The sequence below is a fragment of the Equus asinus genome, chromosome 2 (genome assembly GCF_041296235.1).
Source record: "Equus asinus isolate D_3611 breed Donkey chromosome 2, EquAss-T2T_v2, whole genome shotgun sequence".
In the NCBI taxonomy this organism is placed as follows: Eukaryota; Metazoa; Chordata; class Mammalia; order Perissodactyla; family Equidae; genus Equus; species Equus asinus.
The window spans coordinates 164,224,095-164,331,511 of NC_091791.1; the positions used below are offsets into that span (position 1 = coordinate 164,224,095).

The window sequence follows — 107,417 nt, forward strand, 5'->3', positions numbered from 1 at the left end:
GAGGCAAGAGGGTGAAAGAGGTGACTAGGCACATATGTGTGGTGATGGATTGTAATTAGACTTTGGGTGGTGAACATGATGTAATCTACATAGGAATCGAAACAGAATGATGAACACCTGAAATTTATATACTATTATAAACCAATTTTACTGCAATAAAAAAATTAATTTTTTAAAAAAAGTTAACCCTTATGGCAATACAGGAATCTACAGAGTGGCAAGCTCAGGAAAAAAACGGGTAGTGACAGAATCTACAGAGAGACTGTCAGACATCACCTAATAATACCTGCTCACAGGACATTCAGTCACAGAAGGGAAGAAGAACTTACAAATCTGTGACCACTAACAACGTCCTCAACGTCAGAAAAAGGCTAGGAAGCGAGACCAATTAGTTCAAAAGGATGAAAAAGAGGAAAGGCAAGAGAAACTCACAAGGGGACTTTCTCCTCTGTGGTCAGGCTGAACAGCACCTTTCCCAGGACCACAGCACCGCTGTTCACACCAGGCTGCAGCGCACTCAGAGGCCTGAGCTCCAGGGAGACCTTCTGCCCAGAGGCTGACTGATAGCGCCCATCACCACAAGGGCCTAGATGGGCTGGGCGCAGGCTTCCCAGCATGCTCTGCAACTTTTTGGTCTTCACCTTTCCCTGCAAAGGAAGGGAAAATAGATAAGAAGCTGGAAACTAGTCACTCTCCTTGAGAGTCTACTCCTTCCCTCCCACCACCCACTTCTATACGGTCACTACTACCACAGCATATTTTATTATTTTATTGACCCACAACACAATAAAAAGGGAGGATTCAGCCTTTAGACATCTTTACCTTGCTCTCAAGGAGGCTGGTTAATCTATTCAGGAATTCCAGGAGCTGCTGCTCTCGTTGCTGAGGCTCTGGCCAAGCAGGATCCAGCGCTGCAGCCCGAGAGAAGCCCTCCAGGGCCTCCCCGTAATTCTCTTCATATTTATGTAACTGCACAAGAAGTAACCCAAACCTCCCAATTATAAGTTTATTTAGCACAAACTATGGCAGGGGGGAGTAATGGCACAATGGGCTAGGAATCTAGAGAAATAAACTGTTTTCCTTCTCATTAGTTTTCCTGTTCTACAACGAACAACCTGAGGAGATGATAACACCTACATTCTTCTTCCTGGCTAAGGTGATCACAACCCCAAAGATGGAATCATTTCAAAGTTAACTTCCAAACTCTAAAACAGTGAAATCGCACATGTGGGTCATCCTATTTTTATATTTATAATGAAGATTTCAGAAAAGCCTTCTAAACTGTCCCCTGAATCCTGTATGCACTCTCCCACCTCCTCAGCCCCTTCTCCTTTCCTTCCAGTGACTCCACCAGATTCTGAAGTCTAACTGAGCTAGCCTAGAAATAATTTGGCTTTCCTCTCACAGTTTGTACCCAACCTTGTCCCTAGGTCAGTTATCCTCCCAAGCTAAGACCTAGATGTCTTATTTATATGACTTTCAAATGACCACCAGCCCACAGGTCTCACCGTTGCCCTGTTCAGATGAAGATCAGGATTGCTGGAAGCTGTCCTGTCAACCTTCTCCTACAGTGGGACAAAAAGATCATCAGTGGACCTTGTGTCAGTCTTAAGGACGGCCACACCCACCAGTCCTAAATCTCCTTTCCCTGGAAAACTTCCTGTCTCTTCCTTGTCAAAACATTACCTCTACCCACACTGCTATACAGTAACTGTTTTTGTGGTATTTTACTCAGACCCTGAAACGTCAAGGATGTAAGGTTTTTGTATGTCTGTGAAACCTTAAAATATGATAATTTATCCATGCGTTAGTATAAAGATAGAAGAAATATGTGAAAGCATTCTGATAAAAGAAATTTTTTAAAGAGTGAGACGATAATATAAATGAGAAAAACCTAGGAAAGAAATGATGTTGATTTAATGCATTTTCTCTGCCCATGAGCTCCCCTCCAGACACAGACAGAATCACCCAAGCCCCCTTAAAACACACATTAAAAATCTAATTCTGATTCTCTAATTTAAACGAATGGCCAGAAACCACATGACAGTGCAGACAAATGTGCTGTGAAAAAACTACTGGCTTTGTTCACGGCTATGTTCATTTTATGCTTTTAATTCTATTCATTGCCTGACACGCTGCAACAGCACAAACAACATGAATCAAAATGGTTTTAATGGTTGGTTCGAATATGTTTAAAAATGCATGTCTGGGTGAAGAAATTAAGAGTTAAAAGCAACTATTTAGCAGAAGCCAAATACAAAATTTTAAAGTACACCATATTATTCTTTAAATGTAAACATTCACCAAGTTAACAAATTAGAGTGAAATATAATTCCTCTGCCTAAAAGTTCCCTGAATGAACAAAGGACAGTACCTGAACTGCAAACATGAATATAAAGTAGCTGGGTTCTTTATTCTGCCACACAGAGCAAAATAAGTAACAGTAAAAAGCAACTTTCCATGTAAAGACAAGCCAAAAAGCAAAAGAAAGGTGAATATGAGGCCTAAATAAAAAGTGCTCAGAAGGCCAACGTGAACCTTCTAAGAACGAGTAATCAGGCACTTAAAGCCTGAAGGAAACCCTGTGCAAGTGGCTATCAACATAAAAATGGTCTAAAAGCCTAAGCAAAGCATGAGCTCCAGTGAATTAATCCCTAGGAAGTGATGCAGAATGGGCTACACAGTTTTCTATTTTTGCCTGTGGGAAACCCAGAGCCATATTATCTAATAGTTAATCTGGGGACAGCACTTAATTTATACTTAGGATTAGAGTTTTCATTTTTCTTTAAAAATGTACATATTAATAAGCATTATTTTAATATAGACTTCCCATTAAAAAGGATGAACATGTTGGGATGGGCTCTGTGATTTGGTTATACAGGACTATAACAAATCTACATAGCTCAAGGAGATATCTAGCACTGAAGCGCCACAGCAAGTGGTTGCTAATACTCAAGTTATAAGATGAAATAAGTCATCTCTGCGGACATTGGATGTCAGCAAACACTGCCCATGCTGCTTGCTAAAGAGCTACAAGGAAGACTGAACAACACTGTTGCTTCTGTTGCCACCTCTATTCATCTGGCCTGGGTGACCATAAATACTTACTGCTTGGGCATAGGCACTGAGGGCTTGCTGGGAGATCTTAGGGTTCTGGCCAGTATTGAAGTAAAGAGAAAGGTATGCATTCCCCAGAATATCTGAAAGAGAAACACAGGGTTTCTGATTTCAAACGTAAGGAGCTTGGAAGTCACCACTCCATCCTAACAAGTAAAAAGCTGAACAGACTGAGAAATCCAGAACTCTTCTTGGATCTGCAAGAAAGAGGACAACCCAGGACAAACTGCTGCCCCCAAAATCAGAGAGAAAAAAGGTGAATACAGGGAGTTATGGCTTACCAGAGCAGAAACTCACCAGCTGCCACAGGAAACAGCAGTGGAGTAGGAAAACCTGAACTAAAATTGACAAATTGCTGGAGGTTCAGAGTAGACAGGTCTGGGAGTTAAAAACTCCAGGGGTCCAAGTCCTACGGAGGCCCCCCCAGTACTGTGAGATTTACCTCCAGGAGTTGAACCAGATTTCCACAGCAAATATGGGAGAAAAATCCCCTTGTACTTCTGGCAGGGGCAGGGAGAAAAGGAACAATTTTGAAACATGCTAGAGCACTCTGTTCTCCAGAAGAAGAAACCTCAGAAGAAACTAGTTAACCAAGAGCCTAACCTGCTGGGTTATTATCAGAGCCTAAGTGACCTGAGGAAGGGAAATAACTAACTCCAGCTGGCTCCAGCCTTCCACATGAGAGAAAGGAAATACTCAGTTCCAGCCCACTCGAGCCATTCTCTCCCACCTAAAGCAGGTGAAAAAAACTGAGAAACACAACAGTGGACCATCTCAGAGCCCAAGTTCAAGATATAACTATTGTGATGACCCTCAAAGCCTCTTTGAAAGGCCCTACATCTGACACAAACCAGTGATGACACTATATTTAGTATACTCCAAATTCCAATGGGATGAAGAGGCAAACATGGACCCAAAGGAGAAACTTGAACAGACTACACAAAAGCCCTGCCTTGCTTCTGTGGAAACATAAGCCTCCTCTCTTAGATGAAAAGATCCAACAGTTCCTAGAACAGTTGCTCATCAAAACACCTTTCAGGCTCTTCAAAACAAAGATGCTTTGGCTTCACAGTTAGACTCAGACTCAACAGAATGGGCTCCAGATGATTCTGGTGTGTAGCCATGGTCGAGAACCACTATTCTAAAAGAAACTTGTTGGAGATCTTTTGAGAGCACTCACACCAGGAGCGGCCATCATGGATATCCATCTGCACAGCCAACTTAGCCTGTCGGACACTGTTCATGACATGGCGAGAATGCTCATCTCCAGCATCAGTCCGCAGCTGGCGAAGCACCATTGACAGGTTTTGAAGGGAGACTTTGTTCTTACACTGCAAATGGAGAAAACATATGTATACTCAACCTTCTTGATTCTATTTCCCCTTTTCAGGTCAATTGAATCTCAATCTTCTTCTAAATCTAATTTTTCATCTTAATTCTTACTGCTGTCTCTATCTTAGACCCCCATCTGCAAAGATCAACTTGGTTGCTAACTCTTCTTCACTTCTCATCTACCCCTGAACCTGATCCCATCATCTTCTTCCTTTCTCGGTGCCTGTCCCTGTTTTCCTCACCCAGGTCTGCTCCTCTCATCCTTCCTCCCTTCTGATTCTGCTCTCCTAGTTCCATTACAGTTCTACTCTGATATTCATATCCTAGGGAAACTCACAGAACTAAAGGAATCCCATCCTTCCCATCTCTGTTTTCTGAGGGATAGTGGGCAGCTCACATGGGTGAGGGCTCCTGAGAAGCAGGTGTGGGCAGCTGCAACATCCCCCTTCTTCCAGTACACCTCACCCAGCTGGTTCCAGGCTTCCACCAGGTTGGGCTCCAGCTTCACAGCCTTTGACAGAAGCTCCTCAGCCTTAGGGCTATAGTCAGGAGTCACATTCAGTGCCTTCCCAGTTAGCATTAGAATCTGTGCCTTGCCCTGGACAGAACCTAGGAGGAAGGGGAAAAGATAAAGGAAAGTGGAAAATCCCAGGCAGTCTTACAGATAAAACCAGGGTACCTTGCCTCAAGGAATAACCCCACGCCAGCTCTAGGAATGAAATAGTTGAGGAAAATCTTTATGAACAAACCACTTATTGAAAGCCTACCATAGGCAGATTACTATGTTAGGTATGGGGTAACAAAGAAAGCATTACTGTACCCTTGAGGGGCTTACAATCTAGTAGAGAGAACAAAGCATATACATAAAAAATTAAAACAACAATGAAAAAGAGCATATGGCATGCACCCAGTGAATGGGTTTTAAAAAGTGAAAATGGGAAAAGACAAGACCCTCCAGGTATGAAAATGATGTAAACAAGGACAGAGAGGCAGAAATACATATGGCATGTTCATGGGAGAATGGATAGTCCAGCTAAAATGAAACAAAAAGTTCCTCTGCAAGTAAACAGACAGAGATAAGGGCATAAAAAAAAGAAGAGGCATACAATGGAGACTTGAATACCATGTTAAGGGGTTTAGACTTCAACCAGTCAATAGTAGGAACCTTTGAAGATACTGGAGCAAAGAGGCAGAGAAAAGGATAAGATTAAATGCATGAAATAACGATTTAGAAAGATAATTTCCATGGTCGTCATGCAATTGATTTAGAAGTAAAAGAAATTAGAGGTAGAAAGGTCAGTTAAGAAGATTACTGCAATAGTTCAAGCAACAAGTACACTCTTTTATTTCATGGCATTTGCTACAATCAAACTTTAGGAAAAGTAGTTTAGAGGAAGGAAAGGTTGCCATCCTGCACAGGGGCCCTTAGAAGAAATACTCTGTTGTACCATCCTGTAGCAGCCACAAAAAGGATACCAAAGAGACTACAGAGACAGGGAGCAAAACTCTACCACATTTCAGTGAAGGGCAGGGGGTTGCATGTTGTTTGGGGACTCATACCCACTACTTCCTCCATCTGCTGCAGGGTCTTCTCCATCTCCTCCCGCACATCCTCTTGCTTCCTCTCAGCATCCTCAACACTATGAGTCTCAAAATAGCAGTCTCGAAATGAATAGAGCTGATCTACCAGTTCCTAGGAAGTGGAAGAATGTTACCATTAAGTGGAGAGAACACCCAACAAGGAAATTTGAGGCTGGCTAGCCATACCAGCTCTTGGCCTAGAAATACTGATCCTCTATCTCCTAGGAATGAAACAAGAAGCAGGTGGACAGGTCTCTCAAAATGCCACAGATCCTGAGGGAAAGTAGCCAGTGTCCCAGGCCCACTCTCACGTTGTCCCATGCCAGTCTCTGCAGCATGATGATAGTTCTCTCTCCCAGCCCCAATAGGGCTTCCAATATGACTAAGCACTTCACATACCAGAGTCAGGAGGGGGAAACACTTTGTAACTTGAGATAAAACGAAAGTTATTAAAATAATCCTATCTAGTACTGGTCCTCAAAGTATAAAACTTTGAAATTTACCCTTAAAACTGAAGTTGCTAACAAAAAGGATCTTATCCCCAATTTTTCCTATGCTGGTATCTGAAAACACATGACCTTTATGAATATGATAAACATGTGGGAGTCACTGTTTTCCATGACAAACAGACCAATTTAAGCTTGCTAACTTTGGTATTATGGCAGGATTTTGTCTCTTCAAATACTTGTGTTTTGTGTTTTTTGTTTTGCTTTTGTCAAGTCACCTCTGGCTCTCTTGCCTTCTTTCCAAATAAATGTTCTCCTTCCTCTTTTAAATCCCTCTATCTCGGGCCGGCCCCGTGGCCGAGTGGTTAAGTTCGCCGGCTCCGCTACGGAGGCCCAGGGTTTCACCGGTTCGGATCCTGGGCGTGGACATGGCACCGCTCATCAGGCCATGCTGAGGCAGCGTCCCACATGCCACAACTGGAAGGATCCACAACTAAAAATATACAACTATGTACTGGTGGGCTTTGGGGAGAAAAAGGAAACAAAAAAAATCCCTCTATCTCTGAATCTTCCTGTAACACCAGACAAAGCTTTTCCATTATCTATTCTTTCCTGAAACCTAAGAGCAGCAGAAATATATAATATAATTCCAACATGTCTTAACTACCCCCACAGCACATCCTAAATCCACCTACCTGCCTCCATCCCACTATGACTACCCTCAGATAGTTTCCCACTAGAGATAGAATAAAATCTACCTCCTCACATGGCCTCTAGAGAAGACTGTATGATCTGACCTCCCACTACTCACTCCGCCACAAACTTCACTTCTTACCACTCCCCCTCCTACCATACTCAAGCCACACTGGCTTTCATTCACTTCCTCAAATCCACCAAGCTCAATCCCACCTTGAGGTCTTTATACATGCTGTTCCCTCTGCCTGGACACTCTTGCCCCAGATCTGTGCATGGCTCATTCCTCATCATCATTTAGATCTCAGCTCAAATATCAACTTCTCAGAGAGGCTTTTCCTGACTACCCAGACTAAAGTAACCCCTTCTTCCTCTGCCCACTGTTAAATCACACTTGTTTTTCTTCATAGTACTTATCATTTGAAATTACGTGGCCTATTCATTAACTGTCTACGTTGTCTTTCTCCATCACTGAAATGTAAGCTCCGTGATGGGAAGGACTTAATCTGTTTTGTTTAGAGGTACACCTGAGCACTACAACAGGGTTAGGGACATGATAGGCTCTCATTAAATATGTCGATTGAATGAATTAATCAGTCATCCCTGTCGCTAACAAACACTTATACGCTATACTTAATTTAAAATCCTACCCAGAACAAAGAAAATGGACTAGCACCCTCTGCAGCAGTGCTTTTCAACTTTTATTATGTGTATTATTTCTAGGACCCAGCCTGAAGAGGTTCTGATTTTAGCAGTTTTAGCAGAACTCAAAATTCTGCATTTTAACAAGCACCCTAGACAATTATAATGAAAATGGCCTGTGAAACACACTTTGAGAAATATCCTTTTATACATTCCTTCTACCCTAAAACGTCTATAACAATGAAATCAAAGCCTACCACCATTCCCATAGATAGCAGTATCACTATCCTTTTCGTCTCCTCTACTCCATTCCCGCATTCCACTCCTGCACCTTTCCCACCCACCCCAAGATACCCCAAGCACCCTCTACCTGGATGCTCAGTGCATTTACCACAAATGAGCTCAGGAAAAGACAGTTCTCAGCAAAAATTACAACCCATTTCCTTTTGCCCTACAATCAGCATGGACACAAATTAGGAATTTTAGAGAGGATCTTATTGTTTGTTTACTTTCAGTTATTAAAGCAAACATGCAAGAAATTTGTATGGTTTTGATTTGCTGGAGTGAACATTTTTAATAACTTTTTTTTCATGGCAAAATCAATATATATAAATAGTTGTTAAAATTCAAATAGGTACATGTAAAAAGTACACAGTAAAAAATTCTTCATAATCACGCCCAAACAACCTCAGGGATAACCACTGTTTAGTATGCCCTTTCAGATTTTTTGCAATACATATACAAACGTAGATACACAAACACAATGTTTTCAATATGGAGCCAGGACTGAAAATCTCTGATTGCAGCCAGTCACACTCAGGAATAAAACTAATTTAATCCAAGTCAACTGGAAGTGAAATAAAGCTCACGATCAAAAATGTGTCATTATTTTAATCTGCTCAAGAAACAAAGAAATCTCATCAATGTTTAAACTTTTGCATTAAGAAGCCTTTAAGCAAGTTACAAGCCTGTCACAGGTCTAAATGTTTAAATTCCAGGCTGTCTTAGAACACAAAGAACTGAGTTTCTGAGGTTTAAGGAATATCGTGGGTTATTAAAAGAAAGGTAAAGAGCCAAACAACTAGTTAGCCCCTCTGTATCAGACCCCAAACTGGAATTGCAGAAGGGTGCAAAAAAGTCAAAACTGATAAGTCCTACAGGGAGAAACCAGGACACACGCGGTGCAAAGCCACTACTGTGACTGCTGCCATTTTCAAAGCAGAAAGGTGTATCAAGAGAACATGTGATAATAGCGCCTGCAGATCTACCATACAGATGTGTATGCTATTTGTTACGGGTGAATCGAGAAAAAAACTTGCTAACAATGGGCAGGTATAAAGTTAGGAGCAACAAATCCACTTCAATACAGGACTGAAATTAAGTGCAGTCAGGTCAGCAGCCGGAGGTCCCAATACACCGGCTGCGCCCCTCCCCTGGCCTCCTCTCGGCCCAGCAGGCTCCCCTCACCGGCTGCGGCTGCACCCTTGGGAGTTGTTATAGCAACGGCACCGACATATGCAGCGTCGTGTACGTGCCAAGGAATTCGCAGGTACTGCACAAACTGGGCTCCCTGCTTCTTCCCGAGCAACAAAAGCACATGTAAATTTTAATCTATGGCCCCACCTGCAATTTCTGTAAGATCTGCTCAACTTCTTCCTCTTCATCAGCCATCATTTCCCAACCACTCTCCGCTACTCCGCCCCCAACTTTATAACCACAGAGACTCATACTCGCCCCTTCACAGAGTCACAGCGACATCTAGGGCGCTGGAGGCTTACATGCTCCTGAGACAGGAGCTGTTTTTGAAGGACGTCCCTCCGAAACAGCTTATCCCAAAGCCAGTAGCTCAAAGGAGATGCTCTATAAGCACTTTTGAATTAGGAAACTTGTTTCTTTCCCAAATCCTGGAAACAAAATGTTCTCAGCTTAATTGCGTGTATATTTTTGTTTCATATATTCCTACTTATTTATACCAAGATTATAATACCCCTAAAAAGACAGGTTAAGACAGTACATGCCTGTGTTAGAAGTTTAAAATTTTGAAGGGAACGTAGTACAATGGCAAGTATTTTCCAAACTTTACAGTAATTTTCTATATATGAGGAATTTTATCATTTTGAACATACTATCCAAACAAATCGACTACACTTGGGATGGTATTATGGAAGCCATCATTAATACAATAATGGTATATTAGTACGCTAATAATGCTTATATATTGATAGGCTATATACAGAAGGATATATAAGAAACAAGGACTGTCTCTGGAGAGGGGAACAGGACTGGGAGTTGTCAGGGGGCAAAGAAAATTCTTCTCACTATGTACACTTTGAATTTTTTATCATGTACATGTACTACCTATTCAAAAATAACCATAATTTTTAAATAAAAAGTTATTTACTTCCACATAGACTATCTCTGAAAGAGACACAAGACACTGGTAACAGTAATTGCTTCCAGAAAGAGGAAGAGGGGCTGTGGGACAGGAGTGAACAGGAAGACATTTTGCTTTGTCTTTTCTGTACCTTTTGAATTTGTACCATGTGAATGTATTAAACTCTTTAATAAATAAGTTTTTAAAAAGTAGCACATAATAGTCCTAACAAAGTTTCTTTTTACTTTTTAGTTTTAATTATAGCTTACTTGTACTTCAAATTGATTCTGGGAACATAACAAAGGAAGATGCAAAGGTTCACAGCAGAAATCACGAATGTACATAAAATTATTTCCTCAAACCGTTTTCCAACAAAATTTAAAACTGCATAGGGAAGAAAAACACTTATACTGTAATTTATAAAACCTGTGTGATTAGCTATGAAATAGGGAGGGATATTTTAAAACAAGTCAAGATTTTTCATCCTCTTTCTCAGATACCATTTAAACTTTGGAGTACAGTAAAAAATATTTTTGAAGAGATTTTATATTCTATACTTGTAAGGAAGAAAACATTACTTGCTTGCTATTCAATTCTGTAAAGCAAGGGTATTCACTTGCCTTTCCACAATCACTAAATATAAATATCCTCAAAGGATTTCAGCATGACTTTATTATCTAAAAGACAATGGGATTTGGCAATTAGGGTAATTCCATTGTAATTCCTCCCAAACCAATAAGAAGAAGTCATAAAATTTAAGAGTTAGAAAAGGCTGTAAGAGGGCCTGCCCAGTGGCACAGCGGTTAAGTTCCCACATTCCGCTTCTTGGTGGCCTGGGGTTTGCTGGTTAGGATCCCGGGTGTGGACATGGCACCACCTGGCACGCCATGCTGTGGTAGGTGTCCCAGATATAAAGTAGAGGAAGATGGGCACGATGTTAGCTCAGGGCCAGTCTTCCTCAGCAAAAAGAGGACTGGCAGTAGTTAGCTCAGGGCTAACTGTAGCCGCCCCGACACAGGAAGGATTAATAATCACTGGAAAAAGCTTGCCAACAAACTGTGACCCGGAGGTGAGAAGGCCGGTTAGCCAATGAGGGGTAAGACCCCCCGGAGGGGGGCAACCTAAGACAGGCGGCGGCCGCCCGGGGGCACAGATGGAGAAACGATATCGATATCGGGAGCAGGAGGGGCCGTTGCCTAGGAGGCCTTGCATGCTCTGAGAGAAAGTATACGAGCACAGCAATAACATAATAATATCAAAACAGACGCCAAGGGAGGGCTCCTTGAGAAATCACTAAGAATTCTTGGCATTCGCTAATTACTTCATCCAGAACACCTGTGTATGTTTAACAGCTGTAAGCTATGTATATATTGAAACGCTGGTTATAATAAACTCAGAGTGGCCATCAGCCCTCTCCGCATCTATCCTGATGTGTACATGGATTGCGACACCGACACTAATCTTCCTCAAAAAAAAAAAAAAAAGAAAAGGCTGTAAGGATAATTTAATTCAATCCCTTATTTTACAGATATAGAAACAAAGGCCCAGAAAGTTTAAACTCAAATTCGTCCAACCAACATGTAGAAAAAACCCATAATTAGAACCCAGATGTCTTGCCTCCGTAATTAGTATGCCTTCAAGTCTTTCCTCTAGTAGGGATGTAAAGTTACTGAACATGTCTTTCAAGTTTCCTTCTTACCTCTACGTTTTAAACAAGTCATCTGTGTTGTAGTCAGAAATGCTCCCTATTTAACAAAGGAAAACAAGGAATCAATCTTTTAAAGTATTTTAATTAGTATAATCTCTTGAGAGCAATAACATATTGGTGAGTTTTCTGCAGTACATTCCTAAATAAATATACACAAGGCAATAGCTGGCAAAAGGGTAAAGAAAGAAGCGATTTTATTTTAAAATAAATGCCAAAAAACCAACTTTACAAAATAACTGTATCAATCTAAATTATTTTTAAATAGAAATAGGAACTGAAAATACATGCATCAAATTGTACTCTCATTCATTGACATAAGCATATTGCTAAACAAGTTAATAAAATCGCAAATACATAAATATATACAAATAAATGTACACACCCCAAAACAAGCTACAGACTCACCCGCCACTTCCTGAGACCAAAATCTGCACATAAATCTACTAGCAAATACAGCAAAATACCAATGTAAAGGAACACATATACATACATGTATAAATACCAGAACCCAAAGTGACATGTAGACATGTAACATGGGTGCTTATATACATACACATAAACACATAGATCAGTCAGAAATATCCCACACAGATACAAATGGTGATCTACAAAACATCCAATAATATTGTAACCTTTTCACTAATGGTGAAAACTCAACAAGTCACGATGAAATTGAGTTTAATAAAATGCTCATGCTTTTTGGAATGGAAACAGAAAAAGAAACCAGACTCTAAAGCCATCCCCCACTGCCACTGAAGTTTCTTATAAGTTGAAAATGTGAAGATAACTTTTAATAGCACAGGGAGGTTCTTGACCTTTATCTAGAACAAAGATTCCTTGCTAAATGAAATCACTGAAAGTGAACAGAGAAACATTCTGTAAAATGAGCTAAATTCTTTTTACTTTAAAGGCCCTGCTAGAGACTTGCTGCTGCTCTAATTCACGACTTGGGGAGGCAAAACTGAAAAAGCTGTTGCTGGGTTCAGGTGCTGTGGGAGAACCCACAAAAAATGGTCTGAAGTGAAAATCTCCATCTCCACCACCCTGATTTCGAACTGGTGTACTGTCCAAAGGAAACTTGGAATTGCTCCCTAGGAAAAAAATAAGGGAAAAACTTAGCATCTATTTCCTTACAGATCTTTAAGAACAAAAAGACAAAAGTCATTCAATAAATATTTTAACAGAACTCAACTCCTATGAGATGAATAAAATATAAGCCTAATGTTGGACAAAGAAAAGGACTATGATGGCCCCTCCCCCTACCATAGTATATACTGGCCTTCTTCTGTGATGCAGTTTCCAATGATAGCCATTACCTCATCACCAAAAGTAATTTGACACAATGAAATATGTTTTTAGTAGAGCTAGAATTTACAATATCTTATTTTATTCATTTGTTATCTATTTAATCTACTTCAAAGGAAAATCATATATATATACGTGTGTGTGTATAAAACTTTTTGTCTCAGGTTCTTTTTTAGAATAAATTTTTTAAAAAGACTGCCATAGGGGCCAGCCCAGTGGCGCAGCAGTTAAGTTTGCACATTCCACTTCGGCAGCCCTGGGTTAGCCAGTTCACATCCCAGGTACAGACCTACACACCACTTATCAAGCCATGCTGTGGCAGGCATCTCACATATAAAGTAGAGGAAGACAGACACAGATGTTAGCTCTGAGCCAATCTTCCTCAGCAAAAAAAAAGAGGAGAGTTGGCGGCAGATGTTAGCTCAGGGCTAACCTTCCTCAGAAAAAAAAAATATTGCTATAAACATTCTAGAAAATATATGACAACTATGAAAAACTGATACATACTCATGACCCAAGATCAATTAGAATAGCCTTAAGAAAAATCAAACAATAAATCTGATTAAATAAGCATTTAACAACTTCCACTGAACACTTCCTTGGATTCTGCAAGTTTTAAAGGGAACATGTAACTAAAGGGGAATGCTGACTGTATCTGCTTCAAGCCAACAATGGTAGCAAGAAGTAAAAGTAAAAAAGTGTGCACAAAAAAATGAACAGGAAAGAATTGGTGAACATGAAAGAAATCAAAATAAATGTGGACAGTGACAAGGAAAAAATAAGAACATCTACAATGCCCATAAACAATAACACTTTGATTGACTAAATTATAATACATGATTAACTGAAAGTTAAGCGGAAACTTGTTTTTGTTTCAATTCTTACATCTGATGTTCCTCATCTGATTACTTCATGCCTTTTCTAGGACATCATCTCCTAAATTTTTTTCCTCAGCCTATAGTGAAATTCAAAAAATGAGTATTTTGGAAAATCCAGCAGAAGAATATTCACTTTTTTGTATGTCAAAAATAATTTATATTAATAGTATAGTAAAAATCTATTGGATTCTGGGGCTGGCCCGGTGGCAGAGTGGTTAAGTTCGCGTGCTCCGCTGCAGGCGGCCCAGTGTTTCGTTAGTTCGAATCCTGGGCGCGGACATGGCACTGCTCATCAGACCACGCTGAGGCAGCGTCCCACATGCCACAACTAGAAGAACCCACAACGAAGAATACACAACTATGTACCGGGGGGGCTTTGGGGAGAAAAAGGAAAAAAAAAAAAAAAAATCTATTGGATTCTGTTATATCAAGAGTAGTATATGGGCTGGCCCGGTGGCACAGGGGTTAAGTGCACACCTTCCGCTTCGGTGGCCCGGGGTTCACCGGTTCGGATCCCGGGTGCAGACATGGCACTGCTTGGCAAGCCATGCTGTAGTAGGCGTCCCACATGTGAAGTAGAGAAAGATGGGCACGGATGTTAGCTCAGGGCCAGTCTTCCTCAGCAAAAGGAGGAGGATTGGTGGCAGATGTTAGCTCAGGGCTAATCTTCCTCAAAAAAACAAAAAAAACAAAAACAAAAACAAAAAGAGTAGTATAAAGTGGAGAGATCAGAAGAGATATGAGATTCATCACATCTGCCAAGGCACCAAAAAAGCAGAAAAGAGCTGTACCATCCTAGATTGTGCACTTCCAGAAGTCAGGAATCCTATCTGGATAATCTTTATATCCTCATTGCCTAGCATTATGCCTAGCAGGCTGGCATGTGAAACATGTTTGATAAATATTTGATGAATAGATGAATGAATAAACGAAAGAACAAACCAACCAAATAACCAACAATAACTTAAGAAAAGAACTGTGCAATCAGTATTGCCACATGAAAGAAACTAAAATATGGCCTTCTTGGAGGATAGCAAATGGTTAAGAGTGTAGGCTCTATAGATAGCTCTGTGACCTTGACCAATTTACTTAAACATTCTGTGCCTCAATTTTCTAATCTGTAAATAGGGATAATAATAATACTTACCTCATAAAGTTTTGAAAATAACACGAATACATGTAAAATTATAACAGTGCTTGGCACTCAGGAAGGAATCAATAAATGGCAGCTAATATTATTATTACTGCAACTAAATAGCTTTTCACTTAAAGTAGCAATTTGCAAACTTTTTCTTTGCAGTGATTTACTCTCTGTTCAAATTGAAGATGTAACTTAAATGTAAGCAAATAAAATGGATAAAAGCAATGATATACAGGTTGAGAAATGGATGAAGAACCTAGAGCCTACCACCATTCTGGCCTTTGGAGTCTCCACTGACTGCTTGGAATTGTGTAGAGTACAGTGTGAAAAATTGCTGATTAAGAACAGATATTGGATATTACACGTCCTTTCTTACCTAAAGGGAAGCCAAAAACACCGGATTGTGTGAATATGGATGGTTCAAGGGTACCTTCTTGGTTAGCAATGGTGATGTTTCGTAGCCTAAGGCTATCATAGAGGCCTTGAAGCTTTTGATACTGGCGATTTCGCTCCATAAGTTTCTCAGAGATGTCACTAAACTTTTTCTTGTATTCTTCTAGCACTTTCTTCATGGAGGTGACCTCCCCTTTCATGGATGTCAATTCCACATCCTTGCTCTGTATTTGCTGAGTATATATCTTCTCCATCTGTTTCAGATGGCCCTCAGCCTTGCTGAAATTGTATTCTTGATAGAGACGCTCCTGATGTACCTGTCCCAAGTGAAAAAAGAAAGATTTTAAGGTATTTATTAAATACAAAGTTATATATTGTAAAACTTTATACAAAGACAAAAAGAAAATAAAGATGCTTATACTGGGATATTATTACTTTAACATTTAGAACCAGGTTAAGAAGCAGTAAGGATGTACGATAGGATGGTTATTATAGAAAATAATGTTATGTCACTAAATACATAGAACAAAAGTCTGGAAGAAAACTCTCAAACCACTACCATTATACCAACAAAAGAAGTGAGTTTTTCTCTAACCTTAACAAGTGACATGTAGTCCAAAGGTTTTTAAGAAATATAATCCTATATTTCAAGTAACCCATTGTATGGATTAACAGATAAGATAGCCCCCAATTATTCCTGCTGCATGGTACTTATATCCTCTCCTTAAGTGTGGACAGGATCTGTGACTAGAATACAGGAAAAATGACAGGATGTCACTTCATGAGTACATTACTTAAGAATATAAAGTCTGTCTTACTAGCCCATTCTCTCTCTTGCTGGCTTTGTGGAAGCAAGCAGCCATGCTGGGAAGGCTAAAAAGGCAAGCAACTGAGAGCAGCCTCTGTGCAACAGCCTGCAAAATATTGAGGTCACAAAGAATCTAAACACAGACTTTACACCCCTCATAAAAATTAACTCAAAACGGATAACAGACCTAAATATAAAACACAAAACTATAAAATTCATATAAGATAACACAGGAGAATATCTAAATGATCTTGAATTTGGTGGTGACTTTTTAGATACAACACCAAAGGCACAATCTATGAAATAACAAACTGATAAGCTGGACTTCATTAAAATTAAAATTTTTTCACTGCGAAAAACAACATCAAGAGAATAAAAAGACAAGCCACAGGTTGAGAGAAAATATTTGCAAGACATATCTGATAAAAGACTTAGACAGAGAACTCTTAAAACCCAACAACACAAAAATGAACAACCCAATTAAAAAAATAGACCAGGGGCCAGCCTGATGGCGTAGTGGTTAAGTTCACGTACTCTGCTTCAGCGGCCCAAGGTTCATGGGTTCAGATCCCAGGCACGGACCTATACCCACTCATCAAGCCATGCTGTGGCAATGTCTCACAGACAAAATGGAGGAAGACTGGCACAGATGTTAGCTCAGCAATAATCTTTCTCAAGCAAAAAGAGGATTGGCAAGAGATGTTAGCTCAGGGCCTATATTCCTCACCAAAAAAAAAAAAGGGGAGCAGGGCTAAAAACCTTAACAGACATGTCACCAAAGAAGACATACAGATGGCAAATAAGCATACGAAAAGATGCTCACCATCATATGTCACCAGGGAAATGCAAATTAAAACAACGAGATATGACTACACACCTGTTAGAATGGCCAAAATCCAGAACACTGACAAAACCAAACTGGCAAGGATCTGGAGCAAAAGGAACTCTCATTCATTGCTGGTAGGAATGCAAAATCTTACAGCCACTCGGGAAGATAGTTTGGCAGTTTCTTACAAAAGTAAACATACTCTTACCATACAATCCAGCAAACGTGCTCCTTGGTATTTACCCAAAGGAGCTAAAGACTTATGTTCTGCACACAGATGTGTAAAGCAGCTTTATTCACAATTACCAAAACTTAGAAATCAATATGTTCTACAGTAGGTGAATGGATAAATAAACTGTGGTACATCTAACAATGAAATATTACTTAACACTAAAAAGAAATGAACTATCAAGCCATGAAAAAACATGGAGGAAACAAACACATATTACTAAGTGAAAGAAGCCAATCTGAAAAGGCTACAAACTGTACAATTCCAATTGCGTAGCAGTCTGGAAAAGGCAAAACTATGAAGACAGTAAAAAGATCAGTGGTTGCCAGGGGTGAGGGGGAAAGATGGATAAATAGGTGGTGCACAAAAGATTTTTAGGGCAGTGAAACTACTCTGTATGATACTATCATGGTGGATACATGTCCTTATATATTTGCCCAAACTCATAAAATGTACAACACAAAGAGAGAGCCCTAATGTAAACTATGGACTTTGGGTGATAGCCATGTGTCAATATAGGTTCATCATTTGTAACAAACGTACCATTCTGGTCAGGGTTGTTGATAATGGAGGAGGCTATGTATGTCCAAGGGGCAAGGGACATATGGGAAATCTCTGTACTTTCCTCTCAATTTTGCTGTGAACTTAAAAACTGCTTAAAAAATAAAGTCCATTAAAAAAAAGAAAACCAAGGCCCTCAGTCTGATACTCCACTAGGAAGTGAATGCTGTCAACAACCACATGAGCTTGGAAGAAGACCCTTCCCCAGTCAAGGTTCAGATGAGACTGCAGCCCCTGTCAACACCTTGACTGCAGTCTTGTGAGAGCCTAAGCAGTGTCCACACCTGGACTCTTGATCCACAGAAACTGAGATAATAAATGTCTGTTGTTTTAAGCCACTAAATTTGTTCTTTAAGCCACTAAGCTTGTTACATATCAATAGACAACTACTATAAACAGGATCCAATTCTGGCTTACCTTTGGATTCACTGCCCTTTAAATACTGACAGAAAGTGAAATATGAGCACTCTACTTTTTTTTAACCATTTTTAATTTCCCAATTCTATATAGTTTGATATAACTCCACCAAATCTGGGTTACCTGGCACTACTATGTGGTCTCTTAGAACTCTGTACTTCCCTTATCACTGTAGGCATTAAAAATATATTGTAAATGTCTGTTTTGAGGGGTTTCTTTTAATCTTTTTTTTTAAAGGCATGTATTTTGTTTTTTTTGTTGTTGTTTTTTAAGGAAGACTCGCCTTGAGCTAACATCTGCAAATCCTCCTCTTTTTGCTGAGGAAGACTGGCCCTGAGCTAACATCCATACCAATCTTCCTCTGTTTTATCTGTGGGACACCTACCACAGCATGGCTTGCCAAGCAGTGCCATGTCCACACCCGGGATTTGAACCGACAAACCCCAGGCCACCAAGGCGGAACATGTGCACTTAACCGCTGCACCACCGGGCCAGCCCCATTACTAAACTGTATTCTCCTTGAAGCTCATATGTTTTGTTCCTTTTTGTATACCCAGCACCTAAGAAGGTACATGAAACATAAATGTTTCCTGGTACTCAAAAAATATATGTTGAATGACTAAGTAGGAAAAAAAATGAATAAATGAAGTAAAGAAAAATTCATTTCTGACTACCTTAATAACCCATTCACTGGTTTCCACCATATCTGAACAGATGAAAACAATACAATATGTACTTTAAGATATAATGTCTATTCATTCAGTCAATAAGTATTTACTGAGACTTAAGATCAGTTAACTATGATGGTCTCTGAGGATCCAAAGATATACAGGAATCAAAACTTGACCTAAAGAATTCTCCCAACTAAAGGAGATGAACAAGTATATAGGTAATTACAACATAGTATAAATAATACAATAAAGGTAAGCATAAGAAGATACAGGAGCTTATAAGAGGGGACACCTTACTCAGAAAAATACAATAAAAATATTTACTTAACAGATAACAAATAGAACCTTTAAGAAGCATTATTATAAATGCATACACAAGACATAAATATACTCAAGGACATGATTAAAGTTCTCCACAGGAAGCTCTTTCTAAGAAAACACCAAAGGCAGAAATCATAAAGGGAAAGAGTTAAGGATGTGAATCTGATGATAAGAATGCTCATCACAGCATTTTTAATAACTTATAAACAAATTACGATGTAATGCAATCATTAAAATAATTACATCAAAAACACAAATATTTTCAACTTCTGTATGTCAAAAAGATCAATAAAGACTAAGAAAAGATAAGTGAAGAAACAAAATTTCTTGCAACATCTGAGTTAAGTATATATAAAGAATTTTTACAAATCAATAGAAAAAAACTACAACAACTGAAATAAGCAAACTGAAACAGGCATTTCATAAAATAAAAATAATTTAAAAATATAAGAAAATGCTGTCATCTAAAAGTCACCCACAAAATGCATATTTAAAGAGCAATGAAATTCCATTTTACTCATATCTAATGGATGAGTAGAAGGTGTAGAGACCTACGTCTCCTCATATACTTCTTAGGGAAACACAAATTGATGTGATCTAACTGGTGGGTAATTTAAAAACACTGCAATTTTAAAAACTTTGAAATGTATTTATCCACTTTCAAGAATTTAATCTTAGCAAATAATTAAGGATGCGAATTTGATGATAAGAATGCGCATCACAGCATTTTTGTTATAACTTGGAAATAAATTATTATACAATGCAACCAATAAAATTATAATTAAAAGTATTTAATAAAATATTCATAATAGTCATAATATATTGTCAACTTCACCTGGTCACAAAAACAGCATGTACAGTATTATACTATTTTTGTTTAGACAAAATATATAAATATTTATTTATGCACAAAAGTCTAGTAATACACAAACAAAAATATCAACAATGATTATCTCTGCATGATGAGATTATAGGTGGTTTTTTATTTTCTTCCTTTTGGATTTTCAACAATAAACATATTACTTTTGGTAAAAAAATGAAATTTATTAAAAAGAAAGTTTTCCCTAAATTCATAAAAAATAAATACAAACACAGTGAAGGAAAAACATCAGAAGCTTCCACACAGGCCTCAAAAGTATAGTCTCAGAGAAACCAGCCTGAGCACTAACCTGATACGTCCAGAAGGCCAGTGCTCGGGAGCTAATGTCCAACACAATCTCTGGTCGAAGTCCTGCCAATACCATGGCTTTATATTCCTCTGATGGACTGAGTTCTGTGCGGACAATATCTAGCTTTCCAGAAAGGGTACTATTGCAGGCAGGGCAGATAGCTGGTGAACGACTAAACTCACCACTGCCATGCTGATCACAGAAGATGTGAGAGCAGGCAGTCACCCAGGCATAACCAGAGAGTTTGATGCGACACTTGCGATAATTACAAAGCAGCATGTCTTCACACAAAGACATACCAGCCAGTGAACTCTCCAGACGCTGAAAAGAACCCTAATAAGGGGTAAATGAAAAGGTCAAATAAGTTGAATTGCAGTGAAAGTGAAATAAATAAATAAATACATAACTAATAAATAAAGCATGTTTTTATTTTATTATGATAAAATAAGGTACATTTTATTAGGTTTTTGCATTTATTATAATCATATCGAATTTAGTCACTCAACAATATTAATTCTGCTCCTTCTTGGTGAGAATCACCACAAAGGCCATGAAAAAAAGCTTGAAGGAAAAAGTTAAAGACACAGGTGGTTCCAAATCTTACTAAAGTCAAAAGTACTACGTACAGGGAAAAAAAAGTTTAGGAACATTTACAAAGCACAAACAAATAAAAATTAAATGAGTGCTTTTCGCCATTCCTCAACACCTAAACAAAAATCCAAATGTGCTACCGTTCACAGTTTGCTAGAATATTTTAGTATCACTGCTCACACTCGGCAGATATAAAAGCTGATTTCAGCCATTCTTTAGTGCAAAGTGTTTTAAGTTAAAACATTTTAGGGTTTTCATTGATGCTGATTTCTCAGAGTCTTTACCTGTGTTGCCTTGACTAAAAAAGCGCAGCAACCTGATACCTAATGCATCCAAGTAATTGACCATTACGAAGCCTGAAAATCTGGATGAAAGCAGTTTTTTCACGTGGACAAAGAGAACAGATGAGTGTTACCAGACGGGAAGGGCGTTGGGGGGCGTGAGTGGTGAAGGGGCACATTGATACGGTGACTGACAAACAATAACGTACAACCGAAATTTCACAGCTATACACTATTAGGACCCCAATAAAATTTTTAAAAAGCAGCTTCTTATCAATTCAACAATTCACCTATTCATATAAATTCTATTCAATGCTATGCTTCTATCTAAAACATTCGTAAAACTATATAAATAGCCTCGATTGAGTGACTTTTCCATACGGTGTCCGCTCTCACTGGAGTCTGAGTAACCCAAATGGGCAGCAATCCTCTGGATACACCACAATAAGTCACAGATTGCGTACAGTAACAGCGGCACACCAACTAAACACCAAGGGAGAATGTTCACATTTATCAACTGACAAATCCTGGCAGGAATGTCACCTTAGTCACAGGGGTCGAGAAGGACGCTCCGCCACTTCCCCCCCGAACGTCCCCGGGCGGGTCCCCACAAGCCCGGCGGCGGCCGCGGAGCGCCACCTCAGCAGGGTAAGGGGCGCAGCGGGCGCGGCCCGGCTGGGAGCACTTCTGCCGCTGAGACCCTCCTCGGGCAGAGCGAGAAGGGCGGCTAATTCCCAATTTTCCACCAGGAGGGGGAAGCGGTCAATTTAGCGAGCTGTCCAAATCATGGAGGGCCAAGTTTTTGAGAATTAGACTCACAGACACTTCCTTCTGGAGTTCTCGGCCTGGTTTCCACGCTCGACAGAGAAAATAATAACAAGAATAATACCAATAAAATACCTAACCTGAGGCACCAAGAAAAAGCGCGGGAAAACGCCGTTGCCTCTACAACTACTTGAGGAGCGAGGATTCACCACGCACGTCGCCCGTGCGTCGGAGAGCGCATGCGCAGAGTGCTCCCGGAGCCTGCCGGGCCGGGGGAGCAGGGGTTCTAGCCGATGAGGATCCTGGGAGCCGTCGGGCTGTGGCGCGGGGACTCGGGCTGGTCAGCCACAGGGTAGCCGCGTCTCAGACGCTGTGAGGCCGCGAATCCGTCTGCGCCTAGCCTAGGGGAGCCGCGCAGATCCTCTCATTGTGTGCCCTTTTCAGCGCTTGACTGTGCGGGAGTAAAATCCTGGCTGTCATGGGTATAACATTCGAGGTCAAAGTCTAAGAGCAGAGGGGGGCGCTTGAGAAGGCAACCAGGCCGGCTTGAGGCCCGGCCTGAGTGCGCGCAGGTGTTAGTTCTGGCAAAATTTGGCGACTACCTTAGCCTGGGTGGCACAGGCTAAGTAGTTTCCGGAAAAATTCGCAGAAATTGTGTGATACCTGTAACTGGATAGCTGTCACCTCCGTGTTGAGGTAGATTCTGCCTTTTTAATTTTTTATCCACCTTGAAAGAGACATCTTCCCAGCTTTTACACATCCTGTATATACATTTAAAGCAAATAGAACTGTCCTTGATTTAGAAGTCTGCCTTATGAAACGTTCATTACAGCGCTTGAAATTGAGAGGATCAGCTGTCACATGTTTTTTTCTTTTTTTGGTGAGGAAGATTGCCCCTGAGCTAACTTCCCTGCCAATCTTCCTCTATTTTATATGTAGGATGCCGCCACAGCAAAGCGTGATGAGTGGTGTGTAGGTCTGTCCGTGTCATCCCTGTAGACAGCCCCCCCGCCCCGCCCCCCAGGGGCCTGCGAAGAGCATAACCACTAGCCATCTGCTCCGCCCGTCACAGCTTTTTTGAGGTTTTCTGCCTGTGTGCTCTCCTAGACCTGCTTCTAATTATTTAAATGTTTGTACCTGTTTTACCCTAATTACTATTGTTACCTTATTACTTTTTCTTTGCTTGCAGTATGATTTTCTGCCCAATCTCTGAGTCTGTTAGAATTCCTATTAGAAATTAAGCTGAGGAGGGCTTGAGGGGTCCTTGGGATATAAGCCTTAATGCTGTTTTTTGTAGCCACTTTTCCAGATGATGTGACCCTGAAATAGGTAACAGATACCATCCAATAAGTCAGCAACTCAGTGGACACCAAGCCCAGCTAACCCTTTTATGGGTTATGAATCTATAATACTAAACTTTTCTCCTTTAAACAAAAACCTGTCCTTGTTAAATAACTTTCTGCTAGCTTTTTGTCTGTGTGTAATTTGCTCACTGTAATCAGAAAGGGCCATCTTGGCCTTTGTATACATTTCCCAAAATGTCTTGTGAGTTCAGAGTAGTAACAATTCTAGTGGTGCAAATTGGATTCAAAGAAAATTCGGAGTTCATGTGTAAAGCATGTAATGACATCTATTTTAGCTATCTGAGCCTTTTGTGCGTTTTCTGATTTTAACTATGCCAAATGTGGAATTAAAGTACAATAAGTGTACAATCTCATTTAAAGTTATGAAACACAAAGCATTCAAATTCGACCAGTACCTAACTTTGTGATCCTAGCCAGGATACATTTTCACTGCAATATGTTCCCTTCCTGCTTCTTCAAGATCATCCTATTGATTCCCAAAACCTTAGTGTTCCCCCACACCGTTTTCTCTCTAAATCAGTTTCCAATTTCCAACCCATTTGGCTAAAAGCCTGTAGGAATAATATATTTTATATATACACACTTTTTGGGTGCGGGGGGAGGCCTACATATTTTGCCAGATAGAAAAAAAGGGAGGGAGCTACAAAGTCTTAATATCCCAGTAGTCTGGAACACTGGGAACTGACAAACCTTCTTGGTGGCATGTGTCCTTTCCTGTCATGGCATGGACAAACCCTTCACTGGTGCTCCTGGGGATGAGACCACCGAAATCACTCAAGGCTGGGATACAGAGACTCATTCACAAAAAGAGCTTTTTAAAATATTGGCTTTTATTATCAAATATCAAGCATATCAAAAATGTGTGGAGAATCACCATCACTCAGCTTTAATAAACCCAAACCTTTCTCACATTTGCTATTTTTTAATGCAGTAACACTGCAGATACAATTGAAGCATTCCCTGTGTACACCTCAATCTACCTTTCTCCTCCTCCTCTGAAGGTAAACAAACCAGATTTTGGTATTTATGCATGCTTTTACACTTTTAAAAGTGTACACAACACTTTTGCGTGTTCTAAAACTGCTAAATCTTATCACACAGTACATATCACTTGGTCATTTTTTTTAAGTCATCATTATTTTTGAGATGTAATCAAGTTAACACATACTTTATGTTAATTCATTTTAACAGCCAAATACTACAAATATACCACAATTTATTTATCCATCCTTCTAATGGACATTGGTTCCAGGTTTTTACAATTAAAAACAATACCACAGTGAACTTTCTGTATATCTCCTTGAGTACACATGCCAAGAATTCCTATAAAGTATAATACCCAGAGATTGGGTTAGTGTATAAGCATCTTCAAATAAACTAGATGCTGCCAAACCATTCTCCAAAGTAACAGCAAATTTCAGTGACACCAGAAATGATGAGAGCCCAACACTCCAGACTTAGCAACGTGTGGAAGTGTGAGGTTTATGTTGTTTTCATTTTTGCCCATCTAATGGCAGTAAAATTGTATATCAATGTTGTTTTAATGTGCAATTCTTTGATTACTAGTGAGATTAAGCATCTTTTCCTATGAATGACTACTCAGGGATCCTCATCTATGAATTGCCCATTCATATCCTTTGATCATTTTCTTGATTCATATGGAGTCCTTTGTCAGGTGCATGGTATGCAAACATAAGTTTAAATTTTAGTGTGCACAAATTTATCACTTTCCTTTTTGTGCTTATATGTACTCCAATGTCACAGTCTTTGCTTTTCTATAGGTTTAAATTTTGCTTTTCACTTATAGATCCTTAATCTATTCTTTCTGTGGTAAGGAGTCTGGATAAACTCTGTCAGCACAATTTGTGCTTATAAATTACTTATACCATTTAATTACAGGTTACTTTCACCTTTCAAAACTGGTATTTTTACCATGAAGTTTGATTTTGATCTTGTGTAGATATTCTAAGTAAATATCAGGTATATTATGAGTATTTACATACCATATTTCTCCAAGAGTTTGAGATAATTATTCCATTATCTTTGAATCTTAGACTGTTAGCATCATCTACTCTAAAACTAATTTGCCACTTCTATTTGTTTTAATAGAAGGATCTTAATCTAAAAAATAGATTTCGTACTCTAACAGAAGTGATTATAGTTGCATACCATTTGTGTGATTCTGGTATGAGCATGAGTATTAAATCTCATTCCAAAACACAGTGAGATGTACCAGACTTCCATTATTTGAATGAGTATTTGGTACCCTTTGCATGTTAAATATACCCTCATGGATGTAAATACAGTATACAGGGCAAAAAAAAGTCCCAAGGTATTAATTTAGCCAAAACAATTAAGAATATTTCAATATTAAATATAAAGCAGAAATAATGACTGTTTAACCGTACATGAGTGGTAAGTGCAATTTCTATCAGTGATAAATATCCAGTAAAGCTATAAATAAACTGTTCATAATAAAAGATTTCCTATTAAATATCAGTAAGCTTTTATATATCTATTCCTTACGTACATACGTTGTTTTGGCAGTCATTCTTCATTGCCTCTTGAAAGATCAAGTCATAATCAAATATTGAGGTTTTTTTTTAAGACTGACACCTAAGCTAACATCTGTTGCCAATCTTTTTTCTTCTTCTTCTCCCCAAGACCCCCCAGTACATAGTTGTATACTCTAGTTGTAGGTCCTTGTAGTTGTGCTATGTGGGACGCTGCCTCAGCATGGCTTGATGAGCAGTGTTAGGTCTGCACCCGGGATTCAAAGTAGCAAAACCCTATGCTGCCGAAGTGGAGCATGAGAACCTAACCACTTTGCCAAGGGGCTGGCCTCAAATATTAAGAGTTTTAAGTAGACTTATTGTTACCAAGATAGTTTAATGTACCTACATGTACATTTTACATCAGAATCAAAATTTAAGTCCTAGTTATTCCATGTAAATGTCTTGTGGAAATGCCATTACGATGGTTGCCATTTTCCAGAGATTAAAAAAGGAAGAAAAAAAAAATCAAGGGAGATTTCCATTCATTTCAACTATTTTTTGAGTATCTATTCTGGGCCAGGCATTAGGGATAAGGAAGTTATTCTGCTGTCATGAACTTTACAATCTAGCAAAGAATCGAAGGCTGATAGAAATATTTTACTCTTTCCTTCGCTGCCTCTGACATTTTTGTAAGTTGATTCTATAAACCATTTCTGGTGAGAAGTCAGCTTCCATCTTTAATTTGAAGAATCATCTACCTTCATGCTGCAAAGAAAAAGATATTTTCAACACTGCCCTGAAATGTGTGAACAACCACTCAGTAGAAAACTGAGTAAACCATTTAAAATTTAAACATGAATGACTTCAGAGTATAATATTTCAGTCACCCCTAGAATCAACTGACTAGAGCTTTTTCTTTCATAGCCCTAGATCAGTGCTATTCAAATACTACTGTAATCAAAATGTTCTCTATATACTATATCCTCATGTTTTAAAATTAATTTTGTTTTTTGTTTTTTTTAACCACAGGCACATTTTCTTGGTCTAGAATCACCATCTGCTTTGTAATTGTTTGACTCCGCAAAAATCAGAAGGCACTAACAGACAGCCAACCCATCCTCATGGTGCCCTGAGTGAAGACAAGTCAGCTTTGATATGTGATGGACTAAAATCCCACTACCTAAGGCTTCAAGCAGTGAGAGGAACAGCCATCAAAGTTTATCTCCAATCATTTTAGGAAACAGTTAAAGACATTAAGTGACTTGTAGGAATCACTACATCTAAATTTTTAAAGAGTCAGTCAAGAACTAGAAGAAAGTATCAACTGGTCCAGCTAGATACACAAAATGAAGAATTAGATGATAAATAAATTAGTGCCAAAAACAAGATTAATTAATTAAAGAAAATGTTATTGAAACAATTTTATAGGGATACACACTATAGTCCTTATTACCATACTTTGCCTTATTCTAAAACTAAATTAGGTTTTGGGTGCTAGGGGTAAAGATAATAAGGGATAGGCCAATTGGCAGAAAGATGCTCAGAAGCAATCAAAACAAAGAATTTCGGACAACGTGTTGTGCAGGTGTCAGAAACTGCCAAGTCATACGAGGTCTAAGATAAATACACACATGGACTCTGATGATAAAATAGCTAACATCTACTGAGCATTTACCACATGCTTAACAATGTTCTAAACCCCACATGTTTATTACCTAATTCATTCTTCAAAGTCGAGTACTATTCTTTTGACGCAGATACTATTATTATCATCTTCTAAGATATAAAGACACTAAGACACTCAGATCTTAAGAAACTTGCCAAGGGTACATAGCTGGTTAAGTGATGGTGGATGGGTCTGAACCCAGTCTGACTCCAGAACCCATGTGTAACTGCTATACTATGCTACCTGTCAACGTGTTTAATTGACATTATAAACGATACAATTTGTAGCACCTTAGCACCTAACCATGAAGTCACAAAGCTGAATTTTCAAAGATTCATATGTGTGTCAAAACTCTCAGTTCAACATAAGCCTTACCATAAAAGAAAGATGTTGTCACCATCTATTACATATCCAGGACTCACAGCACCCAGGAGTTCCAGGCTGGGAAAGAAGTGAGACTCAGATCTAGTTTCAGTAACGTGAAATTTCATTTCTGCAAAAGCGAAAAAATCATTTCAAGTGCTGATATTACTTTGAATATTTGTATTTCACCCTCATATGTACCCCATTATCTGCTGAAACATGCAAGCACAGGAAGAGAATATAGGCCTGTCCCATTTAGGTTGCTTAAAATAACTTTAAATTATACAATATGTGAATATAATAAAGTCAGAAAATTCAGGTTAACAAGATTACCAATAGCCCAACTCTAGGACAATAATCCCTACTATCTGAGTACGGATCTTCCTCAACTTACAATAGGGATATGTCCTGATAAACCCATTGTAAGTGGAAAATATTGTTAAGTTGAAAAAGCATTTAACACACCTGACCTACTGAACATCATAGCTTAGCCCAGGCTACCTAAAATGTGCTCAGAACACTTACATTAGCCTACAGTTGGGCAAAATCATCTAACACAAAGCCTATTTTATAATAAAGTGTTGAATATCTCATGTAATTTATTGAAAACTGTAATGAAAGTAAAAAACAGAATGGTTGTATGGGTAAAGAATGGTTGTTAAGTGTGTAAGTTCTTTACCCTCATGATGGCATGGCTAACTGGGAGCTCCAACTCACTGAGAGTATTGAACTGCATATCACCAGCCCAAGCAAACATCAAAATTCAAAATTTGAAGTGTGACTTCTACTGAATGCATATGACTTTTGCACCATTGTAAAGTCGAAAAATCATAAGTTGAACCATTATAAGTTGGGGATCATCTATATATCTTTTCAGACGATTTCTCAAGTAAACATAACTGTATAAAAATGTTTAAGCAGAAAAGGGATTATATATATTGCTCTATAACTTGTTTTTAACTTAATGTATCATGAATACCCTTCCATTCCAAGAAAGATAAACCTGTGTTATAACTTTTAAGCAACCATATAGTGTTGCATTATATGAGCTTGACAAAAATTGATTTAACCAACTCTAAGATCCTCTTAATCTTATATATAAACTAATAAAATAATGATTAGTTTAAAAACTGCCAAGATAAGTGTTGACAGAATTCTACCAGTTATCAGTGTTTTATCTGTAGTGTTTAAATTTTTAGATTAAGGATTCTTGACCTTAGTTCTATCTCAAAGAGATATCACAAAAGATCAAGGCACAACAAAGTATTGTATCAAATTCATGATTCAAAGATTTAAGAATCCCCTGGGATCATGGCCTAGATCCCAGTAAGAATTCCAAGAAGCAGAATTCAATTCCAAGTGTTTGCCCTAGCTATAGTCTGCTCAGAGCATGTGTTTAATCAGGGTCATCAGCTGAAACACGGACTTAACATGCATTTCATCATGGCAAACTACAAATGACTGACTGGTAAAGGGCAAACCACCGCCTACTACTTGTCCCTAAACCAGGAAAACCCTGTTAAGATAGAACTAAGGCTTCTTCAACTACCAAATTTCAGCCACAGAGAACACTGAGCACCAAAACTTGCTAGATGATTAGAAATCCAAATGAGGTAAAAATGAAGGTTTTCTTTTACACTTACTTCTGGTATTAGATGAATCCAGCTTCTATCTAGGAATCAAGTTGAACTACAGATCTATCAGCTACCTAGCATCATCTCTGGAAAATAAAAAAACAGTAAGTTAAAAAATACACAAAGGTTATGATTAGAAGACTTAAATGCGCACCGGCCCACTCCACACCAAGCCATACCCGCACAGCCTCGAGGAAAATTAACCTCAAGGAAAACTGTTCATTCTTTATTTGAATCTCCATTCAGTAACATAAATTGACCCATCTATTTAGAGAATGTCACCTAATTCCCAAAGTCATTAGATTAAGGTGTGACTTCTGCAAAAGCTCAGCTTTTGGTATAAATTTAAAAGTTTGGGTAAAACTATACTGTAACTCTAACCAATCTCTGAACGTTTATAAAAGTCAACAGTCTCACAATAAGACAACAGGTATGCAAAAGGAAGGAGCCAGGTGCTGGTGGCAACCAGAGCTTGGAAACCATGGAAACAAATTCAGGGAGACGGGGCATAAATGGCACGGATTACTGCCAGCCTCTCCAAGTGCATGGGGTATGTGACTGCAGAAAACACTTGTAACCAGTCATCAAATTCACGAAATCCTAAAAACAATAAAGCAGGGGTAGGGGAGGAAGGCCAGAGCCAAGAACTCATAAAATTCAGATAAATGAGAAGGTAATCCAAAATAGTAAGTTTTTTTTCAAACATATTTCAATTTCATTTGAGCTAATGCAGATTGCATTTAACCTTTACTCTTGGTAAACTTTTATCACGATAAATTAAAGAAAATCTTCCCTTGACATAGCAAAATTGAATTAGCATCATCTGGAGCCCAAGTCAGCCACAAGACGGCAATATAAGAAAGCAGCTTTCATTTCCTCTTCCAGAATTTGAATGTAATCTGAACTTTCAGGTGAAACAGACTGGACATGAAGTTCATCCCTGCAAGCAACCTTCAGACTATTCCCTATTCTTCACCTAATTACTAACTAGAATTTTTTTTCTATCACATTTAAGGATCATTTAAAACTTATTAACCAAAAATATTAGTTATACTTTTGTCACGTTCCTTTTCATGTAGCAATGTGGAGATTTAAAAATCCATAACCTAAATACAATCTAGCTAGAAAGACATGCTTCATGAAAACTAATGTCCATGGTAAGTACCAAATAAATGAGAGAGCAAGTTATGAAATGTTAAGAAAAGAAGAATCATTGGTCAAGGAACACTTCATGAAGAAAGAAGATGGGTCTTGAATGAGACTTAAAATTGCACTTAAAATACTGTATTATATATTTGAAAGTTGCTGAGAGTAGATTTTAAAAGTTCTCAGAAGAAAAAAATTTGTAGCTAGGTGTGGTGATGGATCTTAACTAGACTTATTATGGTGATCATTTCACAATATATACAAATATTGAATCATTATGTTGTAGACGTGAAACTGTTATACGTCAATTATATCTCAATTAAAAAAACCGCACTTTCCAATAGGTAACACCACATGCTGCCATTTAAATAAAAATTAAATTCCTCAGTCACACCAGTCACATTTTAATTGGTCAAGATGGCTATCATACGGGACAGTACAAATATAGAACATTTCCATCATCACAGAAAGTTCTGTTGGACAGGAGTGCCTTAAAGGATGGGTATAACTAAAATAAGCTGACAGAAAGGAAGTGGTAATCATTCTTAAAAATCCCTAATATCTGTCAAGAACTATAGAAATCATTTCAGTCAAACTTTACAACAACCTCATATTTACGAGGAAATTTGAGGCTCAGAGAAGTTAAATGAATTTCTTAAGGTCACCTAGCTATTAAGAGCTAGAATTTAAACCTCATTCTGTCAAAACTCCATATTTTCAATTCACGGTGCCACTACCTACATGAAATAAGGAGAGCTACAGAAGATGGTTTGCTTAGAATGTATTAAGAATGACATACGGGCTCAGTAGGTCAGAAAGAAACTGAGGTGTTTTAAGGAACCCAGAGATATAATCTGTTATTTTACTCCTTTCTTGTCTTATACTTGAACAATGTTTAATTATGTAAAATGTTTCCAAATCAACAGCATGTGAGATTAACTAAGGAAACGTAGACAGGAAGCAAGATATGAAGTTAGAGGTTTCCGTAGTTTTAACAATGTCTACCTCAAAACTCCATGATCCAAGTACTTCTTACAGGAAAATAATTATGGATTTAAAGGTGCAACTTCTCTATTTGTCTCATCTAACAAACAAAACCCAGACTGCAAAGGGCCTGGTCTTTGTGTCCTTGGCACATAGCACAAAGCCTAGCACATAAATCCTAATATGAAGTATATGATGCCTTTCCCAATGTGTGATGCTCCCTACAGGATTCTAGTCATGCTTCAGCAAGTGTCATTCTACTGCATGAAGGCCATTTCATGTACTGAATTATTTAGGGAGCTAAAGTAAATATTTTATAAATACCCCATAACAACCAATGACCCACTCATTTTGTTCCCTGTGGGCAGTAGTAAATGCTTCAAAGTACTGGTGCTTATGGCCAATAGGTACATTTTAAGTATGTGAACAGATGCTTCATGAAGGCCTGATACAAACTGCAAATTGATAATACTCAATCAGCTAACGCTTCCATTTTAAGATTATGTTACCACTCAGTTTTACCTAGCTCCATTCCAGTTTCCTCAGTGCCAACTGTGTATCCAGCATTATGAGATACAATGGTAACTCAAAGAACCTCCTATCTTTTTTAGAGGGAAAAGACACATATATGTGATACAGAGAACACTTTAAGGCATCATATCTTGGTCAAAGTTCAAGTACTTGCCTGTATGGTCCCATCAGCCTTTAACCATTCCTACTGAGAATGTTCAGACCCAGGCCCTTGATTTTTAGGGGGTCTGCCGCAGATGTTATAGAGGCTTCCACAGTGCCACTTCTGGACTGGCACACAGGATGCTGAAGACCTAGGCCTGCCTTCCTCAGTGGATTCCATCTTCAACCTGAAGCAAAAGGAAACAATACAAAACTTTGTATAGGAAGTAAATACTAAACTGGTTGCTTGGCATAGTTCTCTTTTAGAGATAGCTCTATAAGTCACTGCTATCAGAACAGACTCCCACGTTTTGTTTCCCACTCATTGTCAGCTATTTTAGGCAAAAATACCAACTGTTTTAACCTCTCAAGTGCAGGAGGAATCCACTCAGAGCATATATGAAATCAAAATGGTGAGATCAGAAACCCTGATGATGCAGCTTATTCCAAGAGACCACCATGGCACTCAGTCCCAGTCCCACTGCTGGTGGAACAAATGAAAATACACTACCTGAGGGCTTTGGGTCAAAACAGCAGGAAGGACTAACTTGAAATCAGGATGCAAGAGGCAATAAAACCTTCTACTCTGTTAACTTGATATTATATTCATTTCATAAGACTTTGACTAGCTTAGAATTTATAAAGCACTTTCCATATATTACCTCATTTTACAAGTATTATGTCATCTCCATTTTACAGGCATGTTAGCAAGGTTTAGAGACTAAAATGGTAGGCAACTCAGCTTAGTGGTTAAGACAATGGATTTTGAAGTTGGACAGAACTGGATTTGAATCCCGGCTCCCCTACACATTTGTTGTGACTTTGGGCAAGTTATGCAACCCCTCTGAGCCTCAGATTCGCTTTCTATAAAGTGAGGGCAAATACCACCTACCTCCTGGAACTGTTGTGAAGATTAAATGAGGTAAAATAAATATAAAATACTTTGCACTATAGCTGCCATGTAGTTAAGTGTTTAATACGTTGTTTCTATTATTAAGTGTCCAAGCTCAACCAGCTAATGAGGAGGAATGCAGATATTCTGCCTAACAATTTCACACTTTTCACAATAATCTTGCAGTCAGGAAAGTAACTCATATATTCATAAGGGCCCTTCCAAATACAAGATTCTATGTCTTTTAAGAAAAAAGGAGAAAAATTTGCTTCCCTCTTCCCCTCATTCCCCACTTAACAATGAAGACTCCAATGTATTCTATATAAAGATCCTCCTTAAGAGCTAAAGCATACAGCCACTGGAAAGAAACTTATTTTTCTCCTAATCAGCAAAACTTCCTAACTGGAAAACTAGATGTTTCACAAGATACGATCTTAGCCTTTTAAGACTTTTAAAATAAATAGCTTTGGAGGAATTCCCAGAGGCTTCTTCTCTTACTTTGCATATTTACAACCCAAAAACATTTCAGTTTTTCCTAACTTAATGCAAAAATATGAATTCACTCACTTAACACCATAATTTCAGGAAGATATCCAGCACACATTTTGCTAAGTAAACATTGCAAGCATGCTCCTTCTGCCCCAGTGAGTACAAAGACCACGTGGTCTCTCTGGTTCATGCTGTCTTTCCTTCTCAACATTAAATATGTGTTCACAGCAAAATAAACCACCCCTTACTTAAACTGAAGTGGGCAAAGTATATTCACATAAAAGCCATCAGCGTGGTTTTGCTTTTAATAGAAAAATCCTTGATTGCCCAATCAAGATATTTAGAGTATTGGTTGGTTTCTAGTCTTCACTAGGACCTGGGACTTGCAAACGCAGGAGAATTAAAATGTACTTGTCTGAACTCCTCCTCCCCAGATCTACCTTCTCACTCAGGAAGATATAGGTTTAAAATAGCTTTGGAATAATAACAATTACCTCCAGGCATTTTTCAGGAACACAGGCACTCTGTATATAAAGCAGAATCTGTTGTTCCTAGGTCACCAGTTCTCGAGGAAGGAAGGCAGACCCAGGACTGCAGAGGCCCACGTGGAAACAAGCCAGGCAGAGCATTTCACTGCCTTCCTCCAGTCTCCACACAGCCAAGATTAATCGCCTTGCCTCTTACACACAGTCCAATGCTGGCTTGAAATAAAGGCCTGCTACCAAGAAATATGGCTTAAATGGAAGAGAAATTCAAAACAATTAGGGAGCAAAATTAAGTGCACACTCACCAGCCCACCACCAAAACGGAGAGAGAGAAAGAGGAGAGACAGGAAGTCGCTTTGGGAAGTGGCCTCAGAGCCTGATTGGCTAATGAGTTAGGATTCCTTCCTCCTTTACCCTAAAAGGTGCTGACATCACCAGCCCCCTCCTTCACCTACTGGTCTCTTTATGGACCAGGCATGCTACTTGCACTGTTTCTAGATTTAATTTTTTAAAAGAAGGTTCCTTTAGAGTAAATGTACTTAGCACAAGCAAACACAGGCTAATTCAAGCTATTTATACACATTCTTGTTTAGATGGGTCTACTGCAAACAATTTTCATTCCTTTAGGATAATTTCCTATCCTTTGTGACCTCCATATGGTTAATTTATGCAAGGTAACAGGTTTCATTATAACAGTCTAGGTCTATTCAAGTTAAAACCTACCTTCAGGCTAATATTCGAGTTAACAGACTTAGTGGATAAAAGATGAGGGTTAAGAGGTTAAGGGGTTAGGCTTAGAAGTAAAACTAACCTGTATGAGCAAACCTGGTTAAACTAACCCTTAACTTTCTAGTTACTTCTTCACCATTTACTACCCCTGGCTCAATTCTTGTCAATTCTTCACAAATTTATTGTTTCTTTATCTAACAGGTATAAAAGATTCCTGCTGTCATCACTTCTTCAGGTCTTCATTCTCTTGTGAAGGCTCCCGCGTACATGAAAAAAGTCAATAAAATTAGTATGCTTTTCTCCTATTAATCTGTCTTTGTCAGTTTAATTTTCAGACCCAGCCAGGGACCCTAAACTGGTTGAGGAAAACTTTTTCCTCCCTTACAGTAGCAAAGGGAAAACTCTATTTCAAGGTGCTGCACAAGGATGTTCTGGGACATGTTTCAAGTAAATTGTGATCGTTTCCAGAATGTTTTCAAACTGCACAATCTGGAATAAATTTCTTAAACTCTCTGAGACTCAATTTTCTCCTCTCTATCATGGGGATTGTAATACCTACCTCCCTAACATATATATAAATATATGAAAGAGTCTAGCATAATGACTAGTCCATAGTACATGCTCAGTTCTGTCCTCCATCCTTCCTTGCTCATTCCCTATTGTGGTGTATAGAGGAGATGAAAAAGCAAGTGACTGCGTGCCTGAGTTCACTTATGCTGTTCTACTTGTGCGCATATCATACAATTCTTTCTGGATACAAGTAAAGCAGAGGAAATCAGTTTTTGCTCCTAAATTATGTGTGTTTACAGACCTACACTCACCCATAATTTCCTACTTTTAACAGTAGGAAGGTTATATTGCAGATTTTCTTCTTCTCCAATGAGAGGTGCCAGTGGATCATTTTGGAATTCCAGAAGGATGAGCATAGGGCTCTCTGAAATCACTGTGGGAGAACTACTTTAGTAAAGAGATTTTGAATACCAAGATAACATATAAAGGCAGAGATTCACAGACCTTATGCGTTTTAAGGGTTGAAAAGGAAAAGCTGCCCAATCTCTAATGTGTATTTCTGGAGCGGGGAATGAAGAAAGAATCTGGGTCCTGGATCCATTGGGTTGCAGATGCTGAAATTAGCTGACTCTATAATCTTGTAGGATGGTATTAAAAATATGGAGCCTTGAGTGGCTCTAAGTCGGATATCTTGGGACAGGCTTAGCACTAAACAGTGGGATCACCTGCCATCAAAGAACCTTGCTGACTATGCAATGATGTACTTGAACAAGATCATCATGCCAGCACCATAAGATAGTGGAGCCACATCAAGTGTGAATGAGTGAAACAGACTATGTTTTGGGATGGATTCAGTAGTTAGGCTGCTCCTCCCCAAACACTGGCCTAAGTATCCTTGGACAGTTCAGGGGAGGAGAGAGGTGCATGCTTAGTAAGGTGTTCAGAAACAACAATCTCCCCACCCTCCACACACATCCTGAATTTGTGGAAGAATTCATGGTGGTTACATATCTAAAGTTACCAAATGGTATAAAGATTATACAGTATCACAGATTTAGCCCATTATGCCCAATTCTTTATGGTACCATTATATACAAAAATGAAAAAAACAAAAGAAAGTAAACAAATCTCCCCCCGAAAACACCCTTTCAGAAACTTCCCTTCTCATCCCTCCTCTAGTCACATCCTGTGCTATCTACTCTGCTCATCTCTCTGCTGGTCCTGGACTTATATTTCTCTGCATCCGTTCTTCATAGAACTCATTTCCTTCTTCCACAAAGTCCCTGACCTTGAGATACCCGGGATGAATTTTAGTCCCCTTTGCTTTAACCACAATCCTTCGCCAGACTTTTCCACTAACTCCTTCCTACTTCTCTGGATCTATAGTTCCTTCCCCTTCCCATCTTATCACATCAGTACCCATGCTGATACCTCTTCTCCTCTTTCTTCCCCATTGGTCATGCTCTGGGGATCTCCTGAAACTTTGCTACAATTTTGCTTTCCAAAAGTTGAACAAATTTATGATGCCACGGCAATATGTGTATTGCTGGTAGATCCACAGAGATGATATCTTGCTTTAATTTGCCTTATAAATAATAAATATTCAAAAATTTTAAATATTTAATTAAAATCACAAATTTAAAATATCAGATTTTCAGGGGCCAGCCCTGCAGCCAAGTGGTTAAGTTTGCGTGCTTCACTTTGGTGGCCCAGGGTTTCACTGCTTCGATCCTGGGCGCGGACATGGCGCTGCTCGTCAGGTCACATTGAGGTGGCATCCCACATGCAACAACTAGAAGAACCCACAACTAAAATATACAACTATGCATTGGGGGGACTTGAGGAGAAAAGGCAGAAAAAAAAGGAAGATTGGCAACAGTTGATAGCTCAGGTTTTTCTCTAATGATTTAAGCTTCTTAAAAACATACAAATATAATAATTAAAAGGCCAAGCAGTACATTCACATTTACACTCTACAAATATTGGTGTTTAAATTTTTTATCTCTTCTTTTCCCCTTTCTCTTTTCCTCCTCTCTCTCCCTCTTCATTTTTCTTCTGCTCCTGCTACTTCTCATTATATTTTATGTACTTTATATATTCTAGGATTTCAGAAATTTTACTAGAAAGTATTTCTATGCTTTCTTGGAATCCAATAAAGAAAATAATTCATAACTATTTATAGATTGCTTCAGCCATTTGAGGTTGCATGATCTTATGCATGAACTTAGTGACTCTTTACCAGGACATGGGTGCTAATTGCTCAGTCCAATGCAATACATACCCAAACAAAAAATTAGGAAGAGTCTCTTTCTATTTTAAAGCCCTATTTGTTTTAATCTTGGTTATCATAAATCCCTGCTATTCAATGATTTTACTTTTTGAAATATGCAGACTTTCCCAGAAATTATGTACTTTCTACATTTAATGACCATTTTCCCATCATTATGATATATTGATCTAGACTACAGATAAAATAGAAAATTCAAATAAACCTTAGAACTATTATATTATAACCAGTAATGTCACCTAAAATGTTTACTTATTAGGAAATGGAAAGCAGTTTGGAGTATCCTCAGAAAATTAAGGATAGATCTACCATATGATCCAGCTATTCCACTGCTGGGTATTTATCCAAAGAACTTGAAAACACAAAGGCATAAAGATACTTGCACCCCTATGTTCATTGCGGCATTATACACAATAGCCAAGACTTGGAAGCAACCCAGGTGCCCATCAAGGGAAGAATGGATAAAGAAGATGTGGTATTTATACACGATGGACTACTACTCAGCCATAAGAAAGGACGAAATCCGGCCATTTGTGACAACATGGATGGACCTTGAGGGTATTATGCTGAGTGAAATAAGTCAGAGGGAGAAAGTCAAATACTATATGATCTCACTCATAAGTAGAAGATAAAAACGACAAAAAAAAAAAACACATAGCATTGGAGATTGGACTGGTGGTTATCATTGGGGAAGGGGGGAGGGGGGAGGGCAAAAGGGGTGATTAGGGTCACATGTGAGGGGATGCACTATAATTAGTGTTCGGGTGGTGAACATGATGTAAGGTATCCAGAATTTGAAATATGATGTACATCCAAAAAAAATTAAAATTGAAAAAAAAAAAGGAAATGAAGTCTTGATTTGCACAGTTAGCTCGTTTCTTCAGTTATACTTATTTTGACTAATTTATCATTTCTTCCTTAACATTTTTCAATTTATTATGACAATCTTAAGCATACAGAAAAGCAGAGAAAAGAATATAACTGATACCTACATGCCTATTACCTAGATTTAACAATTGTCTGTATTTTGATAAATTTGCTTCATTTGATTATTTTGGCTGAAGTATCTTAAAGCAAATTCCAAGATATCAGGATATTTCACCCCTAAATACTATAGCACACTTTTTTTTTTTTTTGGTGAGAAAGATTGGCCCTAATCTGTTGCCAATCTTCCTTTTTTTGCCTGAGGAAGATTGTCACTGAGCTAACACTGTGCCCATCTTCCTCTATTTTCTGTGGGATGCCTCCACAGCATGGCTTGATGAACAATGTTAAGTCTGTACCTGGGATCTGAACCAGCAAACCCTGGGCTGTGGAAGCAGAGGGGGCAAACTTAACCACCACCCACTGAGCCAGCCCCTAGCATGAATTTTTTTAAGAACATTTTTTATCATAACTACAATACTATTATCATATCTAATAAGTAATTCCCCAAAATCATCTAATACTCAGTCCATATCTACATATCCGCAGTTGCTCCCAAAGGTCTCATTGCTGACTTGTTTAAACCAGCATCCAAACACCAAACACTGCATTTGATTGTTATGCCTCAAAAGTCTTTTGATCTAGAACAGTGCCAACCTTATTATTTTTTTCTTATGAGAATAACTTATTGAAGAGAGTAGGCCAGTTGTCCTGCGGAATAGTAGTTTGCATTTTTATGCTATGTGAGCCTGAATATTTCTTCCATGTATTTGCTTAACATAATGCAAACTGTTTATTCATATATTTTGTCCACTTATCTACAGAGGTTTTGGTTTTTCTTGTGACTTTGAGACAGCTCTTTATATGTTAAGCACATTTAATTCAACTTTTAAACACTCAGTAGCTTTCCTTTGGGCTTTGTCTCAAGTTCTTTCATTTTCTTTTCTAGAATAAGCAGTCAAATATGTTATTTTTCTCATTTTCTTGCTTTGTTTAAAACCTAAGAAAAGTATCATCTACCACACATTTGTTAAACAGTTTCTTCTGGTTATTGATGATACTTTTTTTTTTGAGGAAGATTAGCCCTGAACTAACACCTGCCACCAATCCTCCTCTTTTTGCTGAGCTAACATCCATGCCCATCTTTATTTTATATGTGGGACACCTGCCACAGCATGGCTTGATAAGCGGTGCATATGTCCACGCCTAGGATCTGGGTCAGCAAATCCTGGGCCACCAAAGCAGGGCGGGTGAACTTAACTGCTATGCCACCAGTCAGGCCCCACTGATGATATGTTTTAATACTATTTTAGTTATACTTTTTTTGTAGTCAGATACAAAATAGTCATGTCTTCAAAAAATATTTTCAGTAATTCTTATTCTGATCACCATAAAAAAATAACTAAATAAAGACAAAAAAGAAATCAAAAACTCAAGAAAAAGAAATTTCGTGTGTGTGGGTGTGGGTGTGGGTGTGTGTGTGTGTAGGATGGTAATTACTGCTATGAAAATGAAGAATATGTTAGTCTTGTGGATAAGAACAAAATCTGGAGTTACCCAGATCTGACCCTGCCTCTTAGAAACTGTGTGTTATGACCTGAATTATGACTCCCCCCTCAAAATGCCTATGTTGAAGTTTTAACCTCCAATACCTAGGAATGTTACCGTATTGGGAGGTAGAGCCTCTAAAGTAGTAATTAATGTGAAAAGGTCATATGAATAGGCCCTAATCCAGTATCACTAGCCTCCTTATAAGAAGAGGAGAAAAGGACGTAGACACACACAAAGACCATATGTGGGAAGATCAGGGAAGAAGGCAGCCACGTACAAGCCAAGGAGTGAGACAGTAGAAGAAACCAATCCTGCTGGCACTTTCATCTTGGACTTCTAGCCTCCAGAATTGCAAGAAAATTAATTTCTGCAGTTTGATCCACCCAGTCTGTGGTACATGGTTATGGCAGCCCTAGCAAACAAATACACTGTGTGACCTTGAATAAACTACTTAAATTTTTCTAAAGCTCAATTTCCTCAGCTGTAAAATGGGAATAATAATAATACCTACCCTGTAGGGTTGTTGTGAGAATTAAATAATGTATGTAAAGCTCATAGCATAGTAAGCACTAAATAAATTCTAGCTATTATCATTATGAAGATTAAACGAAATTATGCATGTAAAACACTTAGCTCAGTGTCTGGTGCACAAAGTTCTACTAAGTATTAGCTATTTTTAATAAATTTTCCATTTTTATTGCCTTTTCCTATCTCCAGATTAATGCCTTTTAGATGAGTCTAGGCTATTTGTGCCATAGCTAAGTCAGATGCAACAGGCTTTGATTTACTGCTGAAACAGATTAACCAATCCAATTCAATCCTACAAACATTGGTTGAGTACCTACGTTTCATCACATTTATTTCCAAATACTTGATATGCTTTGATGTTGTTATAAATGGTATCTTTTAAAAAATTTTATTTCTACTTTGAAGCTTTTTTATAAAGATGTAATTTATTCTTATATGTTATTTTCTATCAGCCTTGCTAAGCTTTCCTATTAACTTAAAAAATTTATCCTGTAGTTTCTTCTGGATTTTTTATGCTCATAATCAAATCACATGCAAATAATGAGAATTTATTTTTCTTCTTTTTAAACTTTACATATTTCGCTGAACAAAAATTCTTAATTTTAATATAATCAAATTTATCAATATTTTCTTTTATGCTCAATGACTTGTGTGTCTTAAGAAACTCCTTCCCTACCTAAAGGTCTAAAAGATGTTTATGTGTATTTTCTGCCTAAGAGTTTTCTTGCTTTGTTTTATTTTTTCTTTTCTTTTTTCTTTTTCTTTTCTTCTTTTTGAGGAATATTAGCCCTGAGCTAACATCCACTACCAATCCTCCTCTGCTTGCTGAGGAAGACTGACCTTGAGCCAACATCGGTGCCCATCTTCCTCTACCTTACGTGTGTGACGCCGACCACAGCACTGCTTGAGGAGTGGTGCCTGTGTCCTGCCTGGGATCCGAACCAGCAATCCCCAGGCCGCCAAGAGGGAGCACGAACCCAACCGCTGCGTCACCGGGCCAGCCCCTACAAGTTTTATTTTTTAATATTCGTCCTTAATCCATCTGTAGTTCATGCTGCACACACAGCCATATTAGGACAAAGCACAATTTCTAGCCTTGGCCTGGAAGGTCTGGCTTGCTGCGTGCACTGACTGTCGTTCCACTTCATCTCACATCACACTTCACTTTGCTCTCATTGCTCCAGCCACTCTGTGCCTCCCTCTTCATTTACTGATTCTTCTGATACAGCTCAACTGTCATTTCCTTAATGATGAATTCCCCAATTTGCTCTCCCATTTGTACTTCCCTTAGTACTGTATGCTTCTCCTCATAGAACTTTTCCAAGCTGTACTTTTACTTTTGCTTGTGTGATTATTTGACTAATGTCTGTCCTCAACTAGACTATAAGCTCCATGAAGACATGAACTATGTCTGTTTGAACTAAAATATTGCATCCGCAGAATGCAGCGAGGTGTCCAATATTTGTTGAAGTAATGAATATATACATCTATACCTACCTATGTAATGAAAATCACCAATATCAGAGTTACCTGGTGTTCTTGCTAAAAACGCAGTCTCAGTTTTTGTTTCAGGGGGTCTGCGATGGGGAATCAGGGATCCGCTCGTTAAGTGCGCTGCCTCCACTCTCCGTGGGGTGGTGGCACCTAAACGTTTGAGAACCCCTGACCTAATGTCACCAAATATCTTTCTAAAGTTGAGATGACCGGGTTTCTCTGCCTTCAGTGGCTCCCAAGTTCATATGCATTCTCGTAGCTTCCTTGCCCCCTTACATCCCCTCCCTGTTTCCTTCTTTCCTAGTCAAACTCAATTTTTCTCAAACTTTCACCACTCCGTGCTTCTGCTGTATATAACAGCGCATTCTTTCTAATGATACTTCTTGACTCCCTTCTCAGCCACAAGTAATCTTGACTACCTCGTCCACCATTATTACTGATGTTTTTTTTTTTTTTTTTTCTTCCTCAAAAGAGGACGGGGGAGAGTAGTCTGAATTAGGTTATGAGGCCCCAGTACCAGGTACCTCACCTCAGCCATTGAACTCACTTCGCTGGCCGTGAGTCTGTTCCAAGCTCCGGCTAAGGAGGCATCCGCCGGGCCCCTCCCCAAGGGCGGGGTCCACAGCATCTCCTGCCCAGTCTGCCCTCGCGCGGAGCCCCGTTCTCTGGGAACCCACCTCCCTGAAGGTCAGGGAGGGCCCTGTTAGGGCCGCTTTTGGCCCTAGTCTCAGACCTTCCCAAGGGACAAGGGGTAGAGTGACGTAAACGCACTCAGCTCGTGGCCCCACCGATGAGCTTCCCTCCGCCCTATGGGGAAAAACAGCTCACGGCGGCATTTATAAGACTCACAGATCTAAAGCCATTTCACGAATAGGGTGACTTCCCACAATGCACAGCGACATGCAAACATAGCGGGGCGTGCCTTTCCTGTACCCTGTGGGCATCTCTCCTGGACGCACGCGCGCCGGGTGTTCCCGCGCTGTGACTCTAGGCAAGCGCTTCCTGGGAGAGAGTTGATGACGGCAGCATTCGGGCTCCATGGCGGCTCGGCGGCGGTTGCGGGGGAGGAACAGCAGTCGACCTGGAGGTTCGGAGCTCTTTGTCGGGGGCGGAATGCTGTGGGGCGGGAAGTCGGAAAGGCAACGGCGCCCTCTACTCTAGCCCCTCCCCCTTCCGTCGCCCCCTAACCCTCGCTTGGCCGCCAAGCTAGTTTTGGTTCTAAACTTTTAAAATTTCAGTTTTCAGAGCTATTTGGATTACAGAATTGTGGACCTGTAACAACTGACATAGTGCCAGCACTGTTGTAAATACCTAATGTCATCCACTTTAAAAAATTAATTGTAAGGTACATCATTATTTTATGTACCACTAAGAAAGGAAAAATGCTTCCAATTAAAACATGATGAACATGACTGTTCGTATGTCATGTATTGTGAAATGCATCCCAGTTTCAGAGATAGTAAAGTGCAAGTCTTAGAACTGATGAGATCTCATACTGTGTATTGTATTGTATTCTTAAACGCATAGGCCCACCCTACAGATTTGGTACTATTGTTGTCACCCTCTGGATTTTACATTTGGAGCAACTGAGGTACAAAGAGATGAAATAACTTCTACAAGGTTCCACAGCTAGAAGAGACAGAGCTGGGCCCTAAGCTAGGCAGAGACTCCAGAGCACTCTACTAACCCTTATCTCATACCTCCCTAGGTAGTTTGATGATAGGTATTGGGGGACGGTGTATTGGGGCACAAGTAAACAGAAGAGATAAGCAGGCTATGAGACTGTGCCTCAGGCTATGAGCTCACAGGAGCCCTGGGATCCCTTTTATTTTATTTTTATTGTATTGTATCCCATTTTTTAAACATTTTAATCTAATGTTTTTTATTTTATTTGGCTAGAATAGCAGTTTAGGAAGTGATTACTCAGACTGTTATCAAGAGTTATTTCTTTGTAAACTTACAGAACCGTCCCAAACCAGTTCTTTAGAAAGATGTTTTTCTCAGAGTAGGATCATATTCAGTTTGTACTTGTTCTTTCTTTTGCTTTTCTGCCCATTCTTCTTGCCCTTAGCTTCTGTAGCATTAAATGAAACCGAAAGAGTTAATAATGGCCACACAGCTACAAAAGACCCTCCCCCTGCCAAGAAATCTCGAAGATGCCCGAGGCAGGGGGTGAAAAAGGAGCCTGTGGCTGGAGGAAAGACTGATAAGGAAAAGGCAGAAGACAAGCAAGGTCAGCTTCTTGTGGTAGGCCAGGGACAGAGGGCATGGGCCACCAGGAGGGTCTCTGGGAGGGATGAGGGTGGGGGATATCTTGTTCTTTCAACTCTCGTTCTTTCCTTTCTTGAAGACATAATTAACTTTCTATCCTTGGGGCATACCACAGGACTAGTCTACTTTCTCAGAATCTTCAGTTTCATGTGTTTGAGGTGGATTTAGGCCTGGGCATATCAAGATTGCTTGGGAAGGGCAAAGTTAATTATGACAGGTTTCTGTCTAACCATGACAGCTGTTTTTGACTCCAGTACAAATAGCCATAGTGCATATCTGTCTTTCCTCAGAGTCTGTGAGGACCTTGCTGTTTAAAGGCAAAGTTCCAGTGGACCCAGAGTGCACAGCCAAGGTGGGGAAGGTGAGAGACTCCTCGGCTGTTGATTTCTTAGAGAGCAGTGTTCTGTTGTTATTGAGATTCTCATCTGGAACGTTGCTAGTATTCATTTTAGGAATCCTCTCTGAAATATTACTAGTGATTAATTTTCTCCAAGGCTAAGAGATGGGAGTCATGGAGTTTGGGGTTAATAATCAGTGTTTTGAACATGGTTAACTTCTGGATTGTCATCAGACTTCCACACCTCATTCTCTTTCTCAATTAGAAAATTATGATTATTGAGGAAGAAATGTGAAACTATGCCCTGTATGGCATGAGTTACTGATAAATGGGAAAAGTATTTGAAGAATACAAAAGAAAGGCTTCCAGGTCTGGTCCAGTGGTGCAGCAGTTAGGTTCACATGTTCTGCTTTGGCGGGCCAGGATTCACCGGCCTGGATCCCAGTTGCAGACCCATGCACCACTTGTCAAGCTATGCTGCGGCAGGCGTCCCACATATAAAGTAGAGGAAGATGGGCACGGCTGTTAGCTCAGGACCAGTCTTCCTTGGCAAAAAAGAAGAGGATTGGCAGCAGATGTTAGCTCAGGGCTAATCTTCCTCAAAAAAAAAATAAAGGCTTCCTCTGGAGCAGTTTTCCTTTAAGTGAAACCTTTGTATTTCTGTAATTATAAAAAGGCTACATGTTTTCATTATAGGCATAACAGGTTATGTTTAGAACAACATACTTTTGCATTTCTTTCCCTTAAAGGTGGATGTTGGCGGTGCTGGAGAATGACACTTTGAGGCATAAGAAAATTTAGAGCCTCACTTAGGATCTCATCAGGGCTGAGATTATACAAATGTCACTGTTTTCTTTTCTCTCTAGGCCCATGTGTACTGTGAAAGGAATGATGTCTATGATGCCATGCTGAATCAGGTAAGGTGAGGAGCCATTCTATTTATGGGAATTTCTTCTTGATAATTATTGATGACAGTGTCCCAATGCCCAGCCCTTTAATTCTGAAGGTCCTTATCTTAGCCATTAGTGGTTCATACTTCCAAGTACTGAGCCCTCATGCACTCTACCTGATAGTGGTGTCCTCTGTGAGAGGCAGATCTTTTTGCAGATTTCATGCTTTCTTGAACCTGTGAACTCTCTATTTTGCACATTTTCTGAGAGACTGTTGGTCTTTGTCTTACTGGCTTCAAGGAACTTTATATGATATGGAGAATAGTCCTTCGTTTATAATATAAATTGCTTGTATCTTTTTGAAATTTGTCATTTGCCTTTTGATTCTCTTTATGGTATGCTTTTTGCCCTGATTGAAGTTTTAAATTTTTATATAGTTAAATTTATTATTTTTTTCTTTTAACATAACCTTTTTCTCTTTATTTGTTTTTGTTGTTTCAAATAAATAAGAATTTGCCTGGATAATACATTTCCTGAATATCTCTTCATGTTTTAATTTATTAATCCATCATATATAATTTTAACAACTACCTAGTATTCCTTTGTTACTACTTCTTTCACTGAAAGTATCATGAGCAGATAGAAAAGATCTTAAGCCCTTTTTTGTTCTAACATCCTGTGACTTTATAATGTGAGTAGGCAGGAGGTAGGAAGGGGCAGCTTAACAAAGAAGAGTGTTTGGATACCCAGGCCTCAGCCTTACAGCCAAGCTGCAGTTCCTTATCATGGACCACTCCATCTTTTCACTCGGAGTTAGTTACTTGTGGGAGACCTCCTTTTAGATAGTAGTCACGTTCTCTCTGAAGATCTCCAAGTCAGGTCATGCTAGGTATGGGACAGATGTGGCAGTAGTTGCTGCCTATCCTCTCTCCCCTCCTAACGCTGCCTGCTCTCAGCTCATTGTCCAACTGCTGCAGCTAACAAACCAAAGCTGCAGTTAGAACTATTAAAGAGTAAGTTGTCTAAATAAGTAAGCATAATAGTTACAGACCTTTGGGACATCAAAATTGTTTTCATTTGGGAAATAATAATTGTGAATGGAATGGGAGCTGGAAAAGCACATAGGGCCTAGAAAATATCTATGGAGGGAGCTGAGGCGGGAAAAAATAGAAACCAATCAATGTAAGGTATTTGAGGTTGAGTAGAGGGTATTAGGAACTTTCCAGGCTCCAGCTTTAATTTCTAAGAATCCAAAGTTTAATATAGAAATTCTATTCCTTGTGCTCACTTCAGCATGTATACTAAAATTGGAATGACACAGAGATTAGCATGGCACCTATGCAAGGATGACATGCAAATTTGTGAAGCATTCTATATTTAAAAAAAAAAAAAGAAATTTTATTCCTTCCTTATATCCTTACTCTTATAGGAACATGGTTTTCTTGCCCTATGCTGTCCTTTTCCTTACAGCAGTTACTGGCACTGTAACTACGGAAGAGTTGTTGGTTTATGTGGCTGTTTGCAAGCCTCTCTTCTTGTATGTTTGTATTTCTCTAACTTATCATAGACCAATCTTCAGTTCAACAACAACAAGTACTATGTGATTCAACTGTTAGAAGATGATGCCCAGAGGAACTTCAGTGTTTGGATGAGATGGGGCCGAGGTAATGACTTTTATTATGGATTTTATGAGTTGACATTCAGAATGCCAGACTCAGCTTGGTGAGTGGTCAAAAGATCCTCTGGGTTTAAATTGGTGGAATGAAGACTCTATAACGTGGGAGGGGCTTAAGAATCAAATTGTGCTTCTTGAAATTAAGGATCGGCAGGCATCCTCATTAGGAAGTTTCCATTGGAAAAGCTAAGAGAAGCCTGTTGAGGCTGAGAACTCGCCTGTGATTAGTCTGCTAGTGCTGCTCAGGGGCTATGGCAGTTAGCAGGTAACTAGTATCAACAGGATCAGTTCCCTGAGCTCTTTCACCTTTCCCTTCTCCCCTTGCTGTCCGTTTGTCAGATGCTAAACAGAGAGACCTGAGAGAGCTAGTTTGTTACTATTAGGAAACTCTTATTGGATTGGGTGGGAGGGAACCATCTTATGTGTGACATTTACTTTGCAGTTGGGAAAGTGGGGCAGCACAGCTTGGTGGCTTGTTCAGGGGACCTCAACAAGGCCAAGGAAATCTTTCAGAAGAAGTGAGTGCTAAGAAATGAGTACCAAAAAATACCTTTCTTCTTGGATGTTTCTTCTTTAAGAATGTTATAATAAGTGTGATTTGGCCTAAATGTTAATGTCTTTCCGCTGTGAAAATCTATGTCTGGAACACCAAACTGCATCATTAGTTAGTCATGATAGCACCTGGAACCTTGAAATTGACTTAAAAACAGAAGACTCTAATATATTTAGTACATGACCAACAATTTAGGAAATTTGGGGAAAGTGGGATGAGAATATCCAGCTAGAGTTTAAAAAGTTATTTTACTGGGGGCGGCCCAGTGGCGCAGCGGTTAAGTTCGCACGTTCTGCTTTGGTGGCCCCAGGGTTTGCAGGTTCGGATCCCAGGTGTGGACATGGCACCGCTTGGCACGCCATGTTGTGGTAGGCATCCCACATATAAAGTAGAGGAAGTGGGCATGGATGTTAGCTCAGGGCCAGTCTTCCTCAGCAAAAAGTGGAGGATTGGCAGCAGATGTTAGCTCAGGGCTAATCTTCCTCAAAAAAAAAAATTTATTTTACTATGATATGGGTGAAGAACTTTCTGGAGTCTCTGGGAACATTTCTTTCAGAGAAAGGGATTGGATAGGGATCTTTTATCTGAAATCTCAATGACTTTTGTGGTGTTTTGGGGCCTTTGGGAAGCTCGAAGGTCCTCTTTTTCCAATTTTTTGTTCCCTTTGTCTCCAGAGCTTTTCTGTCCATTCAGGGTTCTAATTTACAGTCCGAACTTATGGAATGTTGATATGTGAAAGAGCTCTGCTATGCAAAATAAAGTTTGGTGATGTTCTGTCTAAGGAAACAATGGTAAACCTATCCTTAGTAGTAGACCCTTATTTATAAGATTTTGTCACCCCCTTCGACTCTGCAGATTCCTTGACAAAACAAAAAACAATTGGGAGGGTCGTGAGAAGTTTGAGAAGGTGCCTGGCAAATATGATATGCTGCAGATGGACTATTCCACCACTATTCAGGTAAACTCTGTATGTTTGAGGGGAAAACTGTTTCCTCTTAACCAGGGTGAATTCTAGCAGAATGGCTTAGATCAGGTCCTAAACTAGAACAGACCAGGATATCTTGAGGCTTGCTGTTTCCCACCTAAGTAGAGATTACAGTTCCCTTAGGGGTAACTTTTACCGATTTTTGTAGTCTTGAAGGGACTATAAAATGAGGATAGAATGTACTTCTCTAATCTCTGTTATTTGCTAAGGTTCTTATTAAATCTTAGGTCTTGTTTCCAGAAGTTTAATGTTACAGATCAAGAGAGGAGTAATAAATAGTCAAACTGATAAAACTACATTTAAACTTATTTTCACTTCTCGTTATACACCATAGTAAAAAAATTAATTTTGTCAAACTGAGGTGCAACTAGGGTGCTGAAAACTGTCATATATCTGAAAAATGGAGAAATACTAGTCTTTTAAGATGAGAAGATTTGAGATATACTAGCTGTCTTTACATACTTAAAGACGTCTTATTAGGAGGGCGTTTTAGACTTATTGAGTGTTTTACTATGGGAGGCAGAAATAGGACAAGAAGGCAGAAGTCACACTGAGTACTCTAACTAGGTTAATTGTGGAATGAGCCTGTGTTCTAGCAGAGGCTAACTGATGTCCACCTGCCTGGGATATTGTAGAGCCAGTCCTTACAGGGAGCTTGAAACAGGTCCTTTCAAGATTTTATGATTTTTTTTTTTTTTTGGCCATAGAGTGAAGAGGAAACTAAAAAAGAGGAATCTCTTAAATCCCCCTTGAAACCAGAGTCACAGCTAGATCTTCGTGTCCAGGAGCTGATAAAGTTGATCTGTAATGTCCAGGCCATGGAAGAGATGATGGTAGAAATGAAATATGATACCAAGAAAGCCCCACTTGGTAGGACTTCAGATTCTATCCTACATTCTTTCTTCATATTTCCTAGTTCCTCTAACAGGATATTTCATCACTGTCATGATTTAAAGCTTGCTGATATTACTGACTGAAGAAAAAGAGATTTGGGGTGAAAGCTTGTATGTGTGGTGGGGGGGCTATTTTGAAAGTTGAAAGGTGAGAGTCTTTGTTGGGCAGGGACATAAATACAGTTTATAGGATGGGACCCTAGTTGTGGAGTCTGATCCCTGGCTGGGCCTGCAGGAAAGCTGACAGTGGCACAAATCAAGGCAGGTTACCAGTCGCTTAAGAAGATTGAGGATTGTATTCGAGCTGGCCAGCATGGACGAGCTCTCACAGAAGCATGCAATGAATTCTATACTAGGATCCCACATGACTTTGGGTAAGACCTGTGCTATTTCTTCACTTTGATCTTCTACCTAACCATATCCCTTACATCACTCAGCAGCAACTATAATCTTTTTAATCTCTTATTTCTAAGGAGATGATCATCTTGAATAGATACAGAGCCAAAATGATTTATAGATAGCCTATTTAATCAGCTTATGAGGATGGGATGCAATCTTTTGGCCTGATTACAACATATTCTCTGACCAAGTGAAAGTTACCAACTCACAAGAGAATGGGTCTAGCTATCCAACAAGTAAAATACCTTCAGGCACATCACCCCTATTCTAACCACACTAACTCCATTTCTGTAAACTCAAATGGTATTAGGTCTATAAAATACATTTTATCTTTATTGATTCTGTATTCTGGTGCTTATTCCTTCTATTGCTTTATACAGCCCTGTGACCTAGAAATAACCCTGAGTGGTCAATAGGTCTACTTCTGCTTCTAGACAGGACTATATCCAAACTATTCCTTATTGGTGTCAATATAGCTTATTTAAAAAATGATCCCATCGGGGCTGGCCCCGTGGCCGAGTGGTTAAGTTCGCGCGCTCCGCTGCAGGCGGCCCAGTGTTTCGTTAGTTCGAATCCTGGGCGCGGACATGGCACTGCTCATCAGACCACGCTGAGGCAGCGTCCCACATGCCACAACTAGAAGAACCCACAACAAAGAATACACAACTACGTACCGGGGGGCTTTGGGGAGAAAAAGGAAAAAATAAAATCTTTAAAAAAAAAAAAAAAAAAAATGATCCCATAAAAAAAGGATTTCAACTCTACTTCCAAATGTCAAAACCTGTACAGTTCGTTTTATCCTACTCAGAGTATATACATCATATCTCTTTATATATTTGTAAGTTAAAATCTCTTTACAGATCTTCCTCTCAGTTGGAAAACCCCAGTTTCTTATGCCTATTTTCTAAAGGACCTATCTTTAGCCTGTTATTTTTAATCATGTGCCTTTTGGCCACACATCGAGGACTCATTATTGGTCATATCTCTATCCTTAGACTCCGTACCCCTCCTTTAATCCGGACAGAGAAAGAACTGTCAGAAAAAGTACAGCTGCTAGAGGTGAGATGTGTATAGATTGGGAAGTATTGAATCTCTTGTCCCAGGTCCCTCCCACATTGATTCTGTATCTCATCTTGTCAGGCTTTGGGAGATATTGAAATTGCCATGAAGCTGGTGAAGACAGAGCTGCAAAGCCCAGAACACCCATTGGACCAACACTATAGAAAATTACATTGTGCCTTGCGCCCTCTAGACCGTGACAGTTGTGAGTTCAAAGTAAGGAAAACGATAATTTATTTTCCTACCTTTAAGGCCCATCCCCCACTCCCACCCCCACCGCAGTGTTTTCTGACTCCTGGTTAACAGCAAACTTTTGTATAGGGCAGAATTTCTATTTACTAGGAATTTGGGGAGGCAGAGGTCTTTCTAACTGCCTTTTGAGACCATTTAGGAGCAGAAAGCTCTGCCAGTTTATACCAGAAGCTGTGAGGCTCTTCAGCTCAGTGTGGTCTCTTGTTGAGTCCACATGAGCCATTTCCTTCATTCTTTTTCACAGGTGATTTCCCAGTACCTACAGTCTACTCATGCTCCCACACACAGTGACTATACCATGACCTTGCTGGATGTTTTTGAAGTAGAGAAGGAGGGTGAGAAAGAAACCTTCAGAGAGGACCTTCATAACAGGTCTCAGTTTAGCTTTGGGTTTGGGAAGGTACTCCCTTGCCCAAAGTACAGTTACAGAACTTACAGAGAAGGATGGCTTATGCTTATGGCCTATGTTTGCAGGAGAGCAATAGAGAGTACAATAATAATGGCTTTTCCTTAGGATGCTGCTATGGCATGGTTCCAGGCTGAGTAATTGGGTGGGAATCCTGAGCCATGGGCTTCGAATTGCCCCACCTGAAGCTCCCATCACAGGTTACATGGTGAGTTGAAATTGAACCCTGGAAGGAGGCACAAGGGAAAAGGATACAATAATTTTATCAGTCCTTTTTTTTCCGTTTTTTCCCTAGGTTAGGATTAGGTGGTACCCTAAAGAATTCAACGAGCTCACTGATAACCCTGACATTTCTTACTACGTCCCTCTTTCTTTAAATTCCTAAAGATATCCCTCCTTTCTCCCCAGAAAGCAGAGATTCACCAATGCAGCTGCCTTCTCTGGAACAGAATTTTGAGGGGAAATGGAGAAGGGTCTATATTGTGTTTAAGATAATGAAAACACAAGGTCAATGGTATGAGCCTCTTTTCTAACATAGTGAGTTAAGCGGCTGACCTTAGTGTTTGTTTATATATTTCAGTTTGGAAAAGGAATCTACTTTGCTGATATGTCTTCCAAGAGTGCCAATTACTGCTTTGCCTCTCACCTACAGGATACTGGACTGCTGCTCTTATCAGAGGTGAGGCAGGAACACATCTGTGATCTCCAGTTTATTATTAGTTCCTGTTTTTCCAAAGAGAAAAGTTTGAGCCCAGAACCAAGAGGTTCACCTGGGAGAGCTTTAGAGGGGAATTGGAAATTGCCCTGGATCCCTCTGATGGAGTAGGGGAAGAAAGTATTGATAGAATTTTCTGTTTGGCCTTAAAGCCATCCGATTCTCAGTAGGATGTGGGCAAAGATCTTTGGTTTTGCAGGTCGCTCTAGGTCAGTGTAATGAGCTACTAGAGGCCAATCCTGAGGCCGAAGGGTTACTTCAAGGAAAACACAGCACCAAAGGATTGGGCAAGATGGCTCCCAGTCCTGCCTGCTTCACCACCCTGTAAGTACTCAGAGCCTGGAAGGCCAGAAGACTTCTTTTGGCCAGATAAGACTCTACTTTCTGTATTCCAGCTTCTGAACCAGAGGCAGCTGTTGATACACTCTCTTTCATTTGGCAGGAATGGAAGTACAGTGCCCTTAGGACCAGCAAGTGAAACAGGAATTCTGAATCCAGAGGGTTATACCCTCAATTACAATGAATTTATTGTCTACAGCCCCAACCAGGTCCGTATGCGATACCTTCTAAAGATTCGATTTAATTTCTTGCAGTTGTGGTGAATGTTGATATTAAATAAACCAGAGAAGATATGATCCTCAAGCAAGAAAATAAGCAGTTTTGTACTTTTGAATTTTCTGATACTTTATGTAATAAAAATAGTACAAATCTACCGCTGGTTTCTTTGTGCTTTACTTCTCCCAGCACGTACTTCTTCTGATGTTAGTATATCTTTATTTCAAGGACAGAAAGGACACATGCTCTGTATCCCACAGCTAGCTGCATGTTCCTCAGGATCCTGTTCTTTCACAGCAGAATAGCCTCTCTGCAGTGAGGGGTGGTAATGGAGACTGATGCTTTTCCCCATTTCATTCAATTTTTCTGAAAACTGGAGTTTTTTGAGTATTATTGCAGGTAGAGTAGAGGCAGCAAAGGCTGAATTATTCCCTTTTTTCCCATCCAGATCTTCTCACTTGCCTTTTTCCCCTGTTTACCAACTGCAGAGCAGGTCTCCTACCACTTAACGTGCTAGGATTCAGCAGATATCCAGAAATTTGGGGAACACTCGGAGAACTCTCTCTAAGCCTAAATATATCTCGGGGAGGAAAGGAGAGAAGTAGAATGAGCTTTTACCTACCCTGCTCCATCTGAGAGGACCAAAGTCCAAGTCACATCCAAAGACTTCCTGATTACTTGTAAACACATGCAACACAGATACACACACCACACCTCCGTAGATAACAGTGAAGCTTATTTAAATGAAAACAATAATCAGTAACTTTTTAGACACCAGATTACCAATATCTATCAAAATTTAACATGTACACACCCTTTGACCTGAAAATTACAGATGTATATGTTTGCATAGATGTTGTCACTGCGTTTTTGTTATATGCAAAAGATCCATAGATAAGGAACTAGTTAAGTATATTCATTCATTGAAATACTATGCTGCTGTTAAAACTGAAGTAGACTACACTTCCAAAAAATAGAAGAGAAGGGAATACTTACCAGCTCGTTCTATGAGGCAATTTGAAACCAAAACCAGAAAAAGATATCACAAGGGAAGAAAACTATAGACCAATATCCCTTAAGAATATAAAGGCAGGGGCCAGCTCGGTGGTGCAGCGGTTAAGTGCACATGTTCCACTTCCGTGCAGTTCGCTGGTTTGAATCCTGGGTGCAGACGTGGTACCACTTGGTACACCATACTGTCATAGGTGTCCCACATATAAAGTAGAGGCAGATGGGCACAGTTGTTAGTCAAGGCCAGTCTTCCTCAAAAAAAAAAAAAAAAAGAAATGGAAAATAAAATACTACCAAGCCTAAATCAGTAACATGTAAAAAGGATTATACACCATGACCAAGTGAGGTTGATTACTGAAATGCAAGTTTGGTTCAACATGAAGATCAGCCAATGTAAGGCAAAAATCACATGACCATCTCATTAGAGACAGAAAAAGCATTTAGCAAAATCCAACATTCTTTTATGATAAACATTTAACAAACTAAGAATGAAAGGGTACTTCTTTAACCTGATAAAGGACATCTATGAAAAACCCACAGGAAGATCCTCCCAAGATCAGGAACAAGACTAGGATGTCCACTCTCACCGTTTCCATTCAACTATGTCTAGGGCTCTAGCCATAGTAACTAGACAAGAAAAGAGGGGAGGAAAAGGCATCCAGATGGAAAAGGAAGAAGTAAAACTGTATTTGCAGGTTACATGATCTAATATAAATTAAAACCTTAAAAGAATACATACACACACAAAAAGAAGAAAATAATTAGGAACAGATTTAACCAAAGAAGTACAAAACTTGTCCAATGAAAACTATAAAACACCGTTGAAAGGAATTTAAGGAGAGCTAAATAAATGAGAAGACATTCTGTGTTCTTGGGTTGAAAGGCTTAATATTCAGATGGCAAGACTCCCCAAAGCACTGCAGATTCGATGCACTTGCTATCAAAATTCCAACAGCGTTTTTTTCACAAATGGACAAGAAAAACCTAAAATTCATAGGGAATTGTAAAGGGATCATGAATAGCCAAAACAATCTTGAAAAAGAACAAAGTTAGAGGACTTACACTTCCTAATTTCAAAACTTACTGCAAAGCAATAAGACAGTGTGGTATTCTCATAAAGATGATATACTGATCAATAAAATTGAGAGTCCAAAGATAAACCCTTGCATCTACGGTCAATTGATTTTCAACAAGGATGCCAAGACTATTCAATGGGCGAAAGAACACTCTTTTCAACAAATAGTGCTGGGACTGCTTGAATATACACATGCAAAGTAATCAGTTTGGAACACTACTTCACACTGTATGTGAAAATTAATTCAAACGTATCAAAGACCTAAATGTAAGAGTATCAAAGACCTAAATGTAGGAGCTAAAATTATAAAACTCTTAGAAAACAGAGGGAAATCTGTGACCTTGTATTAGGCAACATTTTTTGAGATATGACACCAACAGCACAAGCAACCTAAGAAAATAATAGCTGTTAGTTTTCATCAAAATTTAAAACTTTTTTCCATCAAAGGACTATGAAGAAAGTAAAAAAAAAAAAAAAAAAAAAAAAACCATACAATGGGAGAAAATATTTTGGTTCACAAATCATAATCTGATGAGGATCTAGTGTCCAGAATATATAATAAACTTTCACAATTTCAACAATAAAAAGACAACCCAATTAAAAACCAAGAAAAGGATTTGAATAGACATTTCCCCAAAGAAGAAATACAAATGGCCAATAAGCACATGAAAAGATGCTCAGGGGCCAGCCTCATGGCCAAGTCATTAAGTTCGCATGCTCCACTTTGGCAGCCCAGGGTTTCACCGGTTCGGATCCTGGGCGCAGACATGGCACTGCTCATCAGGCCATGCTGAGGTGGCATCCCACATGCCACAACTAGAAGGACCCACAACTAAACATATATACAACTATGTACCCTGGGGCTTTGGGGAGAAGGAAAAAAAATATTTAAAGAAAAGAAAAAAGATGCTCAACATCATTAGATATTAAGGAAACGTAAGTCAAAACCACAATGAGGTAACACTTCACACCCACTAGCATGACTATAATAAAAAAAGCCCAACAATAACAAGTGTTGGCGATGATCTGGATGAAGTAGAGCCCTCATGCATTACTAGTGAGAATGTAAAATGGCACAGCTGCTTAGGAAAATAGTTTAGCAGTTCTTCAAATAGTTAAACAGAGCTACCATGTAATCCACCAATTCCACTCCTAGGTATAACCAAGGAACTTGAATAGAACTGTTGACACAAAAACTTAAATGAATGTTTAAGCAATATGGAAACAACCAGAAAGTCTATCAACTGATGAATGCGTAAACAAAACGTTGTTTATCTATATGATGGAATATTGTTCAGCGATAAAATGAAATAAAGTATTGATACACTCCGCAACATGGATGAACCTTGGAAACATGTAAGTGAAAGAAGCCACACAAACGGCCACCCGTTGCACAATTCCATTTATATGAAATATCTTGAATAGGCAAACCCATAGGGACAAAAAGCAAATTAGTGATTGCCAGTGGCTGGAGAAAGGGGTGAGAGGGGAGTGACAACTAACAGGTACAATGTTTCTTGTTGCAGTGAAGAAAATGTTCTGGGATTAGTGGTGATAGTTGCACATTGGAATATAGTAAAAACCACTAATTGTACACTTTAAAAGGGTGAAATTGAATTATGTCTTTACAAATGTTCTGAATTTTTGTGATATATATTTTCCTATAAAAATATTGGCCAAAAATGATGAATTGAAATATACATATTATGAAGTTTGAGTAGTAAAATTCAAGAGGTTCCCAAAGAGTAAAATAGATATTCATGATTCCAAACTGATGTAAATGAATGACTCCATGAATGAAAAAATGGGGAAGAGGGATAAATATTCCTTTCAGAAAAATTTCAATTAATGTAGAAGGCCTAAGGGAAATATAAAATCATTAGAAAACCACAGTAATAATTTCTGCTGTCAAGATTGATGGATGAATGCTAAAATTAGTCAGTGAAACAGGATATTTGTGTGGTCTCAAAAACCTACCTCAAAATTTATTAATTACCTTGGTGATTTTCACATACGACCATAAGTTCTTTGATACCTCTCCCTCCTGGAGGTTTAATCCTGCCGGGAGCCGTGGCTACATCATTTGATCGGCTGTTTGACAGCGTCCAGCCGATTAACGCCTAGGGGTGCAGGGTTGCCCCTTGTTGAAGAATAACCGGCCGGCCCCTCACATAGTTCTGAAACCTGTGCTGTTTCTAATTGCCCTTCATTCCTTTTCCTTTCTTAACCTCCAGTTTTCACTCCTTTGGGTGGCTGCTTGGGAGGCACTACCTCCTGGGAAAATTAGATATAGTAAGAGAATGTGACCACCTGCAGGTAACTTTCAAGATATTTTTCAGTTAATTATTGGAGGAGCACACAGTCCCATTTGAGACAAGCAGAAAGGAATCCTGCCCAGATAAGATGTCGAATTAGGTTTATGGCCTCTATCTGGTTAACGTTTCCTTCTCCCTCCAGTTCTTTGTCTAAATATATATGCATCGTCCTTCTAAGTTTGCTGGTTAATTGGATGATCAAGAAGTATCTATATATTATTCTTGACCTTCTGCTTTCTGTTAAAATGTTATAGAGGTTTTCTCCTAAAAGCAATAAATAATAAATAATTGATGAGTAGAAGGGCCGAGGGGTGCAGGGATGCCCCTCGGTGAAGAATGGCCGGCCAACACCCCTGATATTTTCTGAATTATTTGCATGCTTTCTAGCAAGGTTATGTCTATACTTATTTCTGTTCTTTATTCTTGAAGATATATAGTTTAGCTTAGCTTTTCAGCCCTTTACTTTACTAACAAAATGATACTTTCTCCGGCAGTGTGCTTAAGGGACTGTTAGCTCCACAATCTAAAAGACAAAGGAATGCTTTCACCCCCTAAAGGGAGCGAAAATGTAAAGATGTTTAACTGCCCGCTGAGAATGCAGATAGCCCTGGGGATAAGACACCTTGGAGTCGCCTTTTGTTCCCATTAACCATCTACACTAATGGCGTAAATGATTGAGGGAGGCAGGGATGGCTCCACCAGGATGTAACCAGACGGACTGCTGTCCTGTCTGGAGGCCTGGACCTTCTCTCTTTGATTTAACTTTACCATGAATTACAACAGATGCCTAGGTACCTATCTCCTTTAGCTTAGAGACAACAAACACTAGTTAATTGCAGAGAAGACTACCATTAACCTTATGCTCTATAGAATAGAATGCTAATAAATATTCTTGTGCTCGTTTTTTACTTCCTTATGTCTCTGAGAATATTTGTAGAACTATTTCTGTACTAATCCTGAAAAATATATAAACGACACTGGTGCACAGTAAAGTCGGACTTGCTAACACCAACCCAAGTCTCACGTCCTCTTTATTTTCCCCTACCTCAGTTTTTCGCTGACGCCATCTCCCCCACGGGAACCTGGACTCTGCCGAGGCTGGACCCCGGCATAATCCCTCTCCCCTTGAGTGTGGGCTGAATTTAGTGACTTGCTTCTAACAGAGTATGGAAAAGTTATGGTAAAAAAAACCCCAGCAAATATTACCTTCACCTTAAAAGTGATCAAAGAACATCACCAGTGATAACTCACATTGATAGCATGTGCCTCTGATATAATGTAACAAGAGCACATGATCTCTTGTATATTTCCCTTAAACCCAGAATCTCAGTCTATTGATGAGAAAACAGCAGACAAACCCAACTGAAGGACATTCTACAAAACACCTGACCCGTACTCCAAATGTGTCAAGGTTATGGAAAGACCGAGAAACTTACAATTGGAGGAGACTAAGGAGATACAATGGGTAAAATGCAATGTGGTATTCTGGATGGTGGAAAAACTGGGAAATTCCCAATCATACCTGTAGTTAATAATATTGTGCCAATGTTAATCTCTTAATTTTGCTAAATGTAACATGGTTATATAAGATGTTAACATTAGAGGAAGCTGGGTGAAAGGTGAACAGGAATACTCTCCTGTAAATCTTAAATGATTAAAAAAAAAAGATTAAGAGCCATTCTACTGGAAAAGCACCAACACAAATAGGTTCCTTGGGTGTACAACTGTGTAGTGTCTGGTTCCTGGTTCTCCTTCCAAATATATGGAGGCCACTTCCCTTCTCTTTTGACGTTAAGTAAGGCCATGAGACTTGATTTGCTCATATTTATAAAATACGAGTGGAAATGATGTGTTTTATTTCCAGGTAGAAGATTGAGAGCCAACAAGTTTTTGGGGTTTAAATATATATATTTCCTTTTTCCTGCTTTTGCAGCCATTGAAGCACAGATCACTAAGTGTGAGCAAAGTAGAGCAGAGCCCTCTCACTGACCCTCAATGTGAATGTGGCACAAGTGAAAAAAGTACATCTTTGCTATTTTAAGCTGTTGACATTCTGGGGTTGTTACCAAGTCATAACCTCAATATCCTAACTGATACAAAACACACCCATTGTCCTGGATGGAAAGATCAGGTATTTGAAAGAATATCAGTTCCCCATATATACATTTTGAAAACTGAAGAATTGAGTCCAGAGTTTATCTGACCAGTTAAATACATACCAATAATCAAGACATTATTGAGGAAGAACAACAGTGATACTTGGACTGTTGGAAAAGTAAAACAGCAGTCAAGCTAGCACTTACTGAACACATACCACTAAGTGTCAGCTACTGTTCTAAGTGTTTAACACATCTTCAGTCATTTAATCCTCCCAATATCCCCATGAAGTAGGCACCATTCTTATTCTGTTTTACAAATGGAGAAAGGGAGGCATGGAAATTTGAACTCAGGCAGTCCTATTCAAGTCCATGCTTTTAGCCACTTTGTTACCCAGTCTCTCTAGAGTAGTGGCTACTCAAACCTTCTGTGATGAAGGACCAGTTGTTGGGTTTTTTAAATTTCTGATCTGTCATGGAACAATACTTTTGTAAAATATAATAGAAATGATTTACTAGGAAAATGAAGTGAAAAGCATACAAAATATAAGCCTCAGTTTTTATTATTATATCTGTCAAATATAAGATTACTTTTCAAATTCCTATAACAATTTCTAAATGCTTTGTCTCAACTTCTATACTTATCTCATTGTGCACCATTAACAATTTGTGGACTGGCACGGGTCCACACACCAAACTTTTGAGTAGCTCTGCTCTAGATTTCAAAAACAGAATGTGCATAGATATGTAAAAAAACAAATGTATAAAAATTTGGTATATGAAAAAGTTGCTTTTGCCAATGCGTAGGGAAAGAAAAGATTGTTCCAGTGTCCATAATCCCACAATGCAATGGCTATCATTGTGGAACTCATCTAGTAACTAGGAGACATTGAAATCCTGTTTAATGGTGAGAATTCGGAGATGTCAATGTAAAACCTAAATTGGTTTTCCCTTCAACTCCTTTGGGCACATGTTCACTTTTACCTAGAGTCTCTTCTTATCTTTACTCACAGCCATTATACTACCTCGCTGTATCAGTCCAAGATAAGAAAGACAGAAAAAAACCTTCAAGTGGACCTGGCCAACGAGGCTGAGTCTACTGAGCAAATTAGCCTTTGCTTAACTTTCTCCATCCCCATTCCTCCAGCCTTAACTGGGGTACTTTTGTAGAACTTTTAGAGCATGGAAGACAGACATCTAGGACTCCCTCCTGTCCTTGGTCCATGCTTTCAGGGAAGCAAAAGGCAAAAGATTGAAACCAGCAACTTTTAGGATGATGCCAGGCTATGGTTCTCTGTAGCATTTCTGGGTTGTGCTGTGAATCATAAATTTCAATTACCTTAACTTGGACTTCTAGTCACAAGGTACATGTGGAGGAGGTGGTCTAGAAAGTATGTTTAGAGCCCTTCATGAGGCACAGGAGACAAGATAGAAGCATGACTTATGATTCAGACTTATCAGCTGATGGCATTCCTATGTCTTTATCCTCTAGCTAAGCGAGACCATGAGGTATTGGTAAAATAAGGTAAGGTCCCTCAGATGATTTCTCTATGTAAAACCTGGAATCAGGGCAAAGTGAGAACAAAACTTAGTACCCCTGAACTCCCCAAATCCTCAAAACTCATTTCTAGACCAGAGAGCAGTAGCATTTTCTCTGAGAGAACCCTGTCGACCCAGAACAAAATCTTATAATAGCCTTGCCTTATCATATACAAGTCCCTGAATTCCTGGACACAGAAGACTCTTAACCCTTCCTTAACCCTTAGAAAAAAAGGCCTCAGGGAACTTCTTCTCCTATAAGATAGAATTACAGGAAAATAAGAAGGTTCTAGAACTTTTACTTAAGAGGATCACAGTCCATGGTAAGTCCATGAGTATGATTCTTCCACCTTTCAAGTCGTTTTAATCTGTGAACTTCAGTTTGAGAGAGAGAGACTTTCACGATCTCTTCCAAGAATGCAAATTACTATATTGACTAATCCTTGCAAGTCAAGTGGCTGCTGCTGCTCTGTCAGAGGTTGTGAAAGCCAGAAGACTCCTTGTGCTTTCAGCACCTGGCTTCCCACCTCTCATCTGGGCAGTGAGTTCTGAGTAGATGGGGCTGTTTCTGGGAGAGGCACCTAGAGTTGTGCTAGTTCTCTCCCAGTTCTTTCTAAGGCACTGGACTCACTCCTTCCTTTATTCTTTCTTGACCAAGTGAGAGGTCTTTAGCTCTCTACTCAAACTAAGTGCTGGCCAACATCACTTTCATTCCTCCTCCTGGCAGGAATGGTATCTTAAGATCCTGGGGCCGCGATGACACAAGAATTCAAAAGGCTCCTTTCCAAGAATATCTACTAAAGACCTGGTTCCCTTTCTTGCACTTCTAATAAGTATTAATGTTAAATCAGAAAAGAAACATTAGAATGTCCATATTCTTCCCTCTTGGTCCAAATCCACATGAGAACACAGGCAGGACTGCACCTGAGATTTTCTGACACTTTATTTTTATAATTTTATTGAGAAAGTAGCCAGTAGTATCTTCAGGCTTTGCATCTCTGGCACAAGTGGTGCCTTTGCCCTGAGTAGCTGCATCTTCATTCCCAGGACAGAAAGTACACATTGCCCTGCATGTCTCCCACTGCGAGCTGCAGGGTAGAGTCAGGACCCAGCCAAGGTTCCAGGCAGCTCGCTGCCCCTTCACATCGAAACAGGCCCAGCTACAATGGGAACAAAAACAGGGGTGATGAGAGAGACGCCGAGGGCCTCCTTATTAACTTGTCTTTCTCTCACATTAATGCCTTTATTTAGAAACAGGTTAGTCGCACATTATTGCAAGAAAGCTAGAAGAAAACAGAATTTTGCTCTTTTGTCCTTTCTTATCCCAAGTTTGCTCTCTTGTGACATCCCTTTAGTCCTCCTTGCACATACACACTTACCAGTTGCATACTGGGTCTCTCCCATAGCTTAACATCTCTGTCCTTTGAAGCTGTCACCAGCAACTCAGGCAGCACATGGAGAGCTGTGACAGAGCCCGAGTGAATCTGAGAGAGGAAGGGGAAGCAATATGGTGAGTCCTCAGTGGGCCCTCCTCAGTCAAGGAAGCATCAAAGTCTGCTGGGTCAGACCTAGAGCCTCCTCCCCTATATTTGTGAACTTTCCCTGAAACTAACCTTTCTTCGCTGCTGTGTCTTTAGATCTGTGGTTCTGGGCCAGCTATCCACATCAGTATCTATGGATGGGTCTGTCCCCGGAGTTTGGGTTTCAGGCATTTTTGCTTCTTTCTGCCAGATGTTATCTGTGGTCCATTGTCCTTCAAGGGTGCATTTGGCTAGGTTCCATAGCATCCCATCAGAGCTGGCACACAAAAACGAGGACTCTGCCATTTCAAGGGCAGAGTTAGAGCCAGGCTTCAGGCTTCGAGGGATCCACCATCCTCCCCTAAGCCATCTCTGAACTCCTCAGGTCCTCTCATTACCACTCACCAGATTCAGGCTTGGCCTGAGTTACCAATGTTAGGGTCCCACTAGGATTCTCTAAGTTCACACAAAAGTCCAATGTCTCTTCAAACTCTCCTGATTCCTTCTGCCTCTGTGAAAGGATAGATCATTTTGTTCAGTCTACTTGTATCACTTAACCCTAGCCAGCCAAAGCAACTGTTTTTTGCTCTAGGCTGGTTAGGATTCTTTTTTTAACTGTAATTTAGATACAGTAAAGTGCACAAATCTTAAATGTTCATCTCTATAAATGTTTACACGTGTATATGCAATCACCACCGAGATCAAGTTGTAGAACCTTTCCATCACCACAGAAAGTGGACCCCTTTGTAGTCAATACCAGAGCACCAGAATCAGTGTGACAGACTAATTGAACAATATTGTGACTTCTGTCACCATAAATTAGTTTTGCTTGTTCTTTAACTTCATTTAAGTGAAATCATGTAGTACATACTCTTTTATGTCTGCCTTCTTTTGCCCAACATTATGTCTATGAGATATGTCTGTATCATTCCAGACACTGCTAAAACAGTGGCAAGACAAGAGAGACATAACAAAATGCAATTAAGAAAACTCCTATGTTTATGGTTTCCCATCATGTTTTAAACACTAGAATCCTTTTTTATAACAATGAAATCTGAAAGGGAAACCCAGTATAGAATGCTCTTAAGTAGAGCTGCTCCAGTTGAAGGAAGAGACAGGGATTTGGATCCTAATGCCTTTCCCTTCTTCTCACTCTCCATGATGGCCCCAAGGTTTAAAATATTGATCCTGGACAAACGTTTAACACACACTCAAACAGGACTTACTAAGACAGAAAGAGCTCCAGAGGCCGTTGGCTGTAGGATGAACACACCATAGTCCTGGTGGGTGGACAACATGATAGGATGTTCTCCAAAACTGGTCCTGGTTTATAAAAAAGAAGGAAGCTGAGCCTCTGTTAGACCCCAGTGTTTTGTTAGTTAGACCCAGTCTCAGGGTAACCACTAACCCACTTTTCCTCTTTCTCTAGCCTGAGAGGAAACAGCATTTTGGCTCTTACCAGATTTCAGAGGGAGCATCCCCTGGCTTCATGCGCAGTAAATGCAAATCCGCTTTGGCCAAGATGAGGGAGTGTCCATCAGGGGCCAGGGCCATACCCGTCAGGAACCCTAAGTCCTCCTGCAGAACTTGTTTCAGGTGAAGACTAGCTCGAAACAGGTACATGGACAGAGGAAGATCCTGCTTTAGTGTACCTCTCTCAGGCTTCTCAGTTGCCCACAAATCCCTCAGGAGTGAAGTACAAAACAAAATGCACGACCTTCCCTACATATTCTCTCCCTCTTTGTGTTTTTCTTACATCAGTATTCATCATCACCATCCCCTTACTTGCTCAAACTAGGAATCTCTCATATTCTTGTCTTTTCCTTCTCTCCTGACCTCCAACTGCCCCATAAGCACTGTGGATTCCACTTGTAACACATTTGAATCTCTGCCTCTCCTTCTCATCCTCACTGCCCAGCTCAGGGCCGACGTTATGTCCCCCTGGACCATGGCAACAGCTGTAAAAGTGGCCTCCCTGCCTTTAGTATCTCTCTACTATCCATCCTCCATAGTGCCACCAGAGTTCCCTTTCAAAATTCAGATAATTATTCTGCTCAAAGTTCTTAGCTCTGTGTCCTCTATAGCCTCACCCCAGTTTATGTTTTCAGTCCAATTCCCTACCCTCCCACTCCCACCAAGAACCCAAAGACCTGGCTATACTCAGAATACACCATGCACTCTCAGGCCTCCATGGCTTTTGTTAATGCTACTTCCTCTTCCGAAAACACCATTCCCTTCCCTTACTGGTCCAGAAAACTCCTGTTCATCCTTGAAGCCCAACCTCAAATAGTAACTCTTTTGTAAACCGTAAATTTCTAAAATTCTGCAGCCCCAGTAATCTTATATATATAGATGTCTTTATTATAGCATTAATCACTCTGAATATTGTTGGCAGTTTATGTACATGCACATTCCTCCAGTGTGAGCTTCCTTAATTAAACAATAAATTTCAATCTGGTTCACACTGCTTGGCCCGGGGCTTAGCATAAAGCAGGCACTTGATAATTATTATTTAAATTGACACTGGAGGGAGGCAAAATCCTGGGTGTAAGGAGATCCTGTTCCTATCACAATAACCCAGCTGCCTCATTTCACCTGAAATTTCCGGGTGTTGAATCCTTCTGCCATTCCACTTGCCACTCGCTGACTTTTTCATCAGCACTGAGAACAATCAAGGTGTGTGCCGAGTACCAGACTAGAGAGCTGATGCGGCCAGGAGCCTGGTGAATACAAGCTCATTTCAGTATTTCTGAAGAGCCAGGACTAACCCTCTGTCCTTTCCCAGGCACCTATGCAAGGTCTAACCCCAGCACATACTATTAAATACCTAGCCAGGGCAGAATGCACATAGACAAAGAACTGAGGGTGCCCTAACTCACCTGTGCTGTGGCCACAGCCTTAGCTTCCTGCCACAAGGTTAGTTCCCCAGCTTGATTCCCAGACACTGCCAAAGAACCATCTGGGGCCCAGGCCACAGCAGTGATGGCTGTAGGACTCCTCGGTATATACGTGTCATCTGGAGAAGAAAGAAGTAATTTATTAGGAGTTGGACCATTGCTGGGATTCAAGAGGACATATCAGCCTACCCTTGACCTTCTTGGTCCCACTAACATACCCCTCTTTCATACCTTGCCTCTCTCCATGCCTTACTCACCTGCTTCCTTAGGTACCTGCCAGAGCCGTACAGAACCATCCTCTGAGGTGGTCAGCAGGAGGCCTGAGGTTTCTGAAACAGCAGCTGCACTGACTGGGCCACTGTGTCCCAGGAGGGTGTGTGTTTGAAACACCTAGGAGGACAGGATGGAGATAGGACAGTAGGGGGTTGACACAACAGAGGTTGTACTACATACCCTCTCCAGCTCCCCCCAGCCCAAACCTTTCAGGGAACTCACCAAGAGTGGATGCCACAACTGTGTGGTCCCATCCAGTCCAGCAGTCACCACCAGAAGCTCTGACCCAGGCTGGCCAGCTGATAAGGCAAGAGACTGAGTCAGAGGCAGGGGAGACGGGAAGAGGCAGCAAGGAAGGGAAGGTGGCTGACATATCATCACCTGCACGGGGCTCCAGGGCAGCTGCACACTGACTGATGGGTCCTGAGTGAGCAGGAATGCTGGTCAGCTCCACGCCTTGATGGTCCCACACTTTCAAGGTCCCATCCCGGCCCACGGACACCACATGCTCCTCCTGCCCCAGAGCACAGGATCAGAGCAGAGTCACACTGAGCAGGACATGGGAAGTATGACTCCTGCTACAGATGTGTGGGCTAAGTATTAGGGGCTTAGAAGACATCAAAGAGTGAGGAAAACTCCGGGACAGTGAGGCTGGGAGGCTCAGGACTGCAACCCCACCACAAGGTCATGATACTAAGATGTGTTTTCAAGCCCTCCCTCCCTTCACACCAACCCTCAGCCTCAATATCCTAATCTGGTTCTAATCCAGGCCCAAACATCTCATTCTTTATACTTCTTTTGCCTTTGGGATTAGATACCCAATGCATCCAGTCTCCTGAAGCCCCCTTAGCCTTCCCAGAGACCCCTGGTGAGCTCTCCATTGCCTTCTCACCACAGCCACCACGGCGCTCACGGCACTCTGATGACCCAGGAACTGACCAAGCTGCTGTCCCAACTCTGGGTCCCACAGCCCCACAGAGCCATCGCTGGAGCAAGAGACCTGCAGAGTCAGAGGTTAGAGGAGCGGAGTTATCACCATCCCACCAGCATTTTTGTAAGTTTATTATGTCGCGTGGAGGGCAGTAAGCCTTGTGATTAAGAGCATGGGCTGTCCTGGGTTCAAATCCGAGCTCCACCATTCATTACTTCATGACCTGGAACAAGCTCATCTCTTGGAGCCTTAGATTTCTCATCTATTCAACAAGGATAATAACAGTGTACCTATCTGATATTGTTGCTATGGTGCTGATGCATCTTTATAAAGGACTCAGCATGCTGCCTTGTACAGAGTGAGCAGTGCATAAATAGTAGCTATTGTCGTTGTTATTAACATAATGTCAGTCAACAAACTCAGACAAAGCTGAAAAGTCTGCAATGCCAAGGAAAGATCTGGCTGCCCAGAAGGCAGGGGTGGGGCAGAATATGACAAGTCTATTCAACTGATATTATACTCACTCCTTTCTCTTCTCTTTTAGAGAACAACATGAGCACTCTGCACTAGAAAACTAGGCTTCACCAACACTGAGCACATAATTTGAGACTCATTGTTGCCTTAGGACCAAAGAAATCAGAGCAGTACCCTTTACCTGCAGGGTCAGGGCATCCTAAGCCCTGGGGCAGACAGTTCTGCGTTCTTGTTAAGAATATGGACTTTCTTATCAGAAAGTGTACTGGCTCAGCTTCGCTACTTACATGACCTTGGAAATTTCTTTAATCTATCTGAGCTCAATATCCTTGTCTGTGAAACAGAGATAATAGTGGTATATACTTTACAGGGTGTTGTAAAGATGAAATGAGACAACGTATGCACAGGGCTTAATCCAATGCCTGGCTCATACTCTGTGCTCAATCAATGTTAGCTATTACAATTACAAACTGGTGTTGGGAAAAGGATGAGATGGGAATGTCATCCTCTCCCAGGAACCTTGCTGAGCTTTGTGCCACTCCCATCCCTTCACTCACCAGTAGGTTGTCTTTGGTCCAGGCACAGCCAGTGACCCAGTCACGGTGACAAGCAGAGAAGGAACAAATCAGAACAGGGGCTTTGGGTGTCCTCACGTCCCAGCAGAGGAGATTCTGGATAGGTCCCAAGAGAGGGAGCCGTCAGAACCATAGGCGGGAAGTAGGAGCACCAGGGTCATCTCAGGAAAGAAGTCTCAAGGAAAGTATCAAGGAAGGGAGGTGCACAGATCCAGCATAGGAGGTTTGGTAAAGCAGAAAGCCGAGGAAGCAGGGAAATGGACTGTTCAGGAATCTAGGAACCAGAGAGGCTGTGGGGCCTGGGGGTGCTGGGGCCAGAGGAGGAGGGCCCACGGGTTGCATCCTTCTGTGGCTCACCCGGTCCCTGCCCCCAGTGGCCAGGCTGCCTCCATCAGTGCTGAAGCTACAGCAGCTTACGGGGCCCTCGTGTCCCCGGAGCTCAGTGGCACAGGGAAAGTCTTCTGCCTTTTGTGGCAGCGTCAGCAACTGCCTTGGCCACAGCCGCACTGTGAAATCCTCTGCATTGGAAACAGAGAGAGGGGAAGATTCCTTGAAAAAGGAAGCAAGACAGGCCTGGGAGGCCAAAGACAAAGGCAATCACAAGCGCTGAGGGTGAGGTCTGAGGAGGCAGCTCCAGGGAGGGACACAGTGAATCACAAGGCTGTGGAGAGGCCCCGGGCCTCCACTGATGAAGGGTCAGTCATCAAGTGGGTGCACAGTACAGGATGTAAGGTACTCCCTGCTCAGGCTCTGCAGCTGTCTCTCTCTACCTCCCTGCTGCACCTCCACACCCTCCTCTTCACTTTAGCCAAGCGTCTTCCCTGGAGCAGATGAAGGCCATTCTGCATTCTCACCTCAACATCTCTCTCTCTCCTCCTAAGGGAAACCCATCCCTTTATATAGCAAAGTCTCCCACTGGGCAGAAACTCAGAGGATTACAGGGACTGCAAAGAGGTCCCAGGATATATATATACACACACTTGTATGTATCCTCATGCATACATATACACATATATTGGAGGAAAGTATTAGCATATTTAAAAGGAACAATGATTCACTGCCCTGCCCACTGCCCAGCAGTACCTGAGGCAGAAGCCAAGAGTTCCTGGGAGGTGGCCAGTCCCAGCATGGGCCTCTGGTACCTGGACAGAAGCCAGAGGGACTGAAGGGAGCTTTCCTTGAGTGCCCAGCCCTGCAGGGAGCCATCTTCTGCGCCGCTCACCAGCACCTTAGGGCCTAGCCAGGCCAATGCAGACACTGCCACATCTAGAGCTTGACACTGAGCCCCCTGGGAACCTAGAGAAAGAGGGAAAACAAGAGAGGAAGGCACTTGGAAACCGGTCAGGGGAAGGGGTTCAAACACCCCATCCCTTCTCCCTTCGGTACCTGAAGAAATTTTGTAGATCCTAATGCCATCTGCTCGGTACCCAACAGCCACCCGATCACCATCTGGGCTGAGCGCCACGGAGAGGGCAGGAGAGAGAGAGAGGGAACCTAGGCACCCCCGGGGCCGACCCAGAGACCCGGACCACACCTGAACCTGAGAGCCGAGAAAAAGGTTTAAAGATACCCCACTGCTCCCCACCCCCAGAGTTATAGCCACCCCATTAAATTCCTCCTCCCTGAGACTCTTCTCCAGAGAGCTGCCCAGGCACATACCATCATCCCTCTCCCTGTGGCTTGCACCAGCCAAGCTCCTCCAGTCTCAACAAAGGTCCCACCCTCACCCAAATATTCCTTGCCTTTGCTGGCCCCTCCTCATAAGCCTCCACCAGCACTAGGTAACCTGACCTTGCCATCCTCTCCAGCCGTCAGTAACTGGCACCCAGCACGCAGGAAAAGGGCAGCAGCAACAAAGCCATGGTGGGCAGGGAAGGCAGCCAGCCTTGCCCCCTCTTTCCAGGCCCACAGCTCCACCATCCTGTCTAGCCGGCCCACAGCCACAACTTGCCCAGGCACATTGAAGGCCAAGGTACGAACAGAAGCCCCTGGGGCCCCTAGTTCCTGCACGGGGAGGTAGAATTGAAATGTCAGGGCCTGCTCTCAACACAGGCTCACAGTAACACCTTCCACTCCCACCCTCTTGTGCTTCCTCCCCCAGGGCTGCACAGGACCTTCTCACCTTGGTGACTTTGAGCCCGTCCACCTGGAGGAAGCTGAAACTGCCACTCCAGCTGCCTATGGCTACTACCTGCCCCTCTGGGTGGAAAGCAACGCAGTTCAGGGGCTTGGGACAGGTGTGCTGGAAGGCCAGCTGGCCACGCACTGTGTCCCAGAGCTGGAGGAAAGAGGAGAAAACTCAGGGTGCTGAATACAGATGCCTGAGCTTCTCAACTGCAGAGCCCAGAGGCCACCTTGTCCAGTCTCCTACCCTCAACCTCTGCCATGCTAAGAGAACAACTTCAGGGCGCTGACTCAGAGTTTAGGGCTACTTTGACTCCCACAGTGCCCTGGTCATTACCTTGAGGCATCCTCCCAGGCACACGGTGGCCAGCAGCCGGTTGTCAGGGCTCAGGCAGCAGCTGGTGATTTGGTACTGGTGAGCATTGGTCTGGAGCACCCTATGCCAGGGAGATAAAGTCAGGCCCCTAGGCTCCCCAGCCACAGGCTCTCTCCTTTCCAGAGGGGCTTTCGAGAAACAGGGAAGGCCCTCACTCCAAGACATGGGGGAGGTCCCCTTACCGGCAACCGTGCTGCAGGTCCCAGAGCTCCAGGAGTCCGTCGAAGGCAGTAAGGAAGAGGGCATTGTCCGAGAGGAATGAACAAGAGGACACTCCGTCACAGCCACTCACCACAGACTTCTCCTCCTGTGAGAGTGAGTGGGGAAGCACACTCAGGACACTCCCTTGACCCCACTGTGTAGCACTCCAAGCCCCAACCACAAAGGAGGCCAAGGAAAGAAGGGTTGGAGCCCTTGGCTCTCTACATAAATGTGGCCTCTGGTCTCACACCAGGAACACCTATTAAAAGTGCAAATCCTTGGACCCCACTCCAGACCAAGGCCAAGCTCAAGCTCAAGTGAGGCCTCATGATCCAAGTGGGGCAACATCTCCCCTACTCCAAACCCCATACATATACCCAAGTCACAGAAGATTTTGGCAGGTCTGAGGAGTGTGCATATATATGGAGTAGGGGTGATATGGGTGGGAAATGGAGAGAGAGTGGCTGTGGGATCCACCTCTCCAGTGTAATCTGCTGTCACCCTCCCTTAAGCATCCTCTGCTGCTGTCATTCCCAGCCATTTACAGGAAACATTTTCCCTATGTCTCTCACTAAACCCAGGATGCCTGCCTTTCTCTGTCCTATGTCCTCCTGAAACGGCACAACTCACTCAGCTCTCATCTATGTCACATGTTTCAGTTGCTTTTTATCTTGTATATCTCTCAACAAGACTGACCGCTTGGTGGGCAAAGACAATGTCCTAAGCCCCATGTTCCTTGCAATGCTTAGCACAATGGCTTGAATGGAAGGTATGCAGCAAATATTTGTCATGTGATTGTTTGTTTGGGTTTTTTTGAGGAAGGTTAGCCCTGAGCTAACATCTCTTGCCAATCCTCCTCTTTTTGCTGAGAAAGATTGGCCCTGAGCTAACAGCTGTGTCCATCTTCCTCTACTTTATATGTGGGATGCCTGCCACAGCATGGCTTGACAAGCAGGGCGTAGGTCCGTGCCCAGGATTGGAACCAGCAAACCCCGGGCAGCCAAAGCAGAGCCACTGGGCTGGCCCTCATGTGATTGACTTTTTTGACCAAGCCCTTTTGACCTGATGTGAGGGAAATAGAGTTGCTGAATCAAACAGGGTGATGACAGCTGGGTTTAGCTGGTCTAGGGCTTCAGGGCAACCCATGAGGCTTTTTGGAAGGTAAACTCTGCCCAACCTTGAGTGTCATACCTGCCAGGTTCTCAGGTCCAGCAGGTAAACTGTCCCACTGGCAGTGCCCACAGCTGCTCTTTGCCCACTAGGGGAGAAGGCCACGGCTGTTGGGGATGAGGAAACTGCCAGAGACAGGCTGGTGCTAGAGAAAAGTAGGAAGAAAGGAAGGAAATGAGGGATGAGGGGAAGGAAGTGAACAGGAATTCATTTTGGCATTTCTGTGCCTGAATCTCCCCTGCACTGTGACTCTGGTCTGTCCTTTATTCTCTAGTTTCAGAAAGGGCTGCAGTTTGCTCTCTGGGGGGCTCATCGGAGTCTAGGGTCAAGGGTCTTACGTTTGCTGGCCCCTCGTGGTCTGGGGTTTATTAAGCCATCGTAGCATGCGCTGTAGGTGCCATCGCTGGGAGAGCTGGGGGGCCTGGAGGCAAAGGGGTGAGTCCAGAGGCTGGTTGGCTGCCTGCTGGGGCAGCAGCAGGGGGTACTGGCTGAGGACTGGAGCCTGCTGCCTCAGGAAGGTGTGAAATACAGCAACATCAGCCTCAGGAAGCTTCTGGCCCTCTTCAGGGATGGAGGAAGCTATAGAAGAGATGCAGAGTGTCACTGGGGAGCCAGCCTGGACCCCCATTAACCCCAGCACCAAATACAATCATACAGCTTGTCTAACATGGTGAGTCTCAAAGTATGGCCCTCTGGCCCCACATCAGGAGCACCTGTTAAAAGTACAAAACTTTGGGGCCCACTCCAGGGAACCAGAATCGGGAGACCCAGAGATTGGCAATTTGAACAAGTTTCCCAGGAAATTTTATGCCTACTGAATAAAGTTTGAGAACTCTGGTCTAAGAGATCTAGGCAAAAGGTCTCCTGAGAGTCACTTGCTTACCATCTTGGCATTTTCAACTTGCAATGGAAATTCGACTATTCTTTCTGTTATAGCTCCCCATGAGCAGTCCCTCTGTGAACACACCCAGGAGCCCCAGATCTCAGAGAAGAAGCCATCCAGTGACTCATCTCACCATAGAGGGCATGGGCCTCCAGGAGCCGAGAGATTAGACCCAGTTCCAGGTGTGCGGCCATCACATGGAGATTGGTGAGAAACTTTGCGAGAAGGCCATAGTTCTCGCTCTGGAGCTGAGAAGGTCAGATTGGATTCATTAGGGATGTAAGAGGCTGGTGAGGAGCGAGAGTCTCATCTTAGACCCTGCCTGTGCAACTGGGACCTAGACCTAGGAGCTGGGACAAAGGACCTGAAGGAGGAGGGCAGGAAAACTGAAAGGGGAAAGGTAGAGGGAGTTTTGGAGGAGAGTAATTAACGGCAGTGGTGATAGTGGTGGTGGTCAAGGGGGATGGGGGCTCAGAACAGCCAAAGCAGTTGCTTGGGAGAAGGTGCCTATGGGATCTGAGGACTCACCAGGTGGTAAGGCAGATCTCCCAGAGCCTCAGGAGGGCAACTTCGGAAGGTGCCTGAGGCATCGGGGTCACAGGCCTTCCAGAGCTGAGCTGCAGGTGTGGTCATAGGAACAGACATTGAGACGGGCTCAACCCTGAAGCATTTTCAAAGATCCCATTCCTTAGGCTACAGCAAGAGCCATCCACCCAGTGGGATGGCAGGTGAGGGAGCCAGCCAATGGGGAGCACAAGTGAGGGGGTCCTGGCGTCCAGGTCCAGGCCCCACATTCAGCACCCTGGGGTTAACTTGGACTGCAATCACCTGCGATGAGGATATGTGCTGTCTTCTCCAGCCCCGGCCTCCTCCCATAGCGACTTTTAGCTGCTGTTCTCAGAGGCCCGTCATGGAGGCAGAGCCGGGCACCCGGCCGCTCCAGGGGGCCCTCCCCTAGCAAACTGTCCTCATGTGAGGAAGAGAACATAGGAGGGGAGAGGGAGGAGGCCTGTCAGTGAGCATCCCGGCACAGCTGTGGGCTCCCATTCCCACCTCAGATAGTGGTAACTTGAGTGGCAGTCCATTAAGGGTCTGGGAGATAGGTGTCAGGGGCTATCACACGGGGCCCTGCCTCAAAAACAGAAGGCACAGGAGGTCAGTGGGAGCTCAGCTGGGGGCACATGTACCTGTGCAGACTCTGGACGAGGAAGGCAAATGGGCCCATGGGGTAGGGGTCTCCACTGTTACCAGCAGCCACTGCTTCTTCCCAGGTCTTGGTCCCCATGGGAAGTATCCGCCATGCACTCAGCACTCCATGCAGCTGGTCCACAGTCAGACCTGAAAACCCAAGCTCTCTGAGGTCCTCGCCAAACCACACAGTGTACCCATCCCTGTGACATCTGGTCCCTCCTTGCACTGCTCACTGAGACAAACAACTGAACCAAGGTCATCCAACCCTGAGGTCCCAGCCTCCAAATCCACCCCAAGCACTGACCACTACGTGTGACCTCAAGGGTAGCCAAGGCTTGGGGAAGGACATTGGGGCCATGCTCTTGTTCCAGGGTGCCCAGGATGTGCTGCAGTAGTAGGGGGACAGTGGCGGGCAGGGTCCGGAGTCGCTCAGACACCTGGGAAAGGAGGAAGATGGGCTTCAGCGAGTAGGGAGAGGAGAAGAGGCAGCTTTGGTTGTGGAGGGTGGTGCAGCAGGAGAAGCCATGGGATATGATGCAAAAGGAAAGAGAAATGGGTGAGAGCGAAGTGGGTAGGGGTGAGATGAGGATGGGGAATGGATGATCATGAGATGACAAAGGATGAGGGGAGAGAAGTCGAGGGATCGGAAGGAAAGAAGCTGAATGGAGAATGGGAAATGGGATTAGGACTTAGAAAATCGGGATTGGGGGTTTACACCCCCAACTGACCTGCTCATAGAGCGTGAAGAGCCTCAGGTGATCGGTGACCAAGCGCAGGTAGAGCGGCAGGGCTGACCCACGCTTCACCAGCAGCAGCCGCATCTAACGAGACTCAGAGGACTCAGCGTGGGGACCAGAGAGCCTGCCTCCAGCCAGCCCTCGGCCTGCTGCCCCCCACCCCTAGCACTAAGACCACTGCAAGGCAGCTCCTCCTCTGAGTGTCCCCAGCAGGCATCACCTGATGACATCACTTCAGGACACAGCCATCCCTTCCTTACACTGCTCTGCCTTGCCAGCCCCTCTTTCAAGGAAGCCCCTCTAGCTTAGCCTGCCCCACCTAATAACCACAGCTTTACTCCTCTCCTCAGCCAGACAGGCCCTGGGAGGCTGTTCACCAGGGGAAAAAGGCAGGGTGATGTTATAAGGTATCACGGTTATTTTGTTAGCAACTCTCCCCAGCACAGAGTTCCTAAGAAAACAAAGGAGCAAGACTGTGTGGGGCAGCCAGCAGCCTCAGCACCCTGGGTCCTCACAGCTCTGATTCACCCCCCACACCCACCAGCCCCGACCTAGGTCCAACCTGGTTGTTAAAAGGTGACTCCTCCAGACGCTTCCCGTACAGAGCCAGCTCCTCTCTCACCAGCCGGGCCCGAGCAGATGGCTCCAGAGGCCCCAGGGCCACCACATGGGCACCCTGGCTCCGCTCAAGGCTCTCCCCTAGGCCTGCGTCAGTAGACATGCTCAGCACCAGGTGCACCCACTGTGATATTTGAGCAAAAGGGCAGGGAGGTAGAAGGAAAAGGAGAAGAATGTTGGAAGAGCCCCAAACCTCCCTACTGCATCCCACCCACACCCCCTTCTCACACTCACCCGGGGAAGGGTCTTTGGGATCCAGTCTGAGATCAGTTCCCCATGGTGGTCCACCAACCTGTCAGCCCCGTCGACGATCAGGACCAGGGTCTGGCCAGATTGCAGGGACTGAGCAGACTTGGGCAACAGCCTCTGCTGCAGGTGCCACACCAGGCCCCTGTGTGTGGAGGGGAAGGACCAGGGTCAGTGGGAGAAGGAGGAGTAAGGGGTAAGAGGTGGTGTCATGTGGCATCAAAAAGGCTGGGCTAATGGCGGATACACACCGGTAGGTGCTGGGGAGGGCGCTCGGCTCCTGCAGTTGGCTATGCAGATAGGCACATAGGCGTCTGAGCAGGGTGAGGGCAAGACCCTGGTCAGGGCGGGCCCCTGAAAAGTGGAAGAAGACTAAGGGGGCCACCTTGACTCCATCAGGAGCCTGCAGAGCTGACACAAGGGATGCCTGCATGGGAAGGAAACAGTAAACACAGTCATATTTTATATGCACAAGCTCCCTGGGCCCCACCTCCTCAGCCCTCCTCAGCCCACACAGTCCTCCCTCCCTCCTGCCCAGGCCTCTGGGACTCTATACCAGGAAGGCGGTCTTGCCCTGTCCTGACTGCCCGGTCACCAGGCTCAGCCTCCCTCGGTGCAGCATTAGCTGCTGCACCATGTCCTGAAGGAGGCGCGGTCGGGCAGAACTCAGTGGCTTCCGCAGCTGCTGAAAGGTGGCCTGGACCAAGTCATCATCTGGGACGGATACTGGCTGTTCCAGCTGGGCCTCGGGCTGAGGGCACGTGGGGCAGTGACTATCCATGTTTCCATGGTCCTCAGGACCCCCAGGCCTAAAACTCACACAGCCCCCACCAAGTTACTTTCTACCCAGGGCTACCTAGACCCCGCCTCCCTCTCCACTCCCCTGGCCACCGTCGCTCCTGCTGACCTGTAGGTAAAGCTTCTGGATCATATTCCACACATCCTGCAGAACCAACTGCCCAAACTCCTCCAGCCCCCCAACATAGGGCCGGCCGGCTGCCACACCCCCCCACTCACAGGCATATCTGTGGGCAAAGCAAGCACAAGCAGAGTCAGGGCAGGCCTGGCTCCCCTCACCACATCTCTCCACTCATGGGCTCTCTAGCCCTCCCAGCTCACCTGCGACAGGTAATCCCTTTCTGTCTGTTCAGAGAGCTCTTCAGTTCTGAGATTCGATGTGCAGCCTCTTCAGACTCGGAAGTAAAGTCAGATTTCCAGGCGTCTGGCACAGACCTGAACACCAAAGATACCCCAAGAGTGGGGCTGGACTCAGACCCCAGTGTCTCTCTACTCCCAACCATAGCCCTGGCTGTGGTTACCAGAAACTCCTCACATGGAGATCTCCTGACTTCAGCTGTGAGGCTGATTTGGTGCTGCAAAGGCAAGCTCTCTGAGCCCTGTTTCTCTCTTCTAGCTTCCCCTTCCTATACTCTGAATGTTGGAGACAGAAGACATGGCCACTGATCCTGTCTGGGCTTCTGTGGAGACCAAGGCACAGAGGGAAGAGAAGGTACCTGAGGAAGCTGGAGTCCCGGCAGTAGATGAGAGCTTGGGCAGATGGCTGCAGGCGGAGGCTCCGATCCAGGAACTGCATCACCTCCATCTCTGTCACAGAACGACCTGAAGGGTACTGCTGGGCCTGTAGGAAGACGCAGAGAACAGGCAGGTTCAGTCTTAGGTCACACTAACCCCTCCCTTGAGATGTGCCAAGACCCCAGGGCTCCTTCATCCCAGTAATGTTCCTCCTTCCCTCCAGACACAAGCCAATAAAACATAGCTAATAGCTAACATTTATTGAATGCCTGTCATGTGTTGAGCATTTTTAAAAATAGCTGTATAATTCTCATCGTAACCCTGCAATGCAGACATCATTTTTGTCTTTAATATACGGGGAAGTTGAGGCTAGCTGAGGATAAGCCATTTCCCAAAAAGCCACACAATCTGTAAATGACAGAAGAGACATCAGAACCCAGATCCATCTAATGGGAAAACCTAAACAGACCTACCTCATACCTCTCGCATCCTTGGGCAACCCAGAGGTACTTCTCAAAGGAATTCCCTCATCTTAGACTTGGCCACTTGCAGGACCTTCTGCTTGTGTTTCACTTCAAGTCTCAAGGACCTGCCTGTGCATAGTCCCAGTGTTCCTGACAGATGTGGCTACTCCCCACCCCTGCCCCAAACTTGGTTTCCTCCCCAGACCCTGCTCCAACTTGCCATCTGCCTTACCCAGCGGAAGTGAGGATGGTCAGGGAGGTTGTAGTTGGGGGGAACATAGCCATAGCGGGAGCCCAGAATCCCCACAAACAGCTGTGAGTTCTCCACCTCCCCAAGGCACACTTCCAGTTGTCTGCAGGCACAGTTATGGGGACACTATATCAGGGAATATAGGCACAAATGGGGAGACAGGGCCTTGCTGACAACTGAGCAAAGTGAAGGCAGGCTGCTCTTGTCAGCATCTAAGGAGCATGCCCCGCCCTCAGCCCTCTGCCGTTCTTGCAGCCTCAACCCTGCCCACTTCAGTTCTACCACTCAAGTCCCTTCTTCCTGACCCGGCCCCTCTTCTCTGTGGCCCCCACACCTGTTCCTACGAGTCTCCTCCTCGGTGACGCCCCAGCGCAGGTCAATGGCATGAAGGCTGATGCGGTGGGGGGCGGCTCGGGTCTGCAATGCCGGCAGCACAGACCTCAGCAGCAGGTCCCGCTCCCCGTGCATGTCCCGGAAAGTGGAGGAAATGAAAAGCCGGATTTTGCGCCATCTGGGGGTAAGAAGAGGGCTGGGCTCAGTCTAAGGCTCAGGCCCACAACCCAATTCTACAGACACAGCTGTGACTGCCCTTCAGCACTGAGCACGAGCCAGGTAGGAGAGACAAGAGGCCTCCAGAGAATAACCTGCTCAGAGCCTCAACTGCAGAGCTCTGGAAATTAAACCCCATTTGCCATTTCTCATGCGCCCCTCCAGTGTCAGCTAATACTTATTATACACTTACTATTCGCCCATGGAATGCTCATGATAACACTGTGAAGTAAGCACAATCATTATCTCCATTTTACTTATCAAGGAACTATAGGTTTAAGAAATTAAGCAACTAGCCCAAGATTCAAGCTACTATTTGGCAAATCTAGGAGGAGAAACCCAGGGCCTGTATACCTAAGCCCTCTGCCTGAGCCCTGGCTACATGTCTGCAGTGCTTGCTGCCAGCCTCACATTCTAAACTCTTTCCCAAGAAGAGAAAGGGGCGTGCTCACGATCTGACAATTTCCTGTGTTAGAGAAACCCCTGCCTGGGAAAGAAGAAGTATACCTCAGTGAATAGAATAAGCAGCATCTCAACAGCCAGAATTTCAGTCACCTGAGTTTCTCTAGTTTTGCTGGCAGCCCCCACACACACTCCCATTTCACAAAGACATAGAAACACAGACTGACCGAGACTGGGAAATAGAAGCCAAGGGGCTTGGAGTATTCTCTTCCAGTGGGCGGAGAGACGGGGCCCCTGTCTTTCCTGGAGGTGGTGGAATCTTGAATATTTTGTCCATTTGGCCCACATGTTCTAGAAGACGGGAGGCCCCACGCTCTGCAATGAACCTGACATAAATAGTGACAAAATTAACGAGAGCAGAATACTAGAGGCCAAATCAGGAAGATCTTCCAAGGAGGAAGGAGACAAAGATATGGCTAGGTTAGGTCACCCAGTCAACTGGAGCTCTTTAAGAAGAGGACCGCAAGCAGTGAATACAGACTTAAAGTAAACAAGGGTGCAGAGCCATGGGAATGAAGGAACAGAGAAGAAACCCAGCTCTAGGCCCTCCTGTTGTGTATGGTTATCACAGGCTTTCTGTTGGGCCAGGGACAACGGCACTGGGTGAAGGTGCAAAGATTAAGGCCATCTCAGTCTGGGCTTGATCAGCTTTGTACCAGCCATGAAAGATCCCTGGAGAAGTAACAATGTGCATGAGGCTTCCTAACAGGACTTGAGGGCAATGGGTAGCATCCAAATGAAAAGACCGGGAAGAAAACAAGGCTAGCAGTAGAGAGAAAGACAAAGTAAAAAGACTCCTGTCAATTTGGTATAAATAAATAAATTTAGCATGGGATTTCCTCTGGATCAAGAGTGGAACAGACCACATAGAATGAATTAGAAGTGATATGACCAACCCTTGAGTTGTTCCCTTAAAAGCAAACAGTGCAATCTCCCAGGTCTCCTTTTCTCCTTTCCTACTAGATGTAATACAAAAATGATGGCTGCAGCTGGAGCAACCATCTTGAACCATGAGGTGGAAGCAGAGTGTTTGAGGATGGTGGAGTGACAAAATAGAAGGTGCCTAGGTCCCTGTAAACACTGTGTTGTTGCTATGCCTAGACAGCTGTGAAAAAGGAATAAACTTTACCTTGTTAAAAAGGAAAATGAATGGAGTAGATGCCACAGATAATCTCTGAAAGATGTTCTAACAAAGCCCCCAACCCCTTCGGTGCTCATACTGTACTTACTTCAGAATCCCGTCAGTACAGCCTAGGAGTGTCACGTCATTGGGATTTGAATCTGAAAACCTGGCCAAGGAAGAAGCAGTACTACCCATCAGAAACAGTGCCAGGAACACAGAGTCACTGTCCCCTAACACTCTAGGATGGACACCCCACCTCTGCACTTTCAATAGGGTTATTTGCTAGGCTGGAACTGGGGTGGACCCCCCCCCCCCCAACAAATGAGTATAGAGCTAGGCTGAAGACTTCAGAGAAGGTTCTAGCACTTGAAGTGCAATACATGTAAGAGGCAGAGATGGGGAGGGGCCTGGCAAGTGGGAGTGACCCATGCTTTGGTAGGGTAGAGAGGAAATATGGATCACTATCTTCTGGCACTCAGCAAGGAGTATGAGCATCCTTACGTGTAACATATCCTTCTTAAGCAAACACCAACAAAGAGGCACTTGGAATTCACGTGCTGCCAGAAAAGCTGTTTGGCTTCATTTATCAGGCTTCCATTCATAATGTGGCCAAAGAGGATGACCCTGTCCACCTGTAAGATGAAAGAGGAGGGGCTGAGACTGGGGGACAGAGGGATAGACGAGATGCTAAAGAGCTCAAGACACCAAGAGAAGAGATCTGAGGATGAGGGAACTGAGGGAACTCTGAGGGGGATGAAAACTGCCTCTTCTGAGAGCATCAGGAGGGCAGAAGCCACTTCACCCTGACTTGGAGGGCCGTCAAAGCCGAGGGTGAGGAGGGGCAGCCAGGTGCTGTAGCTGACTCATTCAGGCTCAAAAGAGCTGACTGTCAAATCTTTAGGAATTTTGTGAGCCAGTTGTTAAACGTGGCCACTATTAAATTGCATAAACTGACAAATAAATTCTATTAAAAACAAAGGTAATAAATACTCAAAACTCATCACTTCCTAATTATTTTACTATTATCTACTCTTGATCTTATTAACATCTACTTTATCTGTATTGTGGAAATACCATATAATGGTGTGCTACTGAGCATCTCTTCCCAACTCTGTGTCCACTGACATCATGTTGGTCGCTTGAAATCAGCTATGGAAGGGGTATTTATGCTGTGGAAATTAGCAAATGCTATTTACCAAGACTTATTTGTCCAGACTGCTGGCTGATTAACATTTACCAGCATACCGCTGGGGGGGCGGGTTGCAGCCAGCAGGGAGGTGATCTGGGTGCTGTACAGAGTTTGAATGGTTAGCTTTGAGATATGAGATATATCAGTTGTGGAGGAAAATGTGGGGGAGGGGAGGGTTTCTCATGGCCTGGGCAGTACTCACAGGGACCCTTTGGGCAGCCAGAGACAGCAAGTACTTCCCAAAAGTATCCCGGGAAAATTCATAATAATTTCCGTCCAACTCCTGAAGGAAAGAGGCTCATGTTATGCGGTTGCATGGGAGATGACCAATAAGCAACAAAGACCATAGTCTGCTTAGGAAACCTTCAGAACTGTGTCTATCTAAGCTTTTCCTGACTATTCAGGCTGTTCCCAGGCCTGTGTCCTTTCATATATTTTTCATGGTGGGGGTGGGTGCCTGACCTGGACTTGAGCATGGAGTTCAATGGCAGTCTTCAGGATACCCTCTTCTGCCTTGAGCACAGCAGTCTTCAGAGTGCCACTTCCGCACAGCAAGAGATCCGCGTGCTCCGCCCGCGCAATCATCATTCCAATCAACAGCAGCACATAGTTCAGGGGGGGCTGAATGGACAAGCATCAGGAGGAAAGAAGGCTCCCTTATGTTGGAATCCACTCTTGTCCATCCAGCCCTGGAGGCCAAACACCTCCACTGGTTGGAGAAAAGGGGACAATATCCTCAGTTAAGAAGGGACAGCCCTCAGGAAGAGCTGATGGGGAGGGAGGTGGAGAGAGGCCAGGATCCCTGCCCAAATTCAACACTGGGATGTAGGGAGGTGAAAGTGAGACATATTTTGGTGACAGAAATTTAGAGAAGATTTAGTCCCAGCCAAATGCTCAATGTCAGTACCATAATCCATGAACAGGTCAAGACCACATTCTAGGAATTGTCCCTAGGAACCAAGGTCTGATACCAGGAAGCAAACACATATCATTTATCTCAGTTTTGTGTCCTTGTTTGTGAGAACCAGGTCCGTGAACAGGATATGTCTCAGGATCCCCAACATCCTACCAACCCCCACCTTTTTATTTATTTTTCCTTACCCCTTGTGGGTTGTTCTTGGGACAGAGCTTGTCTGCTTCAGCATCTGTCATATAGACCAAGAGGGTGCGGCCTGGCAGCGGGGGCAGGCTGTGCTTCACGGAGAGGTTCACGGCTGTCTCCAGGGCCTGTCGATATCGAGCCAGCGTCTCACTGTCATATTTACACTGTCTGCAAGCAGGAAAGACACAGACGGAAGGGCTCAGGGGCTTCCCTGTTTGACACTTTGAAGCAGGCGGGAAGATGAGAACTTGCCACTCAAGTACTGAATGTTCACCCCTCTTTCACAGCCCACCTCCAATGCTGGTAGAGAAGACTAGAACAGACCTTCCCTTCGTCTCCATTCTACAGGACTCCTCCATTCTCATGGCAGGAGAGGAGAGGTCCTCTGTAGACTTACTCTCTGAAATCGCTTACCCTACTGATCCATACTTACTTCATGAGGCAAGATTTAACTGCTACATATTTTTAAACTCTATTTTAAAGAGCAAATACTAACTCTTGACTCTGAAAACTGACAATTAAAGGAGAAAGAGTTGAACATTCATCTCATCTTTCCAACACAATCGCTATGTCGGGGTAACTAAACAGCTTTAATTGATGAGGGAAGTTCTTTCTAGAATTCCAGCTAATAAATACGGGAAATGATAGAAATTCCCCATCCTACAACTGCTAATGAAACAATTGGTTCAGGCAAAGATCACCAATGGACGAACCATTAACTTTACCTGGAGAGATCGGGCTATCATCACCCAAGAGCACTGATCAGTCTTAGCATCACTATGAGTGGGACCACCAGACTTTTTGTGCCTCCTGATCCTGTATCCGAGCAGAAGGCCAAAAGAAGTCTGGTGGTCTCACTCATAGTGTACAAAGGATCACCAATGAAATACTCTTGCAAGAAGAAAAGTTAAATCTGGGGGCCGGCCCCGTGGCCGAGTGGTTAAGTTTGCACTCTGCTTCGGCGGCCCAAGGTTTCACCAGTTCAAGTCCTGGGCACGGACATGGCATGGCTCATCAGGCCATGCTGAAGCAGCATCCCACATGCCACAACTAGAAGGACCCACAACTAAAAATACACAACTATGTACCAGGGGGCTTTGGAGAGGAAAAAGGGGGGAAAAAAAGTTAAATCTGAATCTATTCAAGCCTTTAGAGTTAATGTTAAAGGTACATGAAATAGACAATCAAGTTAGATGAAACCATGAGGAAGGAGAGAAATCTAGAATGTGGGACATTCTGTGGGGTCCCTGAACCTGGTTTCCACAGCAAGTCAATGGCATGAAAACAATTCAAAGATTAAAAGAGATTTAAGAGACTTAACCAAATGTAATGTGTATGCCTTGTTTGGATCCCGATTTGAATAAAACTGTGAAATGACACTTTTGAGACAGTTGGGAAATTTGAATATGGACTGGATAATAAATGATAATACCAAGGAATTATGTTCAGTTTTCTTACGTATATTAATGACATTCTGATTATATAAGAAAACGTCTGTTTTAAGAGACACGTGATAAGCAGGGAGGGATGAAATAAAATGTATCATATTATTTGGCATTTCTTTTTAAAAACATCTTCAAAAAAAAGGAAAAAAGAAAAAGAAGAAAGGGATCAGGAAAGGAAGTGTGGTAAAATCTAGATTATCACTGAATACGGCCATTACAGTTTTACGGGTGGCCATTACACTATTCTCATTACTTGTGTGCATGTTAAATTTTTCATAATGATTTTTTTAATTTATAGAATTCAGTAGTGTCTACCAGTGCTATCCAAAAGAATTAAATTACAATTAATGACATCAAGTTAAATTAAAATTACACACGTAATTTAAAATTTTCTAGTAGCCACATTAAAAAAGGTAAAAAGAAACAGGAGAAATTAATTTAATACTACATTAATTTAATCTAATATACATAAAAATAGTTTCACTTCAACATATAATTTAAAAATTATAAAGGAGATATTTTACATCCTTTTTGATTCTGTCTTCAAAGTCTAGCACATCTCAGTTCTGACAAGCCACATTTCAAGTGCTCAATAGCCATATGTAGCTAGTGGCTACCGTACTGGCCAGGAAAGCATTCTATTTGGACTGCACCCTCGGCTTGTTTCTTAATGGCTCTGTGTTCACTCACTGACTCCCTCATTCCAGAGATTCTCAGCCACTGAATCTTACAAAAGGTTAGAGGAGCCCTGCCTTTGTCTCGAACAAAGATGAATGAAGATACTGTTGAAGCATCTGAAAGAACAGAGTGCTGGGACTCCATCAAGTTTACAGAACAGGTGTTATGTCTGTCTTTGAGCCTGCTTGATGATAACTATTGTTATATGTGTCAAAAAAAGAGAAAGTGAATGGGTCAGAAAATACAGAGAGAGACAAACAAAAAGAAAAACAAACAGATATCACAGAGAAGAAAAAGAAAGAAAAACATGAACCCGAGCAGAGGCAGAGAGGACACTAGCTTGCACGAGGTAAGAGAAAGGGAGGTGCTCCACAGACTCATGGAATCCGCAGAAACCAATAAAACAATCACAGATAATAGAGAGGACGCCCAAACACAGATTTTGTTTCATGATCTCTCTATAGGACAACATTAAAGACAAGGTTTGCTGTGCAAGAGACGAATGGAACCAGGCAGATCTGGGCCATTGGGATAACTGACAAGCATCTTTACAGAATAAAAGTTGGGGTTCCCAGATGACTCCCAAGCCCTGTCTAGGTACCTCTTGTGCCCACCCTTTGCTCCCAGATACCACACACACACACACACACCTGGATTTGTGTATTTTCAGCTTCTCCCGCTTGAGCTGCTCATACATCAGAGGTATCATCATTGCTGCTCGAAGCTCCCGACGACTTGGATTGCAAAGTTTCTTCTGATAGGCATGCCTCTTGATATTTTTTGAGTTTCTAATCATTATCTGCCTCATCAGTTTTGTGTTGGAAGGAAATGGCAATGCTGCGTGGCAACAGGTAAGTGTGTGAGCCAGGCAGCTTCTAGTCTCTCATCTTGTCTTCCCATCATTACCTGTCCTGTGCCCTAACCCTTGGGGCTGGCAAGTGTCTGACTTCTGCCCACCCAACACCCTGACAGTGGAAGGCAAGAGGATGAGAAATACTAGTATTGCTGTGTCATCTATTCTCAGAGAAGAGAGATAAACAGGAATTGGAAGAAGAGAGATAATACCTTTATTTTTGAGTTGAGCCTCAAGGTCACTGATGGAATCATGGGCATTAAGGAATCTGAATGGAAACTGCCGACTGTGGATCACTGATTTCTGAAAAGTAAGGGAGGGGTCATAAGCAGAGGTGAGGAAGGACAAAATGGATACTAGAGAAGAGATACAGAGAAACGGGGAGGAGATTAAAGAAAAAAGAAAGTCGTCGTGTGAGAATATGAGAAGAGGTAAAGAAGAAAGGAGAGGAAGTAACAGAAGGAGCCTGTTTCTTTTGTATCAGACTCCCTCTGAAGTCAGTTAAATCACAGAAGTCCCTCTTCCTTGTAAGTCACTGATCTCAGAAAATAAAAGGGAAAGGTTCTTATACTCTAATCTCTCAAAGGGTTGATGAACCCCTAGACCTGTCTCCCCCAACTATCTGTATCTCCATACCTGTATACAGACCACATGGAAACAGCTTGGTGGTAAAACAGCTTCCCCAGCCACTGGGAAAAGCTTGGCTACCTGCCCCTCACACATACCGCATGCTGGAGTCTCTGGAGTACAAGCTCGTGGTGGCGGGGACTGATTCCAACACGCAGCAGGTTGCACAGATTCCGAAGCATGGCCATGAAGGGAAGCTTCCCATTGTCTGCCAAAGGTTAGGCACAGGGTGAGAAAAGCAAATGGAGGATGAGTGGGAGAGGTCAGAGACCAGAGCAAGAAGTTCAGAAGCCACGTAGAAAACTCAGGATGAGGGAGTAAGGTGCTAACATAGGATCTACCCAACTCAAAATGTTTTAAAGGTCTGAAAAGATAAAAACAGGGTTGGTCTGAAGTTTGGAGGAAAATTTATACAGCACTGTTTATGGGATGGCTGTTTCAATAAGCAACTTAGGTTACAACTTTGTCTGTTAGCTCCAGTTCTGAGACTGGGCTCAACTAGCAAAATATATTCTCTAATCTAGAACAATGATTTCCAAACTTTTTAGATAGCTAAAAGAGAAATTTCCTGATGTAAGTTTATCTGTGAACTGTATAGATGCAGTACAATCATAAGTTAATATTTCAAGGCACAATACACACCTACGGTAAAGTTCACCATTGACAACAGTGAGTGTAAATCCATACTTCAAATAATCTTCTTGATACTTTTTAAGTTTTCTGGCAAACTTCTTGTAAAAGTCATTATTTTTCACTTAAATATAGGTGAAAAATATTTGCACTGAAGTAGAATTTCACCTCTCTCACTTTCTCACTGTTCGCTTGTCCCTGTGATATGAGTATTATCTCCAAGTCATAGTTTCTTAACAATAATCTTTCTCAGGTTTATGTCAATTTTAGAGGGTTAGTTTGGTTAATACTAAATAATTCTAAATCCATTTACAATTCGAAGATAAGTTGCAATAAGTCACATTATGCAGAAATAAAAAGAGTGAGGAGACAGCACTAATGTCTTCATATTGTGGAACTCCTACTCAATAAACCTCAACTATCATGTGACACATAACCATACACCATTTGGACATATAGGGCTTCAAAATGTGTACTGAATATTGGAAAAATTCTTTCTTTTAGATAAAGGTAAACATAAATAGGAGGTGTGATATTTTTCCTGGTGCATTTTCAGAGGTGCATTCAGACCACTTTACAGACCAGGCCTGTCAGCCCCCGACATCCCAGGCACTAGCCTCATTATCGGCAGTTTTCATCAGGAGAGTAGTGGCGCCTTTTTTTAAGGTGATGTAAGTCTCATTTGAATTATAGCTAGAAGCCTTCAGCCTTCTGGAAGATCTGGGGTTCTCCAGTCATGATTCTGATTCACAAACTGTGTAGAACAACTAGGTTGTGTACACAGTGTAAATGATGGGTGACAACTGATCAATTATTGCGTCCTTTGTCAACTCATACGTTTTTTTCAACTGTTGCTACGTATGAAAGGTTTCCTAGATCATTTTGATAGAACTTAAGCCCAATATCATATTTAAGATACCAGAAAATAAATTGAATTTTTATCCCGTAGATCGAGAAATTCACTGATTTCATTCCAAAAAACTGTTGATGAGTTATTAAGAGCCTTGTAGAAGCCAAAGAGGAGTCTGTATATCTAATTACATTTTACCTTATATTTTATACTTTTATTTATGTATTTTCTTTTATTTACATTTACTTTATATTTATATTCACATAATTATATGTTATGTATTTCCTAAAGCACATAATTTACTAGTACACGTATAAAATTTTTAAATTACATACACATATATTCTGATGTATTCCCAAAATTTTTTTAATATATGATCAAAAAACTCTAGAGACCACTGCATTAGATTCTGGGCATTTGTCTCAGCCAAGATAAATGACACAGTTTTAATTTTCATGGGCAGAGGGAGGAAGTGGAGATGTTTCATAGTAGAATCATCTACACACACTGGCAGCCATGTAGGACTCTTGATCCTACTCCACCTGAAGTGGAATCAAATTCTAGGGAAGAGGTTGTCATGCGTGCATGTGTGTGTGTGTGTGTACTCTAATTCCCATGTAATTCTGATGCATATACCCCCCAGTGACAACCACAAAGTGAGAGGAGGAATAAGCAGCTGAGCAATTCAGGCTGCCCTGGGTACGATTTTTAAACAGCAGTTCACAGAGAAATAAGGTAAAAGCCAACTGGAGCTTCTGAAGCTCCAAAATGTGATGTCTACAAAACTCAAACAGTCAAAAGGTCTACAGTGAGATATTTCTCAACATAAAGAAGCTGACTTTAAATTTTCAAAGATGGAAGAGAAAGTAAAAGAAAGCAAAATGGAACAGAAAGAGCCTTCTATAGTTAAAAATAAACTAATGAAAACACAGAGAGAATGAGAAGATTAAAAGTAACTTGGTCCTCCTCAATTTGAATTGTTTTCCTTGATCAGTGTGGGCAAATTACCAAAAATGTCCATGTCCTAAATTTGTGTTTCTGTGGAGATTCCAATATGCGATGTGCCAGTCCTACCATGTTTGGATAAGTTACACAGATGTTAATACAAGTGAAATTAGAGGGAAGGTACCACTGTTGTCATGTTGTTGATAAAGGCTTGTATATCTCCTAACCACATCTGGAATAATGATCCGCCTATGATGCCAATGCTACTTAATGCAGGCACCACTGTTCACTTGGTGTGGTCAATGGCAGACTTTATAAATCCAATCATTTTCAGTGATGTAACTGCCAGGCAAGAGAACAACTGCATCACGCCACAGAAATCTTCTAGTTATGGCCTAAAATGTAGAGGCATGAATGGTGAAGAAAGGAAGCAAGTGTGATGGTCAAGGTTACTGTACCGATGAGTTCCTCCCAGACCGAAGCTTTGTTCCCCCGCAAGCTCAGCTCCCTTTCCCAGGTCTCTGGCTGAGAGAGCTTCATCCGCTTCCCAGCTCTGCTAGAATCCCATGGCCCGGGGAGGTGACTTCGAGAAAAGGCCTGTAGGTTGGAGGGGTATCTGTGACAAAGGAGGAAAAGTTTATCACTGAAAATAGCAGATGAAAAAATGGCGGGGTGAGCTGACCCAGGATTCTCTCCCCTCCAAAATACAACAAAAGATTGGAAGAACTGAATTTCAGAGAATAAACATAATGCCAGCTCGTTAGAGACCTACAATACCAAGAAGGCGGAGATCATAAACCTTGCTTACACCCTCGGAGGCGCTGGAACGGTAGGAGAGAACATCGCTCCCTCCCCTAGAGTCTGCGATTGCTGCGGCGCGGGTGGGGAAGGAGCGGGGGAGGGGCCACGTGACCAGGGGATCATCCAGGACTCCTGCCGCTGATTCAGTGGAGACCTGCTGATGGGGGGGGGGGGGGGGAAGCTTCCGTCCGCGGGGACCCCATAAATCAAGGGCCTTGGGAGACCAGAGAACAGAACTGATCTGAACCCAGACCGGCGCGTGAGAGTAACAGCCCCTCCCCCCCAGCAAAGCCAGTGGGCGCAGCCATCTTGCCCCAAGGCGGAGAGCTAACACGCCGCTCTCGACCCCCATCTAGTGGCAACAGACTGTAACTGCAACTGAATTCTACCACCTTGAGAAAAAAACCACTCCTCTACCATCCAGCAATTTATAAAAGCCCCAGACCAGAAGGAAAACAATAAAAACATAGAATTAAGTCCTGAGGACTTGGAATTAGGTAAACTAAGTGATAATGAGTTCAGAGCAGCTATAATCAAAAAACTCAATGAGGTAGAGAGAAAGAGAAACAAGCCGAGTTCTGGAGTTACTTCACAAAAGAGATTGAAATCATAAAGAAGAATCAAACAGAATTACTTGAGATGAAAAACACAATGGACCAGATAAAACAGAATACGGATTCCCTGAATGCCCGTGTAGACAACATAGAGGAGAAAATTAGCATAATCGAAGATAGACAGGCTGAATGGCGCCAGACAGAGGAAGAAAGAGAACTAAGAATGTAAAAAAATGAGGAAAATCTCCAAGAGATAATGGATTCAATGAGGAGTAAGAACATAAGGATCATAGGAATTCCCGAGAATATGGAAAAGGAAAATGGAGCAGAAAGTGTGCTTAACGAAATTATTGAAGAGAACTTCCCAAATCTAGGGATCGATGGAGAAATGTGTGTAAAGGAGGGTTTTAGATCTCCTAGATTTGTCAATGTAAAAAGAGCTACCCCATGGCACATAGTAGTAAAGTTGGCAAAAAGGAAAGATAAGGAAAGAATACTCAGGGAAGTAAGAAAAAAAAAGAGAATAACCTATAAAGGAGCCCCTATCAGACTGTCAGCAGATTTCTCTACAGAAACCCTACAAGCTAGGAAAGAATGGAGTGACATATTCAAAGCTTTAAAGGATAAAAATCTTCAGCTAAGAATACTCTATCCAGCAAGAATTTCCTTCAGATATGAGGGAGAAATTAAATCTTTTCCAGACAAACAAAAGTTAAGGGAATTTGTAACTAAAAGCCCTCCATTACAAGAAATCCTCAAGAAGGCTCTCATACCTGAAAAAAGAAAAAAGGGAGAAAGGGGACACAATCCACAGACTAGGGAGACCAATGGATAGAACCAGAACAGGATAGCAAATATTCAATTATAGCATTAGGGTAAAGGTAAGGAAACTACCAAAACAAGGATGATCTTAGCACTCTAACTACCAATTAATAAGACGAGTTGGAATAAAAAATGAAAATAATTATTTAGGACGGGAAGAGCAAAGGGTCTAAATGAGTATTGGTCAAGTAAGTAAGAGACCACCAGAGAATAGACTATATTATAAACGAAATTCTAATTACAAACTTCAAGGTAGACACTAAGATAAAGTACAGAACAGAGTCACAAATCATAAATAAGGAAAAATCTAAGAAACCCAGCATAAGAAATTGCAGTATTAAGTGGGTAGTCTAAAGCAAACAGGAAAAGAAACACAGGAAAACAAGATAATGAGTGACAGATTGACAGCACTAAGTCCACATGCGTCAATAATCACTCTCAATGTGAATGGATTGAACTCTCCAATAAAAAGACACAGAGTGGCAAAATGGATTAAAGAACAAGATCCAACAATTTGTTGCCTCCAGGAAACACACCTCAGCCCCAAGGACAAACACAGACTCAGGGTGAAGGGGTGGAGGACAATACTTCAAGCAAATAGCAAGGAAAAAAAGGCAGGTGTTGCAATTCTCATATCAGACCAAGTGGATTTCAAAATAAGACAGGTAAAGAGAGACACAGAGGGACAATATATAATGATCAAAGGGACACTTCATCAAGAAGAAATAACGCATATAAATATCTATGCACCCAACACAGGAGCACCAAGACTCATAAAGCAACTATTAACAGACCTAAAGGAAGATGTTAAAAACAACACAATAATAGTAGGGGACCTCAACACCCCACTCACATCAATGGACAGATCATCCACACAGAAAATCAACAAGGAAATACTGGAGCTAAATGAAAAACTAAAACAATTGGACTTAATAGACATATATAGATCACTTCACCCTGAAAGAGCTGAATACTCATTCTTCTCAAGCACACATGGAACATTCTCTAAGATAGACCATATGTTGGGAAACAAGGCAAGCCTCTACAAATTTAAAAAAATTTAAATAATAACAAGCATCTTCTCCGATCATAATGCTATAAGGCTAGAAATTAATTACAAGAAAAAAGCTGAGAAAGGCACAAAGATGTGGAGACTAAACAACACACTACTGAACAAGCAATGGACCATTGAAGAAATTAAAGAAGAAATAAAAAAATACCTGGAAACAAATGAAAATGATAGCATGCCATACCAACTCATATGGGATACAGCAAAAGCTGTATTAAGAGGAAAATTCATTGCAATACAGGCACATCTTAACAAACAAGAAAAATCCCAAATAAGCAACCTTAAAGCACACCTAACTGAACTAGAGAAAAAAGAACAAATGAAGCCCAAAGTCAGCAGAAGGAGAGAAATAATAAAAATCAGAGCAGAAAGAAATACTATTGAAACGAAAAAGGCAGTAGAAAGGATCAGTGAGACAAAGAGCTGGTTTTTTGAGAAGATAAATAAAATTGACAAACCACTAGCCAGACTTACAAAGAAAAAAATGGAGAAAGCTCAAATAAACAAAATCAGAAATGAGTGAGGAGAAATAACAACAGACTCTGCAGAAATACAACAGATTATAAGAGAATACTACAAAAAACTATATGCCAACAGAATGGATAACCGAGAGGAAATGGATAAATTCTTGGACTCCTACAATCTCCCAGAGCTCACTCAAGAAGAGGCAGACAATTTGAACAGACGAATCACAAGGAAAGAGATTGAAACAGCAATCAAAAACATCCCAAAGAATAAAACCCCAGGACCAGATGGCTTTCCTGGGGAATTCTACCAACCTTTCAGAGAGGATTTAATACCTATCCTTTTCAAGCTATTCCAAATAATTAGGGAGGATGGAACACTTCCTAACACATTCTATGAGGCCAACATCATGCTCATACCAAAACCTGACAAGGACACCACGAAAAAAGAGAACTACAGGCCAATATCACTGATGAACATAGATGCAAAAATTCTAAACAAAATTTTGGCAACCAGAATTCAGCAATTCATCAAAAGAATCATAAATCATGATCAGGTGGGATTCATACCAGGGACACAGGGATGGTTCAACATCTGCAAATCAATCAACATGATACACCACATCAACAAACTGAGGAATAAAAACCACATGATCATCTCAATAGATGCAGAGAAGATCCAACAGCATTTATGATAAAAACTCTGAACAAAATGGGCATAGAAGGAAACTACCTCAACATAATAAAGGCCATATACGACAAACCCATAGCCAACATCATACTCAATGGGCAAAAACTGAACGCCATCCCCCTGAAAACAGGAACCAGACAAGGATGCCCTCTATCACCACTCTTATTTAACATAGTACTGGAGGTCCTGGCCAGAGCAATCAGGCAAGAAAAAGGAATAAAAGGAATCCAAATAGGGAGGGAAGTAGTGAAACTCTCGCTGTTTGCAGACAACATGATCTTATATGTAGAAAACCCCAAAGAATCCATTGGAAAACTGTTAGAAGTAATCAACAACTACAGCAAAGTTGCAGGGTATAAAATCAATTTGCATAAATCAGTAGCATTTCTATACTCCAGTAATGAACCAACAGAAAAAGAACTCAAGAATACAATACCATTCACAATCGCAACAAAAAGAATAAAATACCTTGGGGTAAATTTAACTAAGGAAGTGAAGGACCTATATAATGAAAATTACAAGGCCTTTCTGAGAGAATTGGATGACGACATGAGGAGATGGAAAGACATTCCATGTACATGGATTGGAAGAATAAACATAGTTAAAATGTCCGTTCTACCTAAAGCAATCTACAGATTCAACACCATCCCAATCAGAATCCCAATGACATTCTTTACAGAATTAGAACAAAGAATCCTAAAATTCATATGGGGCAACAAAAGACCCCGAATTTCTAAAGCAATCCTGAGAAAAAAGAACAAAACGGGAGGCATCACAATCCCTGACTTCAAAACATACTACAAAGCTACAGTAATCAAAACAGCATGGTACTGGTACAAAAACAGGTGCACAGATCAATGGAACAGAATTGAAAGCCCAGAAATAAAACCACACATCTATGGACAGCTTATCTTTGACAAAGGAGCTGAGGGCATACAATGGAGAAAAGAAAGTCTTTTCAACAAATAGTGCTGGGAAAACTGGAAAGCCACATGTAAAAGAATGAAAATCGACCATTCTTTTTCACCATTCACCAAAATAAACTCAAAATGGATCAAAGACCTAAAGGTGAGACCTGAAACCATAAGGCTTCTGGAAGAAAACGTAGGCAGTACACTCTTTGACATCAGTATTAAAAGGATCTTTTTGGACACCATGCCTTCTCAGAGAAGGGAAACAATAAACAAATGGGAATTCATTAGATTAAAGAGCTTCTTCAAGGCAAATGAAAACAGGATTGAAACAAAAAAACAACCCACTAACTGGGAAAAAATATTTGCAAGTCATATATCTGACAAAGGCTTAATATCCATAATATATAAAGAACTCTCACAACTCAACAACAAAACATCAAACAACCCAATCAAAAAATGGGCTGGAGACATGAACAGACATTTCTCCAAAGAAGATATACTGATGGCCAATAGGCACATGAAAAGATGCTCATCATCGCTGATCATCAGGGAAATGCAAATCAAAACTACACTAAGATATCACCTTACACCCGTTAGAATGACAAAAATATCTAAAACTAATAGCAACAAATGTTGGAGAGGTTGCAGAGAAAAAGGAACCCTCATACGCTGCTGGTGGGAATGCAAACTGGTGCAGCCACTATGGAAAACAGTATGGAGATTCCTCAAAAAATTAAAAATAGAACTACCATATGATCCAGCCATCCCACTACTGGGTATTTATCCAAAGAGCTTGAAGTCAGCAATCCCAAAAGTTCTATGCACCCCAATGTTTATTGCAGCACTGTTTACAATAGCCAAGACGTGGAAGCAACCTAAGTGTCCAGCAACAGACGAATGGATAAAGAAGATGTGGTACATATATACAATGCAATACTACTCAGCTGCAAAACAGAACAAAATCATTCCATTTGCAATAACATGGATGGACCTTGAGAGAATTATGTTAAGTGAAATAAGCCAGCGAGAGAAGGATAATCTGTGTATGACTCCACTCATATGAAGAATTTAAAATTATGGACTAAGAACAGTTTAGTGGATACCAGGGGAAAGGTGGGGTGGGGGGTGGGCACAAAGGGTGAAGTGGTGCACCTACAACATGACTGACAAACATTAATGTACAACTGAAATTTCACAAGATTGTAACCTATCAATAACTCAATTAAAAAAAAAAAAAGAAAATAGCAGCTGAAGATAATCCAGAAAAGGAAAGGTGATCAGTCAAAGCCAGTCAGTCATGTTTACAGGCCATGTCTGCCCAAACTAAGGTTGCTGGGGTTGAGAACTACAGGGATTGGGGCCATGGGTGCTGAAAAGTCAAGGAGTTACCCAGATGGAATGTATGTTCAGGGTGTATCTCCTCACCTGTAGCCCAGCAGGGCTTGGACGTGCTGGGCAGGCTCCTTGATATGCAGTCGCTGTACCAACTTCTTCAGGGTGAACCTTGGCTGCTTCTTTTTCTCTGGCACCGCATTGTAGGATGCCTCAAACTGTGGAAATATCCCCCAAGTCCACAAGGGTCACTCAATCTATGACCATGGACACTTTCTTCAGAAAGCAGAACGTAAGACCATCCTATATCCATGAAGTAATTTCTTTCCCCAAAGTAGAGCTGGGCAAAGAGTAGGAAAAGGGGGTCAAAATCTCCAGCAACAAGAGCTGCTGTGGCGAGCATATGACAGTGGCTCTTTGAGGTCACTGTGTTTCATTTACACAAGATTGAACTATCAATGGTTAAAATGAGATGATTGGCTTGTGAAAAACAAGATGGGGATAGAATGAACAGAGAACACTTTGCTTTTAGAGGAAGGGAAAGGAAAAAGTGGCTCTTATTTAAGTCACTGAGACTTGGAACAGGTAAGTGGAGGCATGAGCACAATGCAGGCTGTGAGGAGTTAAAAACTGCAAGAAGTGGCCTTTCTGGATCTTCTGTGGTAGAAGAGCTAAGTGTGGGATGTATTAATAGGATGAAGAGAAAAGATCAGCTGATCAACTGAGAATTATTTTCTTATAATACTAGCACATATTTTCCTAATAATCTATTTTAATGATGACAATGGTGATACCTAACACTTATTCAATGCCAGGTATTCTTAGAAATACTTTAAATACAGTAACTGATTCAGTTCTCACAAAAACCCAATGAAGTAGGTACTGCTATTATCCTCATTCTATATCTGAGGAAACTGAGGCAAGAGAGGCTAAGTCATTTGGCCACGGTCGCATAGCCAGCAGGTGGTGGTGGTTGGTGGTGGTGGTGATGGTGGGATTCAAACCCCGGTAGTCTGAATCCAAATTCCATGCTCTTAACCACTAAGAGCAGCGCCTTCTCATTAATGTAAAAAAAAAACTTGTTTGTGGGGCCAGCCCCGTGGCTGAGTGGTTAAGTTCACACACTCCACTGCAGGCGGCCCAGGGTTTCGTCGGTTCGAATCCTGGGCGCGGACATGGCACCACTGATCGAGCCACGCTGAGGTGGCATCCCACATGCCACAACTAGAAGGACCCACAACTAAGAATATACAACTATGTACCTGGAGGCTTTGGGGAGAAAAGGAAAAAAATAAAATCTTTAAAAAAAATTTGTTTGGTTTGTGTTTAAAACTTCCTATGGAAAGTAGATATTTCATAATGTTTTCAACTTGCTTATCCAGCTGGACATGCCACCTGTCAGTAAAGTATAATATCAAGAAGAGAGAAAAGGGAAAAAAGTAGACTTTCCAAATGCTCTCAAAACCTAACCCATAATCACAGCCGAGAAGTCTTCAGGCAGGAAGTTGGCATGTGCTATTAGTAATAATATACCCTTAGTATTTCTAAACCTAATGGAATTCCATTTCCAAACATTAGTTGAGAAAAGATTGCACATGCACATATAGAAACCCAGAACAAGGAACTCACCTTCTTCTGTTCATCCATAAGAGGTGCCAGGCACTTTGGCAAATATCGCTGTCTCTCAGAAAAGGGATGCTCTGTCTTCTGCTGGGTCAGGAGAAGTAGTTTCAAGAAGGGAAAAGGAGGTTGTCCCTGGAGAAACTCATTCCAACAGCCCCAAAGGCCCATATCTACCAAAAAGGGGGCGAGCTAGGAAAGAGGCAGGCCCTGCCCTCTCTGCCCGCTGAGCTCTACCCGGCTCCTCTCCCTTTCTCTGACTCCTTTTGTTCCGGGTGGTAGGAACATGTCACACGCTTAGTGTGGGATCTCCCAAGGGTCAGCATGTTCTTCATCCCTCCCTTTCCAGAGAATAGGGACCTGGGCTGTGAATGACCAGGGTTGAGGCAGGGACTAACTGGAGGGTGGGGGCGCCGGCGGGGGCGACTCTTGGCCCGGTGCTTCCGAGGGTTGTACTTAGCCAGTTGGTACTCATCAAACTGGGCAAATTTGTCAGTCATAGCAGCACGCAGACAGCTGGGCAGGGGCACCAGCTTGTTCTCCTCTCCTTCAGCGAGGCTCTGTCAGAGAGAGGAGAGACCATGAGGAGTGAGACCCAAACAAACCCTCCAAACAAAACAAGACCACTCCATGGGGTTAAATGAGAGCACAGAACAGGGAGCAAGCTCCCAGCCCCAGCTCTAAAACTAAAATTTCTATGGTACTCAGCCCATCAGCAGACTTCTCTGATTCTCATTTTCGTCACTATAAACACGAGGACCAGAATAAGACCATTTTTCTCAAACTGCGGCCTAACCCTTCTCAATCATATTCTCCTTCTTGGGCAATCCAGCTTTTACAGGGAGAATCTGTCCTGTCTGTCCTGTCAGAGTGGAGGCCAAACTGTCTGAGAACATTCTCTGGGGATGCAGTGAGCAAAGGAGAGGGAACCAAGTGAGGGCCAAAGTCCAGGGAAGTGAGTGCCATACCTGGTAGAACTCGGCTACCTGGATCCAGTCAGAAGGCAGCTGGACAATGGCACAGAAATATTGTCGCAGGTAGGGGCGGCAGACTGGCAAGAAGGCAGCAATGGCCAAGACTTTGTTGGCCACATCACGGACGTTCAGCTGCTGCCTGGTGTACAGAGATGCCTAGGGCACAGGGTAGGCAGGGTTGGCATCTCAGCTGCTTCTCCCATAGCATCGTGCCCTAAGCTAACTTGCTTATCTAATCTGCCTGCATAAAACGTCCCTGAGCCCTCCATATTCTCTATAAAATATAAAGGCCAAGCCTCTGGCCTTGGCCTCCCACATCCTCCAGCATTTACCCGTTGTCCACCTTTGCAGCACGTCTTCTCCTGAGCATCTCTAAAGTCAACCAGGCCTTATCTTTTTTTGGAAGACATCCCACCACCAAAGTCTATCAAAAACTTACCCAGGGTTCAAATTGCTGATTAAATCTGCCATCTTCCAAAGCCTCATAGAAAACATTTTTCCCCTCCTTTCTGCTTCTGAAGTATTCACTATCGACTACTCCATTTTCATTTATATGATATTTGGGAGTGTTTTGCTTCTCTAACAATACTCTAAGCTCCTTAAGAGCTGGGTCCAAGTTTCCTTATATCTGTTGGTATGACCCTCAAGGCCTAGCATTGTGTACTCAGCCTGTGTACTTACTATACAAATGAACCACAGTATACTCTTCCCCAGTCCCATCACCCTGACTCCTCAGAGAACTCTAGGGTTAAGGCCACAGACTCACCTGGAGATCTTACTCCCTTCCTAAGTGAAGCTGCTTCCAACCCCAGGATGAGGCTGGTCACCATTCCCTTCACATACCACAACCACATTCCCCACCTTCCAGCTTCCCACTCCCACCCCCTCCTTCAGGCCACAATACCTTGAGGATAAACTCAGGCTCCAAAGGGGCAAGTTCACTACAGATTTCAAAGAGGGAAGCCGGGGTTGGGTCAGCTGCATCTTTCATGTTTACATTTGATGCCCGAGTAGAGCACAGCAAGCTCATTAGAGCCATCTGGGAATTGGGAAAGAGAGGGAAGAAAGGAGGAGAGAGGGATAAGGACCACCTTAAGCACCCACTCAGGCCGACTTACAAAATCAAGACAGAGGGAATGGACCCCAGATTCAGGAAGATGTTTGTCCAACCACAAAGTTAGAAAAGGGAATTAGGAAGTCGGAAACAAGAGCTGGGTGATGCCCCCTCCTTCCCCTTCCATCTGTGGAGGGGATCTGGTTCAGCCCTTGGTCACCACTCCTTCCACCCCATGCCCTCCCCCCCACCACCATTAGCCTCTCTGCAACTCTGGAACTTTTACCTTCTTTTCCTGAAGGGCTCGGTCAGTGGGCTCAGGACACGATTCAGATTCCCCAGAGGTAAGCTTCAGAGCCAGCTCCTCCACCTCCTCCTCCTCTCCGAAACTTAGACTGTAAAAAGGCATTGGAGCCTCTGCCCATTCCTCTGCTCCTGGCCTTTTCTCTTCAGAAGAGGACCAGTGACCCTGGGGATGGTAGCAGTTATTAATCACAGCATGCACCCACTGCCCCTCAAACATAGACAGATCTGAAAGCAGCTCCCCGGGATAGGAAGAGTCCACATCTATCTTCAAGCCCCTAAACTCCTCTCCCTTCACACCCCAGCCCTGATCTGTTCTGTCGGACACAATGATCTCTCACTGTCACACACACCACCAGTCCCAACTCAACCTTCTGAGCTTTAGCCCAGATGCTTCATGATCTTGCCCCTGCTTTCATCTCCTTATTGATGTCACAGCCTAGGAGCCTGGGGACTCTCACAATACCCTTCCTATGATGCTATTAAGGTATTTTGAAGTCAGAAGAAAAAGGGCCAAGTCCCAGATCAATCCCCCAGCAACCTTGGGCTGCTTAACCTCCGAACCTCAGCTTCCTCATTCCCTGCCACCTACCTGAAGGGGCCATTAGAAGATTAGTGGGATAATACATCTATGACTCTTTGCAAATTGCAAAGCCCTAAATAAATCAGGTGGCAGTAGTTGTAATCCTGACAATGACCTGTGAGGTAGATTTTCAATGAGGTAGACTTCATTTTAAAGGTGAGAAACTTAAAAGCTTCAAAAGGTTAAGAGTCTTGCCCAAGGCTGTATCGCTTGTAATTGACAGAGACAGTATAGGGCCCAAATTAGGCTTTCCCTCAGTCCAAATCCCACAGAAGGAATGTGTGTTTGTCTACTGATTCTGACCTATATAGTAAATGTGCTTATATAGATGTGTACAAGTGGACATGTGTTTGCACATGCACATAGAGGGGAGTGGCCAGGGTATAGTAGTTGTGTCTTATGCCAGATGTAAGACCTCAAAAGCACCTGATTGACTCTGCTACTGCAATATCATACTGACTTTCCTCCTGAGCAGAGGCTTTCTAAGGACAGGGACTGTTTTTGCTCGTTGTCCAGAATTTCTGAATTAGATACGCAATAAGAGCATCACAGAGAGATACTGTGGCATTGAAAGCTAGGGACCGCAGCATCCAACAGACATGGCTGGAGTCAAGACAAGTGTTAGAGCTATTACCACAGCTGCTTCCTGTACTGTCTCTGTGGCAGAGATGGATTGCAAGGCCCCGGGGAAGGTCAGAAGGCCTAGGCCCTCTGAGAGGTATTGAGCCCTCCAAGTTGGAGGCTCAGAGAGCAGGTGGTTGCTGGTGTTCAGGCTGCACAGATCAGCTTGCACTGGGTGAAATGTCTGGAGACGCTGGAGCAAGGCGCTGGCAGACACAGTGCTCTTTAGAATGGGGAGTGTGGCCAGGCACCGGTTCTCCAAGGAGAGGACGTTTGGGTGGGCAGATACATGCCCATGTGGTTTCTCCACGGTCTTCAGGTCAGGAAGTGTGGCCAGGCACCGGTTCTCCAAGGAGAGGACGTTTGGGTGGGAAGACACATGCCCATGTGGTTTCTCCACGGTCTTCAGGTCAGGAAGTGTGGACAGGCACCGGTTCTCCAAGGAGAGGATGTTTGGGTGGGCAGACACATGCCCATGTGGTTTCTCCATGGTCTTCAGGTCAGGAAGTGTGGCCAGGCACCGGTTCTCCAAGGAGAGAATGTCTGGGTGGGCAGACACATGCTCATGGAGTTTCTCCATGGCTGGAGTCCAACCAGCATATGCCTAGAAGGAAAGAAAGACAGGTGATGAACACCTGGCTGCACCAGAAACGCATTTGTACTGGGAGTCTATGTTTCTTTTTCTAGGATTAGTTTCATTCTAAGGATGAATTCAGGGAGTATTCTAGAGAGAAAAAGGGAGTATTCTAAGGGAGAAGTGTAGGGAAAAGGTAAGGCAGAAGCTTAGGAGCAGGGAAGTATAAAAAGAAAAAATCAAGAGCTGGAGAGGAAAGAGACATATCGTCTCATAAAGTGGTGAAGGAGACCCCAGGGCTATCGGTGTGACCCCATCTTAGGACAGGGGCCTCATTTGTAATCTAGACTCTGGATTCTTAGTTCCAGAGAAACTAATGTTTTGATTGAGCTGTCTATATTCACCACCTCAACTTCCTTGCCTCCTACTCACCCTTCAGCCAGCTAAACGGGATTCTGTCTCCACTGTTCCTCCAAAGCTATCCTCTTAGTTAACTAATGGAATTCTTGTTACTAGAGGAATAGGCATATTTTGGCCCTTATCTTACTTCATCTCTCAAGTATAATATGACACTGTTGATCACTCTTTCCTTGAAACCCTCTTTTCCTTGGCTTCCATGGTGCAACTGTCCTGGTTTTCCTCTTACAACTCTGACCACACCTTGGGGGTTCTTTCTCTGCCATTCCTTGAATGTTGACGCTCCTAGAGTTCTATTCCAATCTTTGCATACACTTTCCCAGGGTGGTCTCACTTACTCTGTGGCTCCAAATAATGTTCTATGCTGGCAACTCACAAGTTTATTCCTTGACCTAGATCTTGTCTGAGCTTCATCCTCATTTATCCATTTGCCTGTTAGACACCTCCACTTGGATGACTCAAAAGTACCAAAAACTCCATAGCTCCCAAATGTATCATCTTTCTCCCTTTCCTACCTCTTCTCCAAATCCATTCCTCTCCTTTGTCCCCTTTGCTTATAGGGATTTGAAGTGAAACAGACTTGAGTTTGAATCTTGACGGGATCTTGAATCTACTTGGGACCTTGGGCTAGTTACTTAAACTCTCTGTGCCTCAGTTTCCTCACCTACAAAATTGAGATAAACACCTAACTCATAGAGTTTTCATAGGAATAAATGAGGAAAAATTCATTGAAGCACTCAGAGCAGTGCCTGGCACTTAGTAAGTGTTCAGTAAATGAAAGCTATTGTTTTTTGTTATTATTATTATCATGCAGTAAACTACCAAATCTTATTGATTCTACTCCGTCAATGTCTCTCCAGTCTATCCACTTCTCTCCATCCCACCTGCTACCAGCTTAGCTGAAACCCTCCAGTCCATGTGGCACACAGTATGTACACCTGTCTAAAGGAGCTCCCCCATACACACCCACCACCATTTACTACATCACCTTGTTTATTTTATCATGATAAAAATTACCTTGTTTGCTTATTTGCCTACTCGTTCACTGTTTCTGTTTACTAAAATAAAACTTCCCGAGGGTCAGGGCTCCTTTGTCTTGTTCACCTCCATATGGCCAGCATCACACACATAAATTGGCTTCTGATCATCTCCCAGCTTCATCTCTTACTGCTGCTCCCATCTACTTCTATACTTCAACCACACAAACTCTTTTTAGCTTATGCATTCTCAAGGTATCTCTTGACTCTGGATCTTTGCACAGGCAGATACCTGGAATGCTCTTCCTTCTACCAAGACCACTCTCTCCCCCAACCCCTCCTTTACCAAATTCTACTTTCGTCTCACTCTGCAGGCCTCAATTTAATAGTCAATTCCTTAAAGGAGCCTTTGCTGACACTCAGCTCCCAGGCTGGTTTAGGTGGTCCTCCCTATGTTCTTGAAACACCCTACCTCCTCTATCATAGAACACATCCCCTGTATTGTAATTGTTTGTCTTTCATCCCACCAGGTTACGAGTTCCTGAGGACAGACCCTTTTAGCCTTATTCATCATTGTTTCTACAATGCCTAGTCTGTGGGATGCAGAGGCTTTTGAGAATCTGCTGAAAGCTATGGAGCTTTTTCACAGAAAAACATGAGTATATACTGTCTTGCACTCAATTTTCAGGAAGTCCATCCATGGATCTCCTAGAATCTCCATTATTTGCAAATTAAGAACCTCTGCCTGAGAGAATGCTTGAGCTTATATCATTAGGAATGTATTTACTTACCTGGGCAAATGCTTATCTCCTATTTACATTTAAGTATTTTAGGAATAAGTTATTCTGTTAAGTCAATCACTTAAACCTTAATATGTAAGAGTTTATGGACAGGAATGTGAAATAATTCTAAAAAGACTTGAACAGACTGACAATCCAAGACCAGGACAATGGATATCTCATGGGACATCAGTGTGCACAAATTACATCAAGAATGATGACCTCTGTACCCTGTTCTCATGTCTTTGCACTATGTCTTTGTACTATGTCCCTGATGTCTTTGCACTCTGTAAGCCCCCTGGGAGAGGAGAGGGGAATCTCAGAACTGACTTAAGAAAAGTAAAAGTCCCCTCTCCTCCAGCTCTAATTCCATTCTCCAGAGATAAACACTGCCAAAAGTTTTATATGAACAGTTTCAGACACTTCTATGCACAGACAAATATATGTATATGCTGCCCACCCCCCCCCCCTTTTTTTTTTTTTACACAAAGAGGATCATACTTTAGACACTATTCAGCACTTAGTATGTCTTGGAGACCTTGCCGTGTTAACACGTTAATAGCCACCTCACTCTGAAGTTGGCTGTATGATAACCTATCCTGTTTAAGCACACCGCGGGCTTCCGTTATTACCAAAAGTGCTTATCCCACCGTCTGCGGCAGCTACTCTCTCCTTCCAAGGAGCACACAGAGCAGGAAAGTGAGAGAGACTCATCAGCACTTTGCTCTTCCTCCCTCCCCTTCCTGTCCCTCTAGCCGCTGCTGTCCCTCCCTGTCCCTCCCTCATCCTTCTCCTCTAGCTTTCTCACCTTCCCCTCTCACTTTCCCTTTCACACACCACACCCCCTTCCTGAGATGCCCGGAGGAACTGGGCAGACGCACCCCACCTGGCGCCCGCCCCACCCGAGTCCACCGAGGTTACCAACTGGCTGCGCCAGGCCCTTGCCCCCGGCTCTCGGCTGCCGAGCCCAGCGCCCTACATCCAGGGCCAGGGCCAGCTTCTACCTGCGCTCGGACCCTCCCCGGAGCTGCCCGGGGCTGGAGGAACTGGCTGGCTGACGCGGGGCTTCACGGTTCTCAGCAGCAGGAAGCAGGAACCGGACTCCTCCACCCGGCTAGTGGGAAAAGGGGAAGCTGGAGGAGGAGCCGCGAGGGAAGCGGGGAGGGGACTGCCGGCGGGCGGAGACGCGCAGGTCCGGGCGGGGAGCCCAGGACTGGGAGCTGAGAGCGGGGGGAGATGCCCGGCTGCGATGCGAATGCGTTGGGGACACTGCAGTCTCTTCTGGGGCGAGAGTTTAGCCTCTCCCTACCCCCTTTTTTGTTTCCTTCCTGACGTTCTTTTCTCCCGCCCTTCAGGCTTGTCCCTCTACCAAATGCCCCCTCTTTTGTTAATTTCATCGCCTTTCTCCTGTTATATCTTCGAACCCCATTTCTTCGAAAAGATTTTGGCCATGTTTGCTGCCTATATATGGACACCTTTATTCCTGGTTCAAAGATAGACTTCTAATTCATCTGAAAGTTACTTGGTGAAAATAGAAATAAAAGGAGACCGAAAGTCTACAGCAATGGCTGTAACTAGGTGCAGATATGGATTGAATAATTAAGGGGGAGTGAACTGAGAGCATGCCAGTGTCCATCTGGGAGAGATCTGTGATTACAAAGAATTTATTTGGAGTCATCCTGAGTGGCTAATGCTGAACCCTTTCAGAGAAGGTTCAAGAAAGTGACAAGTGACCTGTAGGATGGTAATGCTGGTGGTATTTCATAAAGAGCAGGATCACATAGTAGCAGGAGAAATATGCCTCCCTTGTGTAAGACAGATTATCTGTCTTCCGGAAAATATCCCTTTCCTTAGGAAGGCTCCCTTCATTCTGGGGTAACAACTGAGCTTCAGCTCAGAATTGGGTGTCTCCTATCTTCTCAATTTATTAAGCCAGATCCCACCTTCCTTCCTTAGATGCCCCCCTTACCATCTACCCCATCAGTCCCAACGCTCTCCCTCACCCCTTTTTTCTTTTTTGTTTGTTTTATTTTTTTGTTGTTATTTTATTGAGGTCACATTGGTTTATAACATTGTATAAATTCCAGTTGTACATTATTATATTTCAGCTTCTGTACAGTCTGCATCGTGTTCACCACCAAAAGTCTAGTTTCCATCTGTCACCATACATATGTGCCCCTTTACCCCTTTTACACTCCTCCCATCCCTTCCCCTTCTGGTACCACCAATCTGTTCTCCTTATCTACATATTTGTCTTCCACATATGAGCCAACACTCTCTTTTTACAACAAATGTTTTTATGTCCCCTTTACAATCCTGAACTACAATTTATAAATAATGTATTTTACCTGTACACGCAATTTAAAAATTTATAAAATGTCTAAAGAGATATAAATGAATAGTAGAAGGAAGGTGATTTATTATAAAGTACTGTGTGTTTATATATGTAAATATTTGGGCATGACATTCAAGAAGACACAATGTGGTACTCACAGGCATGCATATCTGTATACAATCACCTTGAATGTAAGAGTTACCAATGCAGCATGATACAGGGATGTTATCATGGTAATTCAAATACTATGAACTGAGTTGCTGGTGTGGCATGATTTTCCAAAATGATGAATAACTTTTGGCAAATCTTTGAACAAAGCAATACATGATCATTCTATGATATTCTTGGTAGTGGCATTCCTGGAAAGTTCAGTGTTTATTAAACTATGCATAAAATGCCTTGTGTTTAAGATAAAGGTAGATCCTAATTACAATGGGTTTTCAATTACATGAGTGACTGGCAAGTCACTCAAAGTTGTCAGAGATTCCAGAATGTTCCTCATTGTGTGGGAGTGGCCTGCACAGTTAATGAATGTCTAGCAATCTTAGGCACTGCCCATTAAATGTCTATGGATAACCCTGACCATTGTGAGAGAAAAACCCTCTATAAATTTCTGAACCACCTCCTAGGGTGTGTATAGGGGAAGGGGAGGAGTTTGGGGAGGGAACGCAAGCCCTAGGAACTGAAAGAAGAGGCTGTGTAAGGAGACTAGAGTGGGGCATACTGAGGAGAAGGAATTAAGAAGAGAGGAGAGTCCACAGAGGACTTTCCTTCAAAGGCCTAAATCTATAAAGCTTCTTCCCCTTGGAATATACCTTAGATAAATGTCCCAACCTCAGGGCCTCCTACTCTATAGCTCTCTATGGGAACTCCCTGTCCCACCAGTGAAAGAATAGCACGTGCAAGCACTCCATGCTAGTCCAATAAACATTGAAGCATCTGACCTGAGGAGACTGATGATACAGGCTGGTGACCACTGCTTCCTGATTGACTAGGAGGATCTAGAGTTTACTTTCTGGTTGGCTGCAGCAGCAAAGAAATTCAAGGACAGCAAGGCCTGCACATTGGAACTGCTCTAGACCTTTAAAAAATTCCAAAACCCAGGCCATACCCCAGATCAATTAAATCACAATCTCCAGAGTAGGACCCAGACTCCAGTAGTTTTTGAAGCTCCCCAGATGATACTAACGTTCAGATAAGTTTGGGAACCTCTGCCCTAGGTTTTTGCTAACCAAAGCGTGGGCTGTGGACCAGCAACATCAGCATTGCCTTGTTAGAAATGCAGTCTCAGGCCCCACTCCAGACCTACTGAATTAGAATTTGTAATTTAACAAGATTCCCAGATTATTCCCACTTACATTAAACTTTGAGAAGCACTGATCTAGGCAAGTGGGATGGGTCCTGGGGTCTGCATTGTCAAACACTGGGGACCAGCCCAGCAATCTGTTTGAACAATCTCTCCAGGCGATTTTGATATATGCCAAAGTTTAAGAATCCCTGATTAAAACTAGGATTGTTGCTCACCCCATCTCTAAAATTTCTGATTCAGTAGATCTGGGATAGGACCCAAGAATTTGCATTTCTAGCAAATTCTCAGGTTATGGTGTGTCTGATCTCTGATCTAGGGACCACATTTTGAAAATCACTGGTCTAGAATGATAACCAAGTCAGAGACAGTAACTACCTACCCCACTGCCATTTAATAGGGAATGCCCCTGCCACGCATGAATTATGTACATAACTGGGCCCAATTCCCAGAGATTGTGTTCTAGTCAGAGAGCGACTGACTGATCCCCAGAGGATATTTCAGTTGGATTTTGAGGGAGCCAGATAAACTCTCTCTGCCCTGCAACAGAGAAAATCTCTCACCTGGCAAGATGTTTACAAAGTCCAAATTCAGCTTTTCTTTCCAGTGGACGGTGCTAAATGCACATTGCCAATATTTGTTCCTTTGAGTCCTGCTTTTCTAAACTAGCCACTCTCTTGAGTTGAAGCACTCTTTCTTCAGATTACTGTCCTGATTAAATCAGGCAGTTTTGCCAATCAAATAACTATACCAGAGCCAAGGAGGCATTCTGTTCCCCACTGGGTTAACTCTCATGGGGCTATCTTATTTTCCTTATTTGCAG

General features: G+C 42.2%; 4 protein-coding genes, 2 non-coding genes and 1 pseudogene across 16 annotated transcripts in view; 2 read left to right on the top strand and 5 right to left on the bottom strand.

The window, feature by feature from the left end:
• TTC5 (tetratricopeptide repeat domain 5) overlaps nucleotides 1–9,533 on the bottom strand; it is a 16,056-nt gene extending 6,523 nt beyond the window's left edge. Inside the window, exons 1-8 of the mRNA XM_014844506.3 lie at nucleotides 9,435–9,533; nucleotides 6,010–6,142; nucleotides 4,847–5,058; nucleotides 4,298–4,448; nucleotides 3,109–3,200; nucleotides 1,509–1,565; nucleotides 823–969; nucleotides 433–647 (exon numbers count right to left, since the gene is read on the bottom strand). Of these exons, the coding sequence (XP_014699992.3) occupies nucleotides 433–647; nucleotides 823–969; nucleotides 1,509–1,565; nucleotides 3,109–3,200; nucleotides 4,298–4,448; nucleotides 4,847–5,058; nucleotides 6,010–6,142; nucleotides 9,435–9,485 (1,058 nt within the window). The 5' untranslated portion in view covers nucleotides 9,486–9,533. The remainder of the gene's footprint in view (nucleotides 1–432; nucleotides 648–822; nucleotides 970–1,508; nucleotides 1,566–3,108; nucleotides 3,201–4,297; nucleotides 4,449–4,846; nucleotides 5,059–6,009; nucleotides 6,143–9,434) is intronic.
• Nucleotides 9,534–11,955: 2,422 nt separating this feature from the next.
• Nucleotides 11,956–34,789, bottom strand: CCNB1IP1 (cyclin B1 interacting protein 1). 5 transcript variants are annotated; one of them, XM_044765233.2, is made up of 7 exons: nucleotides 34,745–34,789; nucleotides 32,587–32,761; nucleotides 29,781–29,857; nucleotides 28,150–28,267; nucleotides 20,613–20,945; nucleotides 15,594–15,927; nucleotides 11,956–12,984 (listed from the first exon to the last, which is right to left on the bottom strand). In XM_044765233.2, exons 4-7 carry the CDS (start codon nucleotides 28,150–28,152, stop codon nucleotides 12,782–12,784), a joined length of 873 nt encoding a protein of 290 aa, XP_044621168.1. In that variant the 5' UTR covers nucleotides 28,153–28,267; nucleotides 29,781–29,857; nucleotides 32,587–32,761; nucleotides 34,745–34,789; the 3' UTR covers nucleotides 11,956–12,781. The 5 variants fall into 5 exon arrangements, 3 of the variants coding, with proteins under 3 accessions (XP_044621168.1, XP_014699991.1, XP_044621169.1); XR_011501483.1 differs by lacking the exons at nucleotides 11,956–12,984; nucleotides 20,613–20,945 and having other exon boundaries at nucleotides 15,796–15,927; XR_011501482.1 differs by lacking the exons at nucleotides 11,956–12,984; nucleotides 15,594–15,927; nucleotides 20,613–20,945 and adding an exon at nucleotides 26,738–26,873.
• Nucleotides 27,175–27,322, bottom strand: LOC123283646 (small nucleolar RNA SNORA79). Its single transcript, XR_006524322.2, has one exon. It is a non-coding gene; the product is annotated as a small nucleolar RNA SNORA79 (small nucleolar RNA).
• LOC123283655 (small nucleolar RNA SNORD126) lies at nucleotides 29,514–29,590 on the bottom strand. The gene has a single exon (XR_006524331.1). It is a non-coding gene; the product is annotated as a small nucleolar RNA SNORD126 (small nucleolar RNA).
• Nucleotides 34,790–43,370: 8,581 nt separating the features above from the next.
• On the top strand, nucleotides 43,371–53,609 carry PARP2 (poly(ADP-ribose) polymerase 2). 3 transcript variants are annotated; one of them, XM_014844503.3, is made up of 16 exons: nucleotides 43,371–43,549; nucleotides 44,534–44,695; nucleotides 45,024–45,094; nucleotides 45,937–45,987; nucleotides 47,528–47,624; nucleotides 48,078–48,153; nucleotides 49,044–49,146; nucleotides 49,881–50,043; nucleotides 50,302–50,440; nucleotides 51,461–51,524; nucleotides 51,606–51,740; nucleotides 52,021–52,148; nucleotides 52,291–52,390; nucleotides 52,763–52,861; nucleotides 53,097–53,221; nucleotides 53,340–53,609. In XM_014844503.3, exons 1-16 carry the CDS (start codon nucleotides 43,501–43,503, stop codon nucleotides 53,497–53,499), a joined length of 1,722 nt encoding a protein of 573 aa, XP_014699989.1. In that variant the 5' UTR covers nucleotides 43,371–43,500; the 3' UTR covers nucleotides 53,500–53,609. The 3 variants fall into 3 exon arrangements, with proteins under 3 accessions (XP_014699989.1, XP_044621167.1, XP_070360044.1); XM_070503943.1 differs by lacking the exon at nucleotides 45,024–45,094 and having other exon boundaries at nucleotides 43,444–43,549; XM_044765232.2 differs by lacking the exons at nucleotides 52,021–52,148; nucleotides 52,291–52,390 and having other exon boundaries at nucleotides 43,383–43,549.
• Nucleotides 47,241–47,341, top strand: LOC123283584 (U6 spliceosomal RNA; annotated as a pseudogene).
• An 8,804-nt stretch (nucleotides 53,610–62,413) lies between the features above and the next one.
• TEP1 (telomerase associated protein 1) lies at nucleotides 62,414–104,114 on the bottom strand. Of its 5 annotated transcripts, none has more exons than XR_011501484.1 (55): nucleotides 103,958–104,114; nucleotides 100,220–100,810; nucleotides 98,986–99,168; nucleotides 98,550–98,684; nucleotides 97,640–97,801; nucleotides 97,070–97,231; nucleotides 96,681–96,761; nucleotides 95,145–95,269; nucleotides 88,863–89,020; nucleotides 86,078–86,187; nucleotides 85,565–85,655; nucleotides 85,150–85,336; nucleotides 82,376–82,544; nucleotides 81,737–81,895; nucleotides 81,477–81,557; nucleotides 80,587–80,717; nucleotides 80,192–80,251; nucleotides 79,130–79,288; nucleotides 78,286–78,462; nucleotides 77,934–78,054; nucleotides 77,219–77,343; nucleotides 76,824–76,937; nucleotides 76,612–76,729; nucleotides 76,261–76,455; nucleotides 75,956–76,131; nucleotides 75,693–75,849; nucleotides 75,403–75,582; nucleotides 74,832–74,924; nucleotides 74,408–74,540; nucleotides 74,100–74,250; nucleotides 73,741–73,874; nucleotides 73,441–73,529; nucleotides 73,046–73,160; nucleotides 72,368–72,608; nucleotides 72,051–72,174; nucleotides 70,841–70,965; nucleotides 70,620–70,719; nucleotides 70,281–70,436; nucleotides 69,950–70,162; nucleotides 69,545–69,698; nucleotides 69,242–69,454; nucleotides 68,516–68,676; nucleotides 68,141–68,254; nucleotides 67,071–67,178; nucleotides 66,560–66,692; nucleotides 66,401–66,477; nucleotides 66,163–66,295; nucleotides 65,888–66,024; nucleotides 65,604–65,728; nucleotides 64,468–64,611; nucleotides 64,235–64,331; nucleotides 63,414–63,519; nucleotides 63,102–63,285; nucleotides 62,868–62,972; nucleotides 62,414–62,648 (listed from the first exon to the last, which is right to left on the bottom strand). XR_011501484.1 is itself a non-coding variant. In XM_014844501.3 (55 exons), the coding sequence occupies exons 2-55, from the start codon at nucleotides 100,784–100,786 to the stop codon at nucleotides 62,526–62,528; spliced, it is 7,890 nt and encodes a 2,629-aa protein (XP_014699987.3). In that variant the 5' UTR covers nucleotides 100,787–100,810; nucleotides 103,958–104,114; the 3' UTR covers nucleotides 62,414–62,525. The 5 variants fall into 5 exon arrangements, 4 of the variants coding, with proteins under 4 accessions (XP_014699987.3, XP_044621170.2, XP_044621171.2 ...); XM_014844501.3 differs by having other exon boundaries at nucleotides 63,102–63,307; nucleotides 96,681–96,758; XM_044765235.2 differs by having other exon boundaries at nucleotides 63,102–63,307.
• Nucleotides 104,115–107,417: the final 3,303 nt, after the last annotated feature.

Coding starts and splice junctions, on each gene's coding strand:
- CCNB1IP1 (XM_044765233.2), bottom strand. Junction 15,928..20,612: donor TGGCCTTCTGGACGTATCAG/GTTAGTGCTCAG, acceptor CACTTGGGACAG/GTACATCAGGAGCGTCTCTA. Junction 12,985..15,593: donor TGTTTTTGGCTTCCCTTTAG/GTAAGAAAGGAC, acceptor TTTTTTTCCTAG/GGAGCAATTCCAAGTTTCCT.
- PARP2 (XM_014844503.3), top strand. CDS start 43,501: ATGGCGGCTCGGCGGCGGTTGCGGGGGAGGAACAGCAGTCGACCTGGA. Junction 48,154..49,043: donor AAGGAAATCTTTCAGAAGAA/GTGAGTGCTAAG, acceptor TCGACTCTGCAG/ATTCCTTGACAAAACAAAAA. Junction 53,222..53,339: donor CCTGCCTGCTTCACCACCCT/GTAAGTACTCAG, acceptor TTCATTTGGCAG/GAATGGAAGTACAGTGCCCT.
- TEP1 (XM_044765235.2), bottom strand. CDS start 100,786: ATGGAGAAACTCCATGAGCATGTGTCTGCCCACCCAGACATTCTCTCC. Junction 73,875..74,099: donor CTCGTCCAGAGTCTGCACAG/GTACATGTGCCC, acceptor ACATGAGGACAG/TTTGCTAGGGGAGGGCCCCC. Junction 70,437..70,619: donor GCCTGGGAGGATGCCTCAAG/GTAATGACCAGG, acceptor TCTTTCCTCCAG/CTCTGGGACACAGTGCGTGG.